The sequence below is a fragment of the Pseudoliparis swirei genome, chromosome 12, assembly GCF_029220125.1.
Source record: "Pseudoliparis swirei isolate HS2019 ecotype Mariana Trench chromosome 12, NWPU_hadal_v1, whole genome shotgun sequence".
NCBI lineage: Eukaryota > Metazoa > Chordata > Actinopteri > Perciformes > Liparidae > Pseudoliparis > Pseudoliparis swirei.
In genome coordinates, this window is record NC_079399.1 from 18600369 (window position 1) to 18744547 (window position 144179).

Genomic DNA, 144179 nt, shown 5'->3' on the forward strand with positions numbered 1-144179 from the left:
TCCTCGCTATTGATCCATCGGACCAAGTACTACCCGTCATACATCAGCGCTCCGCCTCAGAACAGCTGATGAAAATCACAGGCAGCCCATCACATCCTTCCCCCTCTTATCCGTCAAGAGGCTCGACGGAGAGCTCGAGTCGCCCCCGGCGATCCAAGGGCATCAGCCCCTGCCCACCCACCCCTGCGGTGCTCCAGCCCCCCCGTCCACTTGAGGAATTGCACAGAGCGGCCCCAAAAATCAGCCTGCGTGAGTGCCCATCCGTCTTCATTGGACTTGCAGTAGAGATACTCAGCATGCCAAGATTTCAGCGAAGATTTCAGCCATCCATCTTGATCTGTCGAGTGAGATGACTTTCAGGGTCCGGCTGAATGGCAGCCGGTACCCAAGGACGGAACCTCCTCTCTGGCCTTCATGGCTCTCAGAGCGAGTGTGAGGAATGAGTCCAGCAGGCTCAGTTCAATCTCTCAGATTCAGCCTTGACGTCCAGTCTCTGGACTTCAACCTGGCCATGAGTATTGCTGTCCTTCATTTGTTAGGGAAGGAGGAGGAGGAGGCGGGGGGGGGGAGCAGAAACGTACAGAAACCAACAACGGTTGTGGATGTTTTTGTTACTTTAAAAAAAATTACATACAGCCATGATGTCAATTGGACCCGGTTAATGTTCAATCCCCCAAAAGTTGTCAGAAACCAAAGAATCGTAATAACTATAGTCTGTACCTCATCACCAACACCATTACTAACAATTCAATCAGGTTTTAGTGGAATTGAGTTATTCACCCCTTCATAGAGCAGAGTTCAATCAGGAGGAGGTTTCATACAGAAAAAGTACTTACAAATATTCTTCCTAGATTTTCAAACCTTGAAATGGTTCCATTTCACCCGCAACATAACAGAAGGGTTAAACTAATACTGCTGGGATTTCCAAACTTGGAGCTAGAAGCTTGCTCATGTGACCAACAAGCTAAAGTTCGAGGGAAAGGGGTTCATCTTAAAATGTTCCTCTACAAAACTCGTCCATGAGAAAAATGGTTAAACGTTCGCAACTGGGGGGCTTGTACAAAGCTGGATTACCAACCAATATGTTTGATCGTTTCACATGATAAGGTCCTTCAAGGAATAACAATGGGAATGCATTGTCCAAGTGGAATAACTTGACAGACCCATCACTTTTACATGGATTGTATAGTCTGCGTTTTCGCTCCTTCATGACTCAGGTAGCCCAATACTCTGTTATTTCTTTACATGGACAATAATTGTTTCCTGCTATGTTTATGATCAGCAGCATGTTTGGGTTGAAATGGAACACCTGTATACTTACCTTAACCCTGTATATTTAGTATTAGTATTTAGTTTTTAGTATTTTGTTTTGTGTTTTATATTTATTTTCATTGATGCTCTGATGTGCACCGCTGCTGTGATTTTTAAAATGTCCCCACTGTGGGACGAATAAACGAATATTCAAGATTCAAGATTCAAGATTCAAGATGTTTTATTTGTCACATACACACACAGGGTGTGCAGTGAAATGAAAGTGGCAATGCTCAGCAGGAATGTGCAAGGGCAACAAGTACACACTATTTACAATAAAAAACAACACAATATTTACAGTAAGTGTGTGTGTGTGTGTGTGTGTGTGCCTAAGAGGGGCAGTTGTGTGGGTCTATGTGGGGGTCCTGGTGAGGTCGGAGTTCACAGTCCTGATGGCCTGAGGAAAGAAACTCCGTCTCAGTCTCTCTGTTCTTGCAGCGTGACTACGGAGGCGCCTGCCTGACCGCAGCAGCTGAAACAGTCTGTTGTTGGGGTGGTGAGGATCCTTCATGAATATCATATCATATCATATAACACAGGTGTTGAGCTTGCTCCCATTCAGCCACCAGTGAGGTCCAACACTGATTGGGAATGGGAGCAAGCTCAACACCTGGTGGACAGAATGAAACCAGGAAAGTGGAGGCTGTTATAGGAGCACTAGCATCTAATGCCCATACTGGGTGTCATGTTGGACCATGTCATGTATCAGTTTGTGGTCTTTCTTGTCGGAAAATGCACAGAGTATAAACCCCACATAAACCGCAATGCACTTCATTTCTTTTCTCTCCTTTGTCTCTAAATTGATCTCCAGGTTGCCAGCCACACAAGTGGCGTGTGTGATATTAAAATAATGGCCGATAGATAGAGAGAATTTCATTTTCAAGTTCTTTTCATCCAGATGAAGGCCAAAGAGGGTCAGATTTCCGGCACAAAAGGGCCTTGCCAAATGATGCTCTCTTCCCATTAGTGGAAAAGACAGAGAGGGTAATTTCATACTTGTTTATGCCCCACATTCCCCGGCTCCCTTCACATCAGAGCAAATTGATTTCACTCCTCATATTGCAGCAATCCTCCGGTTTCCTCCACCCCGTGCTGAAATTAATCATGGTAATGTCCCCTCTAAGTGAAAAGAAAATTAATTTTCACTGCCATACTGATCCAACTAATAACGGGGTACAAGTGAGGAGAAAATGGGAAATCATTACTCAGTGAACATTATCTTTATTATTTGCACCCACTTCTGAGCAGAAATGAAGGGGCCGCCGTGGAAGAAGTTAAGGCGGATACCTTGAAGTGTGTCTGACTTTCAACACGATCCCGGGGAAGGCATTAAAATGGCAATTGGCCATTGATTGCCTGCTAATAGCAGAAAGAGGAGGGGAAGAAAAAAAATGTCGCCGCAACAAATTTCTTTCTTTAAAAAGAAGGAAAAAAAAGAGCTTATCCATTCATGCATGTTATTAAAGTCGTTGAGCTCAAGTACCCCGTTGAAAGACACAGGATATGGAGAATGGGATCTTGGCAACCCGGTAACTTATTAACGTGTATATGACATCCGTTAATCAAAATGACAACCTGCTAAGATCCTTACTTGTGATCTGAAGCAAATATCCTTCAAGTCACACACTGAGCCTCTCCTCGTCACCCTCTTTTCATCATGGACCAAAAGCGACAAGAGTGCCCCACAACGGTTTAGGTCATCGAAGTGCTGCACGGTTTCTGTTGTTTCCATTTAGTCCACACATTCACGGGATGCAATGAGAGGACACGTCAATCGTCTTTAATAAGGACGACGGGATTACAGAACAGAATACAAAAGGTGGAGCAACATAAGGCCAAACTAGGTTTAGCATAAAGTGTTGTGATGGTTACGGGTGAAAACTCTTGTGTAATGTCCTCTGAGGCTCTGGTGGACAGTAGAACGTTAGTTATGGTATAAGTAATATTGCTTTACAGTTCAGACCCTGAATAGTTAATATTGTTAAGTGAACACATAAAGTGTGGGGTGTGTGTGTGTGTGTTTGGGGGGGGGGGGGGGGGCGATGGCCCCTTTGGACCACAAGGCACACATACCGGAATCACTCCAAGAGAGATCCTGTATAGCTTCTGTGTGGGAGAAAACAAATGCAGACTTTTCTACATAAATTGATGGTAATACTTACTTTTTCCTATTCATTTTTATGTCAATTTGAACCCAAGGCGATTTCGAGTCGACACTCTATTGGAACTATCGTGTGTCCTTTTACGGTGGGAGAACCCTGGAGTGAAAACCACCATGCTGGCCTCTAATTTAGAAGGACATTTTTATGTTAAAGAACAGCACTTTAATGAACTTTAATTGCTACCCTCTTCTCCTTATGTACGCTGCTGATTTGCAAAAGTAATTCCCTCCCCAGAACTTTTTTTTAAATGTCTTTTTTTGCTCACTTTGATTTAGATTTCGGGACCAAACCAGCAGCCGAGCCCTTCACACTGCATTTTCCAGCCCTGCTGCTGTCACCTGGGGTTAGCTCAGCATTTCCCCACCGTACTGCCGATAAATACTGAACGTCCATGAATAGCTCCACAACGCACATCCTGCAGGATTACCACAAGGGTTTAACAATCTACAACTGGTCTCTGCTCAGTCTTAAAATGCTTCTCTTCATCTTTTTTCCCCCTCCCTGTAGGGACAAACCTGCCGATGTTGTGTCAGTTGACGAATTGATTTCCGACCGTTTTGCTTGTACAGTGGCTACTTCAGCACCTGCTGATGTTGCCGGGGTGTATTGGCGTATTGTCCTTGGGACAAACTGGGTCCACATGCTGACTAAACATGCAGCATGGCCTCCCAGCCCGTGCACGGGGCAAGTAGTGTCCTTATCTGTCGGCTGAGTTCATGGAGATGGATGCATATGGTGGATTCGCAATGGTTCTGCTTGGCTCGATGGTGTTTTGAGCCCTCACCGGCACCTTCCAGGCAGCGGCTGCCTGGAAGGTGCCGGAAGGTGGTCCCGCCCCCCAGAACTCTAATCCAATCAATGCGCTACCCACTTGGAGCGCATATTCAAACCCACTTGGAGCGCATTTGGAGCGCATTTAACCCACTTGGTTCAACAATTTCAATTTCAAAGGTACGTAGCTAATATATTTATATTTTTTGGGCCGGCTAATGTTGTGGTAATGTTATTTCAACCTGCTAGCTAGCAGATAGATTATGCTAATCTTAGCTGTGGTAATGTCATTTCAACCTGCTAGCGAGCTAAATCTGGTTAAAACATTAGGTAACAAAGTAAGATTAATTACTGCAGATTAATCACTGTATTTTAGTGATTGTTAATGGTTAGTGGTTATCTTTCAAATGATGCCTGTGAGGCACTTGATGTTGAGACTGGTTGACTTCCAGGCTGCTTTGGAATAAGGATACCTCTGAGGCAGCCACCAGTTTTTGGATAACTCTGAGGCATCATAGGTAGTGTTGACTGCCAGGCTGCCTAGTCGTTGGTATACAGGTTAACTCACAGGCATCCAGTTGGTTTTAGATAACTGTAAGGCATCTAGACGGACATTAAGAGGGGCTGACTCCCAGGCTGCTTACTAACACTGGTTAGCTCTCAGGCAGCCAATTGGCTTTGGATGCCTGTGAGGCACTTGACAAAAACAACTTTAAAGAGAGGGGTTCTAAATAGACTGGCTGGTTGAATAAAGCACATTTTAACACATTCAATTAATGAAAAACAAGTAGATATGTTTAGGGATGATAGACAACATGTTATAGAATAATAATTGAATCAAAACCCAATTTCACCAAAATACTGAGTTTCGACCTACTAGTATTTTCACTCTAATCTCAAAAATGTCCCTTTTCACCATGTGACTGGTTTCCCCAGAGCCCATCACAGTTTTGGGTTATAGGAACATCTGTTGGGATGGCAGTAAAGGAAGAAGGGCTATGTACAGACATTACATGTGTACAATACTGTACTGTATGTAAAGAAGATGAAATCCTAATATTGTTACGAATAATATTGTTGAAACTTTGAAACCTTCTTTGAGTGTGACTCAGAAATTATTTTTACAAAGATACCAGATAACGGTGGAGGAGATCAGGAGGAGGACTGCTCCACCTGAGAGCATGTCAATAAATACCCTCACTGCGCTCCTGAGAACCGACAAAAATTTGAAGAGGGACCTCAGGGAGCAGCTGCAGGAGGTCGGGGTGACTCCGGGCACAGTGACCAAAGTCACCTCACTGTGCTCAAAGCTGTCAGAGGGTACAGTTCAATTCTACTCACTATTCTTGTAACGGCACTTTTTACATACATTTATATCAATAAAGAACTTCAGAAAGCCAGCTCCAAACTATTACACCCCAGTGTCAATAAGTGTTTCATTGTCACATTGGTATGTGCATCAATCTGAATTTAATACTGTGTTCGTGTCATATGTCTTTCCCATTTTTGTTAAGGCGAAGCCAAGGACCTGTGCTCCTCCGTCGGTGCTCTGGCTGCCAGGAGCATCGAATTTAAAGAAGTGGCCATGCTGCCGGCATCAGACCCCACTGTGGCCACAGGGAGAGCCACGGAGTTCAAGTAATTTGCAATATTCCACATCCTATATCTGGGCTCTGACAGGTTTAATAGACATTATTTATCCAGAATTTATGTTTTTATCTTTTCCTCCAGACAACAGCTCCAGCACCTCGCCAACCAGGTGAGGTCAAATGATCAATTTGACCTCCTCACGCACACCTTGGGGCCAGGAATGGTAGAGGTGGTGGTGGATATTTTTAAAAAGTGTGTTGACACACACATTGAAAATATTAACAATTAACAATTTGTTGTTTGTTGTGTTCATTAATTAAATATCTTCATGTTCTACATCACTGTGTATGTGTCGTGAATTGGAAGTGTATTGAACTTGGCATCTTGATTTAACTAGTCTGATAATTTAGCTAGCTGGGCCTGAAATCGCATGGTGTACTGTAAATTACAGATCCGACATGTTAGGCATGTGGATTAAGGCAAATAGTCATGGTAACACAATATGTCAACACTAATTTCTACAGCTTCACATAAGGGTTTATTCCAGTAGTGTTACAAGTTACCCCAACTTACATTAATTATTTTTAAAAAAAGTATCGTCAGAGGACACACACATGATGGAGGAGAGACATGACTGATGGGGTGTGACATATTCTTTATTGAAAATAAAGGCCAAGTACAACCCTCATACACACAGTAAAATGGTAAAAACAAAATTTCACACGCAAACAGCTTAGTTTACTAAGCACTAAGGATGGCAGAATTTAATACACTATAAATATTATCTAAATATTTTATTGGGGCAGTGTGGGACAGGTCGGAGAACTGGGGAAAGACTAGTTACGGGTTCGCTTCTTCGGTCCCTTTCCTTCTTTAAGCCATCTTCAATTGACTTCAGCCAATGCTTCTCCATTGCCTGAACGGGGAAAAAGTATGAAAACATAAGCCTATGACTCCCTGAGACACACATACTAAACTATTTTATCTTGTGATGACCTGAACTATAGGCTAGATGGTCAGTGTTAAGCAGTCTGGAGCACAACGTTAATCCACCATGCCTAGATTCCTCTCCACTGGCTGTCACAAAGTCACCTGTAGTCTATTATAAAGCCTATTAGCCTGTAAGAAATCAAGTTATTTTCAACAAAAGTCCTTATAATCACCATCTGCCCTTCAGTAAATTATTAGTAATCCCTCTTAATGTCCGTCTAGATGCCTTACAGTTATCTAAAACCAACTGGATGCCTGTGAGTTAACCTGTATACCAACGACTAGGCAGCCTGGCAGTCAACACTACCTATGATGCCTCAGAGTTATCCAAAAACTGGTGGCTGCCTCAGAGGTATCCTTATTCCAAAGCAGCCTGGAAGTCAACCAGTCTCAACATCAAGTGCCTCACAGGCATCATTTGAAAGATAACCACTAACCATTAACAATCACTAAAATACAGTGATTAATCTGCAGTAATTAATCTTACTTTGTTACCTAATGTTTTAACCAGATTTAGCTCGCTAGCAGGTTGAAATGACATTACCACAGCTAAGATTAGCATAATCTATCTGCTAGCTAGCAGGTTGAAATAACATTACCACAACATTAGCCCGCCCAAGAAATATAAATATATTAGCTACGTACCTTTGAAATTGAAATTGTTGAACCAAGTGGGTTAAATGCGCTCCAAATGCGCTCCAAGTGGGTTTGAATATGCGCTCCGCTCCAAGTGGGTTTGAATATGCGCTCCAAGTGGGTAGCGCATTGATTGGATTAGAGTTCTGGGGGGCGGGACCACCTTCCGGCACCTTCCAGGCAGCGCTGCCTGGAAGGTGCCGGTGAGGGCTCAAAACACCATCGAGCTTCTGCTTGCCTCTACTTCGGCATACTGTGTATCCGTGAAGAGCGGCTACAATGGCATGCTCGCCACGTCATGAAATGAGATATCAAAATGACGGCCGATGATAACTTACACCCTCAAACTCTAAAGAAGGGAGTTAAACGCCCTTCAAGTCAAGATTCTTCCTCTCACCCTCCCTCCTCATCGTGTGACCTGGTTTGACTCGGGGATGGAATTGGTGCTCCTTCCTGGTTCCTTCTGCTGATGGATTTTCTGCACAGCCATCTCTCTTTTGACTGATGGGGCTGCGCTGCTCGATTAGGTCTCCGTGCTCAACTCTGATCCCTCCTGACTGTTGCAACTGTCATAAAATATCCCTTTATACATTTCCCAACCATGTATAAGTGCTAAAATACTGGTATACAAATCACTTTCTAAAGTTAGCGATACATATGTGATCGTATTGTTTTATTTCAATGACAATGCCTGGTGATACTTTATATTAAGGCTGAGCAATATGTAGAAATTCAACAGTCACGATCTGTCAACCGAAGACGTCGATATTGCAACTGTATTCCCGCTTTCACTAAATGTAAAAAAAATTGGATTTTTGTAAAATAATCATCAATAATTTGGATGAGTAGGTAATAGACCATATTAGAACAGTAAGAACAGTGTGTTAAGTTCAGAAAGTCACATGACTTTTCTGTAATGCAACCAGCAACTCTTAAACCATATTACCATCGTACGAAATCCAAAATCTAAGACAAAATTCAGCCTCATATAGTATCAATATATTGCCTGGCCCTAATCTATATTGTTTTCTTCATGTCATCAACTGTCAATGAATGAAACCAACCAGACATGTTTCTACTAACTACTAAGTATTGTGTGTGTATCACGGCCTGATGTATCTTCTCTATTGTGCTCTATTGTCGTCCAGAAAATATATAAAAACACATCGATGAGCCACACTGTTACACTTGTTGACACGTAACTTCGTTACCATGAACACTCAAACTGTCGTCTAATTTGACATCCCGCGGCCCCAAATACACTTACTAGATCACCAAATGTGTATTAATCCTCCACTGAAAATAGTTCCCATCAAATGCTCTATGTTCTTGTGTTTCTGTGTACAATGCCCAACTGATATTTCCCAATTGTCTTGAGAACAAGGATACGGTGGATTATAATGCAGTTTACAAACACCCTTGGGTGCCCCAGGCCTTTGCGCTTCTGCGTCACTCATTAATTTATGCTGCCATGTTGTTGAGACCCGAAGTGCAACTAGAGAAAAGGGAGAAGAAACAAACTGTCCACATGGGCTACATCCAGTGGCATATTAAACTAGAATGGGCACTCGGTAGAGCGCATACCTTCGCATATCACTCGATTGGGCATTGAATTATGAACATGTTGGCATTAGTTGCATGCCAATTGGATAAAAATTGACCGTGCTATGGTAAAAAGAAGATTTGGACCTTTTCTTGACCTTGACCTTTGACCCGATCGATCCCAAAATCTAATCAAATGGTCCCCGGATAATAACCAATCATCCCACCAAATTTCATGCGATTTGGTTTAATACTTTTTGAGTTATGCGAGTAACACGCATACAAATAAATAAATAAATAAATACACGGCGATCAAAACATAACCTTCCGCATTTTCAATGCGAAGGTAATCAGGGTCAGACTCAGGAATATTCTGACAGTTAGGATATCTCCCAATTGGCAAACAATAACTATTCAAGTGTCCCCTGAAAGACAGAATGTCAGTCAGTCATAGAAGCAGGCTAGCTTTGAGTTAAGCTGCGTTCACACCAAAAGCGTTTTTTGAGCGAGTAGATCCCACGCAAAGTCAACGTACAGACGCGTGTTGTAGCGAGAGACGCACATTTTCGGCAGGCGGCAGTTGACGCAAATTCAGCGGCGCGAAAATGTGTCTCTTTCGCCTCAAGCCGACGTTTGTGGTATGACCACAACAAGTATGAAGCAGAGATAGTGGTTATTACTTCCATGATCAATGGCGGAAATGATAACGGTTTGCACGGAGTAAAGCCACAGAGATAAGCCCCGCCCCCTCTAAAACGTGAAAGAAGCGAAAATTCACAAAGAGTCAAGCGAGTAAAGCGTTTTGAATATTCGCAACGCTTTTGTTGTGAACGCAGCATTGGACACACAGCGCAGCCTGTATTGTTCTGGATCAAGTAGGATGGGTGAATATCAAAAGTATTGCACCGTAAAATACAGAGCTCTCCAAGATAACAGCGCTGGAAGGGATTTGACATTTGTTTCATAAAGAAAAGGAAGATTCTTTCAAAAGCCCCATGAAAGCTGATCGATTCACATCCCCGTCGCTGATGTTTCCTCTCAGCATCTCTGTTTGGACCAATTCTCCGGGCAATTAACAGTCAGGTCTCAGGCACTGTGAGAGGAATGGCTTGCAGAGGATAATGACAGATTTCTTCATCCTCTCAGCAAACACGCCATGGCCACCACCACCACTCCTCCTCCTCTCTCCCCCCCCCCCCCCTTCTCTCTCGCCGTCTCTGAGATCCACCTGTACGTCAGCCAGGGTTCATGAAGCATGACCGGTGCAGAGGCCGGAGGGGACGGAGGAGGAACATCAGGATGTACAAAGTGTCTAGGGCTCTGCTGCTGCACGCTGAAGAAGAAGAAGAAGAAGAAGAAAACAGACAGCAATGTGTGTGTATCTTAATACCTTTAGCGACAGCACAGGTTCTTTTACATCAATGTATTGATTGAAGACACATTGAAAGAGTGTATGTAGTTCTTATGAAGGCAATTATGTGGGCGTGGTGGCTGTCACTGTGGAGGAGTAATTATTTCCTGAGAAAAGCACCACTGTGGACCTGAAATCAATAATAATAATAAGCACTGAAATGTAGTTACACAGAGTATATAACTATATATATATGTATACATATTTAAATATATAAATAAATGAATATATATATATAATATATAAATATTTATATATATATACATATACATATATATATATATATATTTTAGTCTAAGCTGAGTCTTAATAAAGTATAAATCTGCAAGGACGCAATGCAAACGTCATGCAAACGTCGCCCATGATGTTCAGCAGTACCTTTAAGGTCCGTAAAAGGAGACATGCAACAGAGTATACTAAGGTTTTAAAATACATCGTGATCAGATGTCCCCGTTCTCCCCCTCAGGGCCAGAATGTGTGACTTTCTCCCCACAGTGCAAGATTGAACAGATAATGTAAACTATGCGTGACAAACTGAAATTAGACATTGCACGAGGTGACTGCATTGCTTCAGGTTATCCTACAGTGACAGTCACGGGTTATATAAAGGCAGGGTTATGTCAAATGTGAGGAACAAGTAGTGGTGGTGGTGAATCAACCCCGCCCACAAGAACTACAGTATAATAGCACTGTACACACCTTGTGTGCAAGGTGTTCCCGGGGGATTTGGCATGTGGGGGGAACGTCAATGGCCACGTAGAAAGTGTTAGCGTTGTTAAGGTTCGTCACTCATGGAACAGATGCGTTCGTTGGACAACCACCTTCCTTGGTGCCCTCATGTACCAACACACTGGAGCAAAAGGGCCTATTGATGTGATGAAGTGTCCTCTAGGATGCCTTTTCAGTGGAGAAAATGTGATGACGTACTCTCAGACATCATGAGTTGCCCTCCTTAGAACCGGAAATACTCTCACAGAGACCCCCAATGTTTCTTTACGCTCCCCTCTAGGACTGCCCTCAAGGATGCCTTTCCAGTAGAGAAAATGGGATGACGTGCCCTCTAGGATGCCTTTCCAGTGGAGAGAATGGGATGAACTGCTTTTTAAGATGACTTTCCAGTGGATGAAATAGGATGAAGTGCCCTTTAGGAAGCCTTTCAGGTAGGAAAAATGGGATGACCTGCTCTCAGAAAGCCTGACTTGCCCTCCTTAGAACCGGAAATGCTCTCTTCTTTAGACTTTTTTGTTGCAACTAATGAAGCGAAATCTGCATATTCTCTTTAAATCGCACAAATATCACCTTCATCAATAGCTACATTGATACATGTAGCTCAGTCGGTGAGTGATCACTTTTTTTCTCCACGGGCAGATTCCCCTCACGCCTTGCGATGGGCGTGGAAATCAAATCAATCAATGCTACTGTTATTTCCTCTGTTTACAGAAGGCGGAGTCAGTGTGGATTGCTGGCAAACTCACTGAGTGGTGACACAACTTTCTGATTTGTTAAGTGAGTATCTCTATGTCATCAGCTGGGAGGAACGCCAAGCACACAGCAAAACGTGCTTGCATTATTATGTTTGACATCGCCAATCAGGTTAATTAATTTAATGATCGAAGAGGCCAGAACGTTCAATTTACGACAACAATGGGATTCATCACTATAAGATCACGGGTATATGAACTCTTCTGCAGTTGGAGAAGACATCATGAATCTGATGCAGATCTTTCTTAAAATCTTTCTCAAGAACAAATTCAAGGAACCACCTTAGGAAATAAAAAAACAATCTGTATCATTCACCAACATCTTCCTGTCCTGACATCTCTTCAGGGAATTCATCAGACCTAACACAGCTCGCCCTGGAGAAGCTAACATTCATTTTGTTGTCATTTCTCCTGACTTTAATGTGGACAAATTGAGTTCCCCTTCTGGTTAGTAATACTGTGGGCAGACTCTGGGCTATTTTTTTAAAGAGAAAAAACACCTAAATACAAAGTCAAAACTCAGTTGATGTTGTACAGTTTGCCCACTCTTTTAATAAGTCGTAAACTTCTCTTTCCCACTTACTTAAGTGGGAGTGGCCTACAAGAGAGAGTGTTGTAGGAATGCTGATTTCATTCATACTTATTACCAAAACAAGAAACCACAAACATATATTCACTATATTGTTTGGACTTGTAACATTTAAACTCTGGCATGCACATATTCCCATGAAAATCACCAATATTGTGTTCCCCTTCAATCTCAGTAAACCCAGAGTACATCACAGCTAGCTTGGAAGCCGACCCCCAGAATGCAACGTGTGATGTGGAAACCTTTCCACAGTACTGTCCGCTTCACCAGTCCCCGACCATTCTCCATCCATCCACCACATGGCCTCAGTCTCTCCCTCCAAGTCACCTGCTTCTCACCTGTTCCCACTTCCCCTCATCGAGCCCCTGCAGTATTTCTACCAGTATTTATTCTCTTACTCCTTGCCGGATCGTCAGTGTTTGTTATGTTGCTCATCGCCATTGCGTCCAGCCACCTGTTCTTCTTCACCGGCTGAGTCTCTCTTTGATTTATCTTTGACTGCCGTCCTGTTGCCAGCCTGTGAGCCCATGTTCCTGACTGTGGCCCCACAGTAAATAACTTTCGCCATCCTGTTTGCCTTGTGTGCTCCTCCCGCTGTTGCCTGTTTTCTCCATGTGTAGCAGTTAAGGTTTGAGCAACATGCTGGAAAAGCCATTTTTCAGCTACTGAAAAAAAAGTAGAACCACACCAAGATCCCATCCAATTATGTGTTCACTTATATGTAATCTATATAGGTGATTTTTAAGGCTAATATAATAATTGACCAATATTGGCTCGCTGTCTGCAGCTTCCTGTGTTCGGTGAGCAGTTCACGGGAGCCAGAATCGAAAGGGAATATGCATCCCAGTGTTCGCAACAACCAATCGCTACTCGTCATGGCTAACTAAGCCCTCTCCTTGGTATCGTAGCAATTTAACAGTTTTCACCTAACTTATTTCATGAGGTGGGTTCAAGTGCTAATCTTCAGTGCAATCTTAAAAGGGAGCACATTTTCCCTAATTTCCCTTCTCTGTGCAGGGATCGCTAATATTATTTTCGTTCAAGCTGCAGGATTCCACTCGGGTTTCGGCTGCTCGGTCGGTGCCTCTCGGCGTCTGATAAAAAAGAAAAGCGCGGAAAATAATACATGGACATTTGTTTTCAGATCAATGTTCAGCAAACGGGCCGAAACTGGCGTGTCCCACCTATTGCACCTTCAGTGACATCACAGTGTACTGACAGACCATGGCATTCCACTGCACACAGGCATCGAGAACAGGTTGAGACGCACCCAGCTCTGAACCAACTCCAACGTGAAAACATCTGCACCATTATTAGACAATCAGAAAAACTGACGCAGTATAACAAGCGAAAAGTCAGTGGAGGGCGGGTGAGAGATAAGGGTCAAACAAACATGGGAATTTCACCCAGGAGATTGTATGCAGGGTGTCTACAGGAATAAACCAGTGAAATTTAAGACTTTTTAAGACCACGTCTAAATAAAATTTAAGACCTAATTTACGATGGAAATATACATTAATCTAAATTAATTAATTCAAAGTAAACACACTGATGTCTGTTCAAAATTAACAGTATGGTGTAATGCAAAAGGATAACACAAATGTCATTGCTGTTGTAAATTATATTTATTAATACATTTTCAGAACATTTAAGTCCCATGAACAAATCTCTAAAATTAAGTAAATATATTTTAAAAAATACATGCAACATAGTTCCTTTTGAAAAAATGTTTTTCCATAAAATAACAAATAACATTTCCAGCTGCTTTTAAAATGCAAATTCATTTACATAATAGAATGTATGTGTGTGTGAGTTCTCATGTCTCTATGTGATGGATGTTTGTGCACAGGTTCATGTCTACTCCTGAGCTTTTGTGAATATACTAGGAAAACAATCCTTTTCAAACTGTATTAATATAAAAACTTCCAGTTGACATTTGGTCCATTCTCCTGGAAAAAAGAAAGAAAAAAGGCAGACATTAGCCAAACAACAGTCACCACATCTCTTATGACACCACCACTTCAGATTAATGTCAGACTGGATAAATAGGAATGAATACTATTTTTACAAATTAAGCAACGCGAGCCATCTCTTGAGCCTAGTGAACACTATGTAGACATATTGACAGGTAAACACCACTCTACTTACTACCATTCTAAAACTATTTTTAATTAGTCTAATTAATGTGTAGTGCGCCTATGCATAGCTGTTATTAACTTTACACATGAGTAAAGCTTAACTATATGAAACACATACTCATATACAAGAGGATAGTTAATACATATAATTATGTTACTTACTTTGAGGTGCTGAAGTATGTCCTCGGCGATGTCATGGCCCATGAGCTGTGCTCCACAGGATCCTGACTGGACGTGGTCATTTAACCAATAACGCACATGAAGTCCAGCTGTCTGCTCGCAGTGGTCTGGTCCAGAGTCTCGTGGAACAGAATGAAGAACGCACTGCAGCGTTGGTCTTCGGTGATGAGCTCTTTGTTGCAAGGCGCTGGATTTCCTCCGGTGACCTCCAGCGTTGTAGTTGACGTCGTTGCGGGCGGCGGAGCAGGAGCTCGCGGCGGAGCAGCAGCTAGCGGCGGAGCAGGAGCTAGCGGCGGAGCAGGAGCTCGCGGCGGAGCAGCAGCTAGCGGCGGAGCAGCAGCTAGCCCCGCGGGCTGCTGGCGGCCTTTGCTAGTCTCTGTGCTTCTTGCTCTGCACGTGAGATTCCACCGCTGGAAAGTCTTGCGTCACATAACGCAGATTCAGAAGCATTTCACCCACCGTGACCAGAAACACTCGTTCTTTTCAAGCCGTTGTTGAACTTGCATCCTGCCATGTTTTCTAAAGTAGCCGATGCTTCACGTTGTAGGGGATGGGACCGAATACGCGGTGCTCACCCATGTGCGCGCATCACGGCAGAGTTTCGATGCCGGCGCGCGCATCGCTCTGTCGCGAGAGCCGAGAATTGTTTGACGGGGGGGGATTTCACCCTGTTATAGGGGAAACACTGGAGTTGATAAGCGTGTCTTCTTGTCTGATCAATACGCAACTGTGAGGTGCGCGAATGGACCGAGCGGACAGCTGCTGATCACTCAACAGCCCGACCTGCACGAATAGACGGTGCGCACGCATCGCGCCAACATATTTTTTGGGAGCATCGAAGACCCATTTTGACGCAGGAAAACCCCTGGACATGACACCCAAAAAATTTAAGACCAATCCAATCTGAATTTAAGACAATTTAAGACTTTTTAAGGCCTTATTTTTAGGAAAAGCAATTTAAGACTTTTTAAGGTCCCGCGGACACCCTGTGTATGGAACTACATTAACCTTTTATTTTGAAATAAAACTGAAAAAACAAGAAAGGGTTCTATGAGCACAGAAGTTTAGTTTGAAAAGACACTCACGCCTGTTACGCGAGCAGGACCCAACATACGCTCTCTGTGGCTTATTAAAAGGCCTTCTGAGACACGTCAGGATATCAATAATAGACGTAGACGGTTTAGGGAAGCGTTAAGGAAACGAGGAGGCGAAAAAAGAAAAAAAAAGAGTTCTGCACAGTAGTGGAGGACGTACCGTCTGAATATAACACGTTGATACCAGGCACGTGCACAGATAGAGCCCGAGTGGTGCTCAAGCACCTGCCCTTTTGCCCTGGATGAGAAAAGTGCCCTTTTTGCTGAATCCACAAGTATTTAAGAATAAAAATGACTTTCCGTTATCAATTCCCCCCAAATGTGTTTCGATATCTAACAGGTTATTTATTTGAGTTCTTGTGAGAATTTCGCCCCGACATGCTCCGCGCCGCTCACAAGCCCCCGCTGCGCACCTCCCTCCGCCTCCTCAAGCCACGCCCCCTCCACTTGGAGCGCAGTGCTCCTCGCGCCACGCCAAACGGGTCAGCCTACTTCTCCTCTGACTCGCAGCATCAGACAAACAGGTAATGACGGTGTTTGTGCAATCCCAAGATGTCGTTACCTTCGCATTGAAAGTGCGTGTCATTCGCACAACTCAAAAGATATTAAACCGAATCGCATGCAATTTGGTGGGATGATTGTTTATTATCCGGGGACCATATGATTAGATTTTGGGATTGATCGGGTCAAAGGCCAAGGTCAAGGTCATGAAAAGGTCAACATCTTATTTGAATCGCACGCAATTTGGTGGGATGATTGGTTATCATCCGGGGACCAGTTGATTAGATTTCGGGATCGATCGGGTCAAGGTCATGAAAAGGTCAACATCTTATTTCAATCGCATGCAATTTGATGGGATGATTGGTTATTATCTGGGGACCATTTGATTAGATTTTGGGATCGATCGGGTCAAAGGTCATGAAAAGGTCACATTTGCATGCCAATTTTTATCTAATTGGCATGCAACTAATGCCAAAATGTGGCTGCGGCGAAGGTATGCACTCTACTGAGTGCCCATACTAGTTTGGTGATAAATTAACCACGTCGACATTAGCGCTGCTGGAAACATGACGTCAAAACAAACAAAAGACTCCCTAAATCCGTGATTTCAAAGCCTTGTCGTTAGTTATGTTTAGAGAATAGAGAGAGGGAGAGATATACAGGCAGGTACCTTCTTTGTGTTGTATAAATGCTATTTAGACAATTTCGAAAGTAGGTTGAACTTATTAATTAATTTTGTAAATGTCACAAGAATTCAATGCTAGCTCTCGGTGTCATGCTATCCTTGTGCCACATTGTTTTATATGGTATGTTTCTCTTTGTTTTGTTTGTTCCAGTTTTACAAAGATCAATCTTGTATGAGCATTGCAGAGGATGAAAAGAGTAAACGCAAGAAAAAACACTTGTAATAACTACTTACTAACCGAGAGTGAGGTCATGCCCGGAAATATCGGACTGAGGCTATATAACGTTATTACAGAGGTTTAATATTTCCCAGCATTTTCCCGCATTTCCCAAGCGGTCGAGGTTAGTAAAGTTGTTTAGTATATGGCATTTTTCGCTCCTATCATTTTGTAAATAAAAACTAATTCTAATGTTAATAGAAAATTTCATTTTATTCAGCTCTCATGTCTTCTCACAACACAATGTATTTCTGGTGTTGCTAGCAACCAATTACTTAACTTCAAGTTACAGTGATCAATCGAGAAATCATTTTGCCGATGGGTGCCCATTTTTGTGGTTTGAGCACCTGCCCCCCAAAATGTCTGTGCACGTGCCTGGTTGGTACAAATGTTCGCTGCTTTGAGATCCTCCAGTGTGCAATAGGATGTAGGAGATGATCAGCATGCTCCCCGTCTCCTATCGAGGAACCGACATCAAGCAGGTGGGAGAAAGGGCACCTCCTCCCACAGGATGGAGGTGACTGGACGTGAATGTCATGTATGAGGAATCAATGGAGTGACAGGAGCCAGCAGAGAGGCACGGCACGCTGACAGCTCCGCCATGAATATTTACAGCCTGGCCTTGCTCCGTGTCGGCGGGAGCCCGGCAACTCCTTCCTTTCTTCCAGTTTGACACATACAGGACTGTCTCAGAAAATTAGAATATTGTGATGAAGTTCTTTATTTTCTGTAATGCAATTAAAAAAACAAAAATGTCATGCATTCTGGATTCATTACAAATCAACTGAAATATTGCAAGCCTTTTATTCTGATTTATTGCTGATTATGGCTTACAGCTTAAGAAAACTCAAATATCCTATCTCTAAATATTAGAATATCATGAAAAAGTATACTAGTAGGGTATTAAACAAATCACTTGAATTGTCTAATTAACTCGAAACACCTGCAAGGGTTTCCTGAGCCTTGACAAACACTCAGCTGTTATAAATCTTTTTTTTTACTTGGTCTGAGGAAATATTAAAATTTTATGAGATAGGATTTTAGAGTTTTCTTAAACTGTAAGCCATAATCAGCAATATTAAAAGAATGAAAGGCTTGCAATATTTCAGTTGATTTGTAATGAATCCATAATGCATGACATTTTTGTTTTTTTAATTGCATTACAGAAAATAAAGAACTTTATCACAATATTCTAATTTTCTGAGACAGTCCTGTACAGCCTCTTTTCGTGTGCGGGTGTCAAGATGTATGTGTGTGTGTGTGTGTGTTTAACAGGTAGATTCAAACGGCGAGGCTGGTGTGCTGAGGCCCGAGTGCTTTTAAGAAATGTACAGTAAAAAAACAAATGGCATCGGTGGATTTTCGGACAAAAATAAAAGTTTTTACATTCTATCGTGTTCTTAAGCTGATCAGTGAGAAGATAACAAGTTTTTTTGACATTGTATTTTCAGGAAAAGCAGAGACAGCAGTGGCAGTGGTTTGATCGGCCCTCACTATTTCACATTTGTAACCCTGGGTTTCACATTGTGTGTGCACATAAACAAATAAATGCATGAATAAATATAGGAATAAATGAATAATTGCTTAAATAAATGTATAAATAAATAAATAAAAAATAAATGTCTAAATAAATACAGAAATTAATAAATATAAGTTATAACTCAACAGGACATCATTAAATAAATGTATTTCTACATTTCTGTATTTCTTCATTTATTTATGACTATATGTCGCTCTGGAGCTCACTGCTCCCGTGAGCAGGAACTCAAATCTCCGTCGCATATCCTTATTCGGCTGAATCTCGATAAACCGACCACAGATTTGATGCTTAAACTACTAACTTCTCAGCTGAAAACATCCTTAAATTACATTCCGTGACTCAACAACAGTAGTATTTATAATGTACAGACAAGAACGCATTATAAACGCTGTTCGTCTACAGGGCCAAGTGCTAGGGATCGATTGCTTCTGTCTTGCTCCCTGACTTGACAAATCCTGCACAATGAGGTTCGGACCGCCCAGCTCATTTGAATATACAGACACATAAATGTCACACATAAATAAATGAAGAAATACGTGTGGACACATAAATAGAGAAATATATAAATGAAGGAATACAGAAATGTAGAAATACAGGACTGTCTCAGAAAATTAGAATATTGTGATAAAGTTCTTTATTTTCTGTAATGCAATTAAAAAATTTAAATATTAAAAGAATAAAAGGCTTGCAATATTTCAGTTGATTTGTAATGAATCCAGAATGCATGACATTTTTGTTTTTTTAATTGCATTACAGAAAATAAAGAACTTTATCACAATATTCTAATTTTCTGAGACAGTCCTGTACATGTATTTAATGATGTCCTGTTGAGTTATAACTTATATTTATACATTTATTTAAGCATTTATTTATTTATTCCTATATTTATTTATTTATACATTTATTTAAGCATTTATTTATTTATTCATGCATTTATTTATTCATACTTAGATATTTTTAGCAGGTTTTCCCGTCTTTAAAGAACCCACATATACGCTATAATTTTGATGGGATATATGATATATATTATGTGCTTAATATTATTAATCATAGTAAAATATCACATTTTCTGTTATTAATATTAAGTAAACCTCATGTCTAAATAAGGCAAGAGCACAGCTTACACAAGGTTTTTTTCTTCCGACTCCAGAGGGGCTGCATAGAAATAATAAAATGTCATGATTGCAAAATTATGTGTCTTGTTTTAAATGTTAACGGTGCACGTAACTTCTATCTGATCGGTGGCAACTTACAGAGTGAGAAGATACAGAGTCCCTCTTTACCTGGAAGTGATTCAACCAAAACCGTAAAGCCGCACATATCGTTAAGTTTTAAGAACAGTGGACCTAATCACCGTGTGTCATATGAAGGGAGTCTCTCCCAGCGATAAATCACAGAGAATTATCACCGACAGTTTCCCTCAGTTCCATCCGGAGCTTTCTAGCATCTTTTTAGTGTCTTTCCCCATTTATTCTACAAGATACAGGTCAAAAACAGACACCTAGAACGACTGGAGACTTTCAGGAGCCGAATTGAGAAAATCTAAGGATATGGCATTCTGCTACAGGTTATATACGAGAAAGGAAAGAGGCGTTAAGGTTAGAATCTATAGGCCGGCCACCTCAGTTGGGAGGGCTTCGAGTGGGCTTCTATCCCCCACCCTACATGGTCATCTTCTGCACCAAAGGCCCCTCACCACAGAAACGTTGTGAACCTCTGTGCTCAGAGCTTCCTCCGACCTACAGATTGTAATACCTGACATCTTGTGTGGTGGAAATTACACGACAATGCAACAAAATTACCGCGGGGAAGATTGTGCCTTCAGGGAAATGTTAATAAATGAAGTCACTGCAGGAGAGGCATAACTAGGTGCAGTGAGTGTCCGACCTATGATGTTGTCGTCATGGCAAGCCGATACTCTCAAGATTGGATATTTAGCTAAACATATGAAATATCTTGTCGGTGAGTGTTTTTACTGACACTTCAGACTCATGAAGGACGGTCGTATCGGGATCGAAGCAGCGGAGCCACAGATTGTTTTTCTTCTCGCTTGTCAAAACATTACCCACAGTGCAACCTGCTTCAGTGGCATTCAGCCTGCAGTCGAGAGGAGCATCAGGATACAACAAGTTTGCTAATCTACTTTCTTTCTAATTGCACAATTTAAAACGTTCAATCTTGAAATCTTCGGCATCACTTTGAGGATACTCATTGGACTCGACACAACTTCCTCTGGATACGGTAATGGCGTGATGCTACGATGCGGCAATAATGATGATGACAAAGAAAGTGTCGTAATTGAATTGTGAGTGGAGGCATTACACTTTTACGGAGCCTTTTGTTTAAAACATCCCATTGATTGGAATCATTTTCCCAGCGAGCATTTCACACGCACGCACACAAACACACACACCGACAGGAAACGTTCAGCCGCTGAAAGTTACATCATGTTTGTTAAATGAGAGTCTACTGAGGGCTGTTGCTGTATTATGTACCGTTGAAACTGACCTGTTATGTTACTTTGTCACTATTATTTATTATACACACAAAAAAAGATCTTTTTTTCTAACTTTAACCAGGATGGTTTGTTTCCCAAACCTAACCGATCATTCCACAAGGGAAACCACATCTGCACATTTCTGCAAGCGTGAGACAAGGCTTTATTAGAGGGGGGGGTCATATCCCGTGACTTGCAAAAACACTTTTCTCTGGCGGAACCTGTTAGGATTTGAGTGTTTCCTGTTTTATGTTGAAGTCCCTGTCTCGTTTCCTGTTTCCCTGCTCTTCCCTCCCTGTGCTTGTCTGTTTCTTTCCTGATTGTTTCCAGCCACGCCCTAATTGTTTCCACCTGTGTCCCCACCTGTGTCTCGTTCCCCTTAGAAACAATCAGGAAAGAAACAGACAAGCACAGGGAGGGAAGAGAAGGGAAACAGGAAACTAGACAGGGACTTCAACATAAAACAGGAAACACTCAAATCCTAACAGAACCGCTTTTAACTGAATGCTGTTTCGACGAAAAAAACCACCGCATTGTGACGTCATTAAAGCTTCAGCCTCCAGCGAGAGAAAAGAAATGGTGCGTCTCAACCAAGCGATGTTTTCATCCCACAGCCGACTGACTCGCAAGCAGGTCTTTAGATTTGAAACCCGACGCAGTCACACTCTACATGTGCGCAGGTAGGCATTAGTCAGACACAATTAGCAGGCAGCGGCCTCGTGCAATTACAGTGCGCTGATCTCAGTGCTTCTCACAAAGGTTGTTGTGTGGAGTACATAATAACCACCCTCGTCGGAAATTGGAACCACTCACTGTGGGAAAGAGTCCCGCGTCGGAGCGGCGGAGGGCCTCTCGACTGAACGCGCGCTTGTTAACCCGTTTCGCAGAAGAAGTCTCTTTTATAATTTTGAGCGATCCTCAGAGGAGGCGGTTAGCCTCGAGAGCTTCGATGTATAGAGAGACTCAGCCGGGGATCAAAGCCCCCCCTCCACACACACACACACTGAATTAATGGGCCGCTCTCAGGGCGATTACACCACACACACACTCAGGTGTGCGTGGCAGCACCCTCCACGTCGAGTGGCTTTCTTCGTCTTGTTTTGAAAGGATTAACCCCCCCCCCCCCACACACACACACACACACACACAATCCACTCCCACCAACCGACCGACATTTTGACGGCAAACAAAAACGGGGCGACATCACGTCCGTGTCGTTCAGTACAGATCGTCTCAACCTTGACAAAGTGTGGCTGGTTTTAGTTGGGGAGGCGAAGGAGGCGGCTACGTGGAGGAGGAAGTGAAATATGGAACATGCATCATCTCTAATGCGGCGATATATTATACGGCGGTATTTTGTAATGGCGTGTATTCAGAGTGTCAATGGCTCTGTTAAAGTGACAGGAGTTATCCCGCTAAATTATGGCTCCAATCATGATCCCTGCCATCAGTAAAGCCTCACTCTAATATCACTAATGGCCAGTATGGTAATCGTAGCACATTAAACATCTAAGGACCCACATGATGTCTGTAGAAAATTTACGACAATGTTTTGGTTTTATGGCATTTGCGCACGTTCCTGTCCAACTTTCATTTTCATAATTGTGTTCGACACGCTGACTTAATGTGATGCATTTGAGAACGGCACTAACAGATCCTGTGTATCTATTAAAAAAGCTTAACTGCTTGTTTCTTGATGTGCCCGTGCCGCTGTGAGCTCAGCAGTGACACATAAAAGCCGGATCAGGTAAATAATTTATGATTCTCACCCCTCTTTGTGAAAGCATAACCCACTCTGATCTGAGATAAATAAAAAGAAAAAAACACTCCATGGCGGCACTCAAATTCGGAAGCCAGGCCTAAGTTGTGCATTGGTGAAATTTGAATGCGGAGTTGCATAACCTGACACCGTCTCTGCAGTTCATCTATACACTCCCATCCGCTGGTTTCCCCCCGGCACAGGAAGAGTTGCCGAGTTGTTTTACGTACGACAGCTTCAATCTGCTGCAGGACGGCTGAATAATTCAAAAGTTCTTACACAGGACCATCTGGCAGCCCAAAGTGGGCATGCAAGACTCAAATAGTGTTTCGAGAGAGAGTACAGGATGCGAAAGCAGGACCCCTGCACAGGCTTGTGGGATTGAGCCGCTTACCAGCATCCTGAAATGTCCTGCGTCAAACTGATGTCTTATTTGGGAGGATGTGGGCAAACAGAGAGGGAGCTCAAATGTTGATATGAAGTGAAGTCCATTTTTCTGACAGGCTCAATATTAGCTGGGATGCCAAATCTCCCCCTGGACACACACACACACACACTCACACACTTCGTGCTGCGTGCATAGACAGTGAGAGGAGGAAACAGTGATTTTTCAGCAAAAGCAGCAGTCAGTCAGCAGCCCCTTGATAGAGAAGCGTGTGTCCCACAGACAAGACGTTGACATCGTTAGAGAGGTGAGACTCTTCCGAACGTTGGGATGTGACCGTCGTCCTCGTGGGGTTTCGGGACGTGAGCTTTACGGCAGTTTGGAAAAGTGGTACCGTCGGCTTTCTTGAAGAAAACGGTGGTCTGATTTAACATGGAGTCCAATGGAGCAGTTGGCTGCGTTCATGCCGCTCTCAGGCTCACAGGAGCAAATGTGTAAGTCTGTTGGATTCCACAGACACACGTCTACGACCGGCACAAGATTCCCCACGTTTACGTCCTAAAAGGGATGCGCTCAGAGCGAGAATTGGGACTGAAAGGGATGTGGTTCGTATGGATGTGAATGAATGTTGGTGGTGGTCGGAGGGGCCGTAGGCGCTGATTGGCTGCCACGCTTCTGTCAGTCTGCCCCAGGGCAGCTGTGGCTACTGATGTAGCTTACCACCACCGGGATGACTGTGTGTATGACTACTGGACTCTGTAAAGCGACTTCGGGTGCCTTGAGAAGCGCTATATAAAATAAATGATGATTATTATTATTATTACTTGGAGCAGTCAACATTTGCACTTCTTTGCCAGTATGTGTGCCACTTATATGATCATACCTGCAAACTCATGAGGGGTGAAAAAGGTGACAACGGGGGGGGGGGGGGGGTGCAGGTGACTTTTTATTTTTTTTGTCACCACACCACATCCACGTTGTTTGAAGCCTCAAAGCTTTTAGAACCACAACTACAGTCATTTTATTGTTCTGACCACAAATCTAAATAATGAAAATAAACAGTTTAAGAACAAAAGGTTCTCCGCTCTGACTCAGCCCTATAATGATAGTAATAACAAATATACATTGTCATTATATATAATATGGTTAAAGTCATTCATGAACCAACTTCCTTTTTTTTTGCCTGAACAGTCCTCATGGACTTCTCCCTGAATCTGTTCTGTCTCTACCTGTTTGTCACGATACTCATATTATAACTTCTATACATATTACATACCTGCCATAAATATCATGATACCCGATACCAGAATTCAATACACCATACAAACAATATGGTACCATAATTACGAGACTGGTATATTTATCTATAATAGTAATAAATAAAACATCTGTATGGTTCACTTTTTACCAACTTTTTCAACACTTAACAAATGACAGTAATATGAGTATTAATACAGCCAGATATGAATGAAACTACATGGTTCCATCATAGCATTGATTATACACTATGAGGCCGTTAGTCTCTGACCAGATGATCCACAGTTCATCAGGATGAGCAGCTGGAGAGTTACAGAACTTTACAGACTGAAACATTTCACTTCTGGCATCTTTTTATTCTTTAAGCCGAAGTCTCTAAAGCTGCGCCACTTCTCTCGCTGTGAGCTGCGCAGCGCAGTGTGCGCAGACAGCTCGACACGGAGCAGCGTGTGCGCTCTGATCGCTCTCTTAATGAAGTATCGATACTAAAAATATGCTAAATCACATCGTGTTTAACGTACGGGTACTTTGTTAGCATCGCTACACCGTGCAGCGTGACAGCAGCAGATGTAGCGGGCTGACATTCAAGCTAACCTGAACCCCCAAACGCTGTGGACATCTGAACGCTGATTGGCCGAGACGCGACACGTCCCATCAAAGATGTTTTATTGCGAAGAGCAACACTTCACACTTTTCTCCGCGTCTCACTGCAATCTCAACGGCAGCGGGCCAGGTGACCCCTCCCAAAAACAAAACTCTTCGGATCTCCACGATTCACGTGGATGACCTATTTTGAGTTCAAAACGGTGAATTTCACCGAAAGGTGACAAGTTTGCAGGTATGATGATCAGCCAGCTGCCGATAATGTAAATGAAGCTAGGTACAAGGCTTTCTGTATGGCATCATCAGCCTTGCCAGAAATATGCATTCCCCCAACTACTGATGCCCTCCAACAGCACTGCAAAAGGGCAAACTACCAGGCTGCAATAATGAGGTCCTGTCGCAAACAAAAAATAAGTGCTCCATCACCTGATGGATATGGTTGGCAAATAGAGGATGGGACCTTGCACATCACCTGGATGACCAGAAAACCGGCCCCTGACAGTGTTTTGCATGTCATACACTGCGGCTGCAAAGGTGCCTGAGAGACAGGAAGATGTTCCTGTTTTTCTGCAGGATTGTGTTGCAGACTTATGTCGTTGCTGTAATTGTGCCAACACCAAAGACACCGAGCAACTGGAAGACAACTGTCCTGACACTGACAGTGAGGACTGAGCGTCCTTCATATGTTATTTCTTTTGTAGTTTTGTACAGTTTTATATATCAGTCATATTTTTCATAAAGATTGTTTCTTTTGTTCATCAGTGTTGTTTTCATTTGTGGAAGAATGAATGAACGAACGAACAAATGGTCATTGGTATAAGTACAATTACTGCCTTTTACTGCCAAAAGACTGTACGTCCTACTTTTACTGCCAAAGACTGTACTTCCTACTGAGGTATGAAGTACAGTCTTTGCCTTGATTTCTTCAGTGTGTGCTGGGTGTTCACAGTCCATGTTAGATCGTCAGTAAGGTGTATTCCCAGGTATGTCAAACTTGATCTAAATGACTTAACATAAGCATAACATGATCGTATATTTGCCTCATTGTTCTTATTGGACGCGGCTATGTATACAGCACTATTTAGAACCATTTAGCCCACTTTTAAGGGTGTTTTCCTCTTTATCGGTAACGTTGAATCCAACCACGGGAGCCGCCATCTTGCCATTCTGTTGACAAAAAGCAGCTACCTCATTGGTGTCGACCGATCACGTGTCGAACCGTGCCACCCCTCGTGACCAAGATCCTATTACGCTCTGAAGAAACTAGTTCGGCATAAAACATAGTCGCATCGTAATATGTAGCGTAAAACATAAAACTACCAATATGACTTACCTTTTAATATCTTTTGAGCAGACTAGTTGATGCACCTGGAGATCTCTTTTCTTGCCTCTTACTTGTTGAAACCTTTTGAGTACTTAGAAGGCTCGGATGTAGATGGACCCTCACCGTGCTCCCCGTCCGAAGACTTTCCTTTAGATTTCTGAAGATATTAACAATAAACACCAATCCAACGGGATCAAGTCAAAAATGAATAATCAATACAGCAGAAACTTTTATATTTGTAGGTAGCAACATTTCTTTTTTCACCTCTTCAACCAACAATGTCAATAACCGTTTTAATATTGTCAAAGATAATTGTAAATGAATGTAAAATCAAAGCTACTTGGACATCATTAAGCATTATTCATGTATGTGACATATCATATGGTATAAGCATTTCCTTTAGAAAGAACTTTTAAAGTAACATTTTGACTACCTTGCATCTCCACGGTCAATCCGAGTCACCATAATTATAGGTGACCTCCTCTCCTTGACTGATGTCTCGTGTTGCAAACAAACACAGATGGGGCTTCCCTTGTATGTTTAGGTACTTCATCTTGGCATTGGGGTTGACATTATTATCGTTCACAAGTCTTCCAAGCGACCCATCCTCTTTTGCTGCATCAAAACTACAAAAACAAAAGTATATCAGTTTCATAAGAGTAAATATATAAAATAAAGGCAATGTGGCATTAAATTTGGATTAGACGAAGCATTGACACAATACGCACCACCATAGTTTTCCATTAAAAAGGAACTCGAACATGAACACCTTCAGGCAGTCGTGATGAAGTCTCTGTCTCCGTTCACATTCTTGCTGGCTTATTAGTTCACCTCTATATTCCAACAGAAATTCTCCCCCTTCAAATAGAGCAGAGGTGAAGATGCCACGACCTATTCCATACACAGAGAAAAAAACATTTGTTAAGTTTATTTCTACTTTAATCATGATTACAAAATTAGAACATTCAACTTACCTTTGAAGGCATTGATGTATTTGATGTCAAGTCCCACTTTGTCCCCTCCAGTATCAATGTAAAAGTTGGCATCAGCCTTTGGATTTAGGCGTCTTCGTCGGTGCATATTCTCTTGCTGAAATGACCAAAGAAGATGGTTGTCAGGATTATTATCTTCAATTATAGAACATGCATATCTTCATTTATAGAACATGTATGATCAGAACATATTCTATAGCCATTTAAACCAGTAATAAACTTGGATAAAATAAGAAAATGAATAACTGCTCCAGTCACATTTTTATTTGACACTGCTTCATAGGTTTACATATTAAGAATATCTTTAGACTATCTAAGATTAACTGTAGAAGTAAGGTAAGCCCCTTGCTTTGTTTGTTTCTTCCAAACCTGTCTACATACTGCTAATCATCCTCTCTGCAGGCCCAGAGTAAACATACTCATGTCAGGTTAGTGCTCGCAGCTCAGGGAGCAAGCTGCAGGTGATTCAGTCAAGACTGGTGAGGAGATGTGTGATGTAAGCTACAATGGCTTGCTAACGTCAACCTTTTGCCTTGTTTCAAGCCACATAGTATGTTCACTAGCAAGCTAACGTTAGCAAACGAGCGCTAGCTAGCGTTAGCACGGTCGCGAGCTAGCGGTTAGCACGGTCGCTAACTGCAGCAAGCTAACACGCCATGTGGCTCGACACAGGCCGTGACAATGATAAAGCAAGAGATAACACGAGCTAAACCACCACGTGAATCGACTGTCCTGAACCACAGGGCCTGCTAGCATAGCTCACCTCACACTCATCTCCTTCAGTCTTCACCACCTGGAGCTAGCTCCGTTTTATACTTACACATATAAATGACACGTTCTCATCGACTGCAGTCTTAACCGAATCACCTGTAGCTAGCTCCGCTTTATACTTAGACATGTAAAAGCTTACCTGGTGGTGTTTAATCCTTAATCCTTCATCGGTGCATGTTCTCTGCCTGTCTGTTTAACCCTGTAAGACCCGTCATTGTAATATTACAACGTCACTTTTATCTCTCTAAATGTGTATATAGGTGTGGCCATAAGGACATTAACTCACTCTACCTGCAAACTTTCCCGGAAGCACATCTCCTTGTTTCATTCAACTGGTTATATCAACATTGAAGTATGTAAATTCCATGAAATATTTTTGTTGGTGATTGTTAGAATATGTAGTTCATGTAAATACTAAGTTATTGTGGAATTAATGCATCACATTAGATTTTCAGCTTGTTATGTCATTGTTGTAATTTTACAACGTTGGGTGAAAATGGTAGCTAAAATAGCATGTGCACCTTGCACACTACATGGAGACATTCCACTTCTCGGATGTTCAGATACAGGATAAATATAATGTATTTGATGATTCACACTTTACAAAAGGGTTATTTGTTATAGTTTTAAGTTTAGACCAGATTTGAATAATTCTAAATGGGTTAGGGTAACCCAAACCCTATGTTATTTCTATGTTCGCAGTGAGATATAGTCAACTGTTTTTTTTATCTGGACTTTGTTGGTTTGCCCAAATATCTCCTTGTTACACAAGCCAGATAATGTGTGTAGAATGCTTTGGAGGATGGTTGTTCAGGGACAAGTTGTAAATGTTTTGGAATGTGGGAGTTGCATGTATTTTGCATTGGTCAGGGAGAGGGTAAATGTTTTGGAATATGGGGGTTTCATTTATAATGCATTGTTCAGGGAGAGGTGTAAATGTTCTGGAATGTGGGGGTTGCATTTATAATGCATTGTTCAGGGAGAGGTGTAAATGTTCTGGAATATGGTGGTTGCAGTTATAATGCATTGTTCAGGGAGAGGTGTACATGTTCTGGAATATGGGGATGTAAGAGTTCTGGGGGGGTTGTATTTTCCTTTTGTAAATGTAAGTAGAGAGCACATTAGGCTAGCCAGACAGTATTGTGTGCCATCAGTGGAGTGTATTGCCTGAATAGGATTAATTTGCATTGGAATTAGTTATACTTGAACATTCTCTAACTATTGTTTCCATTTCAGAAGGCCACCAGCAAGGAGAGCAAATGCTGAAATTCTGCTACCAACTAGGCCCAATGTTGCAATATTACAACGTTTCCCTAAAAACTTACAAAAAACTTTTATTTTTTATTAATCCTTCATTATCTGCATCAGAAGACTCTTACAACATCATCTGACTTTAAAAAAAAAGTTTTAGATATTATTTCTATGCTTGGGTCTTACAGGGTTAAAGGTCCACGCACCTTGTCCTTGACGCTGGTCCGCCCCTCCGACGTCACTCTGACGTCCCTCCCACGTGGGAAAAAACAGCCAATCACAAGAAAGGGCGCGAAATTTTCACCGTGTGTATCAAAATGTGTATGAAACTGCACCAGCATCCTCACGACGATAGTTGTCGCTGTTCTATACACTGGGATACACAAAAACTAGGTCAGGTGGTAAAAATGGACTTTGCACGAAAAAGAGAGGGTATGTTAGTTAGACACTTATAAGACGTTTAAGCTCTGGTTTAGCCGGACCTCGGCATGGTCCGGCTATTCCCCATAAGTCCGGCTATTGCTGGTGTGTATTCAGGTGAAAAGTTCGGACATACCATATCCACCAACACACACACACACACACGGATGGATTACTGAACAGGCCTCGAAGATACCCACAATGTCTGAGGCTTTCATCGACACAATCTCACTCAAAATGACTCAAAATAACACAAATTTATGACAAAGACACAACAAATTATTACAGAGACACAAACAAGACTAAAGCAACTATTACGAGACACACAATTACAACAAAGAAACACAACATGGATAGAAAAGAAACAAACGACTATGAAGTGACACAACAAGATCACTTAAAGCCACTCTAATCAATATGTGAATATTAGCAAAGGATATAATGATCATGTGCAAGGTGTCAGTCATAATAAACCCACAGGGAATCATCACATACACTGCAAATCCTTTATTGGACAGTTTGACAGCGACAGGAAATGAGGGGGCGGGAAGATGCTCTTTTTTGTCTGTAACCCCTCAGATAAGTATTTAACCCTCCTGTTACCTTAGGGTCAATTTGACCCCATTCAATGTTTAATGTCGGTGTTCTTTCGGGTCAATTTGACCCCAGGCTATTTTTCACTGTGTCAAACATATAAGAAATATCAACTTTTTTTATATATTTAAAGGGCTATTTAGGTAGTCAACAAACAAACAAAGTACCTCACACTTAAACTTGGAAAACAATATTAATTCTTATAATTTTCTGGAGGTTTTAATTGCTGGGGTCAAATTGACCCCAAGGGTAAAATATGTCAGTAAATATAAAGGTAACAGGAGGGTTAAACATTAAATGGGGTCAAATTGACCCTAAGGCAACAGGAGGGTTAAGATGATATCATGTTGGGGCGGCTTTCAGCGTTTCAGCAGTTTGGTTCAATTGTGCGTGTTGTAGTTGATTTTTAATATCTCATTTAGATTGTATTAAACCCGCAATACAGGTGAAATGCTGCCCCGTACTTGTTTTGGAAGACGTGGACATTACACCTTAATGAATATTTTTCTTTTTCTTCCCTTTCTCAGGATTTTCTTTAATCTTTGCTTTTTCATTTCCTTGTGAAGTGCTGGGTCCATTATTTCCTCTTTTGGGGCCTCCACAAACTATTAAAAAACAGAAATAAATCTTTTATTAAAGTAGTATAAGCAGTCGAATGTGTGTGTGTGTGTGTGTGTGTGTGTGTGTGTGTGGGGGGTCCTGTTTTAAAGCTGTTCTGTAGAGCTGTAGTCCAATTGATTCTGTAAACCATTGTGAATCTCATGGTCTTGTTTCCAGGTTATTCAGGAAAAAGAAAAACATAGTCTTTCATTTCTCGCTGTAATTCTTCTTTCTATTACCGTCATATATCAATTCTCTGGCGTTTCATATATTTCTTTATTGTATTCAGCCACCAGGCTTTTAACTGCGACACAGTCCTTTTGGAGATTCTGTTCATCAGCGCATATCAATAATGTATATAATCTGTCTTCATCAGGTTGAATGCATTGTTCGCAGTCCTCTGCATGGACACCGTTACCCCCGATGTACTTTTAGGAACTTTGAAATCTCACACTGAGCTGATCCTCTTTGCGCATCCTCCTCCCTCCTCCTCCACCTCCTTCTTGAAAACGCCCCAGCTCTCCCCAGTTCTCCCCGTGTCTCCTCCTCCTCCTCCTCACCATCCACAGCAGCAACACCACAGCAGTATCACAGCGAGGTCCTGCGCGTCTCCACCGCCACACTGATCCACGGGGTTGCTGGAGGAGGGCGCTCGTGGCGAAAGTGGACTCCTGAAGGGCTTCCCTGGTTACCTTAACGTCACTGGGAAAACGAGAGGAAGAAACGAAATATTTAAAAAAAAGGGGGGCAACAATTTCGTCGCGACCTGGGACGCGTATTTTTTTTTTTTCTCCGCGTGTTCTTTGCGCACCTGGCTGTTCGAGCGCGCTCGCAGGAGCGGAACATCCGATTTTGGAGCGCCTCCTCCACTTGACACACAGGCGCGCGCACACAAACACACTCAGGCACACGTGCACACACACACACACACACACCTGCCTTCACCGTGTCCCGTTTAACCTGAAGCCAACGCGCCTCCGAGGGACATGCGGAGAGGCGTTCTGACCTCCGCTGCATCCCGCCTGGTCCGCTGGTTGGAAGTGTAGCCGCCGTGTCCCGAGGAGGATGCCGAACAGGTAAATGGAGTCATCTTTTTCAAGTTTTGATTTGGTTGGTCTAAGACGTATTTGCATAAAAAAGAAGAAAGTTAGAGGTTGTTAAAAAAAAAAAAGAAGAAAAAATGATTATTTTCATCATATCCTCACAGCATCCCGGTGACTACTTTATAGGGACCTTAATGCACTTGTTTGTGTGCAGTCAGTGTAACATCTGCAGAGATATGCTGCTGCTACTATTCTTGCAGTTTCCTTGTCAAAGTCTTCTTCTACATTCTCATTCTTTGACACCAATGATCAAGTAGCAGCTTACAGCACAGCACACGTGAGTCCCCTGCAGGGCTTCACTGTGATCATTAAACACCATTGCATTTGCAGGTTCTGTGCATGCATCAAGAATAGATTCCCTGTCGTGAACTTCCCTTCCACGACATTTTTTATATTTATAAATAAACTTGGTGAATATGTAACACATTCAGCAACTTCCACATCTCTTGCCTCCCTTTGTGTTGTTGTCCGTGGCGATCAGTCTCCTCTGTTACTGTCTCGGGCGACAGGTGCCTTTTTTGTCCTTCAGTGCTGCTGCTTGTCATCGTCGCTCTGCATTAGCTCTCTAATGGTGCTTTTGTTTTTTTGGGGGTTTGAAAAGCGGCTCAAGCTCTGTGGCAGCCCGACGAAGGAAGAGACGAGAGGGGGCAAAAGTGCAGAGCAATGTTTGGTGTGTCGGGTTGGTTTAACAACGGCAGCGCGCGGCTGCTGCTTATGTAAGCCCCACCAGATACTTGGCTGTCTCAGCTCTGCAATGTGTCCGCATGCCTTATTTCAGGCCTCAGCATGCATCGCTCTGAAGTGCTCTGAATAGAAAGGATTAAGGCGGGGGTGCTTGGATTCAGGATGTGGCAGCAGTTTCTATTCACTTTTACACGTGCAGTCACGGAGAAACTTCTTCCCTCTTCAAAAAGAAAGGACGACATTGTCTGTTAAAATGCGCACGTGTCCAGACCAGTGACCCCCTAGTGGTCAGGTGAATGAAGACTCATGTGTCTGGGAGGCAACCGTGGAGGTATACGCGACTCTGATGGAGCCCGACGTTTTCTTTAAATTGACCACAATGTTTGCTTTCCTGAATCTAATCAAATCTTTACTGTCGAGAGGTAGCCGTTACCCTCGTGGTCAGTGTCGTGTGCGTTGTTAAAGGTATTAACCTGGTTGCTGACAGCATTTGTAGAAATACAAAGGCTACTGTTTTTTTTCGCCGTTTTTATTTTTCATTTTCTTCAAGAAAAATTCAAATAAGGAAATGATGGCCCCGGGAAATACATTTTCATTCGCACCTTAAGGGCGGCAGTCCCCCTGTTGGTCAGTGCAAGTGGCACGCAAGATAATACGCTTTTTGTTGTGATAAAATAATTTTCACATTTTATGGTTGGGTCCACAGTTGCTGGGGTTCAAGTGTGAATATCATATTAATATACTTTTGAAATAGTCCAAAACTAACCAAATTGCTAAATAATTTCTTTGTAAAATGGTGGGCAGTTTGTATTCATGTTAGCACAGAGCCATCACTTATTGTCTGCAGCCCAGCCTCACTGTATGCAGGTTTAAATATATTGATTGTATGTATTATCATGATAAGATGTGAAATTACATGACCCAGTGAGTTTTGTGAGCTACATAGATACAAATATGTGATTAAACAAGAAGTCAGGCTGGAGACACTTGATGACGAGCGCTGGAAAAGGTGCACCGTATTTGTCTTGTGAGCCAATCAGAGCAGTCTGAGTGGATCTTAAAGAGACAGGCGCTAATCAAAGAGTTTCAGACGGAGGGTTAAAGGCATATTCAGACAGACAGTATAAGAAAATGCTTAAATGTAAAAAAAAAAATACTGTCTGTCTGAATATGCCTATATTAGGGGCCACTGAAGGGCCCCTACTATTAGTTTAATTTAAAGAGGACATATCACTCTTGTTTTAATAATTGTGTGAGTTTAGTTTAAACCCAACACTAATGCCAACAAAATGATAATAATGAATATAATATTTGAACCCCAACTTTAAAACATCTAATCTGTATAACTCTAAATGGTGAAGGTGGAAATCAAATTCAACAATAAATACTTTGCAAAGAAAATGCAAAAAAATTAATTCAAACAATGTACCAAGTTGTCACGGTTAATCCCCTCCGCAGTCCTCATCCTCATCCTCAAGGCATCTTCCTCCTCACCTCGCCGTGGCCCCTCCACGCATCACAGCCCCTGAGCGTGGATCTCATCACCGGGGGATCAGTAGATGAAGGTCTATTTCGAGCTCTCAGAGGTGGTGATGCCGGGACCGCATATTGTCCTATTCATCATAATGACTCCTCTGGGCCGGGCGGGCGGACATTGAGGTAGGGCCTGAGAACGCTCCTCCGGTGACCTTTCGTAACCTTCCGTGACGAACAAATAGAGTGCGGCTGGAACAAGGGAGTCCTTGCGAGGGACGCTGCCAACTCCCGTGAACACTGTAAAAAGAAAAAGTGTTCGTCCATCAGTCAAGATCTTTCCCAGCAGCCTTCAATCTGCCCGCTCCCTCACGCCCCCCGAGCCAGTTATTACATTTCACTCACGTTTGCCGTTTTGCAGAAGCGCTAATTGAATGCATCCAATATTCAGGAGAGAGGCCTACGGACCGTGCCAACATGACCTTGGTTACCGGTTCCTTTAGGGAGTGGTCCCCCCCCCCCCCCCCCCCTTTGGGAACCTGCCATGTCGGAGCCTGCCGTGTTGTCACGCCGGTCAACCTGCGGCCTCACAATTTGCTCGCGCGTGTCTGGGAAGCAAACAGCGTGGATTAATTCTCCTGGTTTAGCGAGCGATCATGGAGGAAGGGGGAGGGAGGCGGGCACGGGGAAGAGGAAGCTGGGGGGGCTTCGTCGGAATCGCAATCTGAGAATGGTGCAGAGATTTGTCAGGTCTCCACGCTGACGCCCCTTATCTAAGTCATCTTCTCAGAGGACGGTGATGTATGACGAAGGTGACTGTGATCGTCACTCACGGAACAGTCCTCCTCTTCTTCATCTGGTTCTGCTTCTCTTTCTTCTGGTTCTTGTTCTTCCTCTCCCTTGACATGCCTTCCTCCCCACGTCTGATAAATTGTGTTCTGTTAATGATTTATGGAGGTTTGCGGCACGTCGCGTCTGAAGGACGTCGCATTGCGGAGCCTTCCAAAACAATATCATAACCCACGTCCATTAGCCATATGGGTTCCATTTCCCAAATTTGCTTCATGCAATTTCAGTGTCATACCTCCTTACACACACACACGCACACACACACGCACACACACAGCCTCAGAGCAAGTCGAGGATTTATTTAATTAGAGAATGTTTTGCTCTTTTGGTTTCTGCACCTTTCTCATTTCCATTTGAAACTTTTCCAGTCGTGAGAAAAGCTGCAATTAAAATCAATTACAATCTTTCACGATGACAAAGTGAATACATTTATTTGATCGTTATTTTGGGATATGTTTTCTTCTGCTTACAAAAACAGACCCACAAGAGAAACAACCACACTGTAGGCTCCATCATATGATCATATCACTATTGGGTCAGATACTTTTTATTTGTTAAGCGTCAAAAGGATGACTTTCACTTTGATCACATATCTGATCATATTTGGAAACGCTAGAAGAGCCATACTGTTGGATTATTTGTTAATTATTCAAGTAAAATCAGTTGATTAATATATATATATTCAATGCATGTATAGCAAAAAACTTTCACATGGAAAAAAAGGAAGAAATCTTCAGGAGAGCAACAGAGGACGATCCCTCTCCAGGATTGACATATGCAATAGATGGCATGTGACCAGAAGGAATCATTACAGAGTAACAACACATTCAATGAGTATGACAGAGTGTATGAATAGTTGGTAGTAGGCATGGATCACGATCCAGACCTCCATGATCCATCAGGCAGATGGAGTTAGAGAGGAGGAGTGGGCGGGGCATCAGCAGGGCCATGGCATCAGACCCAGCCAGGTCCAATGGACCCTATGAGACGTGAAGTCACAAAGACTCCGGGGAGGAAGCAGAGTTAGTAATGTGCAATGGACAGATGAAAATTCATCCATAAGTAGAGAGAGAAGAGGAGAGAGGTGCTCAGTGTATCCTAAAACGTCCCCCAGCAGCTTATAAGCCTATAGCAACATATCTAGGGGCTGGACCAGGTGAACCTGATTCAGCCCTAACTATAAGCTCTGTCAAAGAGGAAAGTCTTAAGTCGACTCTTAAATGAGGTGACTGTGTCTGCCTCCTGGACTGAAGCTGGTTCCATAAAAGAGGAGCTTGATAACTAAAGGCTCTGGCTCCCATTCTACTTTTTAAGACTCTAGGAACTACAAGTAGTCCCGCATTTCGTGAGCGCAGCTCTCTAGTGGGGCAATATGGTACTACAACCTCCTTAAGTTAGATGGTGCATCACCAATCAAGGCTTTGTAGGTTAGAAGAAGAATTTTAAATGTGTTTCTTGATTTTAGAGGTAGCCAGTGGAGAGCAGCTAGTACAGGAGTAATGTAAACTCTTTTCTTAGTTTTAGTGAGAATACGAGCTGCAGCATTCTGGATCAACTGGAGGGACCTAAGAGACTTATTAGAGCAGCCTGATAATAAGGAGTTGCAGTAATCTAGTCTTTAAGTAACGATCGTGTGAACCAATTATTCTGCATCTTTGCAGACAAGATGTGCCTGATTTTTGAAATATTACGTAGATGAAAAAAAATGCAATCCTTAAGATTTGCTTCACCTGGGAGATAAAGGACAAGTCCCGATCAAAGATGACGAAGAGATTCTGTGGTCGGATGTTGGATGAGAGAGCAATGCCATCTACAGAAACCACATCACCAGATAATTGATCTCTTAATTCAATTTTTCAATTCAGTTTATTTGTATAGCCCATTTTCACAAATTTCACAAATTGTAAAGCACTCGCTTTACAATCTATACACATAGACATCCCTGCCCCAAAACCTCACATCGGATCAGGAAAAACTCCGAAACAACCCTTCACGGGGGAAAAAAAGGGAAGAAAACTTCAGGAGAGCAACAGAGGAGGATCCCTCTCCAGGATGGACAGGTGCAATAGATGTCATGTGTACAGAAGGAATCATTACACACAAATTAAAACACAGTAACAACACAATCAATGAGTATGACAGAGTGTATGAATAGTTGGTAGTAGTCATATTCCACGATCCAGACCTCCACGATCCATCAGGCAGATGGAGGTAGAGAGGAGGAGTGGGCAGAGTCTCAACAGGGCCATGTCAGAGTTGATAGTAGGCATATTCCACGATCCAGACCTCGATGATCCATCAGGCAGATATAGGATCTATGACGTGAAGTCAAAAGGACTCCGGGGAGGAAGCAGAGTTAGTGATCTGCAATTGAGATGAAAATGTATCCATAAGTTCGTCTTATTCTATCTTCACAGTAAAAAAAATATTTTATATTTTGCTTTGTATGCTTCTATATCTTTCATCCCTGTTTTTTTATATTTTATATTTCATTTTTTATTCTTGTGTGTTTGGTTTATTGGTGCTGCTACTGCTACGACAAATTTCCCCTTGGGGATTAATAAAGTATATATCTATCTATCTATCTATCAATCTAAAACAGTGGCTCCAGGAGTTGGACCTCTAATTAGCAGGTGGCCTGATATTACATGTTGCATCTTTAATCTAAATATAAAGAATCAAGGGGCCAAGAAGACATCCTTGTGGGACCCCTCGAGAAGGATTTTTGCTGTGTAATCGTGAACAGATACACATTTCTCGGTGTAAAATATATAGGGAACATACCATCTTCATAAATTTGAAGATTATAAATGTGTATCCAAATCCTTTAGAGAAGTAGGGGATACTTTGAACTTAGTTGCAAGGAAAATTTAGTTTTTCTCTGATCATTACCAATAATGTGTTATTGGTAATGTTACGTTTATGTTATTAATAGTTACAGGATGCCAAATTATTGAACAAGACAGTTATAAAAACCTTTTAAATGCAGAGCAACATAAAGATGGACTGGAATTGTTTGTATATTTGCCATGCCCCCCTGTCTACTGGGTACAACACCTGGATGTTAATTTTTATTTTGTATGCTTCCTTTTTGCTTCCGTGCGAAACGATAAAATGCAAAACGCTGTCCCTCTGCAGCTCTTGCATTTTAAACCCTTTGATTGAAGTTGTGCTCGGATCCATATTTACGATCGCTGCTGTGTTTGCTGTGTAATTGACTTCTAAACCCATAAATAAGGACTGGATCTCATCATCTCCTCCGTCTCCCTCTATACCTACCATCCCAAAGAGCAATAAGTCTGAAACATAGAGCAAACAAAGCGATAGTCCAGGTGGACGAGTTGTCTGGAAATAAAACGTGATCTCACAATCGAACCGTGAAGATTGTTTATGGGCCCGTGTTGCTCAGTGGATTGCGGATAGTGCCGACGCGGACAGGGTGAGGGGTTTAATTCCCATGGGGCCCCCCATGGCACTCCTTCTCATAATGTAAGCACTCAGAGTATCAGAAGGTGCTTGTGTTCTTATATCGGCTGCAGCAGGATGCGATAGAAGGAGCGTCAGTAACAGAGCCGGATCGTGTGTGGATTAATGGAGCCGATATTCATTTTAGGTTTTAAGAACAATACATGCTTTGTTTATTTATCGCAAACGTAAAATGATTCGTTTCACCATTGATTGGATGGAATTTGCGTTTTCTTAAAAACACCCAACAAATCAAATTTGTAGACAGTGCACACTTTCATGGAAATCAAATTAGTATAAGAAAAACGTTACGATGCAAAAACCTGAATATAATGTAATATACTTGAGAAAAGGAAAATAAAACGCATCTATATTAAAATGTCTATAGGAGCAAAGAATCGGCACTATAGCTCTTAAAACTAGTTTTGAGTAGCGAGTGACACGGGCTGTTGTTGTCATATCCATGAAGTGTAAATTAGCTCATAAATTAAAAGATAATGTGGTGTCGGATTCAGAATTTTTGGCTGTTTAAAATGCGTTTTCCAATACGGGTATCGATACCACGCACTGAAACCACTGTAGCATTGTTAAATGGCAAAAAATAATGAAATTTAATTTCGAGTTTTTCTGATATTAAGAGGTCTGACTCACTCTTCAAAAATCAAGAATAAATATGTTATTTGAAAATAAGCAACCAGAAACACAAACTCTGCTGTGTTCTGTCTGTGTGAGCTTTTTTATTTTTTAAATCAGCTCACTGTGTTGACAAAGAAAAAAAAGAAGAAGAAGCAGTTGGAGTCTGTCAATTCAGACACACACACACAAACACACACACACACACACACACCCCTCCTAATTTTGGTTTTGTCGAGCCATGGCTCGATACTGTCTCTCTCTCTCTCTGCATTAGGGCTGCTGACGAAACGCAGCCATTAAATATACTTTAGCACTCGAGCTTTATTGACACGACATAAAGCTGCCACTCGAAGCAAAAAGTAAAAATCATTCATAATTATATTTGGAGCGGCGAGCTGATTTACTCCAAATCATTTTGGCAGAGTAACAGCCTCTCTCAGGTTCGTACAATTTTGTGGTTTCATTTCTGTTTTCAGCATGAAAACAATGAAAAGCTGAAGGACGATGTTTTTGGACGTGGATGCGTCATACAATTTGGGTCGAGGAAGAAAATAAAGAAGCAATTTCAGCTCAGAAAATGTGTTTTTATTTGTAATGAGTCCACATTCCCTCAAGTCTCAGTATTTTGACCCAACAGAGCACCCTTGCATGCCTTCAGTCTGCACGTGGCAGCGCCAGCGATCCGGGGCGTGACGCTCGATTCTCTGCAGCTATCTGCCGGCGTCAATTTGAGCTTTTTACGGGGAGGGAGGCTGTCAAGAGTTACCATGGCAACCATGTGTCTTTGGCAGTGCGTTGCATCCCCTGCAGGGCTGCTGTATGGAGCGCTTGCGGGAGTTACTGCGCGGTGCATTTAAAAAAAAATGATTTAAAAGTCCACGGCACCCCGAGGCTACTTCCAACATTAGCGGATCGCCTTGACACTTTATTTTAAGGTAAGTTGCAGAAGTGTCTCGCGGGCAGAGAGGTAGTAACTTACTGGAAGCAATGCCGGAGTTATACAGCAGACACTTAGGAATTACCTGCTTGCCCACGTTTACAAGATGCTTTAGGATTCTGGCAAATGAAAATTTCCGAGTTCACAACTTGCTGGGTTTTCTTTATAACCCACTTCATGACCAGTCATGCCCCGAGTTCTTAAATATTTGGGTTTAGTGGTGAGTTTTACAGGAGTGTTAAATAGTCTCAGGGATCCGAGGAGGTCCCGTTCTCTGTTTTTGTATTCCACAATAAAATGTTATACATGATATGGGTATTTCACAGGCTGGCTCCTGTGTCTTTGGACTCTATGTTTGAGTTTAAACTAACTTTAGGCAGATAAAAGAATGGAGTCAGCCATTTTGCTCCTGGCAGGGAGAAGAAGGCTGTACAGTAGATACTACATGTGGGTATTGATGGCGTGTAGCTTAGCTTTTGAGCTAATCAACAAGTTGGTACAATTGCTCACAGAGACAATTGTTGCAAATAGTTTAAATTGTTTATTGCTTCAACTATACAAAAACATGACTCCCCCCCCGGTCGCTTTTGTCGTTTGACAATTCTGCATCCGTAAAAAAACAAAATGTTACCGTAAGAGAGAGAAAGACAGCTTTACTTGGTCCAATTCTACAATGAAGAGAAATAAAGGACAATACTAATGTAAAGACTGCAGATGTGATACGTCCCTCTTTAAAAGAGCTCTCGTCAGTTTATGACAGCCGACCCACATTTCTAACATTTTCCATATCCATACGATTCTCCGAGGGCCAGATCAATGACTGCTCAGGTAAGTAATCTTGACATCCAAATTTTCATTAAATTATGATCTGGCAGAAATTTGGCTCGACTCTAAAATGTATCTGGAGGGATCGATTCAGGATAAAATCACATTTGGGGTATATTAAAAAATAAACTACTGTATAATGTTCTGAGGAGTAACTGTATTTCAGATTGAATAATAAATGTAAGTTTTATTAATTGTACTAAATAAAATACAAAAAAGGGATTCAATGTGAATCCCCCATAATTAGATCGTGGACAGGAACATTTGATTTATTACGCCAATCTCAGAACCCATTGGTTAGCGACCTGACGACGGTGAAGCCTCCGGGGGAAATGGACCATTATTATTTCCGGGGTTCCAATGTCGCCAAAAGATAAGAATGAGCTACAATTAGCAACTCGGGATGCGAGTCTGGATCCGAAGGGTTAATCGCCATAAACAGATACCTGCACGGGAATGCAGATAAATCAACAGAAAAGGTAATGAAAACGATAGCCGATGGCTTCTGAGATTGCTTTTTGCCGGCCAATGTGTTGTTTTTGCTCTCCGCGCCCGAACGTGATTGGTCAATAAATACCTGGCTGCGGTCCCGCCACGGACCAGCAGACAGTGGCCGCCTGTCTGTGGAGACACCGATGAGCAGTAATCAGAACCCTCTTTAAAATGAGAACACCTCCATCCCAGCTGAGAGTTATGGCTCTCTTTTATCTGATGGAGCACTTACTCCACCAGCACCGGCCTTGTTGTTGTCAAGTATTCCTTTCACTTACGCCCGATCGATCGCTGTTGCCTCGTGTTAATGATGAGTCATGCCATTAACAGCGATGACCTGCCGGACTCGCATTCTATTACCGTGCTTTCTAGGCATCCCCCCCCCATATCCTGTAAGTTCGGTTCAAGTAGATGCGTTGGAGCCAAAACTCAATAAAAAGAAGATAACCGAAGCACTTTTTTCCACCGAAGAAGAAGTGTGAGGCTGAGATGACACACTGCTCTGCAAATGGCAGGATAATCATTTTCTGAAATTAACAGCTAGTGCCAGCCCGGTTTTTTTTTTATTCACGCTATTGTCATTTTTTCTTTGCAGTCTGTGGAAGAGGCTCCGGTGGGACGGATATTTTTTTCAACCCTCATTAATAAAGAAAGTCGTGTGACGAAGCTGGATGTGACAGTGTTGCGTTATGAAAAGGATACTTGTATCAGTTGTGGGGGGGGGGGGGGGGATAGGAGAATAGGAACAGAGTAGAGATGTGATTTTTTTCGAGTCTTAGCAGCTTGAGGTCAATAGGTCAGTGAACGTCTTTAGATGGATTGCCACAGGGGACAATAAAAAGCTCGGGATGGAGCCGTCTCTTGTGTGGGTCGTCTCACCCGCGGCCCGAGAGACTTCCACTTAGCGCCACGCTGAATTATTCACGCGAATGAAACGCCGCCGTCAGAATTAGAGACGTCCGGCTCGTGTTCTCCTCTCATGCAAACAGTTGATCGTGTGTTTTGAGGATTGCTTTAATAAGGCTTTTCTTTTCTCGTTGGGTTACAAATAAGCTCTAAAACTTTTTATCAGTCCATAATACTCAAAATACTTGAAATGTGTGGTGGTCGAGCTTTTGAGGCAGCAGCACCGAAGCTGTGGAATGCTCTGCTTGCACCCCTAAGGTTATTTTAGATTCAATAGTATCATTTAAACTCCATCTCAAATCATCCCCGTTTACACTGGCATTTGGTTGAATTAAATATTCTATGGCCTGCTTTTATCTTCTGTTTATCTATTGAAACCATCTTTTACCATGTATTGTACTTTGCTCTTTTAACTGTTGAAATGTTTCGGACCTCGTTATTGTGTTAATTGAATACTGTACTGCACTTTGTGAGACTTTGTCTGTGATAAGTGCAATATAAATAAACGTATACACTTACAAATATCAGGAGGAGAGAGAAGACATGGGATAGTTTGGGTACCAGACTTGTTTTTGTTCTAAGGACAGTAGATGTGACCGATATCTGTTACATTGACTGACACAATAGTGTGTTAACCAATCTAAATAACTATATGCAGACACATATTTCAACAACAACTTGGCTTTTTGTTGTTTTCTTTGAGTCTCCCCTTCCTGTGGCTTATAGTTATAGTTGACATCAGCCATCTGTGCCACTAACCAGGGGGCTATACGGCCCCCGTTGGGTTTGATAGTTTGTTTTGTCCTCCCTGCGTCTAGGAGACTCCGTCGCCCTGGGATACGGGCCTTAAGCTAGCGGTGAGCTATAGGAACTCCCTCCTCCACTACAAACAGCCCCCAGCCCAGGACCCCGTTTGTGCAGACAATGAATATTTCATAACTTGCCTTTGCTTCTGGATTTATTTCCAAGCTTGCAGTCATATCCCCCCCCCCCCCCCCCTAAAAAAAGAATGCAGCAATACTCGCAGGTTTATTTGTCTCAGGTCGGTCCTCCAGTGATGCATTCAGGTCAGCGTTGTAAATGCTCAAAGGGATTTAATAAAGGACGTGTCAAAGGCCGTGAAGGCTGGAAAAACTGGAAGCGCTCTGCAATAGAAATAGGACAATCCTATTAATATTTAATATTTTCCACCGTGACTGAGCTGGGCTCAGGATGTTTTTTTTCCCTCCCCTTTCTTTGTCAATTAGCTGTGTCATCTGTAATCATGAGACGGTGGGTGGGGTGGGGTGTACAATATATAATCCACCGCTTAGTAAAAGCGGAGATAGTGGATGAACTGAAGTGAATTTTAAAAGTAAAGGTGATGAGAAACAGCTATTTGCCATATTTATACACTACAATGAGACAGGTTTGGGAATGCCTGCAGAGTATATTGGGCTATAGAATAAATACAGAAATGTAATTAAATGGAATCATGATTTGAAATAGGACTTTTACTTTTTGTCTGTGTTCTGAACTTTCATTCGAACATGAGAAGAAAAAAATCAATAATTTAATAAAAAGTAACTGACAGGGTTGTGTGGGCAGTTCATCTAAAAAGGTAAAAATACCGTAAGATACATCGGTGTCCCTGATTGGCTCTGAACACAGGGATTTCTTATACGATGAACTGAAGAGCTTTCATTGATATATTTGTACTCCTAACTTGAGGTTTCCAAATCACCCATTCAGTATGTCTCCCTTTTCCTGGGCGCTCTTTGAAAACAAGTCAGCAACATTTAAATAATCCTCTTTTAAAAAATACAGCCAACTCTACCTGGATTCCAGTTTTTCAGAAACATGGAAAAAGCCCCAAATCTCCAAAACATCTTTAGTTTCTGTTTCCCCCACACAAAAAAAGAAATTCAATATCTTGTGACGTATTACAATTTCCGAACAGACAAACAGGTTGGAGATGTTTCTGTGCACCCCTTAAGGAAAACTTCCTCATCGTATTAACATCAGGAGTTTGTTGTTGGTTGTTTGGTTTCTTGTCACAGGATAGAATGTGTTTTAACCCTCCTGTTACCTTTCGGGTCAATTTGACCCCATTCAATGTTTAATGTCGGTGTTCTTTCGGGTCAATTTGACCCCAGGCTGTTTTTCACTGTGTCAAACATATAAGAAATATCAACTTTTTTATATATTTAAAGGGCTATTTAGGTAGTCAACAAACAAACATAAAGTACCTCACACTTAAACTTGGGAAACAATATTAATTCTAATAATTTTCTGGAGGTTTTAATTGCTGGGGTCAAATTGACCCCGAGGGTAAAATATGTTAGTAAATGTAAAGGTAACAGGAGGGTTAAGTCCGGGTCCAGAACATCCGCTGGGACGTGAACTAGATATTTTATCACTCACTCACTACTGTTGCTCGGTTAACCTTGGGAAGGGGGAACAGAGAAAGATGGGATGTATATATATATATATATATATATACATGTCTGCCTGGACGAAAAAGCTCCTTCTGGAAAAGCTGTGGATGTGCTGAAACTATTCGTGGTTGGAGGAAACACAGAGTTCTCATTCGTCAGTGGAGTTCTGCTGAGTCTCCCCTTTCCATTTCCCCTCCTCCTGCAGCGGTGAGCCCTTCCGCTCTCGTTTTCGCTCCCTCAGCACACGCGTCGCAGTTGATCACCTCGTGTTAAGTCACTGGCGAACGCATCTCAGGTGTGAACAAAAGCAGTACATGTCGTAAAATATCAAAGTTGGTCACGATTCGTCAGTTTGCCGGTGCGACACAGTCGGTGCAGTGTAAGCCACGTCTCATTCATCCAGTCATATGCTCACTACTTCCCAATTCAATTCAATTCAGTTTATTTGTATAGCTCATTTTCACAAATTACAAGTTTGTCTCAGAGTGCTTTACAATCCGTAGCTATAGACATTCCTGTCCCAGAACCTCACATCGGATCAGGAAAAACTCCCTCACAACCCTTCACGGGGAAAAAGGGAAGAAACCTTCAGGAGAGCAACAGAGGAGGATCCCTCTCCAGGATGGACAGGTGCAATAGATGTGATGTGTAGAGAAGGAATCATTACAGACAAATTAAAACACAGTAACAACACAATCAATGAGTATGACAGAGCGTATGAATAGTTGGTAGTAGTCATATTCAACGATCCAGATCTCCACGATCCATCAAGCAGGAGGTAGAGAGGAGGAGTGGGCGGAGTCTCAGCAGGGCAATGGCATAGTTGCATCTTCAACGACAGTTGTATAGTAGCATTCCAAGCACATGCATCTTCACTAAAACCTTTGCTGTTTAAAATCATAGACTTTGTTTAAGAATGGGTCGTCGTCACTGTAGCATCACCCACTTATGGTCTGCGGTGGTACGTTTTTTGTCACTTACCATCTTGGTTTATTGGATCCACAATACGGGAGTACTTGAATATATTTTTGGCCTATCAAATTGTTACAATCATCATTCATGAATGTAAAACATACAGGGAAAGAGTTAAAGTTGTAAGACAACTCCCAGACTGGATAACGCCGGGGTATAGCGACCTTGTCAATTAAATTAGCCACGCCCCCTAAAACACACCCTGCTTTTATTGTGAAGCAGTAAATGAAGAAGATTTGAAACTAACGATTGAGACAATAAACGTACGATTACAATGTTAACTGACGTGAAAAAGTAATGTAATTTTCTTAAAGACTTCCATAAAATTAGTTTTATTTTTGCAACCAGAGCAGTCGCGGTTTAAAAAAGGTTCACACTTGAATTGGAATTCCTGTTACTTTTAAGGACAGGTGTAAGATTTATTATCTTACTAATAAGTACAAATGTGTTACATTTCGTTTTACAGCGTTAGAAAAGGAATGTTTAAGTCAAGCTCGATGGTGCCCTGCAAATAAAAGAATGATCCCAGTCACTTCTGCCCAGTGAGGCATACAGCTTATTGTTTAATAAACACTGGCATCAGCTACTTGGTATAAGCCAATACCCAAAGCGCAGTATTGGTGCATCCATAGTTATGTATGCCTCCAGTTATGCTTCTGGGAAAATGATGATGTAAATAAAGCTACCCGTGTAAAGATATTGTGATTGTTATATAAATGCTAAAACTGTAACCCACAAACACTAAATCCTAAATGCCCCCTAGTGGAGGCAATACAGGGGCCGGCTCTCGAGCATAACAGTTGATGTGGAGCAACTGACCTCAGGGTCAACAAATGCATCCACAGGTCACGAGTGTCCATCTCTAATCTCCCTCCATCGGGCTGAGGGCACGCCGACATTATCCATGATTAGGTGCCGCTTCTGCCTCACAAGCACACTGGAGATGAGAGAGAAGGTGGGTGGGGGAAGGGAGGGGAGGGGAGGGGAGGGGGGGGGGAACACAGCACGATACAAAAGAAGTGATGGAAATCTGGACGTCAGGTTTTAATACACCTTGTCATGGACCAAGCCACGCCCACTTAGGAGACAGGAAGTGTCGACGACACTAAAACCATTTGCATCCTTCTTATCGAGCATCTTTGGTGCTAATTAGTCATTGTTAGCATGCTAACGCACTCAGATGGTGAACATGGTAAACAATGTTCCTGCTTAGCATCACAGCGTTGCATCGAGCAAAATAATAATAATATTTTAAAGATAATTTTTCCGTCTTTTTGCCTTCATCCCAGTAGAGATTGACTGGAAAGAAGACGGACTTATATATCAAAACCTTGTATTTCAGTCTGACATTTGCGGAAGTTATAGGTGCACTTCTCTTTCTAAATCATTCTCTTAATTACATTTCAAGCTTTTTAGCCTCCATACTTTTGCACACATTCGGTACTTGTCTCTTAAGCTGAGCAGCGTCTCTTTTTCTTGGCACAAAGATGAATATGCTCCACGGTCCCAGGGGTACGATCATTTTCCACTCCACCGATCTGACTTCTGTTTAATGAGGCTGACACCTTCATGCTCCACATAATGAACCCACCTGTGTCTTCGTTAACTTATTGCGGTCTCAGTCTTTTTACACGGAGGTGGGGAATAGGTGTGCCGCAGCGTTGCATCATCAACGCTGATTGCACCGTCGTGCATTTTAGGATGTCATTTCTACTTTACTGCATTTCCAGCCATTAGCGGAGAGAGGTGTTTACCTTCGGAGGGATACAGCCTGAGGGTTACCTCCGTGACACCACATCTGTGTCCCTCTATCTCTAATGAATAATAGATGTTCTTCTGAACTCTATTCGATAGCCCTGATAATCAAATGAAAATAAAAGAATATATATATAATTTTTTTTTTGGGCAGGTAAATGTGATATTTTTTGGTCAAGTGTTTGTTGTGTCTGGAAGGCACCACTACCCTAATCTTCTAAATATGACAAAAGGCATTTGTGTTTTTAATCCAGCTGAGTTTGAATCTCTTCAAGGACTCAACTAACACAAGGTGAATTTATTATGTTTTCACAAGTTATGCAGCATTATTGTCATGTCTTTCTTTTTTCAAGAAATGTGTTTTATTCGGTGCTAGTTGGTCGTACGGGAAAACATAAATGCTTTTAGTCCTATCATGATGGAGTTGTGCTCGGCAACCACTTGTGTGAATGCGTATTACATCAACAAATACTTAAAATATAACTATCACCTGCCAAAACTTATTCACCCGTTTTTTAAGGGCTGGAGCTAAATGTTGGACCATTTGGTTATTTGTTTGTTCATTAGTCATTTTGTTTTCAGGTTTTTAGTTTAGTTTTCTGGGGGATTTTTGGAGCCCAGAAGCTCGATCGAGTTCGGGAAGAGAATACCATCTTTTAACTCTCCAATGTAAACATCCCTTCCGAGAAAAAACGTAAGATAAGATGAAAGCGCTGGTTAACTCAAGTAAATGGACCTTTGTGAGGTCCTGGGACAGGGATGCCGTATGTGTACACATTGTAAAGCCCTCTGAGGCAAATTTGTATTTTTTGAGAATGGGCTATACAAAATAGACTGATTTAAATTGAATTGAATTAAACCTTTAGTTTCTTCCCCAATCTGGCATTGTTGACATGTCAACATGTCCTAGATATCGGCAATGACTTCAAGCACAATGTGAGCATAAGTGATGTAAACAGAAAAATCTCTTTCTACATTTTTTTTCATTTTATTTTTCTAAAACCTCCTCCTAAAAACTTGTTAAAGTTTTTCCATCATTTCTATAGTCAGAGAATCTGTGAATCCACTCAGTGGGCAAGTAAACATTTTAGAAAAGTTCAGACGGTCTGAACTTACCAAACCGGTCCGAAAGTGGCTGCGGCTCACGCCAGCTGCCGAGGAGGATAATGGCTCATGTCGAAGTAGAGCCGCTGTCCGTGGTGCTGAATCAGCCTCTTCCCCCGGAGCACACTGCACACAATGAGAGGATGAGAGCTGAGGACGGCACGCTCGTCGGCTTTTTGTCACAATAATGTTTTTTTACCGTTTACCGGAAATTAATGTCATGATTCTTCGCTTATCTTCCTTGACAGAAAGCAGAAACATATTTGTACATTGAAGGAGATGAGGGGGAGGGGGAGGGGGGGTGGGGCACTGCAGCCCATTACCACGGCTGGTCGTCTGGGCTAAATAGCTCCTACGAAAATGCAGCTTTTATTGGTTTAAAGGTAGTAGTAGTAATTAACGGTCATTGTCAGCGATGCATTTACTGTCCATGTCAAAACCCTGGGAAGCCGAGATGCCGTTCAAGCCACAGCTCTTCCGTTCTCTACTCTTTTTGCATTCTCGCGGTGCATTCAGTATGAAGCAGGAGGACTCTTGAAAATAAATCGGTTAACGTGTGACATGGGCCGCACGTGAAGCTTCAATGCCGTTGTGCGTGTGTGGCACAAAGCAAATGGACGACCATCGAGGCCCCGGGTTATGAGGCCGAGTTTATATGAGCTCTGTGATTTTTATACCCGGCTGTAAATAAACCAGTGGCGGGAGTGGCCACGGGCAGATGAGATCCTGCGTGAAATGGCAGAAGCGTGTTTTTTTTTCTTCTTGTTTTTTTTCTTTCACATAAGTGGCCATGTTTTATGAAGCCGACTCGAGTCATTATTAATTGCATATTCTGTAAGCTTGACATAAATGAGATGTTGGGGTGCAGCACAGGCCTGGAAGACGTTGTCGGCCTTTTACTTCTTTTCATCATGATTTGTTTTGCTTTTTTTCCGTCAGTCCTTCAGACCGTAACAAACGTCTCTGTTGGAATCTATCAAAGGAAGGCAAACAGTTCTAACCTCTGCAATTAAGAGGCCCAGTCAAAATGCCATTGGCAGATCCAAAATTAAAATGTTAAAGATATACATAATCCTTGATGCTGGGCCGCCGGCTTGCAGTAAACTAAATCGTGCTAAACTGGGCTAACCACACCTTGATTCCAGACGGTCACCATTGCATCAGAGCGTTATATATTCATATTGTAGTATATTTCTACTCTGTAATATCAGGTTATCCAAAAACACGCAAAGTCAGAGCTCAAGGTTCGAGAATCTGGGAGACGTGTCTCGACCTTGGGAGATCACGCCACTATGTACAGGTTAGCTCCTGGGCACAGGGAGGGGCTCGTAGATAATTTCTAGAACCTGACGTGATTCGGCCCGTCTTTAACTGAGTCACGGAGGTCACAGTTTGAACTTAGGGGTTCCACGTGTCTTTGGGTTCAACCTGGTAGATCAGTTCCTGAATGAGGTAATTTTACATGAAGGTGATTGGTCCACCAAGGCCGGGAATAATAAACTCCTCCTATTTTGTTTTGCATAAAACGTATGGTAAAATGTAAGTTTAGTAGACTTCTCTCAATTCGGTGCCTGAGAGTCTCCAAACGTCCTGCAGGCGTTTGTTCCTGACCTGTACTTTTTAAAGAATAAACCCAATATTCTTGTTAAAGTGCTGTTGTCCCTCCAATCTCTTTTTCCATCAATTTCTTCAAACCGTCACGGTCGGCGGGGAGAAACAACATTATACTCGTAGTTATCCCAGGAGGTCTGTCTTTCTGCCTGCAACCCCTCCCCCTCTGTGAGCGTTCCTCCCTCCGCCAGTGATGCATGACTGTAGCACCCAGAGCTGGAACAACACCCCGGTTCCACATGCAGTGGGTTTGATGTTTCGGCTGCCTGACGTCGACATGATTCACTCTGCTGCTTCCGTAATATTTGTCAACACGGCGCGGCGTTACTTATTAACGACTTATTCATGCTTTATTAAACCTGCTGTCACAACACCTCATCGTGGGACTGTGGAGGGAGGGGCTGGGAGTCCTCCTCCGTCATCTCCCGCCGGCGAAAAATAACTCTTTTAAGCCGAAACCCAACGTGATTTCTTTTCTCGCATTCACTCAATTTCTGCTGACAGGATGTGAGATGCCGCCGTGTACGGGGGAGCTGGGGGAAGTCAGATCAGACTATTTTAGGGTGGAGCTGCTGCCTAATGTGTGCATCTAAGAGAAGACTTCAGAGGTCGGTTTGCCAGGGCATCGGCTTTGGCCCGTTAACTCATCACCATTAATCTTTCCCCGTTGATGTCCTTTTATAGAGCTTCACGCCCGCTGATTCCCAGCAATCTAAAGTTATCGCCGCCTCACCGGCGAGCGCAGTTGTGCCAAATGGTGCCGGGGCGCCTGCCAAACGGGACCGCAGCTTCCCCTGCCGCTTCTTATCAGTCGGAGCTGCCGTCAAGCCCCGAACAGCTTGGTTATTCTTCTGGCCTGTCCTTCTATGTCCCGTCTCCCCTTCCACGCACACACACACACACACACACACACACACACACGCCTACAACCCTCAGCATCTCCTGCAGGCCTGCTGGTGGGCTGGGGGCACGGCGCCAGGGCCAAATCATCTGAAACAACGCAGTTCAACAAAGTCACTCTGTCTTTTCCTGACTTTTCTCACCTCTCTCTCTCTCCCTGGCTCGACTCTTCAATGTGACCTGCCTGACGGGACAGTAATCCGATTTTGCGGGGAAAAAGGAGCGGCTGCGAAACGGTGGATGAACACATTTCCGTTCTTTTGAATTCTTCACAAAAAAAGTCCCACATAATTGTGTTCCTCCCTGCAGTATTAGCAGACTTGTTTGATTGAAAAATACCCGCTGACAAAGCTCTGGTAACATATCTTCATTTCCTGTAACTTCTTCACAGTAAAGTACATTTAGAAACTACAGAATCAGAACAACTTGGGTTTTCATCAGCAGAAACTCAACACGACCCAGAGATCGGGTGTCCGTCGTCCTCCAGCCCCGGTTTCCCCTTTTGCTTTCCTAACGTGAGCAACATTTGACCTTGGGGCATACAGACTCGACACTTAATGCGTCCTGGATCGGATGACAAAGGTCACATTGTAACGACTAGTGCATCCACAGCCTTTAATCCACTTCAGAGCTCAAAAGCATGCATTTGTGTTTTGGTGCCGCTAGATTCTTCCTACACCTGCCCGTAATATGACAGGTGAAATCTGTTCTCGATGTGTGTGGGTTTTTACCTGCAGACAAAGGAGATAATCTCATCAGCACCTGAGTGTGTCATGATGTTGCACCATCTCAGCTGGGATGATCAAAGACGAGAGGAGCGAGCTAATTGGCTGTCCCTGGAGTCTCTGAGCTGGAGGCAGCAGAAATATTCTCTTTGAAATATTCTCACTGTGAAACTTTGCAACGCCGTAAAGTATGTCATTCAAACAGGCAATTTAAAAATGAAACCAGACAGATGATTCCAAAATACTCTCTGAACTCCTTATAAGTTTTCACTAAACTGGCAAAAAAATGCCAGTATTACAGAATTAAAGTTGCACTCAGCAAGATTTCTATACGTAAAAACACACAGCCGTCTTGTTGACCGCAAATGAGAATAATACCCCGCCTCCCAAAAATTATTTCCGTGAGTCCCGATGAAACGTTATGTCTGCTATAGATGCTCATCAGCTCACAGGAACTGCTGAATCTAAAGCGGACCACGACAGTAATGCTGACTAGTTTCCAAACTACCGTTTTGATTCCCTCCAGTTATTTCACTGCTTTGACACTTGACAAAGGCAATGTACAAACTCTTGACAATTGCTTGATTTAGGTTTGTTTACATGGCCAGATTATCCTGCTATACTGCCCGCTGTCAAAGGGACAGTGTGTCGGGTTTGGTTGCATCGAGCAGTGTGGTTGCAACCAACTGAATCACCCCTCCATTTGAACGAGACTGCATTCAAGACTGCCTTCAAAGCCGCAGTACCTCGTTGGGTTCTTAGTTCTTACGTGAATATAAACTAAAAAACTACAGCTCCTAAACCTTCTATCCCCATTTTTCTAAAATGGACAGTATTTTTATCATGGAATATTACACAGCTCCATGATTGCGTTGTATTTTTGATACAAATTAATTGTGACGGCCCTTAATTAAACTAGATTTTGACACAACAAGAGCTACAAGTGTCAGGTTCTGTTGACGGGGTGAGGCTCAGGTGCAGAGAGACAGGCTGGACGCAATATGAATAACAAAAAAGCACTCTTTAATGAGGCAAAACAGTTGACAAAAAAAACAAGGTCCAAACGGGGCAGGCAGAGAATCCAGGTTCGGGGCAGGCAGGGTCAACAGGCAGAACCAGGAACACGGACAGGACGACGGGAAAAGGACACAGAACTAGAGACGACAATCCGACAGCAGACAAGGGAAAGACTGACACAATATATAGGGGGGGAAACAGGTGAACTAACAGCTCAGACTAACGAGACAAGAGTGGCTGAGGGCAGGTGAAGGGAATTAAACAATTAAGACAGAGAAGACACAGAGGAGACACAGGAGACACGGAACACAGGAGAAACAGAACAGGGTGTTACAACAAGACGACATAATAAAGCAGGTCCGACCGCCGAATGACCACATCGGGTGACGTAGACCTTCGCAAGTGGACGCTCCTGCTGACCCCCTGAATAGAAGTTTTGGTCGTCTCATCCCTCCCTCCAACTCTTCGCAGACCTTCTCGCTCTTTATCTTTGCGAGAAACAAAGACGGCAGCAGCCGTGCTGAGGCTCCCTTTTCTCACAGATAATAAATGTTCTAATATCAGACTCAAATCTGGTGTCGATCGATTCACAAAACCTCCAACACTTCTGACTCCAGTTTTGACGATGAAATAGAGTCAGCAGGGTGTTTTGGTGCTTCCAACTCTTCAGGTTTTACAGCATCAGTATTCTGTCTCGATCACTCATGTGGCCTTGTTAAGTGCCAGATCTTGGTTCAGTGGATGATTTCATCGCTGATTTATTATGAACTTGAGTTTTAATACCTTTAACTGAAACATGGTTTGGATAAAAAACAAAGGGCAGCGGTTCTGAATCCGCCCTCGCTAGATTTAAGTTCATGGATAAGGTCATAAGAAAGGAGGTGGAGGAGATGGTTTATGTAATTACATTCAAGCTGATATACAGTTTAAATATCTATCAGTCAAGCTGAGCAGAACTTTAGTGTATTATTTCTATTTCATTTTGGTTGGCGTAGTTATGATTCTAAACATTAAATATTCTCAATCATGGAGCTAAAGAAATCTATCCTGGATCACGTTGGTCCGTCTCAGAATGTAAAATAATTATTTGACTCTTCTATATAATCTGACTTCTTTTAGATCCCAGAGACGTCGCTCCCTGGTGGCCATTAGAAAGACAATTCCGCAGCGGCTTCTCTTATCAGAACCAGAGGTTACTGGCGAACTAGTATCGAAGGAGAATCCAATTGGACATATCTATAATATATAATTTGTGTTTACCGGTGTTTGGATATTAATAGTCAGTGTTGGTTGGGGCTAAATACAATATGCTGCATCGGTGCTGAAGGGACTTGGAATCAGCGATTCTCCAAAAATCGTGGTGCTTTGCAGCGCTTCCGTGTCCAGTGTCCACCAGGCGTTGCTGATGGGCTGAAGAATTTCTGGTTACTGCTAATAGAAACACTCAAAGTTACCCCTCATTTATCTCATGTGTGAGCAAATCAGGCAAAACACAAAAGGCCCTGCTGGCTTCTTCGTTCTAATGAGCTTAAATAGGTCCAAATGTCAGGGAACAAGAGCAGCTGCTGCAACCTGGCAGGCCGCTGTCATGCCAGCGAGAGTTGACTGACACATGCAGTCTGCCACAGGAGCCGGGTAATTACGTAGGCAGACAAACTCCCTTATCTCTAATGAACACTTGCAGTTGCTTTGAAAGCTTTCACATCTGTCCTCGCAGGAAGGGTGGGGGAGTCCGGGACGCTAGTCGTCTCTCACCGTCGTGCAGTCTCCTCGGAAGTGCCTCTACAATTTGTGTCTCTTTGAGAGAATGTGGGCAAAGAGTTGCTCGTTACTGTGGAGGGGACTAAATGGTGGAGACAAAGTTTGGTCGGCGTGCTGATGGGGTTTTAATAATCCTGAATTGTTTAAAGTTGCCCTTTTGCATCCCAACCTCTCTCTTGCAGCGTCTATTATCAAGGATCGACAATATATATTTTACACCTGTTGACCATATTTGCAAACACAAACCTTGACTTTATTGTAAAAAGCTGTCAACACGTCAGACACAGAGCAACCTAAGCCTACATTTAGAGTCCTGTTTTATCTCCACAAAAAAGTTTAGGTCATAACCAACTCATGAGAAAAGCTATTGGTCACTCTACCTGCAATGTTCCACTATGCGTCCGTCCATCATCTGATTGGTGCAAAGAAGTTATCTTCATGTCGGCGTTATGAGAGCTTTCCCACAGATAACAGCTGGAAACCAGGTGGATGAGAGCAAAGAACCAAAGCAATGGGCTTAAAGATACTGGAGGTATGCATCAATGGAGGTGCTTGACTTCCACCTCTTTGTGTTTGTGAGGGGCCGATCTGTTGATCTAAGGAATGGTCATGTTCAAGTCTTATTGCCAACTGTAAGTTGGAAAACTTCTACTCTAACCAGATATTTTGGCCCACGGGCGACCACTATTTGATTGGTTTGGACCAATAGGCCAAACCAGTACCTGCTTCGTCCCCATTTCAGACCCAGCCAGGTCCAATGGACCCAATGAGACGTGAAGTCAAAAAGACTCCGTGGAGGAAGCAGAGATAGCAATGTGCGATGGAGAGATGAAAATTCATCATGAGAGCAAAGAGCCAAAGCAATGGGCTTAAAGATGCTCAACGCCTCTGTGGAGAGTAAGAGAACAGCAGAGAAGTGTTTGTCCCTATACAAGTCACACAGAGCAATTTGATCAACTGTTATTAAAAAAAAATATTAGTGGAACTTTATAATCAGGTATGTTCAAATGTACTTATTTTAACCCAATGCCGATTTCGATACCAGAACTTGCGTAATTACCCGAAATGAGTGCCGATCCTATACGAGCGCTATAAAAACAAATGTATTTTATTTTTAAGTTAGACAGATCTTTGGCTAAAATTGCAGACATTTCGTTATCTCTGGCCAACGTTAACGCTGCACATGTGAAACCTTTATCAGAGATGAAAAAGAAGCGAGATATCTCACTCATTAGCGACCACCATCATCGATTTTGGACTCAGGGATCGCTTTTTTTTCTTTTCTTCCGCAGCTAATGACGGAGGTCGCTAACGAGTCAGTTGAATTTGTGCGGTATGGATCGGGCCCGTTCTGTTCTTGTGTTAGCGCAAAGGAGCTGATGAACGATATGATAACGCGATATTGGATCGGTGCAAACTCTCTGGGGTACCCACCGATAGCCGATCCAGCACTTTCTCAAGATAAGTGACAAAAGATGTTCTCTTTTAATTTAGCTGAATGGACCCTTCTAAAAGAACAAGCCCGTAATTAACACATGTCCCAAGTATAATCAGGCCGTCTGATTATCTGATGCACGGTAGATGAGGTATTGATTTCTAGCAACCCGCGCCCGCGTTCATCCGCCACATCCTGATTGAACTTATCGTCGCACACGCTCTCGCTAACAATGCTTCCTTTCCCTTGCAACCCTCAAATCCTATCGGCATACACGACACTTGAGAACAGACACTCTGCAAGGAAAAGAAGAGAGAAGAGAAGAACATTTGCATAACCTTTGACTGGTCGCATTGACATGCCTTACAAATTGCATCAGCTGGGACCCTTAACGAGAATCAGTGTGGGCCTGACACAGCAATATGGAAGGAAGCTTATGTGAAATCTTAGAGCGGCCCTGTCTCTGGCACACACACACACACACACGCCAGTCAGCAGAGGAGCGTGTAGACGTCGGTTATTCTCCACGAAGGCGGCGCAGCGGGACAGGACGGCACAGCGTGATCGACTGCATCGGGGGGCGGGGGTCTGAGAAGCAAAGCAAGCAGAATAAAACCTGTCACCATCAACGTCACCGCCCACGCCGCGCGGAGAAACACGCATGTCACCCGAGTCTGAAGAACTGTCCGGGCAAATGTGGTGGTGCCCGTCTGAGATAGCGAGGGATCACGTTTTTCATTAAAGCTGGAACTGTTGGCGAGCTCCTGCATATCAAGAGGTCTCACTCTGTGTTGTGATGTCAGTGAAACTACACACGGCGTGCTCACAAAAGACGGTCAAAAGGGCAAAAGGTGAAGGGTCAGACGTCGGCCAACTGTTCTTTCCATGAACAGATTGCTCACCCGCTGCTGTTTTACTTAATTCAGTTTGCACGTAGCTGGAGAAGGATTACAGTTTGGGCGACTATGGGTCAGTGGTTAGCAGGTCCGTCGTTCAATCAGGGGGTTGGAGGTTCAATCCCCGCCCGAGTTGATGTGTCCTTGAGCAAGACCCTTAAGCCTGAATTGCTCCCTGTTGCTGCGTCTACAGTGTATGAATGTAACAGGATTGTAAGTCGCTTTGGATAAAAGCGTCAGCTAAATGTAATGTAATGTTTGTTTTTTCTTTGCTCATTCAGGAAATAATAGTTTTTTGAGCGCATTGGCTTGCAGGTATAAATGTTTAATTGTAGGAATGTTTGAATGAGGCCTAACTGCAGAAAATGACTGACCACGTTGGAATATGAGACTGGAGATATGCATCAATTAAGGTGCTTGACTTCCACCTCTTTGTGTTTGTGAGGGGCCGATCTGTTGATCTAAGGAATGGTCATGTTCAAGTTTTATTGCCAACTGTAAATTGGAAAACTTCAACTCTGATATTTTGGCCCACGGGCGACCACTATTTGATTGGTTTGGACCAATAGGCCAAACCAGTACCTGCTTCATCCCCATTCCAGACCCAGCTAGGTTAAATGGACCCTATGAGACGTGAAGTCAAAAGGACTTCGGGGAGGAAGCAGAGTTAGCAATGTGCGATGGAGAGATACACATGCATCATGAGAGCAAAGAGCCAAAGCAATGGGCTTTAAGCCATTTAAGCTAAACGCAGAGAAGGGGTTGTCCCAATAAAAGTCACACAGAGCAATTTGATACATTGTTATTAATAAATTATGTATAAGTGGAACTTTATAATCAGGTATGTTCCAATATCCTTTTTTCAACCCAATGCTGATTTCGATACCAGAAATTGCATAATTACCCCAAACGAGTGCCCATCCTATACCAGCGCTTCAAAATCAAATGTATTTCATTTTTAAGTTTGACAAATCTATGGGCAAAATTGCGGACATTTCGTCCTTGAGACGTGCTTTGGTGTTGTTTTTTACGCCTCCACTTTTTTTCAGTCGGCTCATTTTCTCACAGTGCACTTTAACTGGGATCTCTGGACCAAAGACAAATACTTTTCTAATATGATGCCAGATTGTAACGTTTTATTCCTTCTGGTGGTATTGACTCAAGAAAAACAAAGACGAGCGTTCGTCCTTCCGCGTTGGTCTCATGGTGCATCTTCTCTAACCCTGATGAAGCGGTGTTATTTTACACGTGTCTGTCACCGACCCGTCATCACATATATGCTGGACGATCGAGGGCTCTTGACCCTCGACCAAAATGCTCCTTGATGTGAATGTTGTCTGAATACATAAATAAGATGCTGCACCGTTATACGGTACAGCGTCGGCGTTATCCAGCAGCACATGAAAGTCGTGCAAGAGCAACATTCAGATTTTGTGGTTAACAACTGCTCATAATTTCTGCTCTATAAACTAGATTGGATGATTCGAGTTGGCAAAAATACCCAATAGAAGCAGCTCGTTAAAAAAAAGATTTCAACCTTCCACTTCTTAATTCAATTCAGTTTATTTGTATAGCCAATTTCGCAAATTACAAATTTGTCTCGAAGTGCTTTACAATCTGTACACATAGACATCCCTGCCCCAAAACCTCACATCGGATCAGGAAAAACTCCCAAATAACCCTTCACAGGGAAAAAAAGGGAAGAAACCTTCAGGAGAGAAGAGGAGGAACCTCTCCAGGATGGACAGGTGCAATTGATGTAATGTGTACAGAAGGACAGATTTAGAGTTTAAATACATTCAATGAATATGACAGAGTGTATGAATAGTTCATAGTAGGCATATTCCACGATGGAGACCTCCACGATCCATCAGGCAAGATGGAGGTAGAGAGGAGGAGTGGGCGGAGTCTCAACAGTGACTAAACTTGCAACTTTATTTTATCAATGGCATTTAGATTTTTAGCTACATAATTAGAATAATGTTGACATTAAGTCATTGTCGATGTGACGGCCACTGGTATTTTTCATGATTCTGCAAATGTTCCTCACAAATATTTTCCAATCAACATCCGAATTAAAATGGAGAGTCGTAACTAGATATATACTTATAGATGGACGTTGAGCTCACGAGGGATCAGTAAACCCAGCGACACTTTTCTTCATTGCAAATAAATCTTAAAGTTCAACCTTTTAACTCTTTACGGGAGCTGCCAAGTGATTGGCTGTCCTCGCTCATGAGTCTGCTCGGAGACTGACCATCTTTTAAAAGGCCTTCACATGGAACTGGGTCATGCTCCCATTTCCAGACTGGCCAGTGGTTGGACCGGCAACGGGACTGATAAAGTTGGAGGGTTCGATCGTTGAGCTGGACCGGGCTTAAAGGCTGTCACTTTTACAGCTGACCTTGAGCCGAGATACTCGTCGTAATTTATGGCAAATAATGTTCTAAGGACTCCCATTTCCAAGATTCACTGTCACTTTGCACTCAACCATCACTCGGCCTCAAAAGACAATCTGCACTCCTGACAGGGTAGTCCCATAAAAAAATATTACCAGCCACCTTGGTGTCCTATCCAATTATGTGAAGAGGGAATTAATACTTTAGAAAGCTGCTAGTTTCTTTAACAGTTACTGCAATTTATGTATACCTGTTTCACAGGCACGGGAACACTGACTAACCGGAGGTATCGTTACTTTGTGTGTGGGCGCCAGCATGGCGGTTAACTGATGAATTAGGTACTGAATATTCAAATCGTTCTTCAGCCTGTCGTATTGTCGGCATTATGGCGAGCTGGAGGAACTGTATTAAAGTCATGTCTCAGCTGAGTTACTGTTGATGATATTTGTTAATACAAACACCTCTTTAAGTTTCTGACTTTTTTTTGGTCTGAAATGTTGGTTTGCTGCTCTGTCGATCCTGAGAGTGAAAGCTCTTGAATTACCAGCGAACTGACAATAGGATCAGACGTAGTTTGCAGACTACGGTTCTTGAACACTCAAATTTAGCATTGTCATTTTCAAAAGTTGAACTGCTTTTGAACTCTTTTCAGCTCACCTGGGCTAAACTCAAGGCTGTTTCCCCATTGTAACCATCTGCAGCTGCTAAACCAGGATTCCTCAATCGTGTTCGGTCTCAGTGTTTCATTTCTAACAAAGCAACAAAGAAAGCTGTCAAGCTAAAATGTACATTTTCTTTTTTGCAATTCTGTTTGAAGCAGAATGGACTGCTGATGTATTTCAAAAATGTTTAACTTTAGACGTAGAAATCCTTCATCGTCCCGCAGCTCTGACATGAAATTATCTACAGATTAGGGCCGTTTCATTGTATTAACTGAACTAAAAAATTATACAGTATGCAGCTTTTCACACACGGGCAGGATCTGTATTATCTGCCACTCTCTATCCTCACTTTGTCGTGTTAGCTTTTTGACACTTCATGTTAAACTTGATGAGCCGTTGTAGCAGGTCTCACGCCGCTACCCGTGGGTTTCCCCCACCAGCACCAAGGATCAGCCAGGCACCAAGAGGTTGTGTTCGAAGACATGTTTATTTCGGCAACACACACACACAAACACAGTGAGCAGACCGCAACACTGCGCCTCTGCTCACTTCCCCCCTCCCTCCAGCTCTGCTGCCCTTTTATACAAGCAGCATCGGCTGCTGACTGATTGCCAATCAGTCAGAGCAGCTGAGTGATTACCAACCAGCCAGCAGCCGAGGCCAGATTGGGGACAGCTGCCACAGCCGTCTACCGTAAAACAACATGGAGCCTGAGGCTGAGGGAAGAGGAATCTGCAAAGACCCCACAGTGTTTACGAAGAAATGTATTTCCATTTCACTGATGTTTAATCTGCTTCAGATTTTCCATTATTCTTGTATGACAATAACTTACTCACTGGTGAATGCAGGCCGGCCGACAACCGATGGCATCTCAAACGGCCCTAAATGTTCATTACATATTACTATGTATGTTTTTGCAATGAATTTTTCAATGCTTTTTCAGCATTGTGGTATGCTCTTTTGGGTTATTCAAAAAGAAGGCTTCATGGTATGATCTTAATTTCTTTTTTCTAATACAATTAATTTACCTCGAAATAATCAACGTAATTAAAATCATTTTTCTATTGATTTAGTATATATACTGAAGAGTTTGAGAGTCGTGATGGGGCACCCCGCGCTCGATGGAAAATCAGGACTGGATTCGATGAATCAAATTTAACAGTATTTAATGGCAAGGAGTATAAACGAAAGTTTAACAAATAATCCAAAGCTCACGATCGTGGGTTCCGTGATGATGCAGACTCCGCAGGTACAATGCTTCAAGAAGAAACAAGTGTTGCTGCCTAACCGGCATCAGGACGAAAAAGAGAACGAGTTCCCAAATGCATCGTGTTTTAGTAACAACATCAGCCAATCACCTATTCTCACAGGTTAGTCCCACCCTTAACACCTTCTCGTTGGTTCAAAGTCTCACTAGAACAATGAGGGGTCGAATGTCATGATCCCCCGGTCAAGATGTCATCCCCGGTCAAGTATTTTCACAATAAAAGTTCTGTCCACCATTTTGTCAGCATTAGTCACTTTCACAATAAAAGTCCCGTCTATTGTCTGAGTCACTTTCACGGGCTTCAACCGGCTCCAACAGTTCTAAAATAATACTAGACTAACATTCACTCCATGCACATACATAACATTACTTCTTGCCATCGACATATGCATAGAGTAGACATTACCCCTATGCTTCATAATACATTAACAACAATATCAATATTCTCCCTAATATTTCCCGTTATAATATCTTTCTATATGTATTAATTTAAAGCATAAGACCTCTCTGTACATGTGCAATATCAAAATAAACTATTACAACCTAACAATACTCTCATGTTAATTCCTAATATTTTTCTCGTGGATCATTGCGGCATGATCAGCTAATGGATAACAAGTGTTGTGTGTGTAGCAAAGCCTGATATACATTCCTCCTCTGTGCCATAAAAACTAGTAAAACCACATCAATGAGACCCTTTGTTGCAATGAGTGACATGTTTCTTCATTTCTATGAAGAAACACATTAGTTTATTTTCACTCAAGCTGCCACACATATTTATAACAGTGCTAAGTGTCTGTGGATGAAAACACTGCTTTCACATTATATGTTGACTAATTGTTAATATCAAAATATTCATCAGAGTTGCTTTAACCCTTGTGTTGCCTTAGGGTCATTTTGACCCAAATCAATATTACACCCTCCCCCCGCTTTAGGATTAATTTGACCCCATTCAATGTTTAATGTCGGTGTTCTTTCGGTAGTCAACAAACAAACATAAAGTGCCTCACACTTAAACTTGGAAAACAATATTAATTCTAATAATTTTCTGGAGGTTTTAATTGCTGGCATCAAAATGAACCCAAAGGGTAAAATATGTTAGTAAATATAAAGGTAACAGGAGGGTGAAACATTGAATCGGGTCAAAATGACCCAAAGGCGGGGGGAGGGTGTAATATTGATTCGGGTCAAAATGACCCTACGGCAACACAAGGGTTAAAGATTATGGTGCAAGTCTGGTGTTTTTTTTTGTCGTTTGCCAGGTGTTTATATGTCTGTCTGTCTGTGGACAAACTTTGTTGACAGGATAGCATCGCGACCATGTTAAAATGCCTTCACAAAGTTTGAAAAGGTGTAAAGTTGAGATCCAAATGAAAGTTGAGTTTGAAGATAGGCCCCTGGCTCTATTTGGCGTCACACTTGAAGGCAGAGTTCCAAGGCGGGCGATGTCTGAGCATGTTGCTGGATTTGATGTTGCGGCCAGTGCCATTCTAAGGCAAGCTGGTCTCTCGTTTGAGTGTACTTTAGTAACCTTTAGTGTTTACGTTTTCTAAATGCTGACATTTTTCTTTAAAAACTGCAATGGAAGCAAATTCACAATGTCAGGAATTGAAGAAATTCACTTTGTTGTCCAGCTTTAATTTGTAGACTTTCTCGTGGTTCAGTGACCTTCGCCATCATCCATCCGTCTCTTTTTTCTTTCCCACTTTTTCCCGTCTCTACCTGCTCTCACATTTAAGACCAACCATGCTGAGTAAGTCTCGATCGATACTGACTTGTGTTGCTGCGTAAAGCGATTCTGACCGGCAGCGAGAGAGGAAGCCTGTGTGTGTGGCGCCGGGCAGCTCGGGGGCTTTGATGAAACCAGCAGTGTCTCACCCATTAATAATTACCATCAGGCACATGAGGACATCTGTTTCCTGGGGCTGTATCCGTGCTAACACAGTAACCTGATGCCAGAGGGCTAAAAGTGGACTTGTCGTGACACTGCAGTTTTTCACGCTCTCCAAGCGCCTGTCTCGACCCGATGCCAGGTCATGTTATAAATTAATGCATTCGCCGTTTTTGCTGTGGCTCCCATGGCCTGATAAAAACAGGTTGCAGAGGAGCGAGATCTCCACAGCTGTGGAGGTGGGATAAGCACAAGTGGACACGAAAGCTATTTGTCATTGTTAATTATTTGACTGCTCCAGCCCCACAAAAGACATTCAAACTAATTAACCAACGCAACTGGGAGAGCAGCAGGGGACACTATTAACACACAGGATTGTTGAGAGAGTTCTTGAGAGTTTGACTCCAGGAGCGAATGACTTCTTCAAGAAAACGTTTTTTGGGAACCGATTGCACCTACTTATAATCCTGTTATTTTCGTCTTGGCAGCAAATCATTTCACTTGGAATACACAGATAAGTAATTCCACGAGATAATAAAAACATATGGTACATATTGGTCTGCCTCCAATCTCTGTTCGCTTTTCCCTCCATTAGAGATGTCTGTTAGCATTTAAACCGTTCATTCTCGAACACAGTATGAGGAAATCACACCTTTGGTATCTGATGTGAATGTCTTCCTGGATCTTTACTGAATAACTGAACTTTGATCTCTTCAGAGTTGAGTGGTTTTAATCCGGTGACACGTAGAAGCTCACCATCCTTAAACTTGATTTGTGGATTCAGTTAACTGAATGAAGATATGTATTTTCGTCTTCATTTGACTGTTCCCGTGAGGGGTCGACCAATCCAGTATGGAAATCAAATTTTTGTATTCACCTTCGTTATTTTTACCTTTCATGACAACCTTAGAATCGGTATTTAGGTTGGCTTACTTCGTCAGCTGTCCGGTATAATGAACGTAGTGTACAGCACAGCAAATAGTGTAGTTTTTGTCAACTGCCATTTAAAAAAAAATCTTGGTCGGCTGACTGTAAATTTGCAGTTGACACTGACGATATCTTGGCTATTTAAAAAGACGGGTTTGTGCAGAATGACATTTCTAGCGCCAATTCTATCTGACCAATCAGTGGTCTGCAGCGTTTTGACACCAACTTCTAGTCTTGACTCATTGGTACCATCCAAACCTTTTCCTGATGGAAACACAAAGAAAACCGTTCTGGTGTGTCATGAACAAACTAACTGGACTGCTTGGTGGAAACGTAGCTTTAGATCCTTGGTACGTCTGAATTGGAAGTGGTTGGCGGGTCAAAGGTTCTTCTTGCTTCAGACAAACAACTCTGGAGATATTGCCCGAACATTGCATCAGGGTATTGTATTTAGTACCATGTGACATGATTAGGCTTTGCAATGAGCTAATTCTGTTACTCGGGGATGCCAGGGTTATTGTATTTATTCTACATTCACAGTTAAGTCATTTCTAGACACTCTTGCTTCTGGGTTTCATCCTTTTGCCAATGGACACTTAGACGTTCAGACTAATTATCTGTTCCATAATAAACTACGGAGCCTTGCTGGAGCACTTTCTGCCAATAATCAATACAGAAGGTGCTTTTTTCTACCGATGTACAAACTGTTGGCAAATGCTGTGGGATGTTCAACAAGATAACAGATGGTTATCTAGAGGGAAAGATAGGGCATCAAGTTGACCAGAGCTCAAAGTAGGCAAACACAAAGTAGGCAAACACAAAGTAGGCAAACAACCTTGTGAAAGGTTTGACAAACATGTTCCATTTAGTCAGCTGAAACTACAGAGGATGGTAATTAATCTAGAAGCAATCTGTTGTTGTGGAAACTGCATTCTCAGGATAGTTTCTCTAATACTTAATATGATTACACGTCATAAACGTTTTTTATTTTCCCTGGAGGGAGCATTTCTTTCCCCTTATAAACACATCAAACAATAGCTTCCATTAAACAACTCCTCTAAATGTAATGCCCTTGTGCAGCATGGAAAAATGTTTGACCAATTAATCTTGCTAATGCTACTCATAGTCAAATTGTATTCTTACATTGTAAAAGCAGCCACGTTGTTTCACAAGCATCAGAGGGAAAAGGAGTCGCCTCTCTGCTTCTTGAGCATTCATCCATAATGCAGTGATGACGATATTCTCACCCACTCACCAACTCTTTCTTTCATCCATGTTGCTTTTGGTGTCAGTGACACTAAATTCAACCGTGAGAGAAAGATCCACGGGAACACGTCTGGCCACTCAGACTAAAAGACAAGGCCATGCAGTATGTGGCCACATAAAGGGTCATTTCACTTTGATACAACTCAGGCCTTATTTTTGACTGATAAGAACGTAGTAACCAAGTAATTTCCCGTCCAACCTAAAAAAACTAAGAACGCTGTTTCTCATTGTCATGTTTTAGCATTTTTTAGCATGTTTGGCATTTGTATACGACATCCCGACAGCTCTTTTCTCCCCTCGCAAATATTTTGACCATGAGGTGTGAGAGATCTGATATCACTCGGCAATGAATTTGTGCAACTGGTAACTGTTTTTGTTCTTTGGAATCTTCTTAATAGGAAACTAACTTTAAATCTCTATTTTATTCTTGTTGTAACCTTCTAAAACTACACATCTTTAGAGCAAGTGTTTCTCGCTGCTGACTTAAGATGACCGTTATTATTCATCACGGTTTTTTGACTCACCAAAAAGCTCTTTAACCAAAGTTTATCCAAAATGAAAGTAAAGTGTGTATATTTGCCGTGAGCCTGGTCTAACCCCATGGTGTCTTCTAATCAACATGCTCGTGTCTCAGTTGGAACTGGAACAAACCAATAGACAATATGAGTCAACACCTTGATCGCCAGTCAGACACCAAAAGGTCTTGAAATAATTTCCCCCTGCATATTAAAAAAGTAATATCCTTTTTGCCGATTTCAATTGCACCTGTACAGTAAAAGTACATCTTAATTCTTTGTTAGAGACTCATAATTGAAAGATACAATTAAATTAAAAAATCAATTTCCACTGCTCACAGCAAATAAGAAAAGAAAATATTACATTTTTTTTGGGGGTGAGGTCATTAAAGGAAAACACACATTTGTATTCGAGAAAAGTTAAATTGAGCTGCTTTTCATTTGGTGGAAATGTAATATCTAAAATCTTATCTTAAAAATGATAGACGACCACCAGCTCATGTTACATTGTTCACATGTTTATCTTTTAAACTGAGTTTGACTAACCTTTGGGTTTGTTGACTTGGAATTATTGTTCTCAGATCTCTGCAATGATATGACCAATGGAAAGATGGCCAAAACTAGGACGTTGCTCTTGTCTTGCCGTTGTTCTTATCAAGCGGAGTTTAAGATGGTGAGAGACGGACAGGAGAAAGAAAGAAAGAAAGAAAGAATGAAAGAAATACATTGTTATCTCCATCGTGTGCCAGCCTCTGGGAATCCTCCTCCCCCCCCATCTGTTCAGTTTCATCGAGTGCACGCACAAATGTTGCTGTCAATGAGAGAGATGTAAGACGCCTCCAATTCACCAGCAGAACAATCTGTCCGTCTCGTTTCAATAATTAAAATTAATTTATACGCTTGCGTGTATTTGCATAAAGCAAATTGATATTTGTTTCCGCGAGGCTCGGCTAACATGTTTCCCCGCCACCGCAGTGTGTACGCGTGGCGGTGATTGGCGGCGTGTCCTATAGGAGCGGTAAACAGGTTCACCGTGTGTGTGATTAACTGGAATCCCCGCCCAACGCACTCACTCCTTTTACAGGATTAAAATGCTTCTGGGCACCTCAGCCGGTGGGATTTGACCCCGCGGCCCCCTGACCTCCTGCATTCACAATCGCAAGGTACCCCCGGGCCTCCTGGGCCCCTCTTGAGGCGAGAGGAAACAAACTGAAGCTCAACGTAATTCTTTTCGATCGCTACGTGCTCCAATCAAATCATTGGGTATTGAGAGCACGACATTGCCCTGCATGGGATACCTTATAGCAGGATATGAAGCGGGAAGAAGTGGCCTGCAGATTTATTTAGTGGGTGATTTCATTATTTATTACAAATAGTAATTTTTTCAGTAAACAATCAAAATATTCTCTAATTAAAAAAAATATTATAAATAGGTTTTAATTAAAAAACAATATAGATATGTCTTTCTTTCCGAGACTGCAAGTAAGCAGCAGTATTAAACACTTACAACCACACTAGCATCCAAAATGGCATTTGCAAGTGCGTTTTAGCTGGAGAGCTAATCTGGGTTGTTTCTCAGGTTTGACCATCGGTGACATCACTGCTTTTTTTGACCTTCATCTACACGGAGAGCTCATGGCAGTTTGAGTGATCGATGCAGCGATAAGGGGCTCGTTAAAGAAGAACACACAGCCGTGGTTTACACGCCACATTCGTACATGCTCTAAAGCATTTAACACGGAATACACTAAGGCTGTTTAACAGAACGTAAATACATTTAAGGTGTGTCCAACTCTACTTTTGCAAGTTAAACAGCACACAGTCTGGACACAAAGGAGCGAGGGTTTCTTATTCTAATACCAGGTGTCTTTGTGGCGTGACATGAGTTAAACCAATCAGAGTTTTAGGGTGTCCTCCTTTTAAAAGCCCTGGACACATCCGCTGATAACTCCCCACCCCCACCACCCCACCCCCCACGCCAAGCTCCAGAGGCACCGTGTTTGCAGTTCTCTACCATTAGAGCGCCCATTTTTGGTGTAATGGATCCCAGTGGGAGCGCACCTCCCAACCTTTGCAGTTGTGATTCATTCAGTTCTCTCTCTCAACACACTCAATGGGCGGGTTTTAATTAACTGAGGAGTGTTTTATTCTCATCTTTGGGTGTATTTTTACGGCCTTCCCAAACTGGATGCCAGGTGCTGCATCCCATTCATCACGCCAACTAGAACGCGGATCAGCCTATTCCTGACCGGGCGGGTCCGTTGGTTTGTTTCCGACGTTTCCATCGAGCGACGGCTTGTAGATCAAAATGGGTGGAGACGGGACGCTTTTCATTACGGTTTCTGCTCGGTTCTGGTTTACTCTTCGCCAACGTTGTTGTTGTTACCTTCGCATTGAAAATGCGGAAGGTTATGTTTTGATCGCCGCGTATTTATTTGTATGCGTGTTATTCGCCTAACTCAAAAAGTATTAAACCGAATCGGATGAAATTTGGTGGGATGATTGGTTATTATCCGGGGACCATTTGATTAGATTTTGGGATCGATCGGGTCAGGTCAAGGTCATGAAAAAAAAAAAAATCTTCTTGAATCGCATGGAATTTGGTGGAATGATTGGTTATTATCCGGGGACCATTTGATTAGATTTTGGGATCAATCGGGTCAAAGGTCAAGGTCATGGAAAGGTCAAAATCTTCTTTTTACCATAGCACGGTCAATTTTTATCCAATTGGCATGCAACTAATGCCAAAATGTTCATAATTCAATGCCCAATCTTGTGATATGCGAAGGTATGCGCTCTACCGAGTGCCCATTCTAGATTTTCATTTGCTTTCGTCTGAATATCTCTCTCTGTGTTTTAGATACTGGATCTGTGTGCGTGCATGAAGAAGTATCCAGGTGCAACTCACCGCCTCTGGCAGTCATGAGGAATAGAGGGTATGTATTGATATCTCTAATTCACACCCTCATTCCGGCTGAGCTGCTAAACAAACAACCCTCTCACTGACATGAGAGGTAAACAAACCAATACCTTGATGAGCAAAGACCATTTGAAGTCGGAATAATCTGTGTAATGCACTGAAACGTCAATCAGACATTAAGTGTGACACTGGGGGTGTATGAAAATACACTTGAGTATCGTGATATATTCTATTGTCACACTCTTATCGGTTTTCCAAAACCCTATCGCTTTTCGATTATTTGTTTACATCCAAATGCCGATTCCACAATAAGCATTGTTATGATGTCTGGAAGATACATTTAAAGAATGGCAATAAGAAACTAAAGCTAAACTTGAGTCTTGATGAATTCCAACACCTCGGCCTATCAAAGTGGATGGTCTGTCTGTTAAAGTTAATTGTAAACTGAGTATATTTGGGTTGTTGAGTAATTAGCCACGGAAGATACATATCCTTATACAACACCGATAATTTGACTGTAGTGGTCACATGAAATCAGCATGTCAGAGCGGTATTTGCCAGAGAAAGTATAATATCTCAGTGATCATTAATTTACAATTGTCAAAATACCATACTTTACAGAGGTTTTGTGCCAGAGTATTCCAGTTTAGTATTGAACTTTCTAACACAGGCCTTCAATTATAAATGTAAAGAGACCCAGGTGGAAATAACCCGATTTGTCAGGCTTCAGACGGCTCCACTGAGCCACATACCACACCACAGAGGTGTATGTGCACTTCTAATGATGACTGAAATCAACTTGGACATTATGCCTGTGCCTTCTGCCAATAGAAGTATATCCATTACTAACACTTCTCTGGTTTAAAAAGAATAATTCCTGTTTATTATCTCTGGCTCGAGGATAATGCAATCATTTGCCTGTTAGCATGAGTTAGTGTGCATCTCTGCAGCAAACTGCTTCATACCTTTGGGTGGCCTGTGGTTGACAGATGTTTTGTGATTGCAGTGACTCACGCTTTGTAAAAAGTGTCATAATGTCTACATGATAGGGTAAGAATAAGATTAGCAAAATAAGAGCTGAGGTATGGGAACTCAATAAAAGAGTGGCAAGAAATATACCTGTCAGATTATCAAAACGACTTTATTTGAAATCTTGGTAATGAGGTACACTTTGAAGGAATTTCCTCAAATGTGGCCCAAATGTCTACTTAGACTCAAAAAAGAATTGCTGATAATAATAATAGGATAAAATTATGAACCGATGACATTTGACAGACATGGGGGCCATTTTGCAGCGTTCACACATTTTAGCTCTTTTATTTGTGAGAAAGCCCACATTGTTGTGTTTTTTTTGGTGGGGGGGGAGGGGGGCATTTGAACATGTTGACGTATTCATGCAATTAGATTGCAGTGTGTTATTTTTTATTATTATTTCCTAGTGCTCCCGGCGACTTTTAAGGTGGAAACCTTTGACATCATGGAAAAATAGACTACAGCAATAGACAATAGTTCCCACCTTGTATTTATTATTATCGAGCAAGTACTGTGTTGTCATAACGAATATAGATTGACTCGTATTTAAATCCCCACATGTTAATGTTTTTGCGACGGCCAACGCAAACATTGCCTGTGTTTACAGTCATGTCGAAGGTGGTCACAGCCGGGTGACGGTACTTCTCTACCCGACCTTGGCTTCTGACCTTGCCCCGTTTACCCTCCCGGCTGATGCTGAGACCGGCTGCTGTCTCGCCCTGGCACGTGCTGTGAGTTTAGTACCAGCCTCAGCTGGGCGCGGGTGGAATGGAGCGTAGTTAGTCGGAGCAGTAAATCCACACCGTGCACATCCATCAATGGGCCCACATCACGGCACACGCCCCCCCCCTCGCTTCACCCCCCAGTTTAGCTGTATACCTCGTTCTGGCGGCACATGATTAATCCCACCTCTCATATCTCTTTCCACGTGTCAGCACCTTCGCTGCTTTATAGGCTTATTCTGAAATGAAGTGACAATTCCACTCTGAAATATCTCCAAATTAAGACCGCTGGCATGTGTAAACAACGCAAATACACACCAAAAAGCATAAATCAAATCGGATGCCTAACTCTCCTATTAAAACTTTGCTGACCCTGTAATATCGGAAGGTTGTTTCGTGTGGTCGAGCCTTTGTCTTTTTTTTTCTTTGCTGATTCTACATTAGGGCTCTCTCAACCCGACTACTCATTATTGATGATATTTGCGACGTTGTGTGCATTAGTTCTAGAAAAACAGTTATTCATAAATCACACTTGGATTTATTGCAGTGTAGGTCCCAAAGAGGCCCTATTTCGCTGATACAATTGCAGTTATGTGCAGGCGAATAAATGCCTATCCAGCTTATATATAAATTGAAAGTGCAGTTCAATTACACTTTAATATTTTACCTGCTTTAAGTTAAACTGAAATTACTTTTTCTTTCACTTTCTGTGTCAGGATACACAAACTGTAATGCAGATATTGTACCAGGTTCAGGTTTGAGTTTCATGCCCCTGGGTGGGCACATCCCAATCTTCTTCGATTCTTCCAAAAGAGAAGGAAGAAGTGAAAAGTTATCCGACGTCGAAACACTTTTCACTTGAGTTACTCTGGAAAGCAAACAATTATAAAGACAGGTATTTTGAACGATGGATAAGGTGCAAGAGTGCACACCAAAAAAATAAATAATTTTAAAACCCTCAAAAAAAGAACTCCTGCAACAGAGGTCCAGGCTAAGCCCTGGAAACACCAATGATCCAGCTCGCGTTCATTCTCTGCTTCCATTGATCCACTTCACAGCTCTGTAACTGCACTCAGTCACCGGAATCACAACACAGTGGGACTAATGCACAGAGTACCGTGAGCTCAAATCACACACGTGAACTCGCCGCGTCGAACAGCATCACTCCCCTTTGCCGCCTCGCTCTCCGCTGTTGGCATGGAAGTGATTCATTACACAAATCAAAACAAACAACGTAGAAATATGCCTGTATGAGGTTTTCTTATAGCAGCAACACCTACTGAACTTGATTCATTTACATCAATTTAGTTTCTGTGCACGTGAAAGTGTGCACGTGGACACACATTGCACTCAAACGTCAGCCGCGGAGCTGGAGCTGTTCCACTGCGTTTAAATTATCACCTGACAGCACAAATGCAGCCGGCCTCAGACGAGGCTGGAATTCAAGATTTATGGCAAACACATGTCAAGTAGTGTTACATACAGTGCATAGCAGCGTTTTGTTATTTAACAGATGAATAGTAAATGTATCTCCCCCCATATAAATCAAGGTCCATTCCAATTTCAACCAATATTCGTCTCAATTTGTTCACGTAGATTTGACAGCATGTTCGACAGTTCGACAACTGCTTTTGTCGTCTTTGTCCAAGCGGAAAGATTCTGAAGTTTTAACGGTGACATCTGTGGCCATGAAATGTCACACATGGGTGAGGCCACTGCAAAGACGTGTCATCGTTTTCCAACCTTCACGTTCGTAACAGCAAAAGCCATCTTGTTCAAGGTTTCCAGTCATGCACAACAAAGATTCGACAGTCCTGTAAACAAAAGAGAAAGTCAACAGGCAGTTTGCTGGCCGAGGTCGTTCAGCTCCCGTCTTTGCTTTAACAATACATATTATTATATGCCACTGTGCTACCTCTAAAATCTCCTTTGTGCTCCTTTTTCTGAACACGTAAGTCAGAAAAGACCAATAATTCTAAGCAAGTTTGCCTCGTCAGGCACAGTAATGGCTCATGTTCATAGGACTCAAACCTCTACCACAGGCCACTGTCTACGAGCAAGTGGTAATAACCATAATGACACAATCGGCTTTAATTCAACGCAAATATGGCGCCTCAGACCCGTGTCGCTCTATGACGGCCGGGGGTGGGGGGGTGTCAAGGCTCGGGTATCTGTGAAGGCCGAACATTTGCTTTTCCACACCTCTGGGCATGGAGACGTTTCACACAATGCTAGATATTGTGTAGTCGACTTATTTACGGATCAACGCTTTTCCCTTTCAGCCGGCGGGGAAAGAGCTCCGCCACGGTCTAATGAGGCGGGAGACGACCTGAAATCAATAGCTGTCCCAGCGCGATGCAACGTGAGCGGTCCCAACCGAGGACTCATTGTAATTTAACGTATTTCACCACTCTTAACCCTTGTGTTGCCTTCGGGTCATTTTGACCCGATTCAATATTGAACCCTCCTGTCGCCTTCGGGTCAATTTGACCCGATTCAATGTTTAATGTCGGTGTTCTTTCGGGAGTCAACAAACAAACATAAAGTACCTCACACTTAAACTTGGAAAACAATATTAATTCTAATAATTTTCTGGAGATTTTAATAGCTGGGGTCATATTGACCTCAAGGGTAAAATATGTTCGTAAATATAAAGGTAACAGGAGGGTTAAACATTGAATCGGATCATATTGACCCGAAGGCGACAGGAGGGTGAAACATTGAATCGGGTCAAATTGACCCGAAGGCAACACAAGGGTTAACAGCCGGTCAGAATTCCGGTTAAGTCTATATTTTTATTTATTTCTCCCTGCTACTTTTTTTCCAGCCACGAGGTGCTTTCAGTTTGCAAGCTAATTACCTGTTTTAGTCGTAATGCATTGAGAGGCTTGGAGTTGACTACTTTGGCCCGATGTAAATGCTTGATGGAGAGCAAACGTTGGTGTTCTTGAGTCCTCCATGAACATGAACTGACCTTCACCAATCTACCAGTTAGAGTGGTGCATAGTGGGAGTCTTTTTGTACTCTGTAACTTGGCATTTTGAAAGATTGCCTTCAACAGAGCAGCACAGTCTTGTTTGATGGTGTGATACTATCTGTGTGTCGCCACCGAGAGACAGGACCCAATCGCCGACAACGTTGCAGAGAAACTTTACTCCTCTTAAATCGAGGAATCATACAAAACAACAGGTCTACAACGCGCGATCACCAGAGATCTGATCAGAATACGAACCAACGCACGGGAACGAGACACACACGGTTTGAATACACAGGGAAGGTCAAGGTGATTGGACACAGGAGGGAACAATCAGGCACAGGGCAGCCAATCACAGTGACAGGAAGTGCACGGAAACAGAGGACACAAGAGACGGGGACTTCAAAATAAAACAGGAAACACAACCCCAAAACTCCAGATCCTGACACTCTGGGTCATTATTGTTGTTATGGCCATCGGTCGAATTATTTCCTGTAGTTGGTAAGATGGTGTAAATACCAAACGTAAGAAATTCTCCATTGTTGCAACGGGGAACGGATTCAAACTGCTTTCACTTTATCTCGTGTGGAAAAGAAATTGATAAGAGCACTGTGATCCAAAACAGTGGAGTTGTGTTCCATCGGACAAAACAATGATCTTAGTTACTACAAGGAGTTCTTTTCACGGGTTTTAATAGAAACGTCTCTATATTCAATTCAATTCAGTTTATTTGTATAGCCCAATTTCACAAATTACAAATTTGTCTCGGAGTGCTTTACAATCTGTACACATAGACATCCCTGCCCCAAAACCTCACATCGGACCAGGAAAAACTCCCAAATAACCCTTCAGGGGAAAAAAAGGGGAAGAAACCTTCAAGAGAGCAACAGAGGAGGATCCCTCTCCAGGATGGACAGATGCAATAGATGTAATGTGTACAGAAGGACAGATATAGAGTTAAAATATATGAATATGACAGAGTGTATGAATTGTTCATAGTAGGCATATTCCACGATGGAGACCTCCACGATCCATCAGGCAGATGGCGGTGGGGAGGAGGGCATATATGACCTCCAGAAGTTATATGAGACCATCAGCGAGAAGATTGGCTATTTATACAAAGTTATTCTTAATGCGTGTCCTTGGATCAGGTTCACCAGAACCCACACAGACCCAGAACCCGCAGTGGGAGCTCAGGCGGGAGGTGAAGGGCTCCGTGTCCGGACCTGCACTAAAATTTAAGGTTTCACAACTTTACGACACTCCTGGAAACAGTACCGTTTCTATCCACAGGGGCCGCCGCCAAAATGAACATGTAATGAAAGCTCATCAAGGAATCCTTCCCCTTAAAAGAAACATTGTTAGAAAGGGCTAACAATAAAGAATGATTGTAAATGTCAGAGAAAGACAGAAAAGGACTGTAGGGCTGCAACTAACGATCATTTTGATAATCGATTAAACTGTTGACAATTTTTTTGATTAATCGATTAATCGGATAAAAAAGAAGAAGTCAATTTAAACCTTTTGATCCAAACAGGGTTCGTACAGTCATGGAAACCCTGGAAAAGTCCTGGAATTTGTTGGGGTTTTTGGAAAAGTAATGCAAATTTGTTATATTCATATGTTCATTAACGCTTTGTTTATACTTCTCATTATTAGTTTAAACACTACACCTTCTCACTTTTTTATGTAAACACAGAGATTAACAAAATGTTTGGTTTAAAGTCCTTGAAAGGTCCTTGAAAGGTCATGAACCTCCATTGGTCAACATGTGTATGAACCCTGCCAAAAACAGAACTGACAACGCTTTACTCACGTGAGTTTACTCGCCCGACTATTTGTGGTCTAATCGCGTCATTCGCGCCGGTGAGGGGGCGTGGCTTATCTTTGTTGCTTTATTCTATCCACCACGGAAGAATTAACAAATTAACCACTATTTCTACGTTATACTTCTTGTGGAAATCCCACACACGTCGTAACATCTAACGCCCTGGAGTCTGAGTTCATGACATCACCCGTAGGCGCACACAGCTCCGTGAATGTCATCGACTACGTCTGGATAACTTCCGCTTCCAGCGCCACTGGAGCAGCAGCAGCAGTTAGATTCACCAACGGCGGAGCAGCTCAGCGCTGATTGGCTTTCGAAACGCAGTATTATGGTCTGTTCTCTACCTCCACTCTGCTCTTTTTTCAGTTGCGCCGCTCTGCGCTCAACTCAACTTTAGTTATACTCAAACAATCTCTGCGACTTATTGAGTGGCGTAATAATCGCGCGACACAACAAATCGATAATGGAATTTGTTGCCAACTATTTTATGAATCGATTTTTTGAGATTTCATCAATTTGTTGTTGCAGCCCTAGACACATGTATTTATAGTATTTTCAATCATTATGCATGTTGTGTTTTAACTGGTTAATGTGGCATACATAATGTCCCCATTGTGGACCCAATCTGATATTTCTCTTACATTCTTCTAAATCCTTTATTCATACTATTGGGGGAGATTACTCCCCTTCTTTGAAGTTGCGAAATAAATTGCAGAAATATGGTGATGAAAGCCCCACAAAAGCAATATCCAGGCCCGTTGCCTCAGGCTTTGTGGATTTTTATTGCCGCATATCGCCGGCGGCCAAATCGTCCAAGCTGCTGGTATTGGGCAAGAATTTAAGTTGATATTAAAAGACAGGAGCGATACGTAAGTCATAAGAGGAGGGCAGGGTAGGGGGGAGGGGGTCATCCCAGCCAAACGACACGCCAGGCGTCACTGCAGTCACCTTCCCTGTATACTTGACAAACGGCCTCCATGAGTGGGAACAAAACAGACACATAAACCAATGCCCTTCACACGAGCCCTCGGCTTCAGTGGTTTTGTGTTGCGGCATTGTCACCGCCTTCGGACGCACTCGCGGATCAACGGCTCGGTGGAAGAAAAATCAAATGACACCAACCGCAGAGGTGCTTCTACGTCACATGAAGGGCGACCGCGCTAAATCCAGCCTGCCGGGTGTTGACGACATGGTTTGAAATGAAGAAAAAGCTCGCGTTATACACATTCTCCGAGCCAGGGAGAAAATATCTTTACACTTCTGGTCCTCGCATCGCGTCACATGGGCTCCGTCTATTTCCAGGATCAAGTGCTGCAAGGTTCGAAGGGGTCGCCTCCCCGTAATCTGTCATAGCGGGCTACTTATGTCACTGGCTTCTTGCCTCGGCAGCACAACTCCCGAATCACGAGTGTTTGCACAAAATATGCACCGCAAAAAAAATTCCTTCTACGAGGTAATTGCATCTCTGAAAGGAGTAGCACAATCCAGTGGATGTTCTTTCAGACGGCCTTGAAACAAACGTGATTTGCTTTTTTTGCAAATCCACTTAAATGCGGCGTCTCAAACTTGAAGCTCTAATCAGATTTCCAGCTGTGCTTTATGTCGCTTGGCAGCACTTAACGTGGACATCAAGTCCGGTGGGACGTCAAAATCACTGTTTCTCTGAGGACTAATCCTTAAAGAGCTCAGAATCCTGATAGTTTCCTTTTACAGACTATGAGCTTTATACTTAACAACGCCATCAAAGAAACCCTGATGAAGTGCGTGTGAATGTGATTGTTTTTTAAAAGGTTTTAGTCTTTTGAGTGGAAACTTCTGACGTAATTTAACAGCACTAACAAGAGTTCTGGTGAGGTACGACGTGACCCTGTTGTTTTTAACTGATACATTGAAATGTTTTGTGAGAGACTGGAATATTGATTGCTCTGTCTCTGGAGGTGCATCTTATAAACTTGAGCCATCTTAAACATGCAAAGTCTAGTTCCTCACTGCTGTTCTTTCAAATGTGCCTCCTTGAAGACAGAAATAAATTGGATTTACACAAATAAATCTACAGTACCTGACTGTTTTAGTCCGCTCTGTGAAGTTCCTCACGGTCTGAACAAAAAGTCTCTCAGTCACTTTGATGGCAGAAGAAATAAAATAAAAGAGATCTTAGCGTTCAGCTCCGAGAGAGATGATATGCTGTGATCTGTGTTTTTGGCAGCGCGAGACATCTGTCATTGTCTCTGAGTTGTTTGTATGAAATTATAATTTTTGGGGATATTAAAAAATAGCCTGTAATGTGTAACTTAACCATGTTCAGAGAATTGAATGTATTATTCATGGCTCCTGCAGTCTTTGTTACATGGGCTATAAGAAGGACTTTTGTTGATTCCGTCTCCCCCCCAGCTCCCACAGACACACACAAACACACTCGCACCTGCCATGAAATTTTAGATTTCGCAGAGTTAATGCAGCCCTATGAATTATTAATTGTAATAAGCGAGCTTCCAGACTCCGTGTTTTATTGCGTCCTCCTTCACTGCTCTGTGACATTACAGAAATGGCAAATGTGTCCGAGACGGACGGGGACCATTAATAACGGAGCTGAGCTTTTTGTCTCCCCCCCCCCCTCCCCACCCCCCGTGCGCGGCCACTCCAGACCTCTGTCGCCTTCGGTAAGACTTTCTGACGTCTGACTGCGTGGGATCCGGAGCGTTTTAATGGACGCCGCTCCAACCCCCTGTATTATAATCTGATGCCGTGTATTAAGAAAGCTTTTAAGGGCGCAAAGGCTGTTTGCATCAAATACAGTGGGAGTGTGTGCAGCTCTAGCAGAAGCAAATTTGCTCACCTCCCGAGGTGATTAAATGTTACGCCCTTTCTCCTCCACCGCAGCTCTTATTGTCTTTAATATGACGTGCGTTATCATCTGCGGTGTCTTTGTCCAATCTGTTCTCCCTCCCAACTGTCATAGCGACCCAGCGAGGCCCCCTTTACTGTCCCTGTGAGACGCACCAGGCTGGGGCAGAAGTGTTGGACACACGTGTCAAACAAACCGGACCTTTACCACCCTTGGGAAACTAAAAGCCTATTTAGGCCAGCTACAGGACAAGCACACTTATTTTAAGTGGCAAACGCTGTTATTTTTACCCAATCCCAAATCTTTTACTTCACCAATTCTAGTTTTAGTTTGGTTGTGTAAAAGTAAACGTGAAAACTAAGTAAGAACTAAGTTCATTTTTTTCGGTAGGTGTGAATGGTTTTCTGTCTCTGTCCAGCATGAACCCTGCCTTTCACACAATGACAGCTGGGATCGGCCCTGCGACCCCAAATAGGATAAGCGGTTTGGATGTGGGTGTGTTAAACATGTATTATTTCTCATGGCCACCAGGGGGCGACTCCTCTGGTTGCAAATATAAGTCTTTGAGAAAATGACTCTACTCTCTGGATTTATTCCCTCAGAAAACGTTATAAACATAAGTTCATGGTCTCAATCTCTAGTTTCAAGTCTTCCTCAATACAGCATGATGTTCATTTCGTAAATAAATGTTAAAGCAGGGTACTCTTTGGGGCGGGCTTACTGTATTTGACACGTTGCTACCGAGCCATCTATGGCGTCTCAACTTCACTCCTCTGTAATCCAAATATGGTCACTTCTGTTCAACGGTTGCAAAAAGCTCAGGGGACGATAGAAAATTATTATTGGGGCGGAAAAAAAGAATGTTACTTTATGTGTTGAAATGTTGTCGTGTAAAATTAATTTTTTGGGCGATAAATATAATTAAATCCAGTTATCGCAAGAGATGTTATCACAGCATTATAAACTAGATACAACAGAGGGAATTATGATCTGTTTAACTTTATAATACTAGCTATAAGTGTTTATGTTTTCAAGGTATCAAGAATTGTGTAATTTCACATGTATTATTATCGTCTATCAGAGCATTGGCCTCACAGCAGCAAACTCTGTAATTTACGACCGCCTTCTGCGAAATGAGTCTTTTGAATATAATCCCTAGTTTAAAAAGGAATTAAAAAAGTACAACATATTGACCAGAGAAGTCGAGAACAGCACTCATATACCGTGCATTACGACGATGTGGAACTATTTTAAAAAATACATGAAACTGTTTCAGGGTCAGGTAGACACAGCGCAGGTCGGCGAGTAACTCTAGGTCCCTCGGCATTTGCACGAACAGCCAGGATGAATGAATATTTCATTCCGTCTTGAGAGGCATTGCAAGAAAAAGAAAAGTGAGGTGTATCTATACTTGTATGCAATATTAATAAAGAATTGGTATTTGAAGCTTGTGGTAATCTGGCTCCAGGCTTTCATTGAATACAGAATCTTACCCTTTTTTCCATTTCCAGTGAAAGGTTTATGTAGTTTGTAGTTTTTAATGAATAATCCAATTATTTATTTTTGGGTTGGGAAGATGATCTGCAGAAGAAAATACTAATCATTTTATAAAACATCAGGGGAACAGATGTCATGTACTGTATGTAGGCTACAAGTACAAACATATCGATCATATTAGCACTGTACTGCATGAGGTTGTCCGATGGCTAAGCTCTGCCCCCTTTTAGTAACTGTTCCTACGTACGTTATCCACGTAATCTTGAACGAAGACGAGTGAAGGCTCTGACTCACACACTGGGTGGTGAGGTGGAGGTGGTTGGGTCCAACACGCTGTGATCTTTACACCATGAGACCGCAGTTGGTTCCCCAAATCTCGAAGTCAATGTTGAGGTTTTCATCACGTAATTTGCATACTTCGGTGACTTTACTTCCTGGATTATTTTAATGCAAACAACGACCTTTTTTCCTAAATCTAACGATGTGGCTTTGTTGCCTAAATCTAACCAAGTGTGTGTGTTGCCTGAACCTAACCGAGGATACGTTGTCACAGATGTCTTTCCGTTTAAAAAATAAAAGCCTTTTTTAGAGTTGTTTTTTCACAAGGCTTTTATTCTGAAATATTCACAGGATAGTATTGCGGAAAATGCAATAGACTTGCACAGCTTCATAAATTGATTACCGGATTGTGATTATTATTATTTACAAATGCACATACATCTCCAACTACATCACATCTTTATTAATTAGTTGATATCGAAAACAAGACGTTCCATTTTGATAATCAACTAAATTAATTACAAAATTAATAAAAAATGCTTCCACAAAGAACAAATTTAACTCACGACTGACCTTTAAATAACCTTAAGAATCCCTGTAGTCCACAATCAGGAGATATCGCTGATACATTTTGCTACTTGTTCGCTCTGTCTGATGTTTGGTGCTGGGCAGGAAGTTGACGGTGGGGTTTTCTTATCTGACCATGTTTAAAAGCTGTAGATTTGCCTGAGTAAGTGAAGCATTCCATATGACATCATCGATCCGTCGTACATATGAAAAAATATTGTTCTTTGAACGCATCTTCGTCTCGACTGACAGGACTTCGGACATCTGGACATGTCCGTTCATACTTCAGTGGAGCCCGGCTGAGGCATCGGAGGGAAACACAGTGAACGGGACATGTGGAGAGGAAATCGTCCGTGACGCTGCTGCCTCCTCCGCTCCTGCAGCACTACAGTGGGATCCTGTGAAGTCTTTTTTTTTTTAAACGCCTTTTTTGACTACCTTTACATTGCACCTCCTCCGCAAGCCACTTTTCACCTCACCTCGTCGTTCAGGGACATCTCTGAGAGCTGGCAGATGAACTGCCTCCCCTGAGCGACACAACGGCGTGTTTGTCCCCTGTGCTTTTTTCTTGTTCCCCGACACCCTCGTGGTGTATTTATCCATTCAAGTGCCACTCCGTGATACATTTTCTACTCGCTGACGCAGAGTGGGAGTGCACACACACACACACACACACACACACACATTCTGACGCAGAGTGGCGTTCCCCTGCCTATTTCAATCCACAACCAGATGTGCTCCACACTGTGTTGGAAAACATCTCAGAGGATGGAGGTGGAGAGAAAATGAGGCTGATCCCCAAATCAGCATCGACGTTGTATACAAATTGTTAAGTATAACAAAGTTGTCATTCGATGCTTGATATTTTTTCTCCTGTTTACTTTTGCTGGAAACTGGACAAAAAAGAAACTCGTTGGACTGTCGGCAAGTCTGACGAGTTTCTTTTATAAGATCCATTTCACTCTCACTTCTCTGGCGTCGGGACCAGATTAGCCTAGTTTAGCATTAGTAAGACAGGAAGCAGCGGAAACAACTGCAACGGAGATCAGAAAAATATCAAGCAATATGTGTCAGATATTGCTTGAAATCTTTTGATATCGTTGGCTTCATGATGCCTGTGTTTCTATATATATATATATATATACATATATCAGTAGCAAGAAGAGAGCCCCTTTTGCATTGGTGTGGGTTAATCGCACCCCCTGTAATAAAACCATGCTACTATCCATAACCCACAAAGCATTTTTTGGGTTAGAGACTTGGTTGAGGTACCATTGGTCTCGGCTGTGTCCTGTTTCTAGGACCATTTGGAAACACGACTAAGGATGTGACCAACGCTTGTCAAGAGCTCATCCGCAGCTGTTCATACAGCCCAGGTAGCCAAGTATTAACACGGATACAAGCCCGTAACAGAGGTCACTCATTTGATTCCTGCAACGCCTATCAACGTCCACAGTGTCCTTGAGCGAGACGCCGCGCCGCTCCCCACAGGCTGTACGTCTCCCTGGATCAGTGTCAGCTGGACTGTAAGGCCATTCAAAGGCGCGGTGATCAGCCCCGGCAATCTGTGACTGACGTGAGACGATGATAGGACTTGACAGAATGTGATGGAGATGGAGTAGCTCTGGTTCGGAGACCCGTGCGGGCCGATGTTCGTCTCTGTATCGACGCGATTAACTCAGGTGTGGATGTAGTCTTTCCCATCTGGCGGGCGCTGGATATGGAATATGAACACGACATTGAACCTGGGAGATGTGTCGACCGCGCTCAGCATCATTGGAACAGTGGAAGGGAAATTGTTGTTTTTAGATGATTTATTAAACACAGAGCGCCACTCGCCTAGTGTCTGATGAAGAAATTATGAAATGTTAAGCACCCTTTATGCAATAATGGAGCGGAGGGCCTGTCAGAGGGAATCACAAGGTGCTTGGTGGCTAAAACGTTTATTTTCATTTTTACATAAGCGCCGCGTGGCTAATTAGCTCGACCCATATGTCAACTCCCGCACCGGGGCTGCCTGTACACCTAGAGGTCCCCCTCCTCCTCCCCTCCCCCCGCCCCGTCTACCTTCTCCAGTCCCTGGGACGTTCGCACAGGCTGTCAATCCCCCGCTAACATCCTATCTGCGTCAGTGTCACTTACAGTTGAGCACGGCAGACGGACGTTCCTCTGCTCTCGATAGGTTATCATTTTCCAAAAGACGTGCAGATGAAATACACACGGCTGATCAGAGGCCGAGCCTATAGCGGGGGTGAATGGAGCGAGCGTTGTCCAGCGGGGGGAAACATGTCTTGGCGATCCCTGTAGTGTTTTCATGACTCAGAGTCTCATCGCTTGCACATTACTCAGCTCTGACCTCTGCATGCCACTTTCCTCCCTTTGCACCTCCCCCCTCAGGGCCTCTGCTAGTCCAGCTGTGAAATTAGATGACGGGTCTTTTTCTTTTTCTGTCCCTGCTTCAGCCTTGAAGGGATGGTGGTGTTGTTTACCCGGGTGTGTGTATATGCATCTGCATAATGTGCTAATAAAAAGAAGAAAACTCCCAGGGTTCTTATTACTTTCATCTGTTAGCACCTGGCCTGGTCGTCTATCTCCCGTTGGATCTTGGGAAAGAGGCGGTTGCTGTTCCGGAAGACGATCAGGTGTTAGTGTGCCGACTGAGGCAGATTCACGTGCAGATATTTAGAGGGCTATGGCTTAGCTTCTGTCTGAGTTCTTAAGGGGGAGCTTTACTTCAGCTGTGAGTTGTGTCTTCAGATCAATTTCAAAGGTGGAGTTTGAGACTTTTGGAAATAAGCTTGTTCACTCTTTCCAAGTTTCAGATGAGAGGAGAATCGATATCTTTCTCTGTGTGTTGAAGACGGTGCTGGAGTCGAGGAGCCGATAAAAGACAGAATAGTCTTTACGTCACTGGACCTGGACAATGATGTAGCCAGTCGTGGAGTAGTATAGGTATTTAATTGGAATGGAGCATCTTTGTTAGCCAGCTCTCTTGACAAGCTTTTATTTGCCTTTAGAAATCTGGATCGTTATGTCTGAACTTGTCATTTTGTCTGTGAGTGAGTTTTAGACTCATTCCAGCAGCACTCTGAGAATGACATAATGATCCATCCTTCTTTTATAGGTTCCTTTGGCTGGAGTCAGGACGCGATTAGCTTAGTGTAGCTTGACGACTGGAAGCTGTTAGCAGCAGCTGGCATGCCTCTGTTCAGAGGTTAGAAATATTTCTACCAACTCCTCGAAATCTTATCTTCTATCTGAGAGAACTGTAATAATAACAATTTGTGGGTCTGTGGGAAGTTGCAATTACGTGCACTATTTCCGGATCTAACACATTTGGACAGATGTGGTTTGTGAGCGCAGGTTTGTGTCGAGGTGTACAGCTACGACGGCATCAAACCAAGCAAATTCACTGTGACAACGAGACTCTGGGGAGCAACACAGTCAAAGTGCCCAGGTGGTGTTTTGCTGAGAAATTGTTCCAGCACATGTTTCTGCACTGATTAAACAAATTACTTCTTTAAGGGACATTGTGAGCTTTGGATTTAGGACACGCCGACATCCTCACAAGCTGGTATTACATTGATTGTATCCCATTATTGGAGAGCAATCGAAAGAGGGTATTTTCCAAAATGTTGAATCATATTTTTTTCAGGAATATTCATTATGCACCTGATGAACTGAACATGCAATCAGATCCCATAGTCTCATTAACTTTTTATAATTTGGTATGGAAAGAAAAACTGGTGCAGGAAATGTTGTCCCGCCAATTCAAGGATATTTTATTGAATGAATGTAAAGCCTCACTGAGAGCTCACTCGGTCAATCCATCAGCAAAGCGTATACAGTCACGACACTACAGTAAGCAGTGTTTAAGATGTCAGGTTTTTTATAATACCGGAGCTACCGATTTTTTCTGTTACCTACGTAAACTTTGTCAAAAAGTTCAATCATCGTTGTACCATTGAACACCTATCAGATCGAGAAGCAATGAGCAAACCGTCTTTCAACTGCAGCTGAAAGTCGTTTTCCGCAGATAGCTCAAAGTTGTAGAAAAGTTATTTTGAATGATAATTATGCATTGTATGCGTCCAGCCAATCTGACTGCAACCCCTTTCACTTTTGTGGTTTGGGTAATGCTGCTGCGGTTACAGGTTATGATTTGCATGATGTGTTGGATTACACACTAATTTCAAGGTTTTATACTCATGCTCTGATCCAGCTGGATCCAGTGACACGACAGTATTGATACAATTGTAGGTAGAAAAAAAAAGTGGGGTCCTAACTCCAGAATGAGATTCCTCTCTCAGCCTGGCACCTACCCAAGCTTATGGTGTTTCTACATGTCGGCTAGGCCATACGTACCTGTCTATTGACAATAACAATGAACGTCTGGGCAATCGGTGGAAGATCAAGCTAGTCCAACACTTTGACCTTTGATGGACCTTGGAAAACATAGCCCATCATTGAGTGTATCCAAGGTTCATGCTGTTCTGAAGTTCATGGCTCAGTGAAGTTATCTTGATTTACAGAAAGTAAGGTTCTAACTCTTCTGGTTTCTTCCGCTTTTTTCCTGGTAGAACCTTTTATAAAGTTACCTTTTCAGAGGGTTTTACCAAGAACCCCCAAAAAAGGGTAATACCTCGAACCATCTGTCAAAGGTTCCCTCCCTGGAGCTGGTCTGGGACGTTCTTTTAACACTTCTTCATTCTTTCAACAATCCTTGAAAAACTCTTTTTTAATGAATTTCATTATTAATGGAACTCTCAGTCTGAGAAAGAAATGTTGAAAAGCCATTTCTTAAAAACAGTTAGTCTGAAATGATTTTGGAAAAATAATTGTTTGATAATGTAATCCTTTTTTTCCTTTCACCTTTCAAAATAATACTTCCAAACGTTGGAGGCTGACACAAATCAAGAGTTTCTCTAGTAGGGCCTCTTTAAAATGCAGGAAAAGGGTCATTGTAGCATTGTGGTAGGCAAAACATGTTTCTGTGTGGGTGTCTGGAGTACTTACAGTACTTCACAGGGACCATCAAAGCGCGACACAGCGTCTAGACCACAGTGGGGAAGTTCAAGAAGTGTACTGACTTCCTCCTCACATTTGAAAAATAGACGTTTTCGAGCCGACAAGCGAGTGTTTTGGAAGGATGCCCCGCTGTCGCCGCGTCCCCTGCCTGTACGCTTCGAGGAGAGGCAGCTGTGCTCGGCGTGTGGAACAACAGCCCGTCAGGGTAATGGAAGAAAATCAGATGAATTGAAGCTACAGTGGCAAGCTGCTGGGAATTGAGCGAATGGGCGAGCGGCGGCGCTCGGAGGCCCTGTCAACGTCGCCCCAGCCTGTCTGTCAGTTTGCCTGCAGTGGGCCAGAACCAGTCACCAAACAGCTCCCTGCTCCACCCTTGGAGCTGCAGGACACGGAGGAAAACACGGAGCCGGTTGGTATTTAGGACACCGGTGTCTCTTCTGGGGTTGGGGGGGGGGCTCGTTGGCTCGGCATATGTTAGATGCAAGCAGCTGCTTCAGAGACGTCTCCGCTCGCAGGCGTTTGTACCCGATGTGATTCAGGAAGCTCCCAGAGGTGGAGAGAGCACAGAGCCCTTCCTCATCACACATACACACACTAAATTCGCACATGTCCTCGCCAGCACCTCCCTTTTCACCACAACACATGCCTTCCACTAATAAATCCCGTTAGCACGTTGTTGTTTTTTACGGGAGCTAAAAACGGGCCTCAATCTCGTTAGTTGCCGCCATGTGCAGTAATGAAGGGAAAGATGTGACACGAGGAGGACAATCGCATCAGCCTCAGAATAGACAGTCACAAGCCTCCTGGAAATAGCAGGTGAAAGTGTGAAATGTGAAACCCGTCTTAACCCTCCTGTTGCCTTTGGGTCAATTTGACCCCATTCAATGTTTAACCCTCCTGTTACCTTTATATTTACTGACATATTTTACCCTCGGGGTCAATTTGACCCCAGCAACTAAAACCTCCAGAAAATTATTAGAATTAATATTGTTTTACAAGTTTAAGTGTGAGGTACTTTATGTTTGTTTGTTGACTACCTAAATAGCCCTTTAAATATATAAAAAAGTTGATATTTCTTATATGTTTGACACAGTGAAAAACAGCCTGGGGTCAAATTGACCCGAAAGAACACCGACATTAAACATTGAATGGGGTCAAATTGACCCTAAGGTAACAGGAGGGTTAAGCGAGGGTAAATGCGTTACTTTCAAAGTTCAGACGTTATTGGTCAGTCGTTATGTTACTTACTGTTCTCTACATTCAGTTGTACAGCGCATGCAATTGATTAGGAAATCTTCAAATACATCTTCGCACCTTTTTGCTCATTTCAGGGTTTTTTTTACTTTTGAGGAAAGACCATTACATATCCAGATGAGATTTTGATGAGAAATGAGAAATTCTACGTTGAACATATGCCATGGGGATGGGCGATACCAAACAATTTCAATTCAGCCGAATACCAATACATGTTGGTACAATTGTAACAATACTGGTATTGATGTTGATTAAAAAGAGAAATAAATGGAGTTCAATTAAATTACTGAAGAAATAAAAGAGAGAAAGTTAATTACACTCTACAGACTGGCCACTTCAGTATGTCAAGGCTGTTTGGCTCAAATTTAATAGCAAGGTTTTTAAAACGTTTGAAAGTGATGCAGCCGCCCAGCTTGTGATTGGTGAAGTGATGATTCTGTAGTATTGATCTGCCCCGTTCCTAAAAGGCCATATTGGGATGCTGCGATAGAGATGTTACATTTTAAACTACCAGATTAGATACAGTTGTTATAGGCATTGTATATGAACTATAGAGCAGAAAGATTTGCAACATACGGCATTTTGCGTTAAGATAATTTTACAGTAAAACAATGCAGAAATTGAGCATGTGGAGATCTACTATACATATTCATTAGTAGTGTATTTATATCCACACTTTGTAGTGTATGCTAAGTACAGCCCACCCTCCTGAGTACAGCCCACCCTCCGTTGCTTGAGACAATATTAACTGTCATACCGCCGAACGGCATGCTGGGTACAACCCGTTATCCGTCTCTCGCTACAATATTAACTGCTGGCTGCGTGCCATGTCCCTCTTGGACGCTGGACGTCTGGGCATACCAGCAGATGTATCAGGTTTGCGATAACGATTATACTCGGTGTCATCATAACACACGCTGTGTCTGTTTACTTTCAACATCGGCCTATCGTGGGAATGTGTGTACTCCCTTTTGGCATCATGTGCCCAAAAACAGATATCAGAGACGAGAGAAGATCCTGGCAGAATGTTTGGAGTGGCGTTTGGAGTACGTTCTCTCTCCTCATTTATCTGATCCTCTCAAAGGAGTGCCTCTGCGTTTGTCTTTGTGAGCAGGGTGTGTGGGTGTGTGTCTGTGTGTGTGAGTTGAGCATTAAAACGGGAGTTAGAACACACGACACAGAGGGCTTTGAGACAACAACTAAAAACAACCTTGTTCTCCTCCCGTCTTTATCCCACCTCAAAGATTCTGACTTGTCAGATTTGGTGTTTGAAGGTTCTGCAGCAGCCGCGAGTGAAGCCCTTATCCCACCTTTCTGAGGCCTCGACACTTGCCCCCCTGTGTCGCATCCCTGCTGTCGCACTCTGCCCAAAGGCTCGTTGTTAGATTTGCCAATTAACTCGCTCTGGGATTACATGAGAGGTCGGCGGCTCTCGCAGCTGCGGAGCCCGTAGTGAAAACCCACAGAGCTCGTCGGGTCTGTTTGGTGCGCGGCTCGTCGTGCTGTGACAGTACTCGTCGTGCTGTGAGGGGTTATGCAATTCACACTGAGCACATTAAGAGTCAGTTCGACGCAAAAGTGCAGCACAGCACTTTTGTGGAGTGCTTTGTAATGATGGTCTGGTATTGGAACTCAGACTGGTGTATGTTTGTGTTTGTGTGTGTGTGTGTGTGTGTGTGTTTCCTCAAAGGAAGATTATATTATTTGAAGTATTTGGGCAGATATATACACGTCTGCATACATGCGCTTGTGATTATTCCTTACAGTGTTAGGGGGTAATATTTTAAGTAATATGACACATTACTAATAGGATTCCTGCAATATTATTACATTTACTATGTCAAGTAACCACCTGACATAAAGTTGTAATTGTTGGAGAGGCCTAGGGGCAATCAACTTTCATTTTGATCATAACTACAGGACTGTCTCAGAAAATTAGAATATTGTGATAAAGTTCTTTATTTTCTGTAATGCAATTAAAAAAACAAAAATGTCATGCATTCTGGATTCATTACAAATCAACTGAAATATTGCAAGCCTTTTATTCTTTTAATATTGCTGATTATGGCCTACAGCTTAAGAAAACTCTAAAATCCTATCTCATAAAATTTTAATATTTCCTCAGACCAAGTAAAAAAAAAGATTTATAACAGCTGAGTGTTTGTCAAGGCTCAGGAAACCCTTGCAGGTGTTTCGAGTTAATTAGACAATTCAAGTGATTTGTTTAATACCCTAATAGTATACTTTTTCATGATATTCTAATATTTAGAGATAGGATATTTGAGTTTTCTTAAGCTGTAAACCATAATCAGCAATAAATCAGAATAAAAGGCTTGCAATATTTCAGTTGATTTGTAATGAATCCAGAATGCATGACATTTTTGTTTTTTTAATTGCATTACAGAAAATAAAGAACTTCATCACAATATTCTAATTTTCTGAGACAGTCCTGTATAAACCTGTGAAGCTGTGTGACTGTTACACGGTCGAGATGCTATTGCGGTGATAAAATCTGTCCACAGAGAGAGAGAAATATGACCACCTGGGACTAAAAAATGGGAAAACAATAGCAGCTTTGTTGTCTTGGCTGGTAAAAACTAGAAAGTAGCCCAAAATTTACTTTACTCAGCACTTTACTTTGTTTTCCCCTTGTATATTTAGTATTAGTATTTAGTTTTTAGTTTTTTAGTATTTAGTTTTGTGTTTTATAATTATTTTTATTAATGCTCTGATGTGCACCGCTGCTGGGATTTTTGAAATTTCCCCACTGTGGGACGAATAAAGGTATATATCATATCATATCATATCAAATGGATAATATCAAACAAAATGGCGACGCTAGTTTATTGTGCAAGTGGCGATATCTAGCGGTAACCTCCGGTTCTGAATGCAGAAGTTCCTTGAACTTGCAATCTCTATAACGGCCACCAGGAGGTGAGTCCTCTGGTGGTATATAAGTCTAGTGGGGTTACCTGATGATTGACAGGTTGCTACAAGGGCGTAAATCCTCCGCAGTCTAAATACGGCCACTTTCGTTCACTGGTTGCAAAAATCCAAGATGGCTGCGGTCACAAATGCCGAACTCAAGGCTTCAAAATCGCGTCTAAAAAACAAAGGGGAACGTCACAAAATCGATGTCAACTACTTCTACACAGTCTACGAGTGATGTGTCATCCAGACGGTGTGTCCTAGAAGCGCTGCCCAGGGCCTACCAGCACTTATCTACCAGAGAAAAACACTCTGCGAAAACACACCCCCTGGCAATATCAACCTCCATGGGATTTGTAATGAACTTCAAACAACATTACCCTCTTCCATTTAACAACCCGTAGTTGTACTTGAGAGGCTATTTTGGTAAAGGTAATGTAAAGTTACCAGTATTGCATTACTCTGCACAGACAGCAATACTGGAAAGTAACTGAAATATGTATTGGCCAGTAGCATTTCTTATCCACAGTAGCTTCCCGTAAAGTACACAGTGGCCCGACCCGTGTTGGAGACAAAGGAATCAGCAGCGATGGCTGATAAATAATGTAGGTGTAATATCACAAAATGGACGCCTGGTTTAGAGGAGTGGAGTGGAGGTCAGCGCGAGGCGCAGCTCTAAGCGGAGCAGCAGAACCAATTCCCTTGTGCATAAGCAAAGATCGATAACAATAATAAGGCTCATTGAGGTGAATTATTCATCAACCCTCTCCCTGTCTTCTCCCTCCGCAGCGTTTCCAGCTGACTCGACTCCAGCAGTATACGTGAGCCACAGTACACTGCAGCTGCTCTGTGCCTCCATCAAATGTTCGGAGAGCTTATTTCCCCTCATAACGAGACCAATGAAAATAATTCACTTATTTTTTCCGATACGATTGAGTGGACAACTTAATTTTGTACCCCAGACACTCTTTGGAGTGTGCACCAGTTCTGTAGAGGATAAGACGTGGAAAGGTTCCCTTTGTTCTTTAGCTTGACAGTTTTCAACATGACGGCCGGGTCATAAACATTCTCTCTTGCAAATGTCATTAGGAGCAATACAATGAGTCAGAAGAAGCTGTTTTTTAATTTTTTACTTTGTGCATGACCTATGTACATCAGGATATAGTGACAGTTTGAGAAGATATGACAAAAAGTACTTGTTTCAGCTTTAAACTATAGAGCGTATTCACTCACGTGACCACAACAACCTTTGGCGGCCATGTTGGGGTCCATGCACGGCATTGTTTTGCTTTATTTTATGCCGCTCTTCTTTAGAAATGACCATTATATCCTGAAGGAGACACAATTTCAGTTCAAAACGGTGTGCCTTGTGATTATGGTACTGTGCCTCACTGTTGGATGTGGGACTAATGATTCAGAATATGGGTTTATCAGCTCAACAAGACAGGCTATTACTTCAACTTGTCATGCATCTACTTCGGCTTCACACCGCGTTAGGACTGTTCTCATGTGTTTCTGTTGCTACATCGGGTTGTGGGCACGTTTCCATTGACACACTCTCGTCAATAATCTCTTTTTGCTTTTTTCGATGAGCGAAAATCAATGTCTTTCACTTGCGCAAAAGGAACTGTGGATGGAAACTTGGGAGGAAGCCATGAACATGGCAACTCCGTCGGGCGATGTCTGCCTTTACTCTGTGATTCATTTCAAGGTAAAATAAAACACTGGCTACATGGGAACAGCACGGCCAGCCAGGCACTGCTGATCCTGAACGAGCTGGAAGCGGCTTCATCCGGACACTCGTCCTGGAGGCGGAGCTGTGCGACTACGGATCATAGTATGAACCCAGACACGGGGCGCTTGATGTTCCGACATTTGTGGTATTTCCACAACAAGTATAACGCAGAAATAGTTGTTAATGTCCCATGGTCGATAGCAGAAATGAAAACTGTTTTACAGGAATGTGACCGGGCTATGTGCTGGTAACTAGGGGTAATTAGCGAATTAACCACAAAGTGTTGAGCGAGTAAAATCAGGTAAAAAAGTGTTGCAAATATTCAATTCCAACCGCTGAAATCTTTCGTTGGTAATGCAGAAGGACATGAGGTTGCTGGGCTCTCGCATAATCAAACAGCAGACACGATAGCCAGGTCAACTTCTTCTGACATTTAATAAGTGGACCCCAAGATGGCGCGATTGAGATTCTGACGTCACGTGAATACGCTCTATATCTACTGAATATAGTGGTATATTTCCTTTGAAATGGAGTTGGGTCAGTTAAAAGAGAAGTCTTCAAGTAAACTAATGTAAAGTACCTATTTTAGCTTTTGTTGAAAATAGTGTAATGTACTAAGTAATTAGTAGTTTGTTAGTGGCTTCCCGAAAGAGTCCCCATGAATAACAATACCGTCGATGTAATCCTTTAACAGCTATATCTGAGAACCATGAATACAAGAATAGAATGGGTAAATATTGGGACAATATTTCATCGCTTGGACAACAGTTTTTAGTATATGTACAGTATGAGTCTTTTCCAACAACAGCGTCTTCAGTAGCAAACCTCATTAGGAATCTAATGAGAACTCAGCTGTGGTTCCTATTTTTACCAGTGCCCCTCATGCACTCCTCTGAAAACTAAACAGAGCAGTGCAGATTAATAACACAGCACAGTAAGTGTCTTGATAACTTATTTGCAGTGTCATCGCAAATACCCACTTTTATTTTGTTCTTCTTTTTTTAAAGCTCATATACCCCACGTTCCAGTATTTGGAAACTAATTATAGTTGTTATCAGGCCTGTAAACAGCATCGCTTTTCTGTGTTTTTAATTACACACAAAAAGCCACGTCAGCGGTCCCTTAATCGCTGAGTGTTTTTTAAAATATTTTTTTGAGCAAAGTGTTTCTGCTGCACTACTTCTCAGCCCATTAGCTCCGAGGGCCGTGTGCTCTCCTTTGATTGATCGCTCGTGACACGTGTCGGTCAAAGCTGTGCGCTGGGGGAGACGGCTTATTATCTGCATCTCAGTCCACTTATTTTGTAGGGGGTTTTTTCAGCAGAGGGACAGCGGGTGGGTGATCTGAGACACGAAGAGGTCATGAGGGGAGATGAGAGGTGAGATTGAATCTACGCAGGAGGATGCTCTCCGTCGTGGACTCGAATATCTGAGTCGTCCAGATGAATTTCTGACATCTCCGAAATTTTGGTCGGCAGGCTCTCTCATTGAGGCCATGTGGAGGCCACAGCATATGTACATTATTGGTCAAGGCAACACTTGTCTTTTCAATTCTGACTTTTGGATAAATATAATTTTTCCTCAAATAAGATTTAAAAATAACATTAACATGGTTACAGTGTTGCAATACATTCTAATATTTTGAATCGTAACCCAATAATTTAGGATAGTAATAAATAGGCAGTTTTGCTTCTACCTATACCTCTTCAGTCTTTCTGTTTTGTATATTATATTGAATAATATTGTATTGTATTGCAATGATTGACTCAATAAAAATTCACAACAAAAAAATACACAACATGTATCATTATGAGCAAATTTATCGGCAGATGTTTGCCAAAACACAGCCATGCATATGTACGATAAAATACAAACAATTGTTATACTTTTTTGTTAGTTTACACGGAAATAAATTCAGGAACCTTTGTCAGATCCCTTCAAGAAATGTACATATTACATTGAATGTTCAAAAACGGTCATGACAATTAAACATGTTGTAATATTTCCTCTGGATTCAGATCAAATTTAACAACACATTACTTTTTATTTAGCAACAGGGTCGACTGATGTTTCAAAAGATTCTTTAGCCTCTTTTATTAAAATGGTGAGACTGAATCACCTACTTGAGGGCCAAAGTTGGAATTGTCAGAATGGATACTGTTAGCAATTCAGAGATAATTTTTGGGAGCTGCTTGAAGGGAGCGTGCCACAGTTGGGCCGGTAATCTTCGTACAAATTTGGATATGATTATGTATTTTAGTTGTAAGTTTCACAGATGGGCTGCTGAGCCAGGCGCTACTGCAGCACAGCATGACACTCTGAGTCAGAAAAATAATCTGGCTCCAAATGATCTTCAGTCTACAAAGAGAGTAAATGTGCTGCTGTATCTTCTTAGGGGCAAGATGTGTTGGCAGATTTTCCCAAAATGCCACGGTCTCCAAAGGATTATTCCTATTGATTTTGTTGATCTCCCTACTTTCTTCTTCTCGTGCCACCATCACAATTTGTGTCTGTAGCAAGGTGTCTTGAAAAATAAGAATCAAGTTTCAAGATTTGGGTGCCGTGATTCCCCCTTTCTCCAGAAGAAAGGGGTGCATTTACCTTTTCAAAAGAAAAAGAAAGTGGTCCATTTAAATTAATATGACCCAATTGGTGCCAGAATTTCTCCCATACAGGTCATTGTAATTTTGCAATTTTTTGCGTCACGCTAAAAATTAAAGTCGCTTTTAGTGTGAATACTGCTGCGGTAAAATTAGAATTTTTGCAAAGGGTCTCTGGTGCTCAGAAAAGCAATACCATATGTGTCCACAGGGACCGCCACAATCAACACAAAATGACCATTCCTCATAGTAGCTTTAAATAAACAATAATCATAAAGTCAGCGAACTGGCTCAGTAATATCAGTTATAGAGCTCGCTACATAATAACAGTAGCCAATATTAGGTCATAGAGGTATTTTTTTTTTTTTGCAACAGTTTTGGATAAACAGGGTGGAATAAACATTGCATCCTTTGCTTAGCTTCAATCGGAGGATCGGCGGTTCGATCTCCGGCTCCACTTGTTCATGTCGGTGTGTCCAAGGAGGACAGGTGTGTGAATGTTGTATGAATGTTAGTTCAACCACCTTGCATGGTAGCCCTGCCATCAGTGTGTGAATGCGTGAATGATGACATGTAGTGTTGAAGTGCTTTAAATGGTCTATTTAATGTTTTTTTTGGCGTATGAACTGTGCATCTTATTTAATCTGTACACTTGGTTCTATAACAGCTCTCTTGCACATCCCCCTCTGTATTTGGACCAGGAAAACAGACTTTTCAAGTGCTTTTAGATTTCTCTGATCACACAACCTGTGCCCTTGTACTGCATGAAGAATCCCCCCCCCCCCCCAAGATTGCTACTGCCAGCGCACTTGGATCTAAAGCAAAACCCCAGACAAATGATTCCCTCGGCGAGGATGTCGCTGCATCACGCTGAGCATTTCACTGTTCCGCCTTCTCCCCCCAGCTGCTTGCCTCTGATTCTTCGATCAAAACATAACTCTTGTCTTGAAGCCCCATAAGGGAAGAAAAACAGCAGAGTGTTTTTTTTAGGTCACAGTGTGTGAGAATCTGCTTTATATAGACAACACAAACAACTCCCACGCTTTTCAGGGCTGATCTTATCTGGCAGGAGCAGAGGTGTCATTTCTGAGACATCTTTATCAACACTGTAGATTAGAATGACGCTGCTATTTTTATTCAATAAAATACTTGCATTCAGCTGTATAGTATGGTTAGATTTACAAAGCCAGAGCGACTGCAAATTCTCTTGGCCCAGTGCATAGATTATAAACACAACTGCTCCATAATTGATCAATCTGTCTATGGAGCCCCCTCTTGTGCTCACGACCTTGCACAGCTCCTTCACAGGGCAAACAATACATGTTTGTCATGAAGAAGAGTTTCTTTTTTTCTAAAATAAAACTCAAAAGTCAAGCGAATTTTAAGAAAACTAAAATACGTTCCAACGTAACTGAAAAAATATCATATATGTTTGCCGCTACTATGTTATTTTGTTTCCTAATACGATACATCGAAATGCACTTAAGAATTTGAAACAAGGCTTGTGTAGTATCTTCCTGAACAGTAGCAACTGGAGCTTTGGTGAACCCCCTCCAACAAACAGTGTTTTGTCCTATCATAGTTAGCGGCTGTGGAAGACCGGGTCGGCTCCTCCCATCGGAAGATTGTTGGATCCCAATCTGCAACTATTAACCTGTACTGAGCTAACCGGTGACAACATGGACATCTTTCATATCGGTTCTAAACCACATCTAAAACCTATTATGAAATGACTGCAGCATTATTGAAGTGTCAATTCTGGGATAAGGGTAAAGCCAAGAAAAGTAGTGTAAGAAAGAGTCAAGCAAGCGAGCGTAAACAAACTTCAGCTAACGTCTGATAGCATTCAGCTGAAGATCCTACCAGACCAAGTGTAGCTGTAGCAGCATATGTATTGACTTAAGAATGGGTGCATTTCATTCCCTTTGAATCAAACTTGTGTAACAACTTTAAGAGAAAGACAAGTTTACATCTTTCTTGCTTTAAATCTTCAGATAAACCATCTTGAGAATCACATGTTAAATAGTCTTCCAGTTTCTAAGGTTTTCTTTAAAAAAACACGAAGAAAGTGGATTACTTTATTATCAGTGTGTCTTGCCCCAACAAAATCAACAAAAATGACTATTACCATTTGAAGCAATTTAATGTATGGATCTCGCTTGATTTAGAGATATAGGCTGTAATGAAAAACCTTTCTTTTCTAAATGGGACTCCACAAACACGAGGCTGGCCCCTGGCTAAGTGGCTTTATTCTCCTGCTTTGTCCGACTGGATGGAATTGCAATTGCTCTGCTGGTCCCCCATCAGAAGTCACCACGAGGCAATATGAGTGAAATGTGTTCCAGTCACACTGGGGTCATAAGCTCAATCTAGTTGCTTATGAGATGCTCCAGAGGATCTGCCCTATTGGTAATGCTAAGCAGTAGATTGTACTCGGCCCTTTTGTCATAACGCTATGACTTCTGTCTGGATCTGTTGCTCCGTAATGTGATTTAGTCAGTCACACCGTGATAAGTGTGCAGATGCAGGAAAGGGCTCAGTTATCGATCTGCGAAAAGAAGAAGAAGAAGAAGAAGAAAAAACTGTTCTTTAATTATACTGAGACAAACATGTCTGTATTGCATCTTTATGAGAGGGTGTAGTGCCCTCTCTCGGATAAAGAGATAAATTCGTTCATCTTTTTTCAAAGGTCAAAGGGGACATTAACATCAACATAAAGATGGGTGAGGATTTTTAAAGTGCGTTGTTTTATTGAAGTCAATAAGAACATGAGATTGCTCTTAGGTCGGGGATTGGATCCCATATAAAAAAACAGAAGGGGATACAGAAAAAGAAGAATATGTTTGGATACCATGATTCCTCATTTTTATGCATGAACAGGGAACTAAACCCATTTTCAAAATGAATACATGTTAGTCCTACAGTCTAAGAAAGACTCAAAATATTAGTTAACATGAGCAACTCTCTTAATTCAAAAAACTACAGCGCTAATGCTCAACTGTGTGCTGTCATAAAGTATGAAGTGTGGAGCTTCTCCATTAACAGTTGGAAAAGATCTTCTCGATTAAAGCAGCCTGGGGAATGTTCTGAGAATACATGTGTATTTTCTAACGCTAAAATATAATAAAGCTTATTCTGGTCTTAAAAAACCAAATCAGTCTATATTATTAATTGTCCATGGAGCAGATTCCCACTTTATACTTGAAGACATCACAAAGTTGAGACCTATTGTATACGGAGATAGTAAGTTTTAATAATATGCATTGGACATCAAGGCCATTGAAATAACGAGGAATTCTTAACTTGTTGGTGTTCCCCTTTAAAATGTATTCTTCTAAACAGTCTTTTTAAGGTATTGAGATTGTGATGTTGTCTCATTTGGAATCAACTTGCACCACTTCAAAAATACCACAACATGACAACTGCACCAATTGGATTGGATTCAATTTATTGTCATTGAGTACAACTGCACTAATGACTATTTGTAAAGTAACTATACATCAAATAACTATTTGTGATAAGTATAACAAATGTTGTTTCTCTTAGTGGCCAAACCACATAGATTGAGACCATAAACTTATGTTCACAATGTGTCACCGAAGTAGTAAATCAAGAGAGAAGTAGAGTCATTTTCTCAGAGACTTCTGTACAACCAGAGGAGTCGCCCCCTGCTGGCCAGTAGAAAGAACGCAAATTCATGGCACTCATACATTCATGGCCATCCAAGTTCCTGTGTCCAAGCTGTGCACTCACAGCACACCTGTACATTAGTTCAGATCTCATTCTTAAATGTTCAGAAATAAACTAAAGTGTAACAAAGTAGTGCTGGGCAAATTATCATGTTCTCTAATAGCACTGCTGCACTTTTCAGGCGAGTGTGACTTAATCACTTGTAAGACTTGAATGAGTGTGTGTGGTAATAAACATCAGACTCTCTCTCTTCCCTCTGGTGATTGGTGGTTTCTGTACTCTGCTCTCTGCAGGCTGAAGACGCAGTCCTGAAGATTGATGGAGGGCCATGCTATTCAAACAGCAGGCATTGCTGAGACAGAAGCTCTTCGTTCTGGGCAGCCTTGCTATCGGAAGTGTCCTCTATCTCGTGGCCAGGGTTGGGACCTTGGATAGGTAAGTAATCACAGTCACAACACAATTCACTAATTACTAAAACAGAGTTTAGCGAATCAGAGATTCAATGCAGGCAATCCTCCACTTCATTGAGTTGTTTAAATGTGCTCCGTCACACAAGAAGTTCAGATCGAGACAACGTTATTGATTCAATGAAGAGCAATTAATTTGGAGCTTACTAAGTCCATACCAGGCGGAAAACTCCCAGTCTGAAAAGTGAAGCAATGCAGGATGGCCTTAAACTTTGATTGTAAAGCACTCTCAGACAAATTTGTAATTTGTGAAAATGGGCTATACAAATAAACTGAATTGAAGAAAAAAAATTAAACTTGCATTCTTTCTCATGGCCATCAGAAGGAAACTCCTCTGATTCCAAAAATGTATCAAATTGCATCGAAGTCTACGAGAACTTCTCATGTAATCGATTCCCTCAATAAACATTGTAAACATTGTGTATTGTCCCAATTGCTACTTTCTAATCTTCTTCTATACAGCATAGTGTTCAGTTAATGATGTTGCTATTTAGAGTTAAATAATAGACCATAAAACAGGGGCAGCTCTAGGGGCGTGGTTACTCTATGATTGACATGCCGCTACCACACCATTATTCAGGGGGATTGTCTGTGTTTTTGTATCAGAAGTTTCAGTTCATGAAGATAATTGTAACATTTGAATCACCTACATATGTCTTATCCAGCTACCGGTAGAATCTAGCTCCACCCACTTGTGTCCCATCTGGTTTAAAAAGGGTTTTCACAAGTTTGTTAAGATGAACAATGTGGTTGAAATAATCTTATTGCAAAGCTGGTTTTTCCCTTTTGAGAATACAATACTTTCAATAATAGAGAAACCTTCTCATTGGGGGATAGAGATATATTTTGCGGAGACCACATTGGAGGAAACAGATGGCATGTATTTCTGTGCAATATCTTATTGGCATGGAGAGTCGTAGCTGAACCGACAGAGCACCGTCTACAGACCATTATACCAGCCGACGAGTTCATTTGAAAGGAAGTTAACGATTGTTGTAATGACCAAGCTGTGATAGCGTTGAGACTAAGAACGTCTTTCTCTTTGCTTTCGCTGTCTCTCAGGCTACAGCCCATTTGCCCCGTCGAGAGCCGACTGCCCCCTCCGGATCCCGGGCAAATCCCTCTCCGCACCCTGCAGTTTAAGCGCGGCCTGCTCCATGAACTGCGCAAGGGCAATGCCACCAAAGAGCAAATCCGCCTGCACAACCTGGTCCAGCAGCTGCCGCGGGCCATCATCATCGGGGTGCGCAAGGGGGGCACCCGCGCCCTGTTGGAGATGCTCAACCTGCATCCGGCGGTGGTCAAGGCCTCGCAGGAGATCCACTTTTTCGACAATGACCAAAACTACGCCCGGGGCATCGACTGGTACCGGGAGAAAATGCCCTTCTCCTTCCCCCACCAGATTACCATTGAGAAGAGCCCCGCCTACTTCATCACGGAGGAGGTCCCCGAACGCATCTTCAAAATGAACTCCTCCATCAAGCTGCTGATCATCGTCCGCGAGCCCACCACCAGAGCGGTGTCGGACTACACGCAGGTGCTGGAGGGCAAGGAGCGCAAAAACAAGACCTACCACAAGTTCGAGAAGCTGGCCGTGGACTCCGGCACCTGCGAGGTGAACACAAAGTATAAAGCGGTGCGGACGAGCATCTACACCAAACACTTGGAGCGCTGGCTGAAGTACTTCCCCGTGGAGCAGTTCCACATCGTGGACGGGGACCGCCTCATCACGGACCCGCTGCCGGAGCTGCAGCTCGTCGAGCGCTTCCTCAACCTGCCCTCGAGAATCAGCCAGTACAACCTGTACTTCAACGCCACAAGGGGGTTTTACTGCCTGCGATTTAACATTGTCTTCAACAAGTGCCTGGCGGGCAGCAAGGGCCGCATCCATCCGGAGGTGGACCCGTCGGTGGTGACTAAACTGCAGAAGTTCTTCCACCCGTTCAATCAGAAGTTCTACCAGATCACTGGTAGAACATTCAACTGGCCATGACGAGCTCTGGACTCCTCCGCTGAGATTCCTTGGCTGTTTTTTAGTTTTGTTTTTTAGAAATGCCAACCTCTGAAATCTCAAACAAAAAAAAAGATCAATAGCACTTTGAGTTTAATACAGGAATGACAGTGTGACCAAATATAAAAGGGACTTGATGTGAGTTTGTTTCTACGTGAGTGAAATTAAAACGAAATAGTTTAAAGGTTTGACTAAAAGATTCAGTTCACTTGAGGGAAAGAAAAAAAACAGTACTGAACTGTGTGAATTAAGGGAGAGATTATTTTTTTGTTGCCCTTTGAAAGACTATCAAATGCTGACATACACACTGTAAAGATAAGCTTTTAAGTGTGATGCTTCTTCTCCCGATAGAGCGACTCAAAAGATGACTCAATTACATAATTGTTCATGTGTTCCCCCTTGTGTTGTTCATTTGACCAAATCTGCATGTGCAATCAAGATGCCATCTTTAACATCGTACACTCTTAGTCGTCTTCTGTTGTCTGTCCATATTGGTTTTTTTTGCCATATTTTCTTTTCAATTCATCGTGTGATGAATCCATCAGAAGGTGACCTCTTTTCATTCCCATCATGGCACCTGGTCTGGAGATCTGAACAGGCTCATTAAAATAGGATCTCGTGTTTCAAGCTTGACTCAAACCCGGAAAGCATTTAAAACTAAAGCTTGTCTTATTTCAACGTAAGTATGTCATTTTCTTCCCCCTTACAGCTCTTTCATTGGTTTGCGAAACACCTGGCACAAAAGCCATTGTAGGGGAAAAAAATAAAAATGGTTGTCCTTTGATGATTGTCGGCAATCCACCTTCTTTATTCTATGCTGATTGGCAAGATTTGTCTGTTTCTGTGCAAATACTCATTCTGTATCAAAAGTGTGTTGTTAAATTAAAAGAACGTGTAAACATTTGTCAGCTGATTTATTGTTCACTATTTGGTTTCACATTTGCCATTGAAAGGAATGGATCAACATTTTGCGAAATAGCTGAAAAACGTTTTTCTGTACTTTATCTTTCTGTTGATATTCACTTTTACTTCATTACATTTTGCAAAGAAAACTGATACTTTTACTTTCATACATTTCCCCTGAAGCCTTCATTACTCGCTACAAAATCAAATCTATCTTTAGAATTTTTTTTATCATGTGACCAACGTCGGGGACTTTGGTGGAACACAGACTCAAGCAGGTTTGGTGAATCAGGGGTGATAGCTTGCAAGTTCACTCATTGGTTTATCACGTTATTGCGAAATTGCAAACAAGTGTTTCCCACCGGTTGAAGTATATCTCTGGAGGGGGACTGGGGGAGAGACAGGTGTCTGATCTTCTAATTGAGCTATATATGGTGTATGTTAAGCTAACATTCGCTAGCTATCGTAAATCAAATGTGACATGAGTGTAGTAGACAGATCGCTAGCAAGTTAGTGAGGTGAGGAAGTGTTGACAGTTGGGAGATTGATGATTTGAGTCATCTTAGCTATAATCGTTGCAGCACTAGTTGGCTAACGTTAGTTAACTCTGACCCTTTGCTTTTGTATTAACAGCGTTTACTTTTATTTTTACTTTCAATTCTTAAGTACATTTAATATGAGAGAATTACTTGTGATACTTACGTACAGTAATTATGAGATACTTTAAGACTTTTACTCAAGTAGTATTCTCATAGGTGACTTTTAATTTGACTGGAGTCATTTTCCAAGGTATTTTTACTTTTACTCAAGTGGTTTTTGGATACTTTATACACCACGGGTAAGAATGCATCTGGGAGGGTATCAGGCAGCTTCCAGGACGAAGATCCAGATCAAACATGTGAAAATGAGGCAGCCGGGAGAGAAAAGGATCTCAAGACGAGTGATGACCACCCGGAGAGGTACCAATCTTCACATCTCACTCTGAGAAAGACAGCAAATATGCACGTGGCTCAAAATGTTTAACTTTTTTCATGCTGGGGCCCTGTTGAGTTTTCTTGTAAACTAACAACAGTTATATTTACTGAACAAAACTCATTCAGTCAGCTCGAACAAACAATGTACTGTGTACATTTCCTTCTTCAGAAAACATGTTCATGGTATGTTCTTATTACAACTGCACGATGAAATGAAACAATAGGGAACTTATGGATCCTGAATTGTTGAGGAAAAGTTCCTCAAGATTAGCGGAAATAGTGTCACAATTTAGTTTTATTAGATTACTAGATGTTGTGCTTGTGTTGCCGTGAAACATTACTGGACACATAATACAGCTGAAATAATAATTTAACCAGTTGATTTCTGGGACATCTGCTGACCCCTAGTGTTGTGTAGCAGCATCAGTATAACATTTTTATGGCCCCTGTAATGCTTTTTAAAATAAAAAAACTACAATAAATTAAGAGCTGAAGTTGGGGGGGTTATCATTTGTTCTAAGTTATGTAATTACAGTAATCATGTGATTTCTGTTGGGCACTGCTGGTACGCCATACCAGCAGATCTTCACGCCTGTGAGTACGATACTATTGTCATGGACACAAGAATATTTTACCATTTAAAAAATCCAAAGTATGATTCAGTGAAGTTCACGTTAACCTTTTGAATGACCTTGACTGTGACTTTTGCTGCACATTATTTCCGTATATATTCTCGTCTTCAATTCACTGCATACCGATAATAGAAATGTATCTCAATAAATACCCTGCCACTTAAATTCAGTGCAATAGCCCATTTTATTAGTATACTTTAAGATGTGATTGAGTAAATTCTGAGATCCAAAGTTCGACCAGAAGTCAACAATTGAAGATGAAGAGAAGATTAAAGCGTGCCATGAACCACTCCCTCTGAGCTTGTGCCGGTATCAGCAGAGTTCGGTAAAAAAAAAAAGAGACAATAAAAAAGCTGCTTTAATTACAGCAGTTCAAATTAGATTCACGCTCTTTTCTGGATCAATCCGAGCGCTGTCATAAACAAAAAAACACCAGTCGGCATCTTTGAAAGTATAACTTTTTCAGTTACTGATTTAACCTGCCCTTCCATTTTCATTTCATTATCATTTTGTGGGTTTTTTGTTCTGGAAACCTCTCGCTGCCTCCCAGTCCCTTGCTGCAGTACCACTCTCAGCCTGAAGCCTGACACTCATGTGTCGTCAAGGGCGCTCTTTTACAAAAACAAAGACTTACAGTAATAAACGCTGTTCTGTAGCCTAAGTTATATCTGGTTTTCAAAAATAAAGTTCAATGAAGTGGTAGGCGTTCGTGTTGCATTATGGGAAGTGTAGGATTGTGCATTTGTTATGGATTGACATTCATGTGGAAGGATGTTTTTTTCAAACTCTTTTTTTGGTTGCGAGCACTTCATTACACTGCAAAAAAGCTTTGTTACCCCAGATCCCCTCATTCCATGCTTTCTTTTCACACTAAAAGCCCTAAATGTCAAATATTCAGTATTTAGCTTTTTGTCCGAACCGTTTGTTCCCGATATAATTGACTCTTTTGTGGAGTGAAATAAATTACCCACCTCCACAAAAGGGAGGCTTAAAAAATGACACTGTAACTTGAAATTAAAAAGTTGAAATGTCTGCAGCACCTCAGCTGTCAGAGGGGGGTCAGTGGGGAGTGAATGTTTTATGACTTCACCTCAGTGGGAGGGACAGCCTGATTGCTGCCTTCCCTTTACACGGCGCTGACTCAGCAGTCTCCTCCTCTGTGTGTGTGTGAGCGTGTGTCTGTGTGAGTGTGTGCGTGTGTGTGCATGTGTGTGTGTGTGTGTGGGTTGGTGCGTGGGTCTGTGTGTGAGTGTGTGTGTGTCTGTGTTAGTGTGTGTGTGTGAATGAATCGCAGCCCCTTCCAATGAGCAGTTCTCCTTAATGGTGTTTCAGGACATTAACGGAACTGCCCCGCTCGCTCCGATCCGTCCTCCGCTCGGCGGGGGTCGTTGGAGGTCACGGATTCCTCGGTGAATCACACCAACAGGTGCCTGTTTCTCGTTGATGTTTCTATGGAAGAACCGGCTTACAGTGACTGCTTGGAGTACTTGGAGCTGTACATCAGTCTCTCTAACATGAGCAGCCGGTCTTTTTTTCAAGGGCTGTTTCTTAACAATTTTGAAAAGAATTGGAATGAATTGTAATTAGTTATTAATTACTTATCGGTATTATTGCCAATTAGCCTATGCTCAGAGATCACCCATTATATAGTTTTCTTTCTGGCCTAAAAAATGTACTCTGTTCCACCTTCTCGTGTCACATCTGGTTGCAAAAAAACAAACAAGATGGCGACGACCAGCACGAGCTTCAGGCTTCAGAGAACCGTCGTCCTCGCACCAATAGGTGACGTTGCGATGACGACGTTGACTGATTGCGGTCTACATTACTGACACGCTGATCTAAGATGGCAAAGGTGGTGTACAGCTGCTGAGCATGAAAATAACAAGACGCACGTAGAGATGACGAGACAAACTGCCCGGATGGATTTGTAGAACAACAACAATGCAACAATGATCCAGAAATTCAGCGGGACATTTCCTCCACAGTGTTCCATACCACCCTTCATTGGACGTGTCTCGTGTGTTTCGCACAACAGATAAGACAAGGACTTCTCTGACTCTTAAGGACAAGGATGGGTGGAGGCAGGAAACGTGGCCAATCACAAGAAGGGTGCAAAGAGGCCCAGAGTATCGGACGAAGACACAAACAAACCTGGTTTCCGTCATCAGGGAAGTGGAGAAACACGCATTTCCTCTGCCATTTAGACGTCACTAATCAGTGTGTGGAAGTACGCAAATAGGGGAAAGGACCGGAAGGAAAAGGACGGATCGCCCAATGTAGCATCGTTGAGTTCAAACTCATTTGTTTCAAAATTTGATAAAAACTTACACGGCTTCAACGAGTGCAATTGGACCAACTGTTCCCTAACATTGGTCTATAAAGAAATTTAGGTCAATTTAAATGCGTTTGCACTGTTTCTCTACATATTACATATTCCCCCGTTAAATTTCTGAATAAATCTGCGCTTGAGATCATCTCACGTTTTTTCTTTGGCAGCAAGGACACTGAGCAGACCAGCAGTGCCTCAATTCTTCTTCTTCTTCTTCTTCTTCTTCTTCTTCTTCTTCTTCTTCTTCTTCTTCTTCTTCTCCACACACAAGTTTACGATGCCGTCCTCCCTCAAGTTCTCCACTGAATCACCGTCAGAAGCATTATATTTATCGTGACTTTTCCCCACCGTGGAAATATCCTCTGAATTATGTCTCTTTAAATACGTCCTCTTATGCCCTTTGAATCCTCTTATTCCAATGTGCTTAACCTCCTGAAGGAAACATCGACTTACGTACATGTTTTTTTATTTTTTAAGAAAATGCGGGTTGAAGACGGATCTTCTACGATTACCTGTTTAATTTTGTATATTTTTTGTATTGGTCAATAATTATTTCAGTGTCGTGATTATATTATTATATAAAAATGTTTTGTATTGAGTCTTTGAAATGCTTATGCATCATACATTATACAGTATGCCAACATCTGCATTTAACCCACTACATTATTATTGATTCAGAATTGATATTAAGAATCATTGTCATCATTGTAACAGTAATAATACTAGTAACACATATTCTAAAGAATATACCAAAAATGTAAACAAAATAAAGATTTGACACGGATTGTGTAACGTTATATTTCCTGTAGTGTAGACATTATTACAGTTGTCCATGAATGGTTTCCATGCTTTTTTATTTATTATTTATTTTTTCCAACTTCAAACCAGCTAAAAAGACAAGCCACGGCGCGGGTCTGCGCCCCAGTGGGCTGTGTAATGATCACGTTTAGCCACGCGGCGGCGCTCTAACCCAGAAGATAGCATCTCAGGCAGGTACGGATGTAGCGTTGACTGAAGGAGAGAGAGAGAGAGAGAGAGAAGGAGAGAGAGAGAGAGAGAGAGAGAGAGAGAGAGAGAGAGAGAGAGAGAGAGAGAGAGAGAGAGAGAGAAAATAAACCCCATTAGAGTATACATGTATTGCTGTCTGGTTCCGTCCAAAATCTCGACCTTTTGACCCCTCAGGAACACATTTTTATTAAACCAAGGGTCCATCACCAAAATGTAGTGATTTGGATTCCATCACTTAACATCGGTACTTGATTGAAAAGAGTTTATAATAGCATCCCTGTGCAGCTGGTGGTAGCTCAAAGTGATGTCTGCATCAGCCCAGAGAAACATTCTGTATGTATCCACAATTAAGGTTGAACAAAACTATTGTAGTCGAGTCTTGAAAGGATTGTCTAACTTCCTCATTCATGATGACTGATGATGAGTCGTGGATTCGAGAAGTGTCATGACGTCACATCGCACCGCTACCCAGATGAGTTATTTAGCTTTAAGAGGCACAAATTCAAGTGTGTCTTTAGGAGAGTCATTATACCCGTGAGTCTAGCGATGGTTTTGTGCAGTAATAGTTCCAGGCTTGCAAACTGCAGCATCAATCTCTCTCTCTCACACACACACACACTCTTCAGAGTGTGCGACTGCTCTGCTCACAGTTTTATTTTTTTTGCATAACCTGCATTTGAACCATGACGTTGCATCCCTTTTTTTCTGGAGCAATTTGTATTGTATCTAGACGACTGGGACTAAACCGACAGGTGAAGTTCCTGAAAGGGGACAGTTGGAGTTGTATGAGCTGCAAAACAATACAGCATCATTTTACTTTGCAGGAGAGAAAACCAAATCAAGTCACTCATTGACGCAAACAAACAAACACATCGAGGCAGACAAAGTCCAGTATTCCGCTTGGTAGAATTCATACTCAGTCTGGCCTTGGAGACCGTGTAACTGGACATACCTCCATCGACTGAAGGTAGTCATGCACCAACTGTGGAGAAGTAAGTCAAACAAGCTGATCCGTCCATCCGGAGAGAGGGATCCTCCTCTGTTGCTCTCCTGAAGGTTTCTTCCCTTTTTTCCCTGTGAAAGGGTTTTTTGGGAGTTGTTCCTGATCCGATGTAAGGTCCTGGGACAGGGATGTCGTATGTGTACAGATGGTAAAGCCCTCTGAGGCAAATTTGTAATTTGTGATAATGGGCTATATAAAATAAACTGAACGGAATTGAATTGAACACAAACCCGGTTAAAAAAATCCAAACGGCGCCCATTTTTTTATACGTTTCGTGACGGTGTTTGCGAAAACATTGCATTTCTAATAGGAGTCTATGGGAAAGGTGTATGCACTTCCCAGAGGCGCGTGTCCATCCAGGATGCCGCTATGCAGCTCGCAATGAAGCCACTTCATCTTCACTATGTGGCCTAAAGTGTGTGGACACCCCCCTACTTGTGTGTGCTCTACTTCTTTTCCGGTTCGGGGAACCCTCAGATGTAATCGAGGCAAGTCTCGATGCCACAACTTTCAATCAAAGTGTACACGGCGGCAGCGTTCCTCCGACATTTGCATTTCACCAAATAACGACAGATGCAGCTCCAATTTTATTCACATTTATTTTTCGCTTTTAGTGTGCTCACAGAAAATTAGAACACCTTAAGCAGAGGAGTTTTAATAGCAATGTTGTTGGGTTTTTTTGTAGATTTTTTTTGGAAGCAAAGTTACATTCCATCTCTAGGTCAAACTGGTCAAAGCTTCTCCAGTATTTACACAAGGAAAAGAGAGCGAGAGAGAGAGAGAGCGACAAGATGCTACACAAACATTTGCATCTGATAGATTCCTTAATTGTTTTGTCAAAAACCACTGAAAAAGCACCGCCTGCTGTAATCAAAAAAGCATACCACAGTATATAAACAGTTAACCATTCCACGTATCACAGCTTGGTTTTGACTTCAAAATTGCTTAAGAAGGTCACCCGGGATGACTTATTGTGTGTGTTTGTGTTTGTGTTGTTATCTTACAAAAATGAGCAGGGTGGAAAAAAGAGCTGCAAACTTCATGTGCTTCTTGATCAAGATTTTTTTTTTTTCATTTTGTACAATAATCACAGTTAAAAACACCCCGCCTATACATACTTACATTTTTATTTTATTAAGGTCATAAAAACCAACAGTAAACAATAAAGTCTATACAACTTGTATTTCTACTGAATCACTGACTGGTACAGCTAATGAGAAGTGAAAAGCTCCTATGCGTTTATATGACTTCCTAAAAAATCTCTGGCTTTTCTTCGTTTTATCGGAAAAAAAAGACTTAGTGTTGAAAAAAACGTACGGGCGTATTGATGTTGGTCTCATAGTTTTACGTAGACTACTCTTTTCTCAATAGTCTGTAGCACAGCCAGCCCCCCACCCCCTCCCACCCTCCCCACAAACTTGCTTTACAGCTCCCCCTTCCTCTCCTTCATACCATGGGCATGTCCATACCATTTTGTTTATATTTTGTATACAAAATTAAAAAGACAAGAAAGGAAAATGTAATACTGATGAAAAAAAAATATATGGCATAGTGTGGATGTATTTAATCTGTTGTACATATTGAAGCCACCCACCTCACTACAGCCCGTTGGAATGGAAGTAACAAGGGGCAGAGATGGGTTTTGTGTAAAAGGGGGGAGGGGTTGTGGGGTGGGGGGGGGGCAGGGAATGCAAACCCAAACAAATTTCAAAAAATAAAGAAAAACTTTAAAATATCCCTGGTTGTTGACAAGTTCTTCAAAGCCAGGACCTGGCGTCACTCCAACATAGAAAACAGGGGAATGTTCTTTGATTATCTTTCTTTTTTTTAAATTTTCTAACTTCTCCCCTCTTTACCCCGCAAAACTTATTCGGCGGCCTTGGCGGCCGGGGACTCCGCGGCTGACGCCGCCTCCTGCGAGGCCGGTGCAGCCTCCTCTGTCTTGGGCGCCTCCTCGGCCGGCTTCTCCGCTGCCTTCGGCTCCTCTGCCTTTGGCTCCTCGGCGGGTGCGGCCTCCTTGACCTCATCGGTGGGCTTCTCTGCCACCACCTCTGGCTTGGCTTCTACTTCCTCCTTGGCGGGCTCCGCGGCAGGTGCGTCCTCCACCTCGGCGGGTTTGGCCACCTCACTGGCCGCCGCCTTGGCCTCCTCCGTGCCCTCGGCCTTGGCCTCCTCTGTGGTTGCATCAGCAGCGACCTCCTCCTCGCCCTCAGCTCCATCCCCCGTCTCCTTTTTGGTCTTCTTGAAAGTGAAGCCGCTGAGCTTGAACGACTTCTTAAAGGAGAAGCGCTTCTTCTTCTTCTTGGGGGTCTCGGTGCTGGCGGACGGGGTGGCGGCGGCGGCGCCGTCCTCCTCCACCTTCGCCGCCTCTCCCTCGGCGGGAGCAGGGGACGCCGCCTCTACCTTCTCCCCATCCGCAGCCTCCTTCTCGGCGGGGGCATCCTCCGCCTTGACAGCCTCCTCCTTGGGGCTCTCCTCGGCGGCGGCGCTCCCATTGGCCTGCACCTCCTCCTTGCCGTTCTCGACTGCCGCGGGAGCGGCGTCTCTGTTTGCCTTAACATGTCCGTTTTCCTAAAGAGAGAACACAGTGGCTGTCAGTGGAGAGCTGGCATGGGTTCTACAGCAGAGCCGTGCAGTGCCACTGGGGGACACCAGGGGCAGCAGAAACCAACCAATCAGCACTGACTAAAGCAGACGCACACTGCATCCTGGACTCAGGTTCGACTTTTAAGAGACTTTATTTGGAAATAATTTAAATAACACTTATTCATTTGTGTTTTTGCCCTGGATTTCATTCTCCTCCTGAGCCAGCTGGTCGCTCCCGGCAGAGCAGATCCAAAAGCAAAGCAGCTGCTCATTAGGGAGAGTACAGTTCAGGTACATTTCATATTTCATAACAACTGTCTAATAAGTAAACGGGGTTTTGAATTGTATATTTGATCAAACTCTTCATTTTAAAGTAGCGACTACAAGCTAAACATGCCTCTTGTTCTGCCTCTCTCTCTCTCTCTTTTTTTTCTCTCTCTCTCTCTCTCTCTCTCTCCGCGGCGCACCATTGGCTCCCTCCTGCCATCTCCACTTTCTAGTCGAGCATCTGTAACAAAAGGAGCGGCTCTCCACACAGCCCCCCCCCCCCCACCCATTTTTTGTTAAAGAGTTGTCGCCGTCGCGCATCTTGTCTTATGTGTCACCGAGAGGCGACTTCATTCAGAGCTGTTCCTTCTCATGGAGTTTTTCTTTTTTTGTTGGAGCACATTGGCCAATACACGGGTGCCGTTCAAATGCAACGATCTTTACCAACGAAGGAGCCAAACCAAAAATCGTCTGCTATGTCAAATGTTCCTCCAGATATCCCCTCAACGCACCGTTTCCCACGAAACATTAGAAATAACAAATGCTCCATCTGTTGCTGATTTTTTTTTTTTAACAAGCCTTCCCATTTTAGTTTAAACTCTAGCCGCGGAGCTTCCATCTATCCACTGATTACGCACGGATTTTCGCCCCGAGCCCGCAGCCCGACCAGATTCCCACTCTCTCCCTCCACCACCTCCCTCCCCTCCCACCCCCACCCCCGGTGGATGCGATGGAAGCTGGGTGATAAAATATAATTTACCTGTGCATTGGACTTGGTGGGTGAAGCAGCAGTAGCAACAGCCTCTCCGGGCTTTTCAGCCGAGATTTCAGCCTTTCCAGCTGTCCTGGACAATTGCGCTCCCATGCTTTTAGCTCCAACAAAGAAACTCAACCGATCCCCACACACAGAAAAAAAAAAAAAAAAAGCGAACAAAGACCCCACAAGCCTCTTTGTTGAAACGCAAAGCTCTTCGCTGCTGTCTCCCCTCTCTCTCTCTCTCTCTCTCTCTCTCTCTTGCTCTCTCTCTTTCTCTCTGCACAAAGAGAGAAACAGTTCACTTGAGAAAACGCAAAAGCAAAATCCAGTTGAGAGCGACTGAAGGTTTTTTCACAATAGCTGGAAAAATCTGACAGGTTTAGGGACAAGTAATATAATCCCAGATCGGTGGCCGTGTCGCTGCAGACAGGCTGCAAAATGGAGAAATTTCCCTTGTTGCTCTTAAGATGCGGAGTCCAACGCCCAAGTGAAGAGATGAATGGGCGCTCCAAGCGATGACGGCACCGCACTCGGATTCAGCCAATCACGGACGCCTCTGTGGAGCGTGGGCGGGGTTTGGGGGGGAAAGGGAGTGAACAATAGATTGTAAGCGCTGCGTTCACGGTATGATGAAATTCATAAAAACAAAACCCAAAAATGAATTTTTTTTTTTTAAATATCTGGAATGGTTCATTACCACGCCACGTGATCATTTGTTTTGCTTTTGAACACTCAACCATAATGTTCAAAAATGGACGTTTTTATTTCACCTTATTTTGATTCTATTAAGTTATGCTAGGTGACTCGAAGTCCACCTCCTATAGTTTTCTGGAGCTATATATATATATATATATATATATATATACACACACACACACATTACTTTTTCATGAAACATGCCACATCCTTTTTCAGGCTTCAGTGGCTATGAAATGGAAAATGGAAGTTGATATGTTTTGGTTGTATTGTCATGCAAACTTAATTTCCACACAAAACCTTATGAAAATGTAACAATGCGTGCACGTAATATAATTAGTGTAAGAAGTCGAGTCTTGGATCGGAGATGTTGCTTTCGGAAAATGAACCCATAACGATCTGTGGACCAGTTGTGGTGCAGGTAATCCCCAGGGATGCTTGAGGGGGTTCACAGCAAAATAAATTGAATTATTTATTCTACAACTCCATTCATAAGTGACACAGACCCCGGGACAAAAAATAGTTTGCATCAGTTTAGGGATCCTTGATGTGAAAACGTTTGGAAACCACTAATCTAGACTACACAACTGTCTATATTGTAAAGGTAAGTAACATACGCAAGGTTACAGCCAAACACAAGTGGCCTGGGTGATGAAATCAACAAGTTTGTGGTTTGACACCATCAACTAGCCACACGTTGAATCATTTTTTAAGTCAATTAGCATCTGAAAAATTGCCCCTGATCCTTATTCCCACTCAGAACTTGTATGTACAAATATCTCCAGTGGCACACAACCCCTATTTTTTGTTAATAAATATATTTGAACGCTTTCTCAGCTTTGAATTGAATAAATGAATTCCTGTACTAACTGAGGTCGTCACATATGATAGCGTGGTTCTCACTGTTCACTGAGTGTTGGTCAAAAGACTTCAATGAGAGCCTTCGGTTATCAGGCTCCTCTTCTGTGCAACCAGCTTCCAGTTTCAGTCCGGGGGAGGGGGAGCAGACACGTCACCACATTTAAGAGACGGCTTAAGACTTTCGTCTTTGATAGGGCTTATAGTTAGGCCTGGCTCAGGTTTGCCCTGGTCCAGCCCCTAGATATGCTGCTAAAGGTCTAGACTGCCGAGGGACATCTTAGGAAACACTGAGCTCCTATCTCCTCTTCTCGATCTCCTTCGGTATTAATTGATGTCTCTTCAATGCACATTTCTAACTATACTTCTTCCCCAGAGTCTTTGTGCTTCCTCTCCTCACAGGTTTACATGATCATGGTTTTATATGGACCCTGGTCCTAGTTGCATTGCTATTACTATTGCTAATACCATTACTGCTTTTCCTATCATTATTATTACACTACATCCACTGCTGTTATTATTAGTGGTAGTCGTAACCTTTTCATCACGCCTACCACTCTCATTATATGAATCTTTTCCGTCTTATGCATTGAATGTGTTATTCATTCTGTACACATGACATCTATCTGAACTTATATTGCTCTCTCTAAGCTTCTTCTTGTTTTCTCCCAGTTTAAATTCGTACAGATTGAAAATTTGTGATTTCTGGCTACACAAAACCAACTGAAATGAATTGAATGTGATTAGTAAAACTTTAACGAACAGACGGAAACACGGGGAAAGAAAAGATAAAACATCCACTTTCTTAACTCTTGTCAAAGGAAACCAACTTCTCTATGTGTAGACAGCAGAGGGATGGGGTGGGGGGTGCCGACCATGTGATCTGGCCCGCAGGGAAGGCTGCAAGTGCTCAAACAGGGTTCATTTGCAATGCAAATCTGTCACACAAGCCCTGAGAGGGTCAACTGTCCTCTGCAACAAAAACTGAGGTGGGCTGCCGGTTTTGGTTGCTGCTGCTTGTTGAAATGTTATCAGGCGCAATGCAAAACGACCCTGTGGGGGCCGCCCTCACCCGGAATGCAAAGGCGGCGCTTGCTTTAGTTTATATCATGCATAGTTCACGCTCAACGACATTTTAGCCGTGATGTCTACGCTCCCAAACAAAAAGCTCCAGTTCAGACGAAAGTCGAGCGCTCAATAAACATTCCAGTTGTTTAGCAGGCAAGATATTCAGAGGGAAAACCATGAATGTAAACTATTCCTGATGGGCAGGTGGAATCTTAGCCCCTCCCATCAGTGTGTGTGAATGGGTGGATGATGACAAGAAAAGCGCTGGTCCTATCCTGTAAGTACAGGTCCATTTACCATGGGGATGGGTAGCGATAGGAACATGTGCAACACGGACCGAAAACTGTGAGGCAACACGTGAACATGTGTGCCGACGACATTATCAACTAGAATGGGCACTCGGTAGAGCGCATACCTTCGCATATCACAAGATTGGGCATTGAATTATGAACATTTTGGCATTAGTTGCATGCCAATTGGATATAAATTGACCGTGCTATGGTAAAAAGAAGATTTTGACATGACCTTGACCTTTGACCTATGACCCGATTGATCCCAAAATCTAATCAAATGGTCCCCGGATAATAACCAATCATCCCACCAAATGTCAAGCGATTCAAGAAGATGTTGACCTTTTCATGACCTTGACCTTGACCTTTGACCCGATCGATCCCAAAATCTAAGCAAATGGTCCCCGGATAATAACCAATCATCCCACCAAATTGCATGCGATTCGGTTTAAAACTGTTTTTGTTATGCGAATAACACGCATACAAATAAATAAATAAATACATGGCGATCAAAACATAACCTTCCGCATTTTCAATGCGAAGGTAACTAGAACGGGCACTCGGTAGCGCGCATACCTTCGCATATCACAAGATTGGGCATTGAATTATGAACATTTTGGCATTAGTTGCATGCCAATTGGACACAAATGTATCGTGCTATGGTAAAAAAAAGATTTTGACCTTTCCATGACCTCGACCTTTGACCCGATTGATCCCAAAATCTAATCAAATGGTCCCCGGATAATAACAACCAATCATCCCACCAAATTTCATGTGATTCTGCGAAAGATTTTGACCTGTTCATGACCTTTGACCTTGACCTTTGACCCGATCGATCCCAAAATCTAATCAACTGGTCCCCGGATAATAAACAATCATCCCACCAAATTTCATGCGATTCGGTTCAATACTTTTTGAGTTCTGCGAAAGATTTTGACCTGTTCATGACCTTTGACCTTGACCTTTGACCCGATCGATCCCCAAATCGAATCAACTGGTCCCCGGATAATAAACAATCATCCCACCAAATTTCATGCGATTCGGTTCAATACTTTTTGAGTTTTGCGAATAACACGCATAAAATAAATAAATAAATAAATACACGCCGATCAAAACATAACCTTCCGGCATTTTCAATGCGAAGGTAACTAGCACGACCACAAGGAAAGTTTAGCAGAACTGAACCCCAAGCATGCAGGAGAACTACAATGGCCGACCCAAAAACACCTATGTAGATCTTAAAGATAATTGTGTCAATATTCAATTAAGTTTATTTAGTATAGCCCAAATTTGGCTCAAAGGGCTTTACACACAACACATCCCTGTCCCAGGACCTTAAATCGGATCAGGAAAAACTCCCCAAAAAACCCAGATTGATGTAGAAGAGGGACACATTCCTCATTGAGCCGTTGCCTTAATGTACCAGCATGCCCAGCGGTGTGGACCTCAATGTATCAGCATGCCCAGTGGTTTGGACGTCAATGTACCAGCATGCCCAGTAGTTCGGACCTCAAAGTGCCAGCAGCCCAGTAGTTTGGACCTCAATGTACCAGCATGCTCAGCAGTTTGGACCTCAAAGTGCCAGCAGCCCAGTAGTTTGGACCTCAATGTACCAGCATGCTCAGCGGTTTGGACCTCAATTTACCAGCAGCAGATTTGGACCCTCAATGTACCAGCATGCTCAGCAGTTTGGACCTCAATGTACCAGCATGCCCAGTGGTTTGGTCGTGTTCATCGCAAGATCGAAAGCAATCTGGTGAACATGCCTTTGTTGGGGATCGTCGTCTCCCTAGGAAAGGTCTCAAGGAAATCACAAGTCAGCAAGTAGACACTTGAGTTGACACAACATTTCATTTGAAATTGTGTTCAGAACTCGGAGTAAATACCAAGTAACGACTAACACATGGTATGTTGACAAAACTCAGCCTGTTTGATGAGACACACGCCCCAGGGTGAGACATCTGATACCACTGTTCTCCTCAGACGGAAGGCAATAGGAGGTGACCCAACTGATGTGTGCTTAGATGGCATAACACGACACTGGTGCTGACTGCGGATTGTAAAGATAGTGAATGTAAATCTTCAGGTTGGGCACTCTTCTTTGTTGTCAGTTGCAAAAGCAGCATATTTGTAGTCCAAGCAACCTCTCAAACCGTTCTTTCAGGATTTATTCCGCCATAGGCAAAAGCTCCACGGTGCTTATCTACGCTGCAAATGTATTCACCAGCCTCGCCGTTTGTTCTCATTGTATTGCATCACAACTTTAAAATGGACTTTTATCCATTTTAGGTCAATTTGTTTACCTAATTATGTGACATTTTAGGGAAATTGGTATCACCATATCTTATTTGAGGCTTTCATAGTGAAGGGATGACTATGCACAAGCCACTTTTTTAGTTTTTCATTTTTTAGATTAGATTAGATATTACTTTATTTTTCCCTGGGAGGATATTTCTTGATGCAGTAGCAAACATATTTACAAATATACAATACAATTAAATGAAATAGCACCGCTTATTACTTTTAAGAACTGAAATAACAATGGAAATGAACATTTTAAAATAAAAACAAAGGTATATACAGTGTATAATATTTTAATAATTTCTGAAAACGTTTCACTTCACCTGTGACTATTTTGTGTAGGTCTGTGTCGCCCACAATTTTCTTGCAGTGCAACTATTTGAAAACTACGCATTTACTATCTTTTGGTTCATGACTCCATGTATTTTGTTGGTAAATGGATCACAATCCCAAAAAAGTTTTGACAACACCTGCTGTAGGAAAATAAATGATTGAGCAAATATGTTCATCATAAAAGTGCTCCATTATACCTTTTTGATTTCAGGCATAATCTGCGGCACATTATGCGTCCTACAAAACATTGTTTTAATGCAAGTTATTTGAATGTATAGATAATTTGAAGAAGAGGTAACAACACGGTTGACATAGATGTAGTTGAACTTCCCCTTTCTACCTCGGAGTGTTTACTCCGTTCTACTTCTTTTGTTGTACAACCTCAAAAAGCTCCAAAACACTTGTCCTTGCTGAGGAATGCCAGAGTTCATTTGCTCAGGGTCAGTGTTGTCTGAGCGAGCAGAGGACAGGGGAGAGAGTCGGAGGCAATGAGTGACGGAGCGCCGTGAATGGTGTCGCACAAAACACCAGGGAGGAGCCCACCGGCCTGGCTGAATGGAACAAGGACAGAGGGGGTGGGGGGCGGGGGGGGGGGAGCTCTTTAAAACTCAATCTGGCCAACCGTAAATGTTTGTCCACAGCTTTTCTGCTGCCATTACTGGAATAGCTGGGGCCATTGTGCCCTGTGGGAATAGCCCGACTCAACCCTGCAGCTAAGACTGGAGATTTGTCTCCGGACCTCCTACACAAAAGCTATAGGAACCGAACACTCGGGGCCCACACAAAAGGCCGCGGAAACGTGATCGTCTTCTTTTTTTTCATTTCACAAGAGCCTGGTTCTGTGCGAGAGGGAGAGATAGGTGCTTCCGCCGGCTTGCATAATTGCAGGTCTCCACACAGTGGATCTGGCCCCTGGTTCCTGCTCCCGTCGCTTTGTTTCTTCCCCCGGCTTAGGTCCCCCCCGCCCCGGCTGGAAGTGTTCAGGGGATATCTCCTTCTGTTTTGGGTGTGTCTCTGTACCACGCGCAGATGGCCACTCGGGCGCCCCGCATGTCGAACCCCACGCTGGGGCCAACACTATAGCGGTGACTTCATGGTCCGCGCGGCGGCCTTTTATTTGCATACACACCACGTTTGAACAAAAAAAGTGGCTCTGTTTGGCTGAGATAAAGGAGGGGCGGTTCATTCACCGACAACAATGCAACAAGTCGCCTCGGAGCACGATCACAAACCAACCCAATTCAATTTTTCAATTCAGTTTACTTGTATAGTCCATTTTCACGAATTAGAAATTTGCCTCAGAGTGCTTTACAATCTGTACACATAGACATCCCTGTCCCAAAACCTCACATCGGATCAGGAAAAACTCCCAAATAACCCTTCAGGGGGAAAAAAAGGAAGAAACCTTCAGGAGAGCAACAGAGGAGGATCCCTCTCCAGGATGGACAGAACAACAGATGTAATGTGTACAGAAGGAATCATTACACACAAATTAAATCACAGTAACAACACAATCAATGAATATGACAGAGTGTATGAATAGTTGGTAGTCGGCATATTCCACGATCGAGACCTCCACGATCCATCAGGCAGATGGAGGTAGAGAGGAGGAGTGGGCGGAGTCTCAACAGGGCCATGGCCCCAGCTCTCCCCACCACATCTGGCGGTGGAAGCATATCATCAGTACACTATCAAATTATTTCTCACATTCAGAACCAACAAAACAAACTAAATTAATGAATTCAAGTCTTGGAAAAACATGAAGACCGACGGGACCGAGTTGGACCACTCTGTGCCAGTTTGGGTCAGTGTGTGATGTGTCAGGACTATAAATCTGATGTCTTTAGATTCAGCTTCTGTTAGTCGTACTAAAGTAACGCTCCAGACCAACTCCAAAACCAATTTTAAATATGCATGTTACCTGTTCCAAAATCGAGTTGTCAGTGAAGTAATGAAACACCATAGTTGAGGAATTATTCCTTTAAAAAAAGTCGCACTAAAAGGTACAGGATTAACATGATTGATTTTATGGTGAACTGCTGTTTATTTCTCTTTTTATATTTTGTTTATGTAAAATGTAATCAATAAACAGTGACATACACTTTTACAAGTACCTTCGTCGTGTACTTCATTATGGATCAGGAGTAAATGTGTCTGCATAGTTTCATCTCTGACAGACGTTTGGTGAAATATAAACTCTGATGTAAACTTTGTCAAACTGCAAACTGTTCTCATCTGAAGTACTAAGTATTAAGTATATCTATTGATCCATTAAGTCGAATAGATCTGAAACAACTGGTTACCTTGAGCGGATATGTACACTTTGAAACATTAAGTCACATTTCTTATGTTGCGAACAAGCATCGCTAAACATGTTTCAAAGTGTAGATATCCGGATCAATATATAAATTACTTGACTTGAAGCTAATATTTGGTGGCGCAGCGCACAGACTGCGCCTCTTTGAGTACAGTCTCCTTTTGCGTGAAAGAGATCGAAACCAGGTCGGGCAATCTTTTTATTTTTATTTTTTCGAAAATGTATTTCTTCATCCGTGGCTGTGATGCACTGCTCACTTATACTATCGTAATCGCCGAAATGGATATGAACGGTGGCTTGAAGATCTCCAGCAATATGTTTGTGAATGTGTGACGAATCTGGTGAGCGACAGAGCCCCGCTGCAGATGTTAAGAGAACACAACGCAGGCACGCGTATGGAAACCAGTAGGTTTGAAAACCAGTAGGGGTGTAACACCGGCTGCTGCCGAACAGTTGAGGCATTAGACAGTGTTCTGATTGTCTCCGCTGAGGCCAATATGTTGTTTAGTAACGCCGTTGCTTAAGGGCTGTTGAGCACATTGTTGATCTGCCATCCTTGATCACCTTCCGTTTCAACTGAAACACCTTCCCAGGGTTGCCAGGTCTGTGTGACAAAACCAGCCCAATGGCCAATAAAACCAGCCCAAAAACCAGCCCAATATCAGAACTCAAAATATGCCCGTGCCAAACCATATACACTGCTTTTAAAGTCCAACAGCATTGCTATCATTGCCAAATGTATTGTAATATCTACAAAGTAACACCAAATGTTTAGTATGCCAGCATTAAAAGCAGTTTATGGTAGGATTTGGGTATAAATAAATTATTTCATTTAAAATATGGATTTTTATTGAAAGATATTCATGTAATTTGCATGCAAAATAGGTCTACCCGAACCAGCGGACACAAAATTCAACCCGCGGCAACACTTCAAAAGTTGCCCAATGCCGCGGGAAAACCGCGGACCTGGCAACACTGCACCTTCCGTTGCAAGTGAAATGCCTTCCGTTTCAAGTGAAATTTTCATATGTGTGTATGAGAGCTTTTCATATCATGTGTGTGTGTGAGAGCTTTTCACTAGTATGTGTGAGAGATTTTCAGTTGTGTGTGTGAGCATATCGTTTTTCAGTAGTGTGTGTGAGAGCATTTCAGTAGTGTGTGTGAGAGCATTTCACTAGTGTGTGTGAGAGCATTTCAGTAGTGTGTGTGAGAGCATTTCACTAGTGTGTGTGAGAGCATTTCACTAGTGTGTGTGTGTGTGAGAGCATTTCAGTAGTGTGTGTGAGAGCATTTCACTAGTGTGTGTGTGTGAGAGCATTTCAGTAGTGTGTGTGAGAGCATTTCAGTTGTGTGTGTGAGAGGGTATTCTGAATAATGTCCCTCACGGCCCCTCATAGATTTGTGTCTTTATTACGCGAACAAAGAAAAAAGTTTTGTGAGCAAATTTCTGCTCTTGAAAAAAAAAACATCTGGTCACAAAAAAAACCTATTTTAAATGAAGCAGCACTTCACTTTGTTCATGATGTTAGTGCCGTGGAGCCTCGTTTTTTAAAGAACGACATGGAGGGCTACGGTATTGAAATGCAGCCCCATGTTATCCCCACATTACATGCATAAGGTTTATCAGTTATTTGAATGCATGTAATATGCAATATGATACCAACTTACCTCCATGTCCTCCTCACCGTAACCTCCCGTTAGCGCAGCGTAGCAAGAGCAAGTCAAACCCACCAATAGAAACTTCTCGCTTCATCAGCATTAGCCCCGCCCACTACGTGCAAACTCTACCCGTAGATTTTCAGAGCATTTCTCTTTCTCCAGAGGCCAGGTTTTTAATTTGAGAACAGAAATTTGCTCTCAAACCTTCATGTAATAATGACACAAATCTATCTTCATAGTACACCAAGTCAACTCCCCTTGTGAGCGTGGGCAACCACACCCGTCGGAGACACTACATGCACTACATCCACTCCTCTGTCATGAATCTGAACATTTATTGCCAAATATGTTTTCTTATAAGGAATGTGTCATGGCGGGTGGGGTGGTGTGGATGTGTTCGAGTAAGAGCTTGTATACCAGCGACTGTCACCTGGTAGTAATAGTCGGCGCGCATTCCAACACTGTTTGTTGTGCTTCTCATTAGCGCAGTGAAAAGTCCCTCGCCTTCCCCGAGTGGGCACGGCTGCATTCTTTCACGCCATCCTCGGGCCAGACGCCTACTCCATTTTCATCCACAGTGTTCCGGCCTCCTCAACCTTTTTTTTTTGTCTCCCTGTGTTATCATCCAAACGCCAGGGTCAGAGTGTATGAATGTGAAAACCCATTTGACGGGGGAGTGGGGTCTGGTTTGGAAAAGTCGGGCTTACAGTTGGAGGGCGTGAGGCTCATTTTGCGCGATGATTTATCGTTCCTAATGTTTTAAGTGTTTGATTTAAAGCAGGCCCTGCAGGCAGACACGGAAAGTGAATGGCGGCGTGGTGAAAGTGGGAGGCGGGTGTTGAGGGTCAGACTTTTGTTTGTGCGTGTTGATAATACTTTTTGTCTCGGCAGATTGCTGCCTCAGCACCGGCTGCAGCCGCAGGAATGCCACCGGGCCGACAGATGCAGCAGAAGCAGCATGTGTCTCGCAGAGTGGATGTTTAGTCTGCGAGTGCGCCGCACGCCCGCCGAGCACGCTGCGGAAATAAATCCACATCAAGTTGGTCAGCCCTCTGTGGTTTGTCACGAGGTAGTTACCTTCGCATTGAAAATGCGGACGGTTATGTTTTGATCGCCGTGTATTTATTTATTTATTTATTTGTATGCGTGTCATTCGCATAACAAAAAAAGTTTTAAACCGAATCGTATGAAATTTGGTGGGATGATTGGTTATTATCCGGGGACCATTTGATTAGATTTTGGGATCAATTGGGTCAAAGGTCAAGGTCAAGGTCGTGGATAGGTCAAAATCTTATTTTTTACCATAGCACAGTCAATTTCTATCCAATTGGCATGCAACTAATGCCAACATGTTCATAATTCAATGCCCAATCTTGTGATATGCGAAGGTATGCGCTCTACCGAGTGCCCATTCTAGTTGTTGTTTTTTTGTTTTGTTTTTTTAACTACAGCTGTACTGAATTTGTTGGAACAGGTCAGATTATTCCATTCAAATAAAATTGTGGTATAATTCTCATAGGCCTACGTGAAGAAGCTAATCCCTAGTTGTCCCACACTAGAATGATGTGAAATGACAGCTTGGTTAAATAAATCTTTCGATATCTGCTTAGAACTTCACATATTCTATCAAATGAACACCCACAGCGTTTTGTGTTTCATAATCATAATCAGTGTAATTAGCATAAAGGTTCAATGAAATGTAAAAAATCAAGGTAAAACAACAAAAAGGATTGTGGAAATCAGCATTCGTCAGTTTTAGCGAGTGTAAAATACAGATCTATAACATCCTTGATTTTACATGTGGTCCTAGAGTCAATACAAGCCTCCCACCTCAAAGGCCTGGACATTGTTTACATGTGCGCAGCCGCTCCTTTGATCGTCCTTCCAGCCAGTTGCTCCCAATTAATGACAAACGCGTGGCGAGAATCTCTGACCCCTGGTTCGTTAAACAGGACTTGCCGCTGTGTGCGTCAGCATCTAAAGTAGACATTTTCAGGGGCAACAGGAACTGGACCAAGATCTCAACCATATGAAGGCCTCCCCCACCCCCCGAGCCTCGGCAATTTCAACTACAAGGCATTCCTAGAGCATCGGACCGTCACTGAGAGCTGTCATAAGCTTCTTTAAGAGTTCTGCTCCCCTCGGTATAGACATCTGGTGCAGACAAAACTGCTGCACCAGATTGATGGATTTAACATTAAAACGTAGCCTACTTAATGTTGGGTGGATATTCCTTAATTTATTTCATAGCGCAATATTTATTGCAGTTTCTTCCAATATAGTGCAACTCTATCTGTGACCTAACCGGGGACGAGAGTCTGGCCAGATCCAATATCTGGTAAAATCCAGGAGGGCTTTGTCCTATTGTTACTGCTTCTGGTCTTGGGTCTGTCTTGCAATATGTCTCATACCCAAATGAATCCAAGGAGACCCACTATTATTTGTCATAACCAAACTACAAGTGCTGAATTGTCATATAAAACGTCTGTGTCAGATGGTGGGACAATATTGATAGGGACCCTTTCTTTTTTAGGTGAAGCTATGGGGACACAATCAGCACTTCTATGACACCAATCTGGAATTGTCTTTATTATCTTGAATATTTCAGTAAATTCAAACTCTTGGCCTATCAACATTGAACTAACTCTAAACACTGGCCTGTATTTTAAGCACGTTGCTTGATTTTGGTGTGGAGTATAGACTTCCTGGTTACATAGAAGATTAAAGAAAGAGAGGCAGACTGTCACCTCATTTAAGAGTAGACTTAAGACTTTCCTCTTCTATAGCGCTTATAGTTACCTTCGCATTGAAAATGCCGGAAGGTTATGTTTTGATCGCCGTGTATTTATTTATTTATTTGTACGCGTGTTATTCGCAAAACTCAAAAAGTATTGAACCGAATCGCATGAAATTTGGTGGGATGATTGTTTATTATCCGGGGACCAGTTGATTAGATTTTGGGATCGATCGGGTCAAAGGTCAAGGTCAAAGGTCATGAACAGGTCAAAATCTTTCGCAGAACTCCAAAAGTATTGAACCGAATCGCATGAAATTTGGTGGGATGATTGTTTATTATCCGGGGACCAGTTGATTAGATTTTGGGATCGATCTGGTCAAAGGTCAAGGTCAAAGGTCATGAACAGGTCAAATCTTCTTGAATCACATGGAATTTGGTGGGATGATTGGTTATTATCCGGGGACCATTTGATTAGATTTTGGGATCAATCGGGTCAAAGGTCAAGGTCAAGGTCATGGAAAGGTCAACATCTTTTTTTTACCATAGCACGATACATTTTTGTCCAATTGGCATGCAACTAATGCCAAAATGTTCATAATTCAATGCCCAATCTTGTGATATGCGAAGGTATGCACTCTACCGAGTGCCCGTTCTAGTTAGGGCTGAATCAGGTTCACCTGGCCCTAGATATGCTGCTATAGGCCTATAAGCTGCTGGGGACGTTTTAGGATACACTGAGCACCTGTATCCTCTTCTTTCTCTACTTATGGATGAATTTGTATCTCACCATTGCTCATTATTAACTCTGCTTCCTCCCCGGAGTCCTTGTGACTTCACGTCTCATTGGGTCCATTGGACCTGGCTGGGTCTGATGCCATGGCCCTGCTGATGCCCCGCCCACTCCTCCTCTTTACCTCCATCTGCCTGATGGATCATGGAGGTCTGGATTGTGGTCCATGCCTACTACCAACTATTCATACACTCTTTCATACTCATTGAATGTGTTGTAACTCTGTAGTGATTCCTTCTGTACACATTACATGTATTACACCTGTCCATCCGGGAGAGGGATCCTCCTCTGTTGCTCTTCTGAAGGTTTCTTCCCTTTTTTCCCTGTGAAAGGGTTGTTTGGGAGGTTTTCCTGATCCAATGTGAGGTCCTTGGACAGAGATGTCTATATGTACAGATTGTAAAGCCGTCTGAGGTAAATTTGTAATTTGTGAGAATGGGATATACAAAATAAACGGAATTGAATTGAAGAAGTTGTTAGATTACCGATGCCTACAGCTGCTGACAGTGAAAGCACAGCTGGAGGGAGCGGTGGTCCTCTGCTAAGACAAATGATCCTTCTTTCTCCATAAAAATCATTTGAGGCAATGGTGTGTGTGATTGGAGCTCGTAAGTTAATGTAATCTTTCCATCAAGATGTTGGGAGAGGGAGCCGGTAGCTCTGTCTTTGTCATCGCGTTGTCATCTTTGTGTGGAACAGAAATTTGATCATCTTTTACAACGTGACTCTGGATTTTCATTTCAACACCAACCTGAAAATGTTCAGTCCGAAGGAGTTTTGTATTTCATATCTTCCCGCACAAAGTACAACAATTACTGAGGCCATCAAATTTGTTTTGCATTTAAAACTGAGTGGAGGTGCAGATGAGAAAGTAACCAGTGTATGAAAGCCCCCCCCCCTCCCCCCAAACAAGACATTTTCCAGGACATTTTCCGGTTCATTAAAATGTTTTTGAATATGAATACCATCTGACGTTTGCATTCTTCATTCTGATGAAGGGAAATGCCGCTGCTGTAAAGCGAAATAAAAACTAAATCATACAGGTTTACCAGAAAATTGATCAGCTCAGACGTCAGTGGGGGCCAACACCGACACCAGGGGCCCAGGCCCTATTATCGGCCCTACTGGAGGAATGGAACCACCGGAACCAGGACTACACGAGGCCGACTGTCGGACCCCGCTGCAGTAAAAAGAAAGGTCTTCCAAAGAGAATCTGGTGCTTGGTTCCTCGTGTCCATGAAGATTGTGACACCAATCTCTAATGTGAATAACAAAGTGATATCATCTGCGAACAGACGTAACATTTCTAATCATGAGAGGAAAGGGGAACGTTGGCCGATGTTCTGCTGGGTCCCGAGCTTGCTCAACTGTTATGGAAGCATTGAGGTGAAAAGAGGCACGACTTAGGGGTCAATTAAGGGCCGCTGGAAACAATGTTTTTCAGTCATCTTATTTGGATAGTTAGATGCCAACACAAGGCCTTTTCCCTCAGTAAGGACAGCAGACTCTTTTTTTGAGTGGGTGAACAGTGAACTGGACCCGGCAAGGCGATGGTGGATTGATCTGATCCAGGTAGGTCAGAGCAATGGGTGTCAAGGCTCTGGAGCAGTTCTGTGTACTCTTGTGTTTTTTTTTCTCCATCAGTTGCTGATAATAACAGCGAGGCCAGCTGGGGGGATCTGAGACGGGAGGAAAGGCCCCGTGGCTGCCGGCCAGCTGGCAGCGTGCTAACCTTGGCGGGCTTGTTTTGGGTGTTGGGAGGCAGCAGTTCTTGGATATCTGCTCTAGGCCATGGGGCTGCCCCGCACCACCTGGTATTTTTACACCAGTAGTGATTTTTGCATCCACAGCACAATGCTGTTAGTCCTGATTTTGCCGCTAAATGTGCAACTGTACAATTATGTAAGCAGAACAACTTAATCCTCAAAGTTGATAGTTACCCTTAGGGCTTTTCTTGTAATATTTTTTGGCTGGACCCAAATATGAGAGTATTGAAATATTTATTTGTTGGGAAGGTATTTAGTTTTAAATTTTGAGATATGATAAGCTCTCTGGATTACAAACAAACATAATACACTTTTAGAATAATTGAAATAACGAACTAAATAATGCCTAAACCAAAAGACAAATTTTGCCATAGAGGCGATGTGTGATGCACAAATGAGACTTGAAGGTACATCTATACTTGCACGTTCAAAGGGAATTGGGCCGGGTGGACGCTGAACGTGGACAGAGCGGTGCCGTTGATCGTTCCTGCCAGAGACCAGAGGACTACTGACGGTTTACTGCATGTCAATTCTGACATAGGGAACATGTAACTCACTGGATTAACGTCTGACTAAACTGACTATCAGAGAGCGACTTCTCTGGGTGCAGAAAGAAGTCTGATTGTATGGAAGTCTTGAAGAAAATGACTGTGGTTCTCACTTGGTTCATAAATGTTGTAAACATGAGTTTATTGTCTCAATTTCTAGTTTTCAAGTCTTCTTCAACACAGCAAGATGTTCATGGAGTAAATTATGGTCCATTTAGAGTTAAATAGACCATAAAGCAGGGTATGCTTTAGGGCGGGTCTACCATGTGATTGACAGGTGGCTAATAATATTAAAATATGGTAACTTCTGTTCACGGGTGCTGAACGCAAGGCTACACAAACCAATGGGTGACGTCACAACAATGACGCACACTTCTTATCTATATCTTTGTGACATGCTAGTCAGGTGGATGGAAACATTATGTGTATCTAACATGTTCATCAAGCTGAGATCTGTCATGTACACATGTATTTCTTTCTGGCTGCTGCAGCACCTCTTCATAGGATATGCTGTCTGCTGATGGCGCTGTGGAATCTGCTTTCAGTCTGTCTGGCTATCGGGAACGCTGGGGTTTGACCTCCAAGTGTCCACCGAACCCCCCCCCCCCCCTCCTCTTTTAGAGATATGCAATGTGCTTGAATCTCTTTTCAGGACCCAACCACAACCTTTTACAATATTTGTACCATGAACTACTTATTGCTTATTGACCGCGCTGCTCCTGCCCCTCATATATGCACACCACGATTAAAGAAGGGTTTAAATTGGTCGGCAGCTTCCTGTTAGCAATTCTGATGCAAGACAGAAACAATTTCTCATGCAGTATCATTTATCTTATATTTTATATTTTTCCTTTAAAATACACGTGAAATAAAACGTTCATTGTTTTTTTATATTTCGTTGACTTGTACTAGCATTGATGCAATAATACAGAATATATATTCATGTAGTGTAGGGATGTACAGGGCTCACCAGCAGAGAGCCTGTCGATAACATAAATAATGAATGCTAAACCAAGATAAAGTAGATTTGGACATAACAGCATGGACTGTAGGAAATGATTTTCTTCCACGGACAGAAATCAATATGCTTCTCTGCATTAGGATCTTTTCAGAGGTTGTATGGAGGTGATCAAAGATTAAAGATACAATTTATGAATACTGCCCAAGGTTCACTGAAGGGATTTCATCCTATTTAGGGTTGAGAAATAATTGATATACTGGAATCAGATTTAATATCATTGTATCGCATCTGTACTGTATGAGAGTGTAAATATATTCTTGTATTTTATATCATGCCAATCAGTTCTGTAGTTGTGTTAAATAGATCTCACCATCTTAACAGGCCTTCAATTCAATTCAATTCAGTTTATTTGTATAGCCTGGCCTGACATGTGAAAATGATATGTTTAATAAATCAGACTTGGAAGTGTAATACTGAAAATCTGTCTGTCTGGGTATAGAAACATTGGAGGCTAAATGTAGTATTGGACTGGAGTGTGATCTGGACATAATAGATGTAGAGTGTGCGGGAAGACATATTTGAATATGTATTTTGGGAACACATGGAGGGTTACATCACAAATTGAATGGTGCTCACATATTGCAATTATCCCTTGACTGCAATAGTTGCTCATATTTGTAATGAATTCATTTGGTTTTCAATATTACATTCAATTTTTAAAGTGAAATAGAGATAAGGTAAAATGTCATCTCTTTAATATTGACGTTCAATTCAATTTCAATCCAGTCACATCCTACAGGTCAGCAACAACTATTTCTAATATTCAAAGTAGCTCTTGATATGATTAGCCTCCAAAGGATAACTAAAGAGAGAGAGAGACACACATTGATGTAACTATCTGTGCACTGGAGAGGCAAATGTTACAATATCTATTAGTGGCTGCAATGTAAGGCAGTAGGCGCTATTTTATACAAGGGCCTGCTGGGATCAATAAATCAGATACATTTGTGGGTTTTCGACAGTACATCTAGTCTTTATTGCACAGCCTAAGAAATTGTTTTCTACAGTACATCTAGTATTTATTGCACAGCCTAAGAAATACATTGGTTCTGGCTCTCCTTTTTTGTCTGGTTTAAAACAAAAAAATTACCAAATGGGTTGTTTTTGCTAATGAGAGCAGATACTTTAGAACATTCGGGCCACCTGTGGTGCAGCAAATAGTTCAAAGCATCATTCAGTCAAAGACTTCCTTCTCACACACGCACCTGTAACAATAGGGGGGAGGGGGGGGGGGCGAGGTCTCGCAGCAATCTAACAGCAGCATCATTTACATTTAACCACAATAACACAAAACCTTAGTCTTATGCTATGATGTTATTACTTTTTAACACATTAATATAGTATTCTTTTTTTAACACTAGAGGACCATTATTTTGGCCAACCAATATCATGTTTATCAATAACTGTGTTATATTGACGATGACTATCTGGAATATTTGAGTTAATCTTGAAGTGGATAGAAGGACAGAAAGAAGTGGAAAAGTAGCCACAACAATTTTCTGGAGTCCCTCGTTATTTACTCTGACCAAAAGTTGGAAACCTAAAGATAATCACAGTTATTTACAACAATGTGAAACGGAAACAACCAACGACTCCTGATAGATTGTAAATGTTAATGTAAATGTGAAATTTTGGTCCACTGTTTCATCTCCCCACTGTAATGTCAGGTATAATTACCAAATTTGCCCCTTTTTTTAGTCCAGTATTATTATAGACACCTTGATTGAAAAGATCTGTGTTGGTTCAACTGAACACTCCCAATCCACAATTTACCCCGATTTCCTCACACTGGGGGACAAACACACAATAATCCAGTTTATTTTGTACATTAGTGGGCGCTACCACATTTTGGTGTGCTTAGCCCAAGCTGCAGCAAACCTGTGGTAGCTTCCTGAACGCCTCAGCGGCATTCCCTTTGCTGGAGATAAGAAGTAATGCTGGGGAGCACAATGAGCACAGTATGTCCTGTCACGCCTGTAATTCCCTTTGATGGATGGAAGGAAATTCTCCCTTATAAAACACACATGCACTGCTGCCCATGCCTGGATTTAATCCCACGTCTGGAGCTATTTTTTGTGAGTCTGGTTTATGGGAAACATGTTGAACATGTGCCCTGTATGCTGCAGATCATCAGAAACCGTCAAATTGACTGGAATTAAACAGCTAATCTCAATAGGGCTTTTTCATCATTGACAAGACCTCTTGGACCTCTTTCTGTTGTCCTCCATCAGGGACTAATTGTGATCCTTATAGACTGGGAATGTGAGTCCCCCACCCCTTCTTGCTCTAGGGCACATGTACATATTCTCTGTGGAATGCCGGAAAGGCATTGTTGCCTTCTTTTGAAAGGTCTTCCAAGGTCTACGAATGTTATGTTCCCAAGCCCTCTGCATAGTGTAACTCACAGTCCACTACTTGCTGTAGTTGGGAGTTTTCATGGAAATAATGGATGTGGTCACAGTTGCTTGGGATTTGTCCGGAGGGATAAAGGCATCAGTGGGTATGTGAACAAGGTTGGAGAGGGATACAAAAGGAGCAGCTATGAATTAGGGACCATTACTAAATACCATGGCTGCTGAGCTGAGGGTTGTTCAATTTGTTCAGGAAAGTCCTCACAGTCACTCAGGCAGATAGGATTGTGAACGTTTTTGACCTGATTGTATCAGTTATTATACTTTGCGGTTGCAGTTGTGCAATTGTACCGTGCCCAAGGTAAATGTAAATAAACTAAACTGTCTTGTAATATTTGACAAGGGAATACTGACAGGATCTTTTGTTTTTAGTTTAGTTTAGTTTAGTTTATTTCGATCAGCAATACTATACAAAAATCAAAATTTCAACAAAAGAAGAAAGTGGCCGACCGAAAGGGTCAAGGCTGAAGCTATCAAGCTTATAATAATCTCGGTGATTAGCGCCAGACCGGGCAATAGCACTTGGAGTCTCCAATTTCATGAAGGTGTAACTGTGTTTACATTTTTTATCTCAATGGCAACAGTCCTGTCATTTTCTCACATCTGAGAATGTGATGTTGAAATCCACTCTACGGATGGAAAAGCTATCGGTGATGGAAAGCATATTCGCCGCCTCATGAAAATGCAGCAACATTACCCCAACACTAACTTTGAAGTCACCTGCTTTTTACTTGAGTCAGGGAAGAGTTGGTGACATCGTGAATACTGTATGCTGCACACAAAGACTCAAGGTACCCTTGCTCCCTATTTGTGAAATACCGATGCTAGGTCAGTGACCTTTAGCTTCAAACTCTCAGGCTCTAAGAACCCCTGTAGTGTCAGTTTTAGATGTTATAATTGTTTTGTATGTAGAAAGAGTTTGTGTCCTGACTGATATGTTTCTAGTGTAGGGACTTCTGGCTCAACCCCATTAGTCTTCTGATTCCAATTAGAGATCTCCGCCTAACATTTGTCTAGTTATTTGTTATGTGATGAATTGAGCCGAGCACCCCAGATACCCAGGATCCTTCAGGGGCTCAGTTCAGCAGTACCACAGTAGTACTGAAACTTAATGCAACCAGCAGTAATTCATTTATGCTTGGCCAGTTTTATTTTTCCTCCCTTTATAGAACATACCTTATGAAATCTATGAAGTAGCTTTTCTTGTGTTATTTATGACTTGTTGAAGCCTGTATCAATAAGAGAACCATTATGGATGACACCTTTATAAGATATTATTATGACTTCCAACCAATTTTAACACATCCGCCTCATTTCTAGTATCCAAGCTCTCACAGACTTTGGCTTTTGTAAATAGCAAACATGAGTATTAGTTGCATCATACCCACTGTAATTGTATCTCGAGGACATTATGACGACAGGTAGGAGACTAACCGGGCTGCGAGTAAAGAGAATAGACTCCTTTTCTCCACAAATGTTGTTTTTGCTGCTCTTTTCATGTCGAGAATAAAAGGTCTCCGGGTTTTCCAAGCGATAGGACCTTCACTCGTTGCTCAGACATTTTTTGTAAATGGGGAGTTTGGTTACAACGGTGTTGGCGGAGAGTCTCTGGCTTGTGCGTCAGCAGTGTCTTCAGAAGAGAAAAGGCAATCTCAAACAATAGCCTGAGGCTGTCACAGCTGCTCATCCATCCCCATCAAACAGAGAAACCCAGCACACATTCTGGTCATGATTTATTTTACCTGACATATCTATAGCATTAGATGCTATTATGTAACGTGTCTATTTCATAGCGTTTGGTTTAGTAGTGTGTGTGTTGTAACCGTGGCAACAAAAGTCCATCTATTTTTATTTACGTGGCCTTGACATATTCAAATATTGAAGTTCACTCACCTGTTGCTTTGTACAACATTATGGAAATCACACCGCTGTAGTGAGTGATGACATATGAATGGTTTTGCATGTTTAGTCTATAAACTGCAAATCACATGCACTCGATATCAAGATGACCCATTTTCTAAACATGTGAGGAGTATGACCTTTTCTTTTTGCATTTTGTTGGCTGGTGTTTTGTGATTTTACTGTGGTAATAAAATCCCCATGCAGAAAATGTCACCTTGTTTGATGCACACAATCCCTCATGTCTGCTTCCAATGATGTCAGTTTTATTTATTGTGTGATATTATAGTATATAGCAACTGTATTACCAGCAATAACGCAACACAGATGCAACGTGAATAACAATAAGTACCCTGCATAACATTCCACTTTTCAAAGATTTATCATTGTACCGTTTCTTTTTTGAAAATGGGTAACAATATGATAATAACACATGTTTCTTTTTAACTGTCCAGCAAGACAAGCCTCTAATCTTGGACTATATACACAAAACAAGATGTAGAAAAGGCTAGGTCTCCTATTGTGATTGGACCATTTTATGAAGAGCATTTTTAAAATGGAGTTAACCAGCTCAAGGATGTTTAGTCGACTAATCGATTAAACGTTGCTACACTCGCTAGTCGGCAGAACAGTGAAGGCAATCTGTCATAGAAATAAATAAAAGAATAGTCAAAATCAAATATCCTGACTATCAAGTGTTCAACGACACTGTATCCTACATTTCCCATAATCCATCTGTATTGATAGTTCCTTTCAGTCTCTACCTGCCTGTTAAGATGTGTAATGTTTCGCCCCAATTTCAGATAACACTGATGCCACCAGAGCCACAGATGAAAGTATACAACTACTGTCTGTACAGCAGAGAGAAGCACAAACAGAGGGGGAGCGACTTTATTATCTTTTCGGGGTAGACGTTACACTCTATCTTTATAGAGCAAAACGTTGTAATAATAATGCTCTGAATGTCGTACATTGCTCCTTTAATGCTCTGAAGAGCAAATTGAGCACCTTTTATAAGGACAGTGTTGCATTTGGTTGACGTCTAGCGTTGTGGTCGCAGGACCAACTGAATACCCCTCCGCTCACCTTTCCCTTTCTGAGACCGGTAGCGTGATTCGCTGATTCGATAGTGGTTACACCATTTTGCCTCATGATGTTATTACACTTCAGGAGCAACGGATGTCTGACGGCGTTTTGGGTCGACCACAGTTTTGCACTCGCCCTAGTTTGGATATCGCTCTCGAGATTTACGGTGGCCTTAAGGTAACATACGAAAAGGTTCTCTCTAGAGCCAGTGTTCGGTTAATCCGTTCATTCAAAAGTCAGGATCTTCAAAGTTGGCACAGCTCACCCTGATTGGAATTGTATGCTCATCCATCGTCTGGACATTCCACTTTAAAACCTAAAACGTCAACATTTTAGTGGTGCTCGATTAAAAATCACCAAACTGTACAGATGTCATCCTGTGTGTACCACAAATCAATTTCATAGCAGAATATATTGATATTTCAGTCTGGGTAAAAAATAAATGAATTTTTTTGCTTAAGTTCTTATCATAAATTGCTATTAATTCATTAATTTAAACATATAAATGTATGATTCTTTCTGTATTCACACAATCATTTATTTGAAAACGCCATTTTTTGAGGTGAAGGCGTGGCCGCGAACCTTTTCAACTTGCATGCACACAACAAGAAATGACATCGCCACTGATTCCCAAGAGAAGAGAAACATGTAAGATTACGATTTAAAATCCCAAAGCGATCACATCGTACCCCCCTCAGAAACTTGTGCCTCGGCCTGCTCCTGCTCTAAAGAGTCCCGGTGACCTACATTCAGTCAGAGTTTATTGCCGGCTCCGGCACTGGGCTGTTTGCCGTCCGCTACCAGCGCCAAAATCCACGCTGCGCTTGCACATCGGCAACTCTGACCCACATCTCCATGGTAACAGCTGCACAATGCCCAGACGATGCAGCGGTGGCTGGCAATCGGGAGAGAAGTGCCGGGCTCCCTGACCAGAAGAGGTGGGAATGGGGTGGTCGGAGGGGTGGGCTGTTCCCACTTCCATATTGGCTTCACTTCCCCTCAACCCCCTTCACTCTCACTGCTGTGCACCGCCCTGCATGTTTATTAGTGGATTATCAAATACACAAGACGCAATGTGTCCCCGGTATTTGTTTCCCCCCTGTCTTTTAGAACAACTTTTAGTTCCCAGTGATAGATTTGTTGTCTCCGTTTCCTTGAAGCCACACTGGTGACTCCTGTTGCTCCTCCCATCCTGTGCCATATGTTTCCACAATTCACTGCCACACCCCACGTGTTGAGTTGCCCTGTCAGTGGTCTTTTCCCCTTTTCTCCGTCTTGATCATTCCCATGTTGACGTTGACGCCAAACCGAACATGGAAATATGACATATTACAACAGGTCGACGGGTTAAGTTAAACATTCTGCTGGAATCTATTTAGATAAATATTCAAAGGTAGGAATTTGGAAAGGAACAGTGAAAGAAACAGGTTTTCCTGCTCACCAAAGCAGTTCTCCAAGGCTCAAACAAAGGCAAGCGGGCAGTGTGGGTTCGGCTCACGTTACAAAGTTGGCCCGTATCAGTGTCATTCTCTCTTGCCAACAGAACCGCCTGGAATACGACGGGCCTCTCTCGATTTTATCACAATAACACACTGTCACTTCACATTTACTCTGGGTGAAACCTATCCCGCCAACTGCCACCACTCTGCTCATATAACGCCAGTGACAATCGGCGCTCTGTCTGTCCGTCTCCGAATACCTGCCGGGGCAGATTGTTACACGGCTAATAGCCACACGGTGACTGCCAGGCAGACTCCCAGGACAGGCGGATCCCACCTGTTCCTGAGTCAATTTGGAGGAAAACATGTTTTTTTTTGGCCCACTTCAAACACAAGTGTATATGTTGTAGATTTGTAATTTAAGTTATTTCCCAGAATACATACTGGGAATTTTTAATATTTAGTATTCTAGGGTTTTGGTGTTCTAATCCCCAACTCATTAAATACTGATGCTCGGTCAAGTGCCGTGCGCTTCAACTATGACGCTCTAGGATCTAGGTACCCCTTAAGATGTGTAAGGGACAGCATGTCAAGTTTCCACTTTTTACTTGAAAAGTAAAAAATAAAATAAAAATTCCATAGTTACATAGTTTTGTAGGTTTACTTATACAACAAAACTACGTGGTTACGTTAATGCAACACAAACATATTGTGTGGCTTGGGAACAGATCGTTGTTCAGGTTTGTTTATTACGTAAAATGATTGCGCTTGTTATACCCAACTGCCGTTGACAAAGTCAGGAAGTTATGCAACAAAACTAAGATAAAATAAATATGTTGATTTTGTTGACTTGGTTCAAGAATATTTCCAATTAATGAACCATGTTCCACTTCATTACATCACAAGGGTCCCTTGCTCCTATGGCGGGTCAAGAAGGTCTCAAATTAGAATTCTTTTTTACATTATGATAATCCACTCAGTGGCTGTAGATCAAATGGATTAAAATATTTACCCACAAATTGCAGCAATAAGGAGCTGTTAATGTGATACAGTCTGCTTGCACCGGCTGTGAACACAAGTGCAGCTGTTTGCTTCAGTCAATGTGTGAAACAAGATTCTTCTCACTCTTGTAATACTGAATTATTTCATCCGTAACGGTTCACACCTGTTCTTTTCCCATGTACATTTACTAGGGGAATCACAAAGAGTCAATACGAAAGACCTCCACAAGCCCTGTGCTTGGCCTTTGTGGTCATGGGTCTGATATTCCATCTGTGCCACTTTACTCTGCCCTAAACAAGCTTTTCCAGTCTGTCAGCCTTATTCTATGTCAAAGAAAAATACCAACTATAATGTGTTGAGTAAAAATCTCCCCCCCCCCCCCGCGAGTGAATGCAACTATATGCCTTTAGTTGTGTCAAAAAACCCTGTCGGGAGGTTGTACCCACTCCATTTTTACTCCAATGTCTGAAACTGATCTTCAAGAAAGAAAAAAAACATTTCAGCCCCAGGCCCCAAACAAACAAGGGCCTGTACGATTTTGGTCATCTGATATACTTTCTTTCACCAGCTTTCACCATCATCTCAGGAATGATGGCTAAAACTAGACATAGACCTATCAAGATTCAAGGATCATTTATTGTAGGGTTGCGCCACGAAATACAATTGTATCCTATAACTTGTGCCTCACAAGAAAACATGACAAAACCCAAACAGTAGTACATATTTTGAATCGGCCTCCTCTCGTGACATGGATTCCTGCGCTCTTGTCCTGCGGTCCTCCCATCAAGTGAAGCCTGATCCGGGTTGCCACAATCGGGGCAGGTCTCGGAAAAGATGAGGGCACCATAGTCTGAGCTCCTGTGGCTGGGTAGCCTGACGCCTTGTTTCATGCATCCTATTCTCCTGTGACAAGACATCAGCCAGGAGTAGGCTGGGTAGTGGAGTTGCCTTAGCGTCCATCCGGACACTCCTCCCTCCACGACGATGACGCAGGGGCTGATTGGTTGAATTTTGCAGCACTTTATCCAATCCTTGAGTATCCTAATCAATAGACATGATTTCCAGAACTAAGAACTAGTTCTACTGCTTCTGCTACTACTTTTTCCATAGTCCGATGGCTCTTACTTTGAAGCATCCTTCCCTTTTATTTTCCCTGCATATATGAGATAACTTTAGGTGGCAGACTGATCGCTCAACCACCTTCCCCGGACCCAGTTCCCAGAGCGTCTAAGCCTTACAATAAACCCAGACATGCCAATTGTAGACCAGCTGTTGGGTACGAGCTGTGCCACGGTCACAGACTGATGTGTGAGTTGATGTGAGCACAAGCTGGGGGCCGAACACACTGCTTCCTCGCACAATGAACCACCCAGAAGCCCCTGAAGTGTCTAATCCTTTCCCACCATTGTCCACATATGCCTATGACCACTAATGAAAACCGTCATTCGCACAATTGCAGTTTTTGGTTGCTAATGCTGGAATTGGTAGTTGTGTTCATTACTCTGGTTTGGTTTCCCTAGTAGTGCCGTTTGTGCCTCAGCAATCTCTGGCCTCCTTCTCCCTGTGGTGAGAGCCTTTTCTTGATGTGACTCACAACATTCTCCTGCCAGATTCTGTTCTCATTTAACAGGTTTTTGACTAACCTTAGTGCCACTGGTGCCGGTGCCCAGACGTCTAAACAATCTGAAATGCGGCCCACAGACTTGTTAAACCTACTTGAAATTAGATGTTTACATTTTATTTATTGGGATCTAAAGAAGGTTCCATTGTGACGTATTTGGCCACCTCTGGTGTTTTCTCAGCCTTCTCTGTTTTTAGAGGAAGTCTCTTATACCTGTGTCCCGTATACCTGTGTTGCTCTTCAAAATGACCAGCTTCGTGGATCCCTAAATATGAGCCCATTGTTTGGTTTGAGATAAGCCTTCTCACATCTTTTTACAAATGAGTGATTTTTGACCAAACCGGAGCTTGTCACTTTGGATCGCTGCCCAAGAATACAGAATGCAGTATTAAAACATTGAACAGAGTTATTTTCAGCACGATCCATGAATAATTTCTCCAGCTGTCCGACTTGTTCTTTTCTTTTTCATCCCAGACAACACATTTGCTGTTGTCTGCTTGTCGCTTTCCCCCGAACCACAATCTTTTCCGAGCAGGCAGACGTTGTCGGACCACAACGTCTCTAAAGAGACGCGTCAAAGAGTGAGAGGGGTAAATAAATCGATAGGAGAGCAGCCGTAATGGCACCAGCATTGTATAGTTGTGCCCTGCTCCATCACTGCCTTCAATGGTGCACAGTTAATGTGAAGAGGCATTTGGCAGATGTCTGCCTTTTCTTCATGAAAGGATATGAATAGGGATATTTTGCCTCTTTTGCTTTCTCTTCTTGTGATCTCTCCACAAGGCACCGGAGGCACAGAGGGATGCGAAGGGCACAAAAAGACACATTAGAAAGTCCTCTAAACGTGTGTGTTGGTGCTTGATCTCCCATGTGTCCTTCCACCCCTGCTGTGGCCTGTGAACAGGACTGACTGTGTTGTCTTTGGTCCTCCCTATTTGGGGTTAGTTACTGAAGGTGTTTCAGCTTTCAAAAGCTCAATATCATGTACCATAATGGAAGAGAAGAACGATGATTTCTGACGTGAGCCTTCACACAGCTTTTTCTTCATCTTTTAGACCCAGCTATGGGATATAAGTGCCCTGAAACACCCCATTACAGCCTCAAAGAACTGATGCTACTCCATCCGTTCCTTCATTTTTACTATTACGTTTAAAACTCAAATTTGAAAACCACACATAAACAAGAGCCATCTCACCACCAACGTAATGTGTCTGCATTCGATAAAATTATGTGTAGCTTGTACTACTATTTATAGACCAACATGGGCAACAACAAAAAACTAGCCAATGATTTTATTGTTGCATTGTATGTCACGTACAGATCTCATTACATGATCAGAACACAAATTGTGAATCTAGTTGCAACTTACACTATTACAAGTGCAACGTGTAAAAGCAGACCAGAATTATTTTCAATAAATGACCATTTAATAAATGACCAAACAATGTCATACGAATGTGAGGAAGTCACAGTTTCACAGAAGGCAAACATCAATGTGTGTGAAAAGATTTATATATCTCGGTCCGGACGAGATGAATGTGCAGTAATGGGGCGACTGTGGGTCAGTGGTTAGCAGGTCCATCTTAAAATCAGACACTTGCCCCCTGTAGCTGTGTCTACGGTGTGTCAATGTAACATGATTGTAAGTCGTTTTGGATAAAAGTGCCGGCTAAATGACATGTAATGTAATGTAAAGTCATGTTCTTGTATCTGCCGCTTTAGATTGAATCCATTAAATATGCTACCGCAATGTAAATGGACCATTCACCTCCCAGTCAGTGGCATAACAAATGCAAAAATGGCTGACTCAAATCGTAGGCTCATACAACACGTGTACACTTTAATATAGAAGGGTTATTTTGACCGCCTCTCAAGAGTTTTGGTATATACTGTATATATATAAATATATAATTATATATATATATAAATATAATAATATATATATAATTAGATATATATAAATATTATAATTATTTATATATATATATATGTGTGTAGTTAAGTGGCTATGAAGCTCTCCAGAGATGACGCCAACTATAGACTTGTTGATCATTCCCACGAAGGGTAAGCCCTATCACATGACACACGGTAACCTGATCTGTGGTAAGTCCAACAATGTCTGTTTGATTGATTTCTGCAGCTTTAAGCTCTGCGTTTCTTTTTATTGGTGTTGTTGGAAGAAGACAAGGAAACACTCTGACCAAAAACAAAGAAGAAACCAAACAGACAGCTCATTGTCGATGACTGCTTCTTGTGCTAGTTAACATACTGACTCAACCACTCATACTGGCTGACTAGTACAATGCTAAACTGCAAACACTACAAGTGACAGTCGGCCAGACTTTGCCCTATAGTGTCCAATGTCTGCTGCGTTGTATCAGGGTCCAGAGGGTGGAGATGGCTGGTGTTTGCCAGATGCAAGAAGCCTCCCAATGCTATTGGTAACCTGTTATTCATCTATAAAACCACTGCCTGAGGCTATTTCTAGCAGGGCTTTTTATTGTGTTAACAATAACTCATTCACTCGGTTACTGGGACATTGACTTTGGCTTTCAGAGTTATAAATCCCTTAGTCATAGCTGCTGATGCGATTGTCATAGTCCCGCTATGAAAAAGCACCCTGAGGAGCCATCGGCTTTTGTTGTATCCAAAACAAATGTTTTTTGTTCAGAACTACTCTAATTAGGACTGACAGGGAAGGATGAGAGATTTTCGACCAGCTAATGGGAGAAAAAGAGCAGAGAAGGTCAAAGAAAGCAGATCCACTTTGACCTGCAACATAGGAGCCTGATTTCCCACATACAGAAGACTTTATTAGGATTAATGCAAGGAGCTGCATGGCCAGCGAGCTTTCCAGCGTAATATGTTGAATTAATTATACGGGCCTCATCGGGGAAGAGCCATTTTCTATTGGTGTGAACATTTATTGATCTTAAAAATGTATTTGTGGTCCATCTGAATCATTTAGTGCAATGTTTTTAAACTATCCTGGCACAAAAATCGGCGTCCATGTGAGTTAAATATTGCCATTATGCCTTTTTGGCCGCCGGTTTTTCAACAAAATGACATAAATGATGTATGGAAAAATATACACAATGGACATTTCTATGCCAATATTCTGACGATAAATATCATCATATTGGCCAGACCTAATCAATGCGTGGGATATCGAATGGAAATCTATTTTTCAGTACTTCATGAAAGCATTTTTTTGCTTCTACCTATACCTTTTCAGTCTCTCTCTTTTGTATTTTTTTTTTATAGGATAATATTGTATTGTATTTGATTTGATTGACTGAATAAAAAATAAAAAATAAAAACAAACAAATAAAGTGAAACATCTGATTAAAAGTGCCTGATTTTATTACCCACAGTCCCAGGCAAGAAATTAGTTTGCCTACATCAGCAGGCCGAGGGTATTGGATAATATGTGGGAAGCTTCACGAGCTATCTTGAAAAATGGAGGAAGAGGAAAAGAAAGAAGAGCGAAGAAAATAATTGATGACAACTTTATTATGGTAACAAAGCAGACTTTATTAGGTTTCTCTATCACATACACCTTAGTGACAGACATCTGTATGTCCAGTTCACTGGTTATCAATTCACTGTATTGCTACAGATGAGTTGCTTTGTCACTCATTATCTAAAACTTGTTTTCGGAACAAATTGCTGCACCGTGATGCGTTGTCGTCTAGTAGCAGGAATCGGTGATGCGCTTCATGCTCATGAACCTCATGCCGCTCATGCCGCCCATGCTGAAGTTCCTGTACTCTCCGGGCCTCATGTACATCATCCTTCCTCTGTACTGGGGCTGCTCGTACATCAGCCAGTGGCCGTCCATCACGTTGCAGGACTGGCAGTTGGACATGCTGTGGCGGTCCATGAAGTTCTCGCAGTCCTCCATCAGCTCGTGCATCTGACCCTGGAAGTTGTCCCTCTCGTAGATCCTCGCCCTGTAGGAGCCCTTGTGCATGGGGATCACGCGGCAGGACCTTATGCAGTCGCTCATGCCAATCATGCTCTGATAGTCGGAGTACTCGCCCCTCCTCATGAAGTACTGGTTCCCCATGAAGTTGGTGCGGTCGTAGACCATGAAGCAGCCGTGCTCCACCCTGCAGGAGTGGCAGCGGCTCATGTAGGAGGACAACCGCTGGCTGTCGAGGTGGTGCCCAGCGAATAATGTGGGCTACGTAGACAACTGGAAGACTTTCTGGGGAAAACCTGATCTGATGAGGAGAGACGGCATTCATCCCACGTTGGACGGAGCGCGTCTCATTTCTGCGAATATGACCAAGTTGATCACCGGACTTAATCTATGACAACCCAGGGTTCAGATCAGGAACCGGGAGCAGAGTTGTAGTTTAACACCCTTCTCTGCTCTTCCATTCGAGCAGTTACCCACCCTTGACTTTAGAGTAGAGACTGTGTCTGTCCCACGGCCACTTCAATTAAATAAATCAAAAGTAAGCAGAAGAGGAGTTGTACACAATAACCTTATACAAGTTAACACAATTATTTCAGCAGTGCAACAAAATAGGTCTATTAAATGTGGTCTCCTAAATATTCGATCTCTGTCATCTAAAGCTGTGTTACTGAATGATTTAATATCAGATAATCACATTGATTTATGTTGCCTAACTGAAACCTGGCTGAGCCATGAAGAATATGTCTGCCTGAATGAATCGACTCCTCCAAGTCATATTAATAGTCACATTCCTCGAGGCACCGGTCGAGGAGGTGGAGTAGCAGCCATCTTTGAATCGAGCCTATTAATTAATCCTCAACCAAAATTACACTACACCTCATTTGAAAGCCTTGTTCTTAGTCTTTCACATCCAACCTGGAAAACACTACAGCCAATTCGATTTGTGATTCTGTACCGGCCACCAGGTCCATATTCAGAGTTTATATTACATTACATTACATGTCATTTAGCAGACGCTTACAATGTGCATTTCAACAGAAAGAACAACAACAATACAGGAGTGTACTCCGTTAGTCAAAAGTACACTAGTAACTGATAGTGCTATTTAAAGAAGCAAATCTCTGTTTTAATCCAGATATAACAGAGGAGGTGTGTTTAGTCCGTCCCAGATTGAAGAGCTGTCTGATGTCAGTGGAGAGCTGCAGGAGTCGGATGGCCAGGCCGCCTTCTGAGTAAGAAGAGGCGTATTCTCCTGATGTTGTGCAGCATGTACCGCCGCAGCGATGTTGGCCGTCAGGAGAGTTGACTGTCGAGTGTCACCCCGAGGTTCCTGGCAGTCCGGTAGGGGCCAACACAGAGCTGTTGAAGGTGATAGTCAGGTCGTGGGTGGGGAGCCTTTCCTGGAAGGAATAGTAGCTCAGTCTTGTCAGGGTTGATCTTCAGGTGGTGAGCAGACATCCACTGAGAGATGTCAGTCAGACAGGCAGAGATTCGTGCCGCCACCTGTGTTTCGGACGGTGGAAACGAGAAGATCAGTTGGGTGTCGTCAGCATAGCTATGGTAGGAGAAGCCATGCGAACGAATGACAGAGCCGAGAGAATTTGTGTACAGAGAGAAGAGGAGGGGACCCAGGACGGAGCCTTGAGGAACCCCAGTAGTGAGAGGACAAGGATCAGACACAGATCCTCTCCAAGTTACCCGGTAGGTGCGGTCTTTAAGGTAGGAAGAGAAAAGAGCGAGTGCAGTGCCTGAGATCCCCAGATCCTGAAGAGAAGAGATCAGGATCTGGTGGTTCACGGTGTCAAATTCTCAGAATTTATATCAAGTTTGGTTCTTAAAACCGATAAAGTTATTATTGTTGGAGATTTTAATATCCATGTGGATGTTGATAATGATTGCCTTAGTGCTGCATTCATCTCCTTGTTGGACTCGATTGGCTTCTGTCAGAGAGTACAGAAACCCACTCACAGCTTTGGCCACACGCTTGATCTTGTTCTTACTTATGGCGTTGACATTGAGCATTTGAACGTCTTCCCACAGAATCCTCTTCTGTCAGACCACAACCTCATAACTTTTGAATTTATACTACCGGAGTGTACTCCGTTAGTCAAAAGTTTCTACACTAGATGTCTAACTGATAGTGCTGTAGCTAAATTTAAAGAAGCGATTCCTTCTGTATTTGATTCGATACCACGTCTCAATATAACAGAGGACTCCTGGTCTAACTTTAGTCCGTCCCAGATTGATCATCTTGTTGACAGTGCCATAGGCTCTCTGAGAATGACACTGGACTCGATAGCCCCTCTGAAGAAGAAGACAGTGAGGAAGAGGAGGTTTGCTCCTGGTATAACCCTCAGACCCGCAAACTGAAGCAACGTCACGAAAGCTTGAACGCATATGGCGTTCAACTAATCTCAAGAATCCCGCTTAGTTTGACGAGATAGTCTTAAAGCATATAAGAAAGACCTCCGTAATGACAGAGCAGCCTATTACTCATCAATAATAGAAAAATAAAACAACCCCAGGTTTCTCTTCAGCACTGTAGCCAGGCTGACAGAGAGTCACAGCTCTGTGGAGCCGAGCATTCCTATAAACCTTAGTGGTAATGACTTTATGAACTTCTTTAATGAAAAGATTTTAACTATTAGGGACAAGATTAATAATCTCTTGCCCATAACCAGTGCCAATCTGTCCTCAAGTGGAATGGCCTTGGAAACCGCTGTATGCCCTGGTGTATATTTGAGGATTTTCTCCTATCTACCGAGACCAATTAGTTTCAACGATATCTAGTTCGAACACGACTACCTGTCTCTTGGACCCCATCCCGACGAGGCTGCTTAAAGACGTTTTGCCTTTAATTGGCGGCTCTCTATTAGATATTATCAATGTGTCTCTGCTAACAGGCCACGTACCACACTCCTTCAAGGTGGCTGTTATTAAACCTCTCCTGAAGAAGCCCACTCTGGATCCAGAGGTATTGGCTAACTACAGACCGATCTCTAACCTCCCTTCCTCTCCAAGATCCTTGAGAAAGTGGTCGCAAATCAGTTGTGCGACTTTCTACATCATAATAGTTTATTTGAGAAATTTCAATCAGGATTTAGAAAACACCACAGCACCGAGACGGCACTGGTGAAAATTACAAATGACCTCTTAATGGCAGCAGATAAAGGACTCTCTCTGTCCTGGTCTTGTTAGACCTTAGTGCTGCATTCGACACCATTGACCATGACATCCTGTTACAGAGACTGGAGCAGTCGATTGGCATTTCAGGCACGGCACTAATTTGGTTTAAATCCTATTTATCAGATCGATCTCAGTTTGTATTTGTAAACGATGACGCCGATAACCACCAACGTTAATCACGGAGTTCCACAAGGTTCTGTGCTTGGACCA

General features: G+C 42.4%; 3 protein-coding genes and 2 long non-coding RNA genes across 8 annotated transcripts in view; 1 reads left to right on the top strand and 4 right to left on the bottom strand.

Annotated features, from left to right (window-relative positions):
- Positions 1 to 6469: 6469 nt before the first annotated feature.
- Positions 6470 to 7589, bottom strand: LOC130202637 (uncharacterized). Its single transcript, XR_008833382.1, has 2 exons — positions 7470 to 7589; positions 6470 to 6750 (listed from the first exon to the last, which is right to left on the bottom strand). It is a non-coding gene; the product is annotated as an uncharacterized LOC130202637 (long non-coding RNA).
- Positions 7590 to 26701: 19112 nt separating this feature from the next.
- On the bottom strand, positions 26702 to 28582 carry LOC130202635 (uncharacterized). The gene is made up of 5 exons (XR_008833379.1): positions 28566 to 28582; positions 27638 to 27752; positions 27392 to 27554; positions 27097 to 27289; positions 26702 to 26820 (listed from the first exon to the last, which is right to left on the bottom strand). It is a non-coding gene; the product is annotated as an uncharacterized LOC130202635 (long non-coding RNA).
- A 3656-nt stretch (positions 28583 to 32238) lies between these two features.
- LOC130202633 (heparan sulfate glucosamine 3-O-sulfotransferase 5) lies at positions 32239 to 101460 on the top strand. Its single transcript, XM_056428332.1, has 4 exons — positions 32239 to 32367; positions 69042 to 69117; positions 98373 to 98514; positions 99609 to 101460. Exons 3-4 carry the CDS (start codon positions 98408 to 98410, stop codon positions 100537 to 100539), a joined length of 1038 nt encoding a protein of 345 aa, XP_056284307.1. The 5' UTR covers positions 32239 to 32367; positions 69042 to 69117; positions 98373 to 98407; the 3' UTR covers positions 100540 to 101460.
- Positions 101461 to 107986: 6526 nt separating this feature from the next.
- marcksa (myristoylated alanine-rich protein kinase C substrate a) lies at positions 107987 to 111499 on the bottom strand. The gene is made up of 2 exons (XM_056428070.1): positions 111020 to 111499; positions 107987 to 109977 (listed from the first exon to the last, which is right to left on the bottom strand). The coding sequence occupies exons 1-2, from the start codon at positions 111122 to 111124 to the stop codon at positions 109273 to 109275; spliced, it is 810 nt and encodes a 269-aa protein (XP_056284045.1). The 5' UTR covers positions 111125 to 111499; the 3' UTR covers positions 107987 to 109272.
- Positions 111500 to 140549: 29050 nt separating this feature from the next.
- LOC130202461 (gamma-crystallin M2-like) overlaps positions 140550 to 144179 on the bottom strand; it is a 12237-nt gene continuing 8607 nt past the window's right edge. For 2 of the 4 annotated variants that reach the window (XM_056428012.1, XM_056428013.1), the window contains one exon: positions 140550 to 141000. In XM_056428012.1, coding sequence (XP_056283987.1) covers positions 140550 to 141000 — 451 coding nt within the window. Of the gene's footprint in view, positions 141013 to 144179 lie in introns of all 4 variants that reach the window. The other 2 variants (XM_056428011.1, XM_056428010.1) reach the window with 2 other exon arrangements.

Bases quoted from the DNA above. Each gene is read 5' to 3' on its own strand.
- marcksa (XM_056428070.1), bottom strand. From the start codon at position 111,124: ATGGGAGCGCAATTGTCCAGGACAGCTGGAAAGGCTGAAATCTCGGCT. The intron at 109,978-111,019 runs GTAAATTATATT...TTCTCTCTTTAG, and splicing joins CCACCAAGTCCAATGCACAG to GAAAACGGACATGTTAAGGC.
- LOC130202633 (XM_056428332.1), top strand. From the start codon at position 98,408: ATGCTATTCAAACAGCAGGCATTGCTGAGACAGAAGCTCTTCGTTCTG. The intron at 98,515-99,608 runs GTAAGTAATCAC...GCTGTCTCTCAG, and splicing joins AGGGTTGGGACCTTGGATAG to GCTACAGCCCATTTGCCCCG.